Source organism: Theropithecus gelada, chromosome 1, assembly GCF_003255815.1.
Source record: "Theropithecus gelada isolate Dixy chromosome 1, Tgel_1.0, whole genome shotgun sequence".
Lineage (NCBI taxonomy): Eukaryota > Metazoa > Chordata > Mammalia > Primates > Cercopithecidae > Theropithecus > Theropithecus gelada.
In genome coordinates, this window is record NC_037668.1 from 172,888,915 (window position 1) to 173,033,093 (window position 144,179).

Sequence of the window (144,179 nt, forward strand, 5' to 3'; positions counted from 1 at the left end):
TCACTATGTAAAATTAAAAGCTCTAAAAGACCCTTTGAGTTCTGTACTTCAGAAACATTAGAACACTATTAAGGCATTAAACAGATCCCAAGGAAAGTAACTAGTATGCCTGAATTACAGAGCAAGTCATATTTTAAGGCAGTCAAAAGGTTCATTTTTTCACTTTAAGGCTCTTGAATACTTAAGTTTATTCTATGTAGACATTATTCTGTGTAATTTAAATATTCATCAAATGGTCAGTTATAGAAATCAAAGCCTTTATATAAAGCAAATAGTTTAGAACTAGATTGTAATACCCAACTCCCCACTGGTTTTTATAAAAGATGATTCTTATATCCCATCCCTTTGGAAAATTTCATTATCAGAAGCTGGCAATAAAAGGAAAAACATACAACTGAAATACATTACAAAAGTTATGCCTAGTCACGCCATACCAAATATAGAGAGTCCACATTCAGAGTAACAGTGCAACAAAAACACTTTGAGTACCATTCATTAATTGTATATTTTAAATCTAATTTGGCTGTGTATGGATTCTATATAGTTTACGTTACAAATAAAGCCAGGTTTCAATGTTTGTTGATACAACATTCCATCAATTATATCTGGTAATGATATTTAAAATACCAAGGTTTTAATTTCATTCACTGTCTTTATCCACATATCCATATCCACATCTGAGTGAAACCAGCAGACATATAGCTAATTTACTATTTCCTTTGTTCAAGCATAGATTCTGATGTCTAACGGCATAAATTTAAACAATTTAAAGTGAAAAGGTGGCCAGGTGCCATGGCTCACGCCTGTAATCCCAGCACTTTGGGAGGCTGAGGCGGACAGATCACGAGGTCACAAGATTGAGACCAGCCTGACCAACATGGTGAAACCCTGTCTCTACTAAAATACAAAAACTAGCTGGGCATGGTGGTGCGCGCCTGTAATCCCAACTACCTGAGGGGCTGAGGCGGAATTGCTTGACAAGAAGTGGAGGTTGCAGTGAGTTGAGATCGCACCACTGCACTCCAGCCTGGTGACGGAGTGAGACTCTGTCTCAAAAAAGAAAAGTTAAATATCATTTATGTTCATAAAATTAATGTGGTGCATGGCAGGGCTAAATAAAATAGACGCAAAGGGAAAAATCTTTTTAGGATGAGAAAATTAGGTTTTGTGTATTTTTGTTGTACATATAAATTCATTCTGACTGAAAATAATCTTTATTTCCACAATAGAATTTTCTAAGATGTTCTCCACTAGTTTGTTTGTTTCTACTACTTTCCAATATAACTTGGTATTTTCAGGGTTTAAGGAATTGTGCCATTTATTATAATTTTATTCAAACAGTATGCTAAACTGCATTATTAGTTTTATACATGAAAAATACTACCTTAGAATTAAATTTTAACTTCATAATTTTCAAAAAAGCAAATAAAAATGTATGAATTTAAAAAAAAGCCAAATGTGAATAAGTTATTTACAAGACTTTTTATGCTACAAGCAATGTATCTCTATATATGCTCAATGAAATACTTAGTAAACCAAAGATTTTGACAATGGTCTTTATAATTACGGAAATAAAAGCATTGAGACACCTGCTGTTTTCTGAAAGAGTAATCAGTTAATTATTTTTCAAAGAGTGCTTATATAGTAAGCACTTATCTTTTCAACATAGCTAGATAACATAATTACAAAGGCTGAATAACTGATCTTAAAGGCCACAGAATTTCTGCAAACATCTAATATAAAAGATATACAATATAATTTGATTTGGGGAGAGACTGTATCAATCTACTGATTTTTCCAAGAAGCCTGCCTATTACTAAGTTGAAAAAGAAAATATGATCTTATACTTGTATGAAACAAAAAGCAATCTGCAAAAGGCTCATCCCAAACTATATGTGGGTGACTTTCCTGTCATTCATTTTATTATCCAGATAGAGAACGACTAGAAAAAGAGGACAGAAATGTAAGAAAGGAATTTTAAAAGAAAAAAGAGGCAGAAAAGTCATCTACCAACAAATAAGAAATGAGGAAACAGACATCAAGGAAACACTAAATAAAATCCAAACAGTAAATACAACGAATTTCATCGATTAACCTGTCATTTTTTTTTCAAATTCTTTCTTGTACATGTTTACATTGATGCTGTATGACATTTCTCCAGAGGGGATAATGCCTTAACACCCCAAAACTAGTATATAAGACTAGAATTTTTCATTTTTGATTACCTACTGTAATAGCATCAGTTACAAAGAAATTTGTTATTTGTGGCTACAATAGGTCAAGTTAAAGTCAGTCCAACAAAACATTACAATGATTTAGCCTTTAGTTATTGTTCAGGTGTAGCTTTACTGTGCTTTTAAAGGTGTTTCTCACTTAACTGTGAGATGTTCAAATTTATTCAAAAATTCTCCTTATCTTTCCAAAACAATTTCACATTGTTTCTGCAAAATCTGAAAAATAATTTAAAAATTCCTGATGAAAATAATACTTTACTATTTGTAGATTTACTGGTTACTTTAAAAGATTAAGAGAATGTTTGTTGGCTGGGTGCAGTGGCTCATGCCTCTAATCCCAGCACTTTGGGAGGCCAAGGCAGGAAGATCCCTTGAGCCCAGGAGTTCGACACCAGCCTGGGCAACATAGTGAGACTTGTCTCTACAAGAATTTAAAAAAAAAAAAAAAGGCTGGCATGGTAGTGCAGTGCATGCCTGTGTTCCTGGCTACTTGGGAGGATCACTTGAGCTTGGGAGGTCAAGGGTGCAGTGAGCCGTGATCATGCCATTCCAGCCTGGGTGACAGAGGGATAGCCTGTCTCAAAAACAAACAAAAAAAACAAACAAACAAAAAAAAAGTTTGTTAACACCATTTCCTCACTTAAGAGTATAAGCTTGTTTTACTAGGTCTATCCAAGAAGATCTTAGAGTTGGAATATATTTTTTCTCCCTCTTCAGTAGAGAGCAGTGACTTTTTGGGTAATACTTTAGCTATGAAAATTTTTCTTCTAAATTTTTCCACTCTGAACAGGAATGTTTTAAAACACTGTTAGGCCTGTTGAGTAGCCTATTTTTCTAAAACATTTTATCTTTCAAAATACATACCCTATTAACAAGAATGTTTTTAACTGAAAAAAAAAAAAAAAAAAGAATTCTAACTTGTATTGCAAGCCCTTTTCCCAGTTTCAATTTTTATATAAATATTAAATCACTGATTCTTCTATGATCCAAGCACAGATATGTTACTTTTTAAGGATAAAAAAATCAAATCACTTAGGTTAAATTGGTTGTCCACAGTCACACAGTAAGTTACATAAAGCAAAGGAGGTTCCAAAGGGTAACACTAAATTCCATTCACTAGCATGTTGCCTCACTAACACTCTCATAAAATAGGTTACTAATAATATAAGTATTAATAAATGGAATTTCCAAGAACTTTAATAAAGGGTGGGATTATAAGATTAGTTTTTGTTTTACTAATTACAACTATATCCTGGAACTATTTACATATTACCTAGGAAATAAAGTTTGTTTATTCTTGTAGGATTCTTTTTAAAAGCAGTATTTTCCCAAATATTAATTTAACAGTAATCCTAAAAGTAACTCAGGAAATAAAAAACTTGTTTATCACTTCAGTACATTTTATTCATAATGAGGTAAACTTTTTGTTTTTTCTCTATATATGTGGATATATATAGCAACACAGGTTAGTTGTGCTTGAGGATTCCTATGAATTACAAAATTATACATGTTCCCATTCTGTTTCTCTACTCCTAAAGCAATCATGTATATACATTATTTCCTAATAACCCAATAAGGTAAAAGTCTTAAATAGTTTTATTTTATCCTCTACTCTTCTGAGACCATGTGTTCCCATGTTGTGGGGAAATAAATTCTGGCACATGAATGAAGAGACCAAGATTTCCTAGGTCATAGTACTTCAAAATCACACTCTTGTCTTGGACTTCAGCTCTCTAACAAAAATTTAAAAATTAGCTTTTAGGTTTCTAAGGTTTCTTCCAGCTCTAATGTGCCATGATTTGAAAAGTTACCTTCTGTGGTAGCGTCTCCTAATTATCCTTTCTTTCTTAAATGTTACCCTAGTCCATTTAATTAGACCTACCTAAATACTTCAGAAAGGTCATCCAATCTTGTATCCTTGATGGATTTAATATTAACTCATAGATATATCTGTCTAAAAGTATTATGGAAATAGTACACAACTGAAGGTAATGCAGTTTTGTACTATATTTAACATTTCTATTAGGAATAAAATGATCATGTTACAATTTTAAAGATCTTGGGTTTACTTAAAGAATTCACTATTACATAATTCTATTAGTTTCTTTAAACTTTAAATTCAATCTGAACGTAATATTTTAATGTGTCAAAAGTAGCTAATATATTCAGTTCAATGCTTGACAGGGTTACAGATGTGAACAACATCAGAAGCAATGCATATCTGAAGTAGGGGTGGGGGTGCTACGATGAGCTTTGCTGAACAAAAATATCTCAGGTAAATCACACTTAAAAACTGATACCAGTTGCCTTGAAGGAATGGGTTTGTATCACAACCAGCATTAATATGTCAAATAAATTTGAAAAGGACATTTTCTTATTCCCAGAGCCCAAACTTCACATAAAACAGAAGAAACGTATGTACAGAAATCCTCAGACTACTAAAGTCCCCCTTTCCCAAAAAACATAAAACCTCTGACCCCCAAGCACCTAAAAGGCTATAATTACATTAACTACAGTTTGACTTTTCACATAACAGCAAGAAGGATCTTACAAACCCTCAGTAAATCTTCAATTAATATTTAGAGAACAACAGATAGGCAAACAGGTTTTATGTGTAAGCTACCTTAGATGACTGTAATAAAATTATGAGCAAAGATAATGGCATTTCAACAGATTGCTTTAATGTTAAACCTCACAATGAAGGATACCTGCTTAATAAAATAATGCACTTTAGTGTAATGAAAAGTTTAATATATACAAATAATATTGAAAAAAATTCCTAGTGATTGGCTAGCTGGTAATATGCTACTCAAAAATTGCCTTTCAAACCTGAAGGACCTAGATTGCTTTATTATTTATTTATACTATCAAAGAAGAATATTTTGCCATGAAATGATTAATGGACAAAGAGATAGGCCATTGACCTGTATACAATTTAGAAATATTGACTAAAAAAATAGTTAAAAGTAAAAATTTTTATTTTAAAAGTAAGGAAAAAGCTAAACTGGTTATAGCTGAGATTTTAATTGTTATACTTCGTGAATGAGGGGGAGTTAAGCGCTTGAAACATTTTATGTTATTTTCACTTAAGAGTATGAAAAAAAGTGTGAGACTACATCTGGCTATGTTGTTATAATTCAGAGGAAATCATTATCAAGTCACACCCCTTGTGGCAATAAAATATAACAAAGCAAAAAAAAAGCAAACCAAACAGAATTCCTCAGCCAACACAAACTATTCTTAGGGGTTGCCATGATGTTTCTGATTAATGGTAACACGTTCTACAAGTCCAAATAAAACATCAGAAATAAAATATTTTTTTCACTGAATAAGATAGCTGTTGTGTGATCTTAGTAAAACTCTGACAGGAATTTGTAAAACTCATTCATAATTTAATCAAATGTCTTTTTTTTTTTTTTTTTTACCCCCTTGGTATAAAAGTTTACAGATGAGTTTCATATTCCATCACAGTTACATGGTCTAGTGCATTTCAGAGTATTTGGACATTATCAAAGCTGTCCTTTCCCAATGGAAACGTTTAAGAAAACGTTAAGCACTTCTCAAGTGACATGATGTGGAATTACACTGTTTGCTCTTACCTCTTTTAAGTACACATGTATTATTCAACAAAGCAAAACTATTTTACAGTGTCTATTAACAAAAAGTTCTCTATCAGATAGAGGAAACTACAGTATCCTGAAGCTATTTCCCCAAGAGCTAGTTTAGTAGACAGACCTTTGGGCCCATCTTATTTTTCCTTCTTTTTTTTTTTTTTCGGTAAGGTAACTTTCCATTATGCACATACTATACCATCATCATTCATTGGGTGGGGATTAGCTGGGAAGTAGCTGTATATTTTTAGTGAGATCACTGATGGCAATGGATCTCTGGATCATGCTGCTGCTTACGGTTAAATCATATCTAATGTGAAATTCCGAATTACATCCAGAGCTCCAGTATCAAAGCCACACATATCCAACATGCCTCTATCATCTGGGTCTGCAATGGTAAAACCATTTGATGTCATTCCACAAACAATCAGTTTAGCTGGAATATCCATTTTCTGTAGAAAAAGACCAAAATACATATTAAGAACATGTATGTAAGGAAACACAAAATACCTCCAAAATTAAATCACTTTAACATTTCTCTACCAGAGCTTTTTAATTACAAAGTCATTTTTTTGGGGGGGAGGGTCAATCTTTTAAGGCTAGAATATGGGAGTTTTAGAAGAATGGACAATAAAATTGTATTAGAATCTGCCTGAAATTTCTACTTCTCTCATCAATTACTTTACTTGTTCTATCGGCTGCAGCATACATTATTGAGCAGCCTAGGCACTTTGTACTTACGAAACCTGTCAGGGTATTAAGGGTGCCAGATATTTTTATCAACATATCAAATGCTGGGGCAGTGTGTATGAGTATATATAAATATAAGGAAATATCTCTCTGGGATGATCAACTTTTGGCTGATGACTGATATGTGCGATATATACATGTTCCATGTAAGAACTTGTCCTCTACAGCTACATGTAAGATTAAAATAATTGAGTTTTTGAGAAAAACCTACAATCGCTGAATGTATACACGTGAGAAACTACAATGAACTCTTTAAATAATACATCTAACGTAATTGTTAAAACAAATGTAAGAGGTAAGGACTATAACTTACTATGATGTAGATCAGTAATAATTTGCTCAGGTCCACACAGAGTAAGAGAAAGACTCGGGACTCATAACCAAACAGTCTTTACATTCTATCCTGGTTGGGCAGTGCCTCATGGCTGTAATCTCAGTGCTTTGGGAGGCCAGGATTTCAAGTTACAGTAAGCTATGATAGCACCATTGCACTCCAGTGATGGAGACCCCATTTCTTTAAAAAAAAAAAAAAAAATCTATTCCCTCACCTGTAGCTTTCAAACTTAAGCCTGCATCAGAATGCTCCAGAGGGCTTGTTAAAACACAGTCCCAATGTCAGAGTTTCTGATTCAGCAGATCTTTGTTGGGCCTCAGGAATCTGCATTTCTATTAAGGTTGCAGGTGAGGCTAAGACTGCTGGTAGGGAAACCACACTTTGAGAACCACTACTCTTCATCAACAAGTTCTATTTCTACTTCTAGTCATACCAGCCATATTTTAAGTGCTCAAAAGTCCCATGTGACTAGTGGCAACACATATTGGAGAGTGACGATTCATGCCATTTCAGAAAGCTCAATGGGAGGATACTGATTAGAACACAGATATGTCCATAAAACATAGAGCATAGATTATAGCTTTAATTTTATGTAATCCTTTTGCAAAACTCACTAATAATACTTTCAAATTTTCAAGGAGCACACTGAATTATTAAAAAAAACTTACAGCTAAGGTAAAACAAATGTTCTGATCATTACCAAAAATACTGTTTGCAAAGGATATTCTTAGTAATGTTTAACAATGGAAACTGGTTAAATTATATATGTGTAACCAATACTTTTTCTTATTTTAAGTACTGCTGAGTCTATAATGGACATCAGCTCCTATATAAGACACAGAACTACTTGTAGTAACATTTTTTGAAAAACTTAAGTGAATAAGAATCAAGAATGGCCAGGTGTGGTGGCTGTAATCCCAGCACTTTGGGAAGCCGAGGCTGGAGAATCACTTGAGCCTAGGATCAAGAATCAAGGTCTCTAAGAATCACTTGAGACCAGCCTGGGCAACATGGTGAAACCCCATCCCCACAAAAAATTAGGTGGGCGTGGTGGCACACTCCTGTAGTCCCAGCTACTTGGGAGGCTGTGGTCGGACAATCACTTAAGCTTGGGAGGTTGAGGTTGCAGTGAGCTATGACCGAGCCACTGCACTCCAGCCTGGGCAATAGAATGAGGTCCTGTCTCAAAAAAAAAAAAAAAAAAAAAAAAAAATCAAGTATTAAAATATTATTTGGGTGAGAAACCATATTAGAATTTGTTTTACCTTTCGATACTCCCTCAGAGCAACAGCAGGATGGACACCTCCAGCAAAGGTCTCATTATCAGTGAATACAATGAAGACATCAGCAGGTGTGTTTGTCTTCTGAGCCCAGATCATTGGAAGAGAGCAATCAGTTCCACCTGCTGGGATCTAATTCAGAACAAAAGCATGAATAAATAAGTAAATAAATCCTTAAAAATACTAGTTTTTACAGTATCATTTTGTTTAGCACCAATATATACAGCCTTCCCAAAGCCTGCATATATATTTTCGGTTTTTGTACTTGTCATGAGAAATTTAAGACAAAAAAATTTTTGTTCTCACAGATTAATACCATACATGACATCAATATAAAATCATTCTACATGTTATGTAAACTTAACTAAGTAAACTTAAAAAGCACAGTTTCTTACCTGACTCATAGCCATTAAAACCTGTTGTAAGGTCATATCTGTAGTCACTGGACATGGTACCATTTCATCGGAAAAAGCAACTACGTAAGAATCTTTTTCTGTTCTTGTGACAACCTGAAAAATTCAATGGCAGTAATTTTCAGCAAATTTTGGGGGAAATAACAATATTTTGAATTTTATCCAACTTCATGTTTAAAAGAAACACTGATGTTTATTTCTTAACTTTTTATTAGTGTGTTTTAGAACTATACAGTAACAGTAGTACAGCTTTCAAAGTACTTTCACAAAAAAACTGGCTGTCATGACTATCCTTTGAAGCAAATACAGTAAATATTCTTCTCATTTTATTAGGTAAGAAATAAAGCCCCAGTAAAGAAGCTAAAAAGTTTGCCTACTATTCATCTGTTTGTTATTCACTGACAGTCAAGATAGAACTAAAGTCTCCTAGACACTCCTATTAGTTCCCAGATCTTTTAAGTTTCATATCATTAAATAATTTAAGCATTATTTTAAAAATAAGTTTAAAAAAAATTTTATGTCTTTTTTTCATTTTATCTAAGCATTATCTACTTCCTAAAAAATCCATTAATATTTAATCTTTTGTTGTAAAAATTAAAATTTCTATTCTGCTTGTTCTCTAGACATACTTTTTCAACACACTTAACACTTTGGCTTTACACCATTATCTTTAAATATAAAATAAAAAATGTGACAAGCTGAAAGGACAGAAAAAAGTGAAAACGTAATTCTTAATCATTATTAACTTATAGTTTTGTTCTACAGTAAACATGTTTTTAGAGTGGCAAAATTGTCTTAGGTGTTCTCACCATGCACATTGCTGCAGCAACTGTACTAGCGTTGAGTATACTACCCAAAACTCTTTGGTTCATAGAAGCACTGACATCAACAGCTAGTAAGAAACGTTTTCCAGTTGGTTCAACTGTCTACAGAGAAAACAAAACAATCATCAAAAGCATAATAGAAATTATGAGTAGATTAAATTTCTAAATCATATTTACTTATCATCTTACATTAAAAAGACTATAATAAAAGGCCTTCAGATTTTTGATATACCAATTGACAACTATTTAAAAATGCTCATCTGGCATAGCAGCTATGATTGAAAATTAAAAAATAAATAAAAATGCTTAGCTTTTACAGGCAAAACAAACGAAGAACCTATTCAATAATTTTAGTTAAATAAGTTACCATCCTATTTTTAAAATCTTTCCTCATTGAAGTAAAATCAGAGTTTTTTAGTAAGAAATTTTTATTGTGGTAAAATGTAATATAAATTTGACCTTTTTAACCATTTTTAGATGTATAATTCAGTGGCATTAAGCACATTCACAATGTTGTATAACTATCACCTCTATCAATTTCTAGAACTTTTTCATCATCCCAAATAGAACTTGTACCAATTAGGTAATAACCCCCCAGTGCCATGTCTCTCCCTAGCCCCTGACAACTTCTATTCCACATTCTGTCTCTATAAATTTGCCTACTATAGATACCTCATATAATGCAATCATACAATACTTATCCTTGTTTGTCTGGCTTATTTTACTTAGTGTAATCTTTTCAAGATTTATCCATGGTGTAGCATGTATCAAATGTATTTCTTTTCTAAGGCTGAATAATATTCCATTATATATACCACATTTTGCTTATCCATCTGCTGATGAACATTTGGGTTGTTCATCAAAATCAGCTGTATTTCTATATACTAGCAATGAACAAAAAAGAAAATTAAGAAAACATTTGTTCACAATAGCATCAAAAATAAAAGACAAGAATACATTTAACTATTAGCTATTGTGAATAATGCTACTGTGAATATTGGTAAACAAATATCTGTTTAATACCTGTTTTCAATTCTTTTGGGTATATACCTAGAAATGGAATTGCTGGATGGCATGGTAATTCTACGTTTAACCTTTTGAGAACTGCCAAATTGTTTTCCACAGGGGCTACACCATTTTACATTCCCACCATACACTAAGGTTCCAATTTCTCCACATCTTCCCCAGTTCTTGTTTTCTGCTTTTTTGATATTAGCTATCCAACTAGATGTAAAGTGGTATCACACTGTCATCTTGATTTGCATTTCTCTGATTATTAATGATGTTGAGTATTTTTCATGTTTTTTTTTTTTTTTTTGAGGCGGAGTTTCGCTCGTTGCCCAGGCTGGAGTGCAATGGCACAATCTCAGCTCAATGCAACCTCTGCCTCCTGGGTTCAAGAGATTCTCCTGTCTCAACCTCATGGGTAGCTGGGATTACAGGCGCCCGCCACCATATCCAGCTAATTTTTTGTATTTTTTTTTTTTTTTTTTTTGTAGAGATGGGGTGTCACCATGTTGGCCGGGCTGGTCTCGAACTCCTGACCTCAGGTGATCAACCCATCTTGGCCTCCCAAAGTGCTGGGATTATAGGGCACCTGGCTCTTTTCATGTTCTTATTACTCATTTGTATATCATTAGAAAAATGTCTATTCAAGTACTTTGCCCATTTTTAAACTAGGTTGTTTGTACTTTTGCTGAACTTGTAGTTTTCAGTATTCTGGATATTAGGCACTTATCGGATATATGGTCTGCAAATATTTTCTCCCATTGTGTAGATTATCTTTTAGCTTTCTTGATAGTATCCTTTAATACACAAAATTTTTAAGTTTGATGAAGTTCAATTTATTTTTTCTTCTGCTGCCTGTGTTTTTGGTGTTTTCTAGTTTTAGCTCTTAAATTTAGGTCACTGATCCACTTTGAACTAATTCTTGTATTTGGTGTAAGATAATGGTCCAACTTCATTCTTTTGTATGTGAATATGCAGTTTTCCCAACACCATTTGTTGAAGATTGTCCTTTCCCCAGTGAATCATCTTGACATCCTCATCAAAAGTCAACTGACATCCTGGTACAGTGGCTCACGCCTGTAATCCTAGCAGTTTGGGAGGCCAAGGTGGGTGGATCACTTGAGGCAAGGAGTTCAAGACGAGCCTGGCTAACAGTGAAACTCCGTCCCTACTAAAAATGGAATAAATTAGCTGAGTGTGATGGTGCATGCCTGTAATCCCAGCTACTTGGGAGGCTGAGGCATGAGAATCACTTGAACCCAGGAGGCGGAGGTTGCAGTGAGCTGATATTGCACCACCGCACTTCAAACTGGGTGGCACAGTGAGACTCTGTCTCAAAACAAACAAACAAACAAACAAAAAAAAGTCAACTGAACATATACGCAAGGTTTTAACTCTGGACTCTATTTCATTGGTCTATATGTTTATTCTTTTGCCAGTGCCACACTGTTTCGATTACTGCAGGTTTGTGGTAACTGAAAGAGTTACTGAAGAGTCCTCCAGACTTTGTTCTTTTTTTAAAGATTGTTCTGGCTATTTGGGGTCACTTGAAATTTCTTAGGAATTTTAGAATGGGTTTTTCTATTTCTGTAAAACATGCCATTGGGATTTTGAAAGGGATTGCATTAAATCTGTAGATTGGCTGCTTTGGATATATTGTCATCTTAACAATATTAAGTCTTCCAATCTGCAAACACAGATGTGTTTCTATTTATTCATGACTTAATTTCTTTTAGCAGTGTTTTGTAGTTCTCACTGTGTAAGTCTTGCAGCTTGTTAAATTTACTCTTGTCTTTTATTTTTTGATGATATTGTAAATGGAAATGTTTTCTTAATTTCTTTTTTTGGATTGTTCATTGCTAGTATATAGAAATACAACTGATTTTTTATGTGTTGGTTTTATACCCTGTAACTTTGTTGAATTCATTTTTTAACTTTAAGAGTTTTTGGTGGATTCTTTAGCATTTTCTAAATACGAGATCATGGCATCTGAGGATAATTTTACTTCTTTATTTCCAATTGAGATGTCTTTCATTATTTCATTTTCTTGCCTTATTACTAGAACTTCCAATACTGTGTGGAATTAAAGTGGAAAAACTGGGCATCCTTGTCTTTTTCTTGATTTTAGGGGAAAACATTACAATCACTCACCATTATGACATTAGCTATGGGGTTTAAACATTTTTGTTTTTTAAATCTCTGGCCTTTATCATGTTGAGGGAGTTAATTTCAGGTTTATATAGTGGTTTTCTTTTTATCACGAAGGAATGTTGAAATTTGTGAAATGCTTTTTCTGCATCAGTAAGATGATCATGTGGTTTTTATCACTTCATTCTACTAATGTGATGTATTACATTGATTGGCTGTCATATGTTGCACTATCCTTGTATGCCACGGATAAATATCACTTGGTTATGGTGTGTAATCCTTTTATTTTGCTGCTGAATTTGGTTGCTAGTATTTTGTTATACAGCAAGACGTTTTAGCTTCTGTCTTTGATGTGAGATTTCCATTACTAAAAACCTCATTTTTTATCAAGACTGATGAGATGTATCTACCAATTAATGGGGAAAACAGAGGACCAAGTCAAAGGACCTGATAGGAAGGCAAATTTCTAAAGTTAGTGACACGGATTGGATTTGTGTCTCCACACAAATCTTATGTTCACTGTAATCTCCAGTGTTGAAGGTGAGACCTGGGGGGAGGTGATTGGATCATGGGGGCAGTCTAATAGCTTAGCACCATATCCCCCTTCTGCCATGATTGTTGATATGGTTTGGCTGTGTCCCCACCCAAATATCATCTTGAATTGTAGTTCCTATAATCCCCACGTGTTCAAGGGTGGGATCAGGTAGAGATAATTGAATCATCGGGGTGATTTCCCCTATACTGTTCTTGTGATAGTGAATGAGTTCAGACGAGATCTGAAGGAGCTTCCCCCACTTTTGCTCATCACTTCTTCCTGCCACCATGTGAAGAAGGACGTGTTTGCTTCCCCTTCTGCCATGATTTTAAGTTTCCCAAGGCATCCTCAGAAGCAAGGCAGTAGCCACTGTGCTTCCTGTACAACCTGTGGAATCATGAGCCAATTAAACCTCTCTTGTTTATAAACTACTCAGTCTCAGGTACTTCTTTATAGCACTGCAAGAACAAACTAATACAGTTAGTAATTTAAAAGCTACCAAAATGATCTTAGAATAATTAGTTGCTACCCAAAGGTAAAGAGAAATACTTTACTCATAAACTTACATGATATTAATTATATACCCACCTCATATGAACTAAAGAAAAACAAATGAATACCTAATTAAAAAATGATTAAACTATTAATACTACCTTTAAAATGTATTATTACAGAAGATATTAAGTCTTGAGTCATTTGTTTTAAAACAAAAATCATATCACTACCTTAAATGTTTTATAAAAAGCAACATCCAATGCTTTCAAAATTTCTTCATCAGGGCGCCACTTCAGTTTTCCTCTCAGCCCATGACCTGTCTTGTAAGTTTCTAATGCGATCAAAATATGAAATGGATGTATACGAGCCTAGAAACAAAACAAAGTAAAAGGAAAATTTTAGCAAAAAATAGTGATTATGTATACTCCTTAGATTTTTGTGTTATTGTAGCTAATAACTACATTTCATACAGCAAAGAGAAAAATGAAAATGTATTAAACTTACACTTAAGAGCCATAATGCAATTTGGTAAAATGAACATCTCAAAATACCTTAAAAATGCACTGACTGCATTTCTAAAATTTAGGAGCCACTTTTTCAGTTAGTAGTAGCTAACAAAGAACACTGATAATGCTTACCTTTTTTAATAGTTTTTCATTACACAGTTTTTCACATACTAAAGATACTTCTGAATTTCCTGGTTCAAGTACTGAATTAGCAGTCATCTTTCCTAGATTCCTTAGTAACGCAGTAAGAGGCATTTCTTGTAACAAAGCCTTCCATACCTATTGCAATAACATAGGTAGAAATACCAGGAATTAAGGGAAAATAAATCAGTATAACACACCTATATCAATAAATATTCATAATATAGTCTCAGGCTTTCATTTGGGGTTCAGAGTACTTTCAGAATGAAAATGTCTAAGTCAAAGGCTTATCAAATAAGCTAAGTTTTTTTTTTTACTAGAAAAAGGAAGTGAAGTATATTTTGTGAAGGAAATGCGTAGATGATTTTTTTTTTAATTAGCAAGGCAGTAGATTTTCTGGAGTGAAACTAACACAAATGCCACCTACATCATGTTGAACATCATGGTAGGTGTTTTAAATAGACATTAATTTCAAGATACATTTTAAATAATTTTTCTTTTTAGAAGTATAAATATATAGCTACCCCAAGTTTATCCTTTTAGCACCTACAGTAAATTACTCATGTTTAATCACATGCTGTAACATATAATTCACTCACCTCTTTCGACTTTAAGTGATTTGTTAAAAGATGTTCTCTAACTAATCTATGTTCTTCTATTAGATGAATGACTTCTAGCTCATCTCTTGTGCGCTTCACTTTCTCTACAGCCTCCAGATACTTTAATAATTTTTCAGTCTCCACAGAGAGTGCTTTTTCTTTATACAATTCATGAACTTCTTTCCAGCCTTTTGTAATATATTTGGTCACAATTGCAAGTCCTTTAACAAGATAAAGAATTGAAAAAGCATGCAGGATTACCAAGTAAAAAAATAGAACATGTTTCCTCAAAATGCATTATATGAACAACACACAAGAGTTAATGCCCTTACACTGGGATGCTGCTTTCCATGATATAACAATTAAGCAAATGGGGTGAATTAATTTTCTTATTCAGTTATTACTATTTAAATATGAGACTCTGGAGTAAAAAAATCTGTATCCTGAGTAGTTTTATTACAGAGGCTTTTCTTTCTTTTCAAAGACACCAACATTAGAAAGTTTCAGGTCCATAATCTCAGAACAACTCACAAGAGTACAGATATATCTCAATTAATATTGTATTATATTGTATTATATTAATTATATTAATTTGTCTCTCTTTGCTGTTGAATAAAATATGTATATTTACAAACAGCAGAAATAAATAGAAGTGGACAGGTAGGTAGGTTCTTTTACACTGTGTTTTAATAGCTGAGAAGTATTACTGGTCCAAAGAAAAAAAAAGAAGAAGAAGAAAACAGTAACTTGTTGATTCCCTCCATAATTTCTTCCAATAGAAGAAAGAGAAAAGAGCCTTGGATCGGGAGTGAGAAAATCTGGGTTCTAGGTTCTAGCCTATACTCTGCCAATAAATGGTGGTCTTTCTAGGTCTTAGTTTCACCACTTCTGTAACACAGCAGGGATTGGATTACAACATTAAAATGTCTATGAGGGAAGGGCAAATAAAATAAAGAAATAAAACCACCACGGTGAGGCCGGGCGCCATGGCTCACACCTGTAATCCTAGTACTTTGGGAGGTCAAGGTGTGTGAATCACCTGAGGTCAGGGGTTTGAGAACAGACTGCCCAACATGGCGAAACTCTGTCTCTACTAAAATTAAAAAATTAGCTGGGTGTGGTGGCGCATGCCTGTAATACCTGCTACTCAGGAGGCTGAGGCAGGAGAATCACTTGAACCCAGGAGGCAGAGGTTGCAGTGCGCCAAGATCACACCACTGTACTTCAGCCCGGGCAACAGAGTAAGACTCTGTCTCAAAAAAACAAAACACCACCACGGTGATGTAATAGACAGTTGTGAGGGTGTGGTGACTGAACAGAGTGTGCCCTGACAAGTGGTGTAGCCATGTATCGACTTCGTGCTGCCAAAATAAAAAAAAATTACTTTCAAGAGAAGCCAGAATACGAGTTTTTATGTCTTCTGATTTTTAAAGATGATGACAAAGAATTCATTTTTACCCTAAAATATTGTATAGGCCATATGAAACACATCTCTATGCCAATTGAGCCTATTATGTTATTTTTGAATTCTAAATAACTTGATCAAAAGTTAACACTAACATGCAGGAACTTCTCAAGTATTGTGACTCTTGCTATCTTCCAGATTTTGGTACAAAATCATCTTAAATGAGTAAATGTTTCATGTGAGTATATCTTCTATTTTGTTTTTCCAATGAAAATAAAAATTCCTTAAAGCAGCTTTATCCTACCCAGTTCTGTAATTGTGCTGGCCACACAGTGGGTGCACAATAAAAATACCATACCTGATTACTTGAATCACATTTGACTTGTTTTATCAGTTATAAATACACATTACAGTTAAGATATTAAAATACTATTAATTCTGTTGCTTACAGTTTTTCCAAATTTTTAAACTTCAAAATGCTAGGGATTCTCCATGTCCAATGTGATATTACTATTACTAACATGGTTTCAATTATGAGTTCTGCCCTCAACAGTTTCAAATTAAAGAATCCTATGTGTGGAAGTAAGTTTAGGGAACATGTACTAATTCCTCATTATATAGACCAAAAAAACAAAGCACAGAATAATTATTTTCACAAGTTCAGAAACTGGTCCAATCAGACTAGTAATGGGCAGTCTTTCTCTTAGTCTATAGTACTTGCTCCACACTTCCAAGACACATCTCAACAAACAAATAAATAAAGCTGGATGCCTAAGTCCTTCTTACGTTGGATCAAATATTTGGATAAAAAATTTAAATATAAAAAATAATGTTTCTTAACCATGAAAATGTTAGGAAAAAACCACAGAGAAGTATTTTAGGTTGGAAAAGGCCCTTCTAATCCTAACACAAAACATAAACCTATGAAGACACTGGTAAGTTTGACTACATTAAAATTCCAAACTTTAGTGTGCCAGAAATGTCCCCCAACTAAAAAAAAAAAAAAGAAAAAGGAAAAAAAGAAGAAAAAATGCATGCACTGTATATAACAATCAACTCCTGTAATATGAACCCCAAGTTCTTAGAACAGTGTCTATCCATAGTAGGTGCTCAGTAAATATTTGCTGAGGGCCAGGCACGGTGGTTCATGCCTGTAATCCCAGCACTTTGGGAGGCCAAGGCAGGCGGATCAACTGAGGTCAGGAGTTTGAGACCAGCATTACCAACATGGTGAAATCCTGTCTCTACTAAAAATACAAAATGTATATAATAAATATTTTTATATATAAAAATACAAAAAATATATATATACCTATATATAGGTATATATACACATACATATATATACCTATATATACACACACATATGTATACATATATTATATATAGGTGTGTATATATAAATATATGTGTGTGTGTATATATAAAAATAAGCACATGAAAAGATGAGCTTCTGCCCAAAAATGTAAATTCAAAGAATCTTTCATGATTCTACTGAAATAGATTAAAAAAAAATGACAACAGTCAGTGTTCAAATGTGGGTACACTGATCCTTCACATACTGTTTGTGGATTTAACCATTATGAAAGTATGTACTCTATGCAAGAGTTTACACTGTAGTATTTTTGTAACAGTATCAAAAAACCAGAAACAACTGTTGTCAATAACGGTATTAAAAAACCAGAAAAAATTCTTGTCAATAAGAGACTAGCTAATAAATTACAGTCATACAATGGTATACATGCAACTATTTCAACTGACCTAAAAAAAAACAGCAATAGCAATAGCAATAGCAATAATATACTTTTTACTGAAACATAGAAGGCATATAACAAAATTTAGTGAAACACAGTAATACAGGTTTAGGAAAAATCTGGAGTAAATTACAACATATCATATACAGCAAGAGTCCTCAACTCCAAGGCCATACACAGATACCAGTCCATGGCCTGTTAGGAACTGGGTCGCACAGCAGGAGGTGAGCAGCAGGCAAGTGAGCTCCACCTCCTGTCAGATAGGTAGCTGGGCATTAGTCTCATAGGAGCGCGAACCCTACTGTGATCTGTGCATGTGAGGAATCTAGGTTGCGCTCTCCTTATGAGAATCTAATGCCTGATGATCTGAGGTGGAACAGTTTCATTCTGAAACCACCCTGCCCTCCCCACTGTCTGGAAAAACTGTCTTCCACAAAACCAGTCCCTAATGCCAAAAAGGTTGGGGACTGCTGATATGCAGTTATTTCTTTTGAAGAGTACGACTGCGTCATATTTTTCCGTATTATTCAACTATTTTAAAACATGTAATCTAATAAAATCAAAATAAAATGCTTGTACATATAAATACTTGGAATTTATTGTTCACATTTCATTTGAAAAATTCCACTTATAATTAAAATAAGTTAGGAATTACTGAAGAGATTCTGTACATAAAGATATGTGTGGAAGGGAGAAAGAACCAAAGTATACTTCTACTATATGTTAGGTGCTGGGACATTTAGTCTCAATAATTGTAAGCTTATTCTCCTTACCCTCCTTTTTAGATGAAGGTACAGAAACTCAGCTTGTTACTTGGCTTAAGGCCACAGAACTGAAACGTGAACCCACCCTTCTGAGTGGCTGTCTTTTCAAGTTTCACTTCTGGTGCAAAAAAAAAAAAAATGTCAAATTTTGTACATGTTGATTTTTGTGGAACTTCACACTTCAAATTACTCCTGCCCAAGAGTTTTTCTTATTTCTTTCCTTAAAAGGACTAGTAATTATTATGGAGTCAACTAACTTTTCAAAAGTCTCTTTCCATAGATACAGAAACACTGCCCCAAGTTATCAGGTCCCCTGACTGACTGCCTGAAAACAATTAACTTCCTGAATTGTTAAGTTCAGCACTGTATAAGGTATATCCCTTTAGGTTCCAAGGAACACATATCCTAGGAAGATGGGGAGGAAAAAAAAAGAATGGGCTAGAGAAGTGGGTACAGCATGGCCATCTGCCACCTACTGGCAAGGAGCTGTTTTGCTTATTGCAACTTTTTTTTTTTTTTTACTTTTCTACTTAGCATTTCATTGGTTACAGAGCAGTTTTCTATACATGATCTTATGGAATAGTTGTGTACAGTTTACCTAAGTTTTACAAACGATTATACTGAGACCAAATTTGAATATCTGCTGAGTAACTGGCAAAGCTGGAACTCAAAAGCAGTTCCTTCTAATGATCGTACCCATATCCAAGGATTATTGCAACTTTTAATCTGTCCATGCTACTTACACAGTCCATAATCACCTGGGTGAGCATTCCAGTTAGGACGGTGGCACTTTAAGATTCAGATTATTAATCTATAAACCCGTCATTTGATTCTTGATTATTAATATCTGGATTGCCTGTGGTAGGTGTGTAATCCCAGGAAGGCCATTAAACATATTTGAATTAATGCATGTTTTGAGAAAGAAAGGCTATTTCTAGAAAATATTACACACTTGTCTTATGTTAAATAAAAATTTGCTATTTATTGGATATCCCTTATCCACCCTTGTTCCCAATGAAGATCTTATGCTTACCTTCACTGGAAGGTTTAAGATGTGACAATCTTAATAGATCTTTGTGAGACCAGCCATTTCTCTGTTTATATTTTGTAACTGCCAGAGCAAGGGCCATGCCACCTTTCTCGTTGTACCAGTCCGCGATAGCCTTCCGGAGGGCACGACCCCACATGCCACATTTCATGCTTTCCTTCAGATCTTTCTTAAACTGGATAAAAGTAAAGAGATGGGTAGGAATGCGGCAAACTTCAGAAACAGCTTTAAATGCTGCTTGTTTTGTGCTTATGTCGGAGCACTGGGAACAAATGGCAAGTGCAAAGAGCATAGGCTCTTGCTTTGTGGTTCTGCCTTCTTGACTAAATAACTTTATTTCTTGTATCACTTCACATCCTCTGCCATCTTCAATCAATCTAATTAAAGCTTCAGCATTTTCAAGGCCCAACTTCTGTTCTTTGATATAATAAGTCCCACCTTCAGAACCGAAACATAAGAACCGGTGTAGTCGATTCATGTCAGTGACTTGCCATACATATCCATCCTGAGAATTGGCTATCTGCTTCTCATTCAATGGCTGCATTTGGTTTACGGATTCCTCCATTTTTTTGTCTTTAGGAAACCTATCAAAAAGGCAAAATGTTATTACAACTAGATGGGCACAATAAAATTAAGAAAGGAAAACAAAATGTAGGTTTACTGAAATGTTATTAACTCTTTTAACAACATCTTTTTTTTTTTTTTTTTTTTTTTGAGACGGAGTCTTGCTCTGTCGCCCAAGCTGGAGTGCAGTGGCGCGATCCTGGCTCACTGAAAGCTCCGCCTCCTGGGTTCACGCCATTCTCCTGCCTCAGCCTCCCGAGTAGCTGGGACTACAGGCGCCCGCCACTGCGCCCGGCTCATTTTTTGTATTTTTAGTAGAGACGGGGTTTCACCGTGGTCTTGATCTCCTGACCTTGTGATCCGCCCGCCTCGGCCTCCCAAAGTGCTGGGATTACAGGCGTGAGCCACCGCGCCCGGCCAACATCTTTTAAGTTCGATAGTTTTTCCCTTAGTACAAAATCAATATAAAAGTCCTGAAGAAAAATCAGGAAAGGCAGAAAATGAAAGAAAAAAACCGTATCTGAATATTTTGAAATGACTACTGGTAATATCTTAAGTTTTTTGTTTTTGTTTTTTTCGTTTTTTTCTTGAGACAGAGTCTCGCTCTGTCGCCCAGGCTGGAGTGCAATGGCCGGATCTCGGCTCACTGCAAGCTCCGCCTCCTGGGTTCACGCCATTCTCCTGCCTCAGCCTCCCGAGTAGCTGGGACTACAGGCGCCCACCACCTCGCCCGGCTAGTTTTTTGTATTTTTTTTAGTAGAGACGCGGTTTTACCGTGTTACCCAGGATGGTCTCGATCTCCTGACCTCGTGATCCGCCCGTCTCGGCCTCCCAAAGTGCTGGGATTACAGGCGTGAGCCACCGTGCCCGGCCGGTATCTTAAGTTTTTAAAATGTTTTTGTTTTATATTCCTATTTTTATAACCTAAAGAAACTGAAAGCCCTTCACAGCAAACAAACAAGATTATAGCCACAGTGGTGTGATAATCAGAAGCAACTGAGGAGTCACCTTTTTGAGATACAGTGTGCTGCTTCAGAGATTAAGCAGGCAGGTCAGTATGGCGTCTTGAGGCCCACACAGAGAATAAAAGAAGGGAGGGCAGCAATAGTAGTGGGTACTAAGAAAGATAGTACTCCTTGAAGGATTGTGTAAACATTTTTGGTTGCCGATCTAACATTCATTCTTCCCCCTTCTCTCTTCTCCTCTTGTTGGCCTCATATCCTTCAAAGGAGGCTAGGCCTTTCCCTAGCCCCAAGGGATGGATCTTTATTGCTCTAAGCCAGTGGTTCTCAAACTCAGTGTACATCAAAATTACTAGAAGTTCTAACTGAAACACAGATTGCTGGGTCAGCCCTCCCAGGCACTGCCCTGAGTTTCTTTCATAATTTAGTAGGTCTCCAGTGAGGCCTAAGCATGTATACTTATCACAAGTCTCAGGTGATGCTGCTGCTGCTGCTCGACCCAGGCCCAATAATCATGGTGCTCTCCTTGCCGCATGACTGGTATAGGGAGTTGGGCATGTGTCATGACTCTGGCGTACGACATGGTAAATCAGCTGAGAACACTTTTGAGGTTTTCTTCATTCTCAAAAGGGGGCTCAGGCTCTTAAAAAGAAATGTTCCCTTTTCTGCCTTCTGAAATTTTCATTTGCAAGTCATGCCTGGAGTGGTAACAACCATCTTGAGACCTTGAGATAAGCCAGCTTAAAATGGCACACCAATATATAAAGATGGCAGAATAGAAAAAAACAGAAAGTACCTAGGTCCTTGATATTGGGTTACTTGAAACTGCCCTGCTTATACATTTCCTATTATGTCATAAATGTATCTTACTGTTTAAGCCATTTTTAGGTTTATTGTTTTATGTCATCTGTAACTACCCTCACTCTACTCCTTCCATTAGCTCTAAAACTCCTAGAACTAGCTATCTGGAAACAATATCCCTCTTTATCCTTCTAGTGGAGGACCAACAATTGTCACTTCATCATCAGTCCACCACTATTCTTAGTACAGTATCACTGTTTATGGAGGTCCTTCAATCTGTCATGTTATTTCGGTGCACTGGGCTTCTGTCCATGGCAAACAAAACAGCACAACCAACAAAAACTTCAACCAGCATTTACTGAATAGATACTATGTGTGAGACATGAAGGCAATTTCTCTGCCATTAAAGAAACTGAAAAAAAAAATTGTTCTCCTGATCGCAGGGAAATACACTCATTTGTGGAGATAGAATCACAATGCAAACTGTAATTAAGTGCTGTAGTAGAAAAGTATTATGAGTGAGCAAAGGAGTATAAAATAATACTGTCTAAATAATCCAGAAAGATTTGAGCAGAGAAGGCAAACTAAAAAACTGATAAAGTTTAGGGAAGGCGCTCCAGGAAGAGGTTTCTGAAATCCTGATCTGTCTTTATATTCTAGAAAAGAAACTGTCTAAGCATCCTGTAGAGCCATACAGACATGTTGACAGATATGGCCATAACTTAAAGAGGAACACAAGGTAATTAAGAAGTTTTGTTTTGAAGACCATCCTTACTTGAACATGTTTATATATTACGAGGAAGGCTAAGGATAAAATCTTGGTGAATATTAACAACTAAGAGCTAATGAGAGAACGGCTTTTTAAAGAGAGACAGAAAAGGAGGTGCACAGAGTTGAAGAAAACTAATGGACCACGAGGAAGAGAACTTCAAGGAGTGAATGGTTGGTAATTTCAAATGGTCAGAGGAAAAGTAAATAAAACGCTAGAAAATGATCATTGGATTTAGCAAGTAGGAGTGACTAGTGAGAGTAACTGCACTAGAGTGGTACAAGAAGTAGCTTGATTACAGTGAGATCAGGAAGATATGCAGTGAGGAAACTTCACAGCTAGACTACTCTTTGTAGACACAAAAACTATGAATGAAAGTAAGAGAGAGGATGGGACTTAGAGGAAAAATCTTTTTACCTTTTTCAACGGGAAGATGCTAAGATTGAAAGATTCAATTTGGAGAGGTGAAGATACAGTAGAGAAGGGGGATAACTGAAGGAATTAGATTCCTGAAAGAAATGAGACAGAATGAGCTTAGAGCATCCAGGTTGAGACTGGCCTACTAACAGCAAAAGAGATACTTCCTTTATCTTTTAAGGGTGAAGAGTATACGTAAAGAGAGATTTGAGAAGAGAGGGGAATTGAAGACATTCCCCTCTGACAGGAGATGTAGAATGCCAAATGGTATGTGGAGAAATTTGGTAGAGATGGGAGGAATGAAAGACTGGGTCTCAGAGAGGGGAACACATAGTGGTGTAGGGGGATAAGTGCATGGAAGAATGGAGAACCTCACATTGTGAATGTGACTGTGACTGAGGGGTACAGTGATCTGAATTGTGTTGGGAATATTAGTGTCAATATTCCAAATAAGATTCTAGTACAAATTTGCTTATGTTAGTGGAAGCCTGGGTCTCAGGTGGTATCAGAGATGTAATGATCATATTAGTCATTAGGGACAAATTTATAGTTACTGAATACAGCACAGGCTGGAACTCCTGGTGTAGTGGATGCCTCTTCTTCTATTTATTATTATCCTCTTTTCAATTTGGCTTTTATCTCTACCTTTCGATCCAAAACACTTTAAGAAGACTAACATGCTTCACAAAGACTGATACCTTAATTGCCAATTCCAGTAGAAAATGCTATGTTTTTCTGATCTTCATATTGCACAGACTCTGCTAGTCTCTCCCTTAGCTTTCATAAAAACAGTCTCTGGTGGCACTTCAACCTGTCTACTTCTGCTTATTAGTTATATTTGTTAGATGAGTAACACTGAAATGACATCTAATATCAGATAATTCTACTACACCTGCTTTCCTGCACCAAGGACCAACTGGTGGGATTTAAAAGGTCCCAAACCAAACCTCAAAATTCCCTTCCCCTTCAAATTCTTTTCTTTGTATTATTCATTGTGACCACATGTAGCTACATTATTGGTTCCCTTGAGAGTAGAAACCAAATCTTATCATTTTTGTCTCCTCTTTTGTATTGCTTTTATGTAATTAGTAATACATACTTAAAGCCAAATATCATTAAAGTTGACTTTCTGAATCATTTCCCAAATAATCATGTACAACTGGTTTCTCTTTCCCATAACACACTTTGAGAATAAAAGCCTCAGTATGTGTAATTCAATATATAATACAAGTCTTTAAGATAAACTCTGTAATCAGAATGATAAATGTACTATATGCAGGTAGTGAAGAATATAATCAAGAAAAAACAAAGTTTTAAAGAAAAGTAGTGAATGCTGAGTAAAAATGTCATCTAAGAACAATATTTCCATTTTTCTAATATATTTAATACTAGGTATTCAAGTACTTTTCTAGAGCAAGCAGCAAAATGAACTTCTAAATCTATAAAGGATGTCTAAGAGGTAATCTCTAAGTGTAATCCTTATAATCCCTATTAGAAGAAATCAAGTTATTTATTCACAGACTCTTCCTTTTGCATATTATGATATAAATGACAACCCTGAGGACATACCCTTTCAGTTTTTCTGCAGCAGAAAATGCTTAGCTTTTCCTATGCTTCTGCGACTGTACTTTCCAGAGTGCAACATAAAATAGTGGAACAGATAACATTATTAGCAGCCAGGACACCTTTCTACTTTATTGTATAAATTTACCAGGGTCATATTCATATTTTAAAAGACAGAAAAGAGAGTAACATGTCCCAAGCTACTCTCCTTCTTGTCACTGAGTGTGATACACAAATAAACTCAAAATTTGGCAAAGTGATATGATACTGTGGCATCTTATAAGAGAGAGTATCTGGTCTTTGTACATAATACCCAGCAGAAAGTTTCAAAAACCCTTGGTATTTCCTGAGAAACAGGAGTGTCTTTGTTACATTAATGAGGCAACATGGGCCCCTAGGTAGCTTAAGGATGGGAGCTAGTCACTAGAAAGACCAATCATATGTTTAGAGGAATAAACTGGTCAGGCCAACCTTCTAGGAAAGGAAGAGGACTTGAGATCGAGTTCAGTCACGCAGCTAATGATTTAATCAATCATGCCCATGTGACGAAACCTCATAAAAACTCTGTTCATCAATACTCAGTGGAGCATCCTTGGTGAACAAAAACTGATGTGCTGGAAAGTGATGTGCCCACATTTCACAAGGATGGCATGGAAGTTCTGCATCCTTTCCTTGCCCTAAACCTTGCCATATGTGTCTACTTCCTGTTTGGCTGTTCCTGAGTTGTATCCCTTATAATAAAACTGTAATTGCAAGTAAAGCACTTTCAGTGAGTTATGTGACTCATTCTAGCGAATTATCAGCCTTGAGGGGATTATGGGGAGTCTTGAAATTGTAATCCACAGGGCAGAAGTGTGAGTAGCCTGGGGACCCCATTTACAGCTGGCATCCAAATTAACGGCATTCTTAGTGGGGACCTTGTCCTTTAATTTGTGGGATCTGATGCCAACCCTGGGTAGCTAGTGTCAGAACTAAACGGAAGTGGGGGGCACCCAGCTGGTGTTACAGAATTAGTGTTGGAATGTAGACACCAAAGGCAAAAGTGACAAAATAAAAAAATAAACTGGACTTTATCAAAATGTAAAACTTGTATTTCCAAGAACACCATCAAGAAAGTGAAAAGACAATCCAAGAATAGAGAAAATATTTGCAAATCATACATACGATAAGGGACTTGTATCTAGAATATACTAAGAACACTTACAACTTAGTAAAATGATAAATAACCCAAGTAAAAATAGGCAAAAGATGTGAATATTACTCCAAAGACATACAAATGGGTAAAGAATCTGAAAAGGTGTTTTTCCAAAGAAGATTATCCAATGGCCAGTAAACACATAAAAAGACGATAAACATCATTAGTTATCAGGGAAATGCAAATCAAAACCACAATAAGATACCACTTCACAACCACTAGGATGGCTATAATCAAAACAATAATAAGTGTTGGTGAGGATTCAGAGAAAATGAAACGCTCATATACTGCTGGTGGGAATGTAAAATAACACAGCCACTTTGGGAAACAGTCTGGCAGTTTCTCAAAAGGTTAAATATAGTTAGCATATGACCCAGGAATTCCACCACACACCTAAGAAAAAGGAATACATGTATCTATACCAAAAGTTGTACACAGATGTTTTTATCAACATTATTCATAACAGTCAAAAAGTAGAAGCAACCCAAATGTCCATCGACTGATGAAGGGATGAAAAAATATGGTACATCCACACAATGGACTATTATTAGATAATAAAAAGGGATGAAGTACTGATACATGACACAATGTAAACAAACATTGAAAACATTATGTCAGGTGAAAGAAGCCAGTCACGAGAGGCCACATATTGTATTACAATTCCATTTATATGAATTTTCCAGAGTAGGTAAATTCATAGAAATAAAAAGTACATTAGTCTAAGGTTGTCAGAGGCCACGGGGAAGGAACACTGGGAAGTGACTGCTAATGGGTAGATTTCTTTTTGGGTGATGAAAATGTTCTGAAATTAGTGGTGATGACTGCACAACTCTGTGAATATACTAGAAACCAATGCACTGGATACTTTAAAATGGTAAACTACATGATATGTGAATTATATTCTAAAAATCTATTATTAAAAACACAAAAACTGGCCAGGTGAAATATATTTGGAAAGTTATTTAAATAAACAAGCACTTAAATAACCCTGCTATTATCTATATCATAATGGAGAGCACCAATACAATTGATTACACGAAAATTATATTTAGCCTTACAATTTTTATATTTGACTTTTAAAAGCAATTTGAGATACACACAGACATACACAGCAACTTAATTTCTTCTTTCTCCAACTGCCATCATCTCCTGCCTCAAAGCTTAAGCTCCATTATCAGTGGTTTAGAAGGCAATTGGGCAGTGAGTGAGGTCAGAACCTAGTCATCAGTTAATCCATTCCTGGATAATCAAGTGTTGTAAATCCAGATTAACAACAAAAAAAATATAGTTAATTCTTTGGATGGGCCTGACCTATCTATCTAGTGCTCTTAAAACACACCATACAACTAATGTATTAAATCTCTATAAATTAAATTCTTGAGAAGTTAAATATTACAATGCCATAATATTAAAAGCATGGCCACATTTTTCTTTTTTGTTTTTTTGAGACAGAGTCTCACTCTGTCGCCCAGGCTGATGTGCAGTGGCTCAATCTTGGCTCACTGTAACCGCCGCCCTACAAGTTCAAGCGATTCTCCTGCCTCAGCCTCCCAATAGCTGGGATTACAGGCACCTGCCACGGTGCCCGGCTAATTTTTTGTATGTTTAGTAGAGACGGGGTTTCACCATGTTGGCCAGGCTGGTCTTGAACTCGTGACCTCGTGATCCACCTGCCTGGGCCTCCCAAAGTGCTGGGATTACAGGTGTGAGCCACCGCGCCTGGCCAAGCATGGCCACATTTTAAATTGGTTGTGGATATTTTATGCATTGTTCATTTCTCTACTTTTAAAATTTAATTTAGAATGCAAAATCAGGAAATGCTAATAACACATTATATAATAGCACTTGTTTCACAATCATCAGAACTACAGCATGTACAGTATCTTCTATCAGTACCAATATGTTATTTCCAAGGAATCCTACATTTTTCTTGAATTTACACATCTCAACATCTTTCCAAAGTCTCTTGATAATTTGAAAATGCTGCCTTTCATCTCAAGAAGTCAAAGACATTTGCAGATTATTCCTTTTTAAATTAAGTCAAAGATTTGTCAATCTATGAGAGTGCACGACAAATGTAAAGAAACAATACTACAAAAATGGGCCCATGATAGAGGTTTGCTTACCCATGATACAGGTATTTGAATCCACTGATCAATGTGATGCTATAAAAACTGATGAGGAAGGAACTGTGGCAAAAATGACAGCATGCTAGTCTGAGGGGAGCTGCCAACCGGTTGCCACGTGGTATGGAACTAGTAGTTGCCAGATCTCATTTTTCTCAAAGATCCAGAAATCTGGCTTTTTATGGAAACTCTCAGGATCAAATGTTAACATAATGAAAGACATTTTAACCCCCTCCTCTGCTTACTTCTAGATTGTGCCAAAGGCTAAATTTTCAGTTTGGTCTACAATAGGTACCATGTTAATTAAGTTGGGTATCAAATAAATTTTAGTTTTGATGCATTCTGCACAGAAAACAGTTTCAAGTTCATAGCAATATTACAGATTTAAAAAAATACCACAAACTACTTCGGGCTCTGATGCCAATCATTCTGGACTCTTGTGCCTCTTAAACCTTTCCAATTAAGTATCTCAAGGAAATACACTGAACAGAATCCCCCCACTCTCCAAGTTGAGGGCAGAGTTTTCGGAGATAAACTTCAAGAAAGTTACAAAAAAAATTTTTTTAAACCAACACTTCATACAAATTTTGGCTTCTACCCCATAACGTACTCAGGCTTCTTTTAATACAAAAGCTGCTCTGTTGCTTCCCTCATAAAATTTACCATGTTTATTTCGAGGCTTCACATAATCCGTAGCACAAGGCTCCCTAACTCCAGGGCACAGGTCACCTATTTGAGAAGGAAGGAGTCAGAGTTTTATCCACTAAAACTTTTTTGTTTTTTCCTTGGAAGCCAAGGGTCTTTCTTGGAATATGCAGCTTTTAAGGAATATGCAACTTAAAGCCTTTAACAAATACACTCTTAAAAACTTCAATCTTAACACTACAGTATTCTGGGAGAGCCTGTTGAATGAGGGCAATTTAGTAAATATCGGGTTTTAACTCATCATCCAGTTTTAGAACCATTCCAAATGTTTTTAGATTAATACACGACATTTGTTTTCAACCTAATTTTCCCTTGACGCATCGCATCCCCTTCCACCAGTCTAGCAGCCCCATGGACTGTAGGACAGACCTTTCTCCTCTCCCTCGTTATTCCCTCTATGATAAATTCGCCTTGTCTTCCCACAAAGATCCTTCTTCCAAAACCCAGATCCCGGGCGACGCCTCTCCGCGCAGAAGCCGCGGGAGGAGGAGAAAGAGGAGGAGTAAAGCAGGCCCTCTCGACGTCGGCCTGCGGGGAGCGATGCCGACAAGCAGGAGCGGTCCCGGCTTCGGAAAGGGCCCACCCTCAAGAATGGTCCGGGCAGGCCTAGCGAGGATGTCCCTACCGCGATGCTGGTTCCGTTTCCCAGGGTGGGCAGGCGCGGAAGCGAGGCGGCGAAGAGCGATAGTTTCGCGGCGTTTGCCCAGCCTCAGCCCCTGGGATGCGGGTGAGAGACATGGAGGACTGGTCAGACTTTGCGCGTCCCTGGGGCCGCTCACACAGCACAAAAGGCTCCCAGCCGGCTTCCCGCAATGTCCTCACCTGTGCCTGGCAGCCGACCCCCCACCTGGACCCGCAGCGCCGCCAGAAGAAGTCCTGCGCAGCGCTGGGAAACGACAAGAGACGGCAGACCGATAGGCAGCGACAGCGACAGCAACAGCCCCACTGCCGCCGGGGAATTCCAGGTTCGGTTCCCGGGAACGAGTCTCGCCCCTCTTCTTTTGCCCCGCCTCCGCCCCATTGGGGCGAGGATCCCGGATGTTACCTCCTTCGGCGCTCTGAATCTCCGCCCTTTCTTCTCAGGCCCCAGCCCTTCCGAATCCGCTACGGGTGCTGCAAGGCCTGGGAAGAGTTTCGATGTCTCTAGGGTGGCTAGAGCGTCCTCGCGCGCTCCGTCGCGCTGCAGGTGACGGCGCCCGGAGGCTGTCGGGAAGTAGGCGGGGTGACGTGTGGTGGACGAGCTCGGCGGCGGGTTTGCTGAGATCTGTGGCTGGCGGCAGCTGGTGCGGGGGGCGGCCGAGAGCGAGAGGTGGATCGGGGCGGTGTGTGGCCGGGGCCATGACGGGCAATGCCGGGGAGTGGTGCCTCATGGAAAGCGACCCCGGGGTCTTCACCGAGCTCATTAAAGGATTCGGTGAGAACCTAGGGGACCGTCCTGGGCCTGGGGTCACGGGAGGAGGCCCAAGCTGGGCATGGAGTGGTTCCCTGCGGCCACCGCCGCCCCGCATCTGGAGAGGTGACTTCAGGAACCTGGAGTCCGGGTGGGGGAAATGTAGGTTTTCTGCTCTCGAGACAGTCGCGTTTCCACAGTAATTTGAAGAGCCACACCACGAGGGCAAGGATCGTGTCTGTCTTGTGCCTGCTATATCCTCGGGACCTGGCACCCAAATCCTGTAATTGACTTGAGGACCCTCGCTCCCCAAGCTCTTAAAGCACATACTGTCCTTTCCACTGCCCCTTCTCTGCGGCGCGCACCTTATCCCGGGCTGGTGTGGTCAAGTGCATTGCTCAGGCCATTAGTCCTGCAGGAGCCACCCTAGGGTGTGCCTTCTCAAGGGTGAGGTGTCTGCGGCCTAAGCCGCCCAGGAACTCGAGATTCTGGTTACTCAAAGCAGAACGCCCTGAATGTGTGAATAGCTCTTCGGGACGTCCACACACGCCGACTGCGTGGGCCTGAAAGGCCACTTCACTGGTTCCGCTCTCTGCTCATTTCTGTCTTCCGGTGAAGTGAGTTTTCTTGAGCTAGTGTTCTAGACTAGAGGCCACATGCTTTCCTCACAGTTTCTCTCTGGCTGTGTTTAGTGCCTTCCGTCCTAAATAATCAGCACATTTGACTTTTTATCCTTCCCTGTTTATCTTTAGTCTCTTCCTTGGACAGTACGTTTTTATCTGTTACATTTCCCAAGTATTATTGATTCTACGATGTTAAAACTTTCACGCGGGATAACACGTTGATGGAGATACTGCCTATTGTACATAGCTTAATATTTGGAATGTCATTTATCAAGCATATGTTGTTCATCTGTATCTCAGGCACAGTGGTAAGGATTGGGAAATTTTCTTTTCTTTTCTTTTCTTTTTTTTTGAGACAGAGTCTCGCTCTGTCGCCCAGGCTGGAGTGCAGTGGCGCGATCTTGGCTCACTGCAAACTCCATCTCTCCGGGTCAAGCGATTTTTCTACCTCAGCCTCCCGAGTAGCTGGGATTACAGGCACGCGCCACCAGGCCGGGTAATTTTTTTCTATTTTTAGTAGAGACAGGGTTTCAGCATGCTGGCCACGCTGGTCTCGACCTCCTGACCTCGTGATCCACCCGACTCGGCCTCCCAAAGTGCTGAGATTACAGGCGTGAGCCTCTGCGCCCAGCCAAGGATTGGAAAATTTCCATGTGAATAAACCAAACTGCTGTTTTGAAGAATTGGTAGACTATAATATGGTGTGTTAATTGCTGTATTAGAGTGTGTACAAAATGTTATAAGTACACAGGTCGTGGAGAGGCACAGGCAGAAGGAAAAACATAAACAGTAGTGATGTTAAAGTATATGGCTTAGCGAACAGCTAGCGAAGTGACTAGAACGTAATGTAACAGACTGGAGGAATATTTATTTGCATCTGAAACTAAAAAGATAAACCGAGGCCAGATTGTATCCCATGTTGTATAGTTTGAATTACCCTGTAGTGACTGGGGATTTACCTATCAAATATATTTTAATGCTGAAATGACATTCATAATTAAGGTTTATTGTGCTTGTAAGTGTGCAGGACAGGTTGGAATAAAGTGAGGGAAGCTAGACATCTCTTAAAATGGTTGGAGTCCGAGATGACTGGCTAAACTAGTGGGTTAGGAAGGAGGAGTTAGATTCCATAAGTTTACTATATTTAAATCAGCAGTTGCATGTGGAAATGTCTGCTCTTTATTCCTTTGGGAGCAGAAATACATCCATAACATGCTAAATTAAAAAAGGAGTTCTCAGGGCTGCCAACCTTACAGTAGAGGTTGAGTGGTAGTATATTACTCCTACATGAGAGAAAAAAAAAATCAAAAGGACTGCTTACTAGACGTTGGGGGAAAAAAGAGGCAAAAATAACTCCCTGGTTTCTAGCCTGGGTGGCTGGTGAAACGCAATTACAAGTGAAAAGCAGGCTTGATGGACAAGAAAATGGATTCAGATTTGGACAGACACTGAGTTTGACATGTCTGCAGATTTAGCCATATATTTCACCCTCAAAACCTTAACAATATGTTATAGTTAACTTTCAGAAATGTTGTACTAGGTAAGTTTGTTTACTCCTTCAATTTCATATGTGCAGAAAAATTGGAGATCATGTATGAAAGAATGATATATAAAATCTTCTGTACATGCACATATGAAAAAGCAGTAACTATTAATAAATTGGCTTAATTACCAGAAGAACGTGCAAAAAGTTAAATGATGGTAGTTTTATGTCACCATCGGATGCTTCAAAGAGAAAATCAATTTATTCCAATTATTTCCATCATTTTCATTTTTTTCACTCAATTTATACGTTTTAAAAAGCTTTTGGCTGTTGATTCTTTCAAAAATGAAATATCTGTATTGTGAATGCTGTCATAAATTCATTTCAAAAGTTCCATCATTGAAAGGGAAATGAATTGTAGATGCAGTAAGTATGTAAATACAGAGTTTGGTGGAATGTAGTATCTTTAAATTAAGAAACTGGTGGAGCAGAACTGTACTTTTAATTGGTATGGTCCATACATAATAACAAATGTGTGCCAAAACAAACCGTGATGGTCTGTTAATAAAAACAGAAGTTATAAACATTTGGTTACAGTCAAGATAGAGTAATGGGGACTGGATTCATTTTTCTTACAACAAACCAATGACCCCAGCTTTCATTTTATTATAAGAAAGTAGAAGACGAGAGCACACTAAACCTAAAGTAAGAAGATGACAGGAAATAATAAAGATCGGAGTTGAAATTAGTGGAACAGAAAAGAGAAAAAAAATGGAGAAAATACATGAAACTAAGAGCTGTTTTTTGGGGAAGATCAATAGAATTGCTGTAGCCAGACTGATCAGAAAAAAGAAATGTTCCTGTATTTCAGTGTAGGAATGAGAGAGGTGACAGCACTACAGATGCTACAGATACTAAAAATAATATTATGAACAATTTTATGCCAATAAATTTGACAATTTAGATGAAATGTACAAATTCCTTTAAAGACACAAATTACCAGTGTTCACTTAAGAAATAGATAACCAGTATATGCCCTGTATTTATTAAAGAAATGGAAATTGTAGTTTAAAATTTTCCCACAAAGAAATTCTAGCCAAGGTGGATTCACTGGTAAATTCTATCAAATATTTAATAATATAAATAATACCAATTCTACACAAACTCTTCCAAACTAATTGGAGAGAAAGGAATGCTTCCCAATTCATTTTCTGAGGACCAGCATTATCCTGACACCAACCCAAAGATATTACTAGAAAAGAAAATTACAGACCTATATCCATCATTAACTTAAATGTACAAATTTTAAACCATTTTATGAAATTGAATTTAATAATTCATTCGGTGGACAATACATCATGACTAAGTGGGATTTACCCCAGGAATTTACCAGGAATTTAGGATTGGCTTAACATTTAAAAATCAATGCAATGTACTATATCAATAAGCCAAAAAATCAAAAATAAAAAATATGATTATGTCAATAGATGGAAAAGGCATTTGACAAAAGCTAACATCTATTAAGAATTATGAAGTGTTAGATTTTATCCTGCTTGCCAGCAAATAAGTTGGCTTGCCAGTTTCATAGATGCTAGCAAACAACTTTTGGTTTAGAGATAAGGGTTGTATTACTCATAGCATAGTAGGCAACAGGAGATTCATTTTCACATTGGTTCCCATTTCCTCTGAGTCCATGAGGATGGAGGTGGGCTCTGGTAGATGCTGCACAAGTAGTGAGGCTGTATTACAGCTGAGGAACTCTTGAGATAGAGAACTAATCTTACAAGGAAGCTGCTAGCAAACCTGCTCAACTTTTGCCTTTAGGGACACATTATCTTTATTATCCTGAGCAGCAAATCAGCCTTCCCTCTGCCTCAAAAAAAGGTGCTATCTCTGTCTTCCAACTCTGTTACTGTATGAACATCCTTGAAAAGATGGTCCAGAGCAAAGCTGGTAATTCCTTGCAGAAGATGTGCAGAAACAGGAGAAACCCATTGGAAGACAATTCTTCCAACAATATCCAGCCTTCTTTCTACACCGAATAGCCATTCCCTCAGCCATTCTGCTCAATATGACCTGACCAACAGGGTTGGTGCCAAATCTGTTTAATTTGTGTCTTTATAATGTTTACAGTAAAAAACCAGATGACTTTCTTGGATTTTTGTATTGACATTTCCTCTTGGCTCAAAGCATTAATCCCGGGACAGCAAGATATATAAGTGATTTTGCAGACTCCACCTTGTCATGCAAGGAAGAAGAGTAATTCCATCATCTATAACAACTCTGACCCATGAGTTAGGGCTGATTTGAATGACTTTTGGGTCCAACACAGTGTTTCCTTAACATGAAAGTCTATTATGACTGCTCCTAAGGTACATTTCACCTTGTTTTGAGGAGAGAGATAATGCCTGGCTTTCACACAAGAAGTCTAGGGGTGCACATGGTGCCCCTAGAAGCAAGTGTTGCTTACAATTGTTACGGCCCCTAAAATGGTACCAGCTAAGTTTAGGGGTACAAGGTAACAGTGCCTGCAATTTAGGGCTCCCACTTTAGTTAAAATAATTGGGTATAGTCTTTGTTTAAGGAGAGACTACCTGAGTGCTGTCAATCTAGTTTTTCCTATTTGGTCACATCATCAGCCAAATGGAGTTTATCTGTACCATGGAATGACTGAGAGTGGGGTTGTGGAAGACATATGGGGGTGTTTTTTTGCAGAGGTGCAGAAGCTGGGGCCATTCTTGCTGCTTCTGATAGACTTATCGGTAAGGTTAGGGGAATGACAAATTGTCAAAACTGTTGGAAGATAGCATACCTAGCAGTCAGTTAAATTTAACACATTGACAACAATTTAACACATTGACAACAATTTGGGAGAACTCCACGAGCATTTTCCTTGGGGCTCCAGGTTGATTTTTAAGACAGTTATTTTTGAAATTTGTTTCTAAATTGAACGATTTTATAGACCCATCGGTATAATGCAGATGTGTTAGTTAATAAATAAATATTTCAAAGCATTTTAACGTTAGCATCCCCTTTCGCTTTGGAGCAGTGTTCTGGTTTAGATGACAAATCATATGATCATTTTTTAAAAGACCTAGTTCATTTATCCATGACTTTTTTTTTTTTTTTTTTTTTTGGTAACCAGTACAGGTAGTAATGATCTCTCTTACCTCCGAACTTCCAGAACATGTTCTATGTATGCTTCATATGTAATTTATGCATACTATATAGTTTTTGCATTGTATGTGCTTGTCTACTACCAGATTGTGACTTTTTAAGTATTGTGACAATATTAATTTCTGTCCTTGCCAGGGCCTGGTAGCATGCTTGGCACACAAAAGATATTTGGTAAATACCGTTTTAAAACCTTCCCCCCCCTCAACTTTTTATTTAATATATATTATTGGGGAGTCTGTATTAAGTGATTCTTGGTGTTTACTGTTTGATAATCTTATATACCTCGCAAGAATTTTGTGGCTTGTATGAAGCAGGTAAATATCCTTGTTTTATATATGCATGGCAAAAGTTGAGGCTCAAAGAAATCGTGTTCTTTCTCAAGGTTGTCAGGGGTTGTCCTGTGCAATGCAGGATATCTATCAGCATCCCTGGCCTCTACCAAATAGATGCTAGTAGCATGTCCCCTACCCCCCACACCAGTGAAAATAATGACAATTTAAAAAAAAAAAAAAAAAAAAAAAAAAAAAGCCTATCATTGCCAAATGTTCCCTGGGGAGCAAAATCACCCTAGTTGAGAACTGCTGTCCTAGAAGGACATTTGGGAGGGGAGGAGGAGACGTGACTCTGAAGTAGTTGAAAATATACAGTTGGAATTCAGGATAAGGATCAGAACTAAAGATGTATTTGAAAGTTACTCTTAAGTGGTAGTTATTTACTTTCCCAAAAAGTATACAGTAAGAAAAAAATAATAATAATACAGGGCTAAAGACAGAGCTGGAGAAATGGAACAGTTGAGTGAAAAGAGTGGATAGAGGAGCCAGAGATTGAGAGAGAAGGAACCGTCATAGAGTGGTAATTCAATGAAAATAAACTCTTGAAATGCTTTAGATTATAAATATACTCCCACTATAAATAATTAGAATATATTAAAGGAAGTAATGAGATTTGGCTGTGAGCTTTGTTGGTTTTACCATTTTGTTTTGTCATGTCTTGCATTTCCTTTAGTTATTATTTTATTTCATGTTGAAGGAAAAAATGAATTATTCTGTTTACTGAAGAGAATAATTTATTATTTCAGGTTGCCGAGGAGCCCAAGTAGAAGAAATATGGAGTTTAGAGCCTGAGAATTTTGAAAAATTAAAGTAAGTATAATTTTAGTTGTGTTAATAATATATATATTCTTTAGCAAACTTAAAGGATATTCAGATTTGTTTGTTTATTTTACTTGGATTACTCTAGGTTTAATACATTATGTCCTTTAAGTCTGTTCAATCCTGTGAGATAGATATTATTATTCTCTTTTTATAACCAAGAAACTGAGGCTGATAGGTAACTTGCAAGGGAGTCAAACCTAAGTCTCTGTAGTTCCATATCCACAAACTACTGGTTGGCTGATTTTTTTTTTTTTTTTTTTTTTACAAAATTCAGTCATATATCAATAGTGTTAGAACATGGAACACATTTAACATAAAAAGCAAGAACAATAGGTCAGTGTACTAAAGCATATTTAATACATAATGTATATTTATAATAATCCAGAACTTGCCTACACACTATCACATTGCCTCTTGGGAAAGTTATATTTAAAGTTCCAAATGTTGATGCCAGAAACAGCTTTTATCCTTCCCCCGTCTTTCTGACCAGAATCACCTCTCTTAACTTCTCCTTACCCCTGACCACCATGCCCTCAAACATTGACCCTGTATCTGCAAATGGAGGGCTAAAAGAATTTTCACTGCTGGGAGACTTGGAGTCTTGGAATGGGGTCATGGAATAATCTTCTAAAAGGGAAAATAGGAACTTAGGGATATGCCAACTGTTGTTAATAGTAAGAAGGAGATAGGTAGTTTTCTTCTTCCTACCTTTCTCCTCCCCGTAAAAAGAGCAATCACTTTAGATGAAATGAGATCATTTGTGGCTAACATCAGGGAAGGTTAATTAAAAGTGCATCATTTGAACTGTCTTTAAAAAGATAGGAGCCAGGCATGGTGGCGTATGCTTGTAGTTGTAGCTACTCAGGAAGTTGAGGCGGGGAGATCACTTGAGCCCAGGATCTCAAGTCCAGCCCCGGCAACATAGTGAGACCCCGTGCCTAAAATAAAATTTAATCAAATAAAAAGGGGGAAGTTTTGGGTTTTTTTTGTTTGTTTGTTTGTTTTAAACTGTCTCACTCTGTCACCTATGTTGGAGTGCAGTGGTGTGATCTCAGCTCACTGCAACCTCTGCCTCCTGGGTTCAAGTGATTTTTCTGCCTCAGCCTCCCAAGTAGCTGGGATTACAGGCACGCTTTGCCACGCCTGGCTAATTGTTTTGTTTTGTTTTTGTTTTTTTAGTAGAGATGTGGTTTCACTATGTTGTCCAGGCTGGTCTCAAACTCCTGGCCTCAAGTAATCTGCCCGCCTTAGCCTCCCAAAGTGCTGGAATTACAGGCTTGAGACACCACGCCCAGCCCTGAGGACAGGAAAAGTTTTTTTGTGGGGTGGGAGGCAGTTGTGATAGATAGACTAGAAGGAATTTCAAAGTAGTGATTTAATGTTTTGTGCTCAAAAACAGTTTCTTTAGGAAAGTGGATGATTTCATTATGTATGAGATGGTAGCATCAATTCATACTGCAATATGAGGATTTTTCATGAATCCAATAGTATATGAAGGTTACTTCCTATATTTAATATAGAGAATATATGCTCTCAGCCGTTTATCTATAAACATGTTACATGAACTTTATATATTTTGGAGTTCAGCCAGCTTCTGGTTTTACCATATTCTTATTTTTTAATTGAGGCGATATTGGGTAGAAATGAATAGTCTACAGATTTGAAAGTAAACCTTTCACTATAATTTTATTTTAACTGATATAATTTTAACTTGTATTAGCGTCTTCTAAGGCAACAGTCCAGTGACTATAAATGGCAATAGTGATCTTTTAAAATTTCCCATATTTACTTCATTTGCATTATATTTGTTAAATAACTGACAACATTTTATAGATTAACAATGTATTATGAAAGGAGCAGGGTTTGTCACTAATTTATATTTTGTTTTGTAGGCCAGTTCATGGGTTAATTTTTCTTTTCAAGTGGCAGCCAGGAGAAGAACCAGCAGGCTCTGTGGTTCAGGACTCCCGACTTGACACGATATTTTTTGCTAAGCAGGTATGGTCCTTGGATACTCTGAAAAGTCTCAAGAGCAACCCTTTTTATAAACAAGACTCTAGTTTACTACTATTTGCTACTAGTATAGTAGTCCTCAGACTCTTACACTCTTAAAAATTATTGACATCTTCACTTACACTCTTAAAAATTATTGACATCCCAAAAGAGCTTTTGTTTCTAGGATTATCTATCAATATTTGCCATATTAGACATTAAAACCAAAACATTTTATTAATATTTAGGCCAACCATGGTGGCTTATAACTGTAATCCCAGCACTTTGGGAGGCCAAGGCAGGAGGATCCCTTGAGCCCAGGAATTTGTTTTTTCTTTTTCTGAGATGGAGTCTTGCTCTGTCGCCCAGGCTCGAGTGCAGTGGTGCAAGGCTCGCTGCAACCTCCACCTCCCAGGTTCAAGCAGTCCTCCTGCCTCAGCCTCCCAAGAAGCTAGGATTACAGGCACACGCCACCACACCAGGCTATTTTGTATTTTTGGAGAGACGGGGTTTCACCATGTTGGCCAGGCTGGTCTCAAACTCCTGATCTCTCAGGTGATCCACCCGCCTTGGCCTCCCAAAGTGCTAGGATTACAGGCGTGAGCCACCGTGCCCGGCCGAGCCCAGGAATTTGACACCAGCCTGGGAAACATGAAGAGACCCATCTCTGTAAAACAAAAACAAAAAAATAAATTAGCTGGGCATGGTGGTGGCATACCTGTGGTCCCAGCTACTTGGGAGGCTGAGGTGGGAGGACTGCATGAGCCCAGGATATGGAGGCTGAGTGAGCTATGTTCATACCACTACACTCCAGCCTGGGCAACAGATCTTGACCCTGTCTCAAAAAAAAAAAAGAAAATAAGAACTATGAATAGATTTGAAGTAATAATAAACTTGTTATATGTTAACATAATCACATTTTTTAATGAAAAATAACTATAGTTAGCCAAAAAAGTTAGCTAGAAGACTGCATTGTTTTACATTTTTGCAAATCTTTTAAATGTCTGCCTTAATACCACAGCTGGATCCTGCATGCTTCTTCATTCAATCTGTTGCAGTGTTTTTGTTTTGTTTTGCTTTTGGTTGAAATCAATGAAAAAAGTTCTGTCTCACACATATGTGTAGTTGGAAAAGGAGAAATATTGTATTTTTCAGGTAAATACGATATTCTTTGACAATATGTCAAAACTTTAAAAGTATTGCTTTCTCAAAGGTTAGTTGTACTGTAAAATTTGTACTTTGTTATGGTCAAATCCTTTGGACCCCTTCAAATGGATCTTTTATTCCTGTATGATTTTGTAACATTGTACATTTACTGATTTGTGAATGTCTAAGTGTTGACACATTAGATATGATATTATCAGAGAAGTTAAGTTACCTACGGCAAACCTTTTAAGCTCACGGTGGCAGATCTAAGTTTTACAAAATTCTAATTTTTAAATTTGCACTTGAAAATTCAAATTTTATCAACAACAACAAATACTATTAGGTATTTGTTCACAAAGCCACAGACTGATTTAACTCATTTTTAAGAAAATATCTGCCAGATATCCTTGTCTGGAAAACCACATTTGTCTCTCATTTGTTCTTTTAAGCAAAAATGATGTTCCAAAGAAAAAAGCTAACAATTTAGCTTACAAATCAATTGCTAAAGTACTTTCTTCAAGATAACTAGCATATTTTGGTATACAGCAGTAGTTCTTTATTTGTACTTCCTATTTCATTCCACAGAATATTAAAGACTTGTACTCCAAGGTCAAAGTTTGATAAAAATAAGTTTTACTGCTTTGTCAAAGACTTTTTTTAGTAAAACTTGCTCTTGTTTTATTTCTTTTTTTTGAAACTCTTATGTATGTCAGTGAAATAGTTTAATGTCATTGCCTAGATTCATGCTAAAATACCAGCAGTTTTACACACTGTTGCTTTTGTGCCAACAGTGCAGATGGAAAAGAAGAGGAAAAGGTTAAAACTATCTTAGAATTACGGTGGAAACCATATTGAGCTCACAAACTCCTTGAAAAGGGTCTTAGGGATTCTTAGAGAGCCATAGATAATACTTTGATTGCATTTGTTTGAAAATTGCACTTGTTTCTGAGACCCAAAAAATTCTTAGAATAATCTGAATAACCTTTGGAAAGGTGGAAAATAAAACTGCTTATTCTCATTACTGCCCTTGAGATAAAGCCTTTGCTTAAAGTAGCTTGTTTTCCTTTTTCTTTTATTTTATTGCTGCTTTCCATTTTCCCCTGACTTTTTTGAATTGAGCATTCTTAGAGAAATTAGAACTTCTTGCTTTTACTTTAAGGAAAATAGGGTTTTTTTATAGTGTAGTTAAAAATGTATCATTTGGTTTTTTTTCTGATAGCAGAACTTAACATTACAGAAATACATAGTGATGAACATGAATATCCTTGTAATCCCACACCCATCTCTACTAACCATTTAACAGTTTGACTCATCCATTTAATCAACAAGTAATCATTGAGCACCTACTTTGCTAGGCATTGTTTTAGATGCTACATATATAATAGTTGACAAGAGAGGCATGCTCAACAACTGTAATAATAATAATAGTAATAATACAACAACAGTAGGCAACATTTACTGCTCTTGTTGTGTACCAGATATTGTAATTTAGGTATATTATTTAATCTTTGCAGCAACCCCATGAGGTTGTCTTTATTTCACAAATGAAGAAATTGAGGCCTAGAAAGATTATTTGCCTGAGATCACACAGATAATATTTAGTAGATCTAGAACTCAAATCCCAAGTATAAAACCCAGGTTTGTGATTTTATATGTCATACTTCCTCCCACGTTTTCTATTCATATGTTAACATGTTTTCCTTACAATTTTGTTTGCTAAAATTGGATTATTATGCAAAATATTTTGGGTTTTTTTAACTTAGTAATGAAAGTTTGACTTTGTTTCATTTCAATACACATAATAAATATTAGTTAACATTTATTGAAGGTTTACTAAGTACTTTTATATATTTTAAATTATAAATTTATATAAAAATTTATATTATTATTTATATATTCTATAAATAAATTATTATATTTAAATATATTTAATATTTAAAATTATTAATCTGATCCCTTACAACAATTATCTGGTTTTGCAGTTTCCTCATCATTTTACAGATGTAGAAACCAAGTCCTAGAGAAGATAAGAAACTTGATCATGTTATGTAGCTAGTCAGTGGCAGACCTAGGGTGCAAACCCAGGCACTGTGGCTCTGAAGTCTGTACTATTAACCTTATCACAGCACTGCCTCCTTTAGTGTTCTTGATATAGATATCCTATAATTTGATTAATCTTTTAGTAGTCAACATTTTGAGTTTCTAATTATTTCCCTAATCTAAATAATATGGTCGGGCATGGTGGCTCATGTTTGTAATCCTATCATTTTGGAAGGCTGAGATGGGAGGATCACTTGAGTCCAGGAGTTTGAGACCAGGCTGGGCAATATAGGCAACCCTGTCTCTAAAAAAAGTAAAAAGTTAACCAGACTTGGTAGCACACGCCTACCAAGTCTTAGCTAGTCTGGAGACTGTCCAGACTAGCTTGAGCCCAGGAGGTTGAGGCTGCAGTAAGCTATGGTCATGCCATTGCATGCCAGCCTGGAGAGCAGAGCGAGACCTGTCTCAGAAACAAAACAAAAAGTCCAAATAGTCCATTTATATAATATTTTTGTACTTATGTATCATTATATATATAGTAACTATAATTTTAAATCCACAATTGTTTGTGAATTTTAAGATCTAGGTAGTAGAGAAAAGCTAGGGGGCAGATGAGTTTAAAAGTCTGTCAGGTGATTTTTCTCCTCTTTAAAAATGTTATTATTTTTTCAATGTATATAAGTATATATGCCATTATAAAAATTGTAAACATTATAAAATAGATGCTGTAGAAAATAAAAGTGTCTTGTAATCTCTGCTTTAGACATAACTACTGAAAACAATTTATATTTTTACAGATTTTTTTCCCATGTATGTTTGTGTATATTTGTGTTAGGTTATTCTTATATTGCTATAAAGAAATACCAGAGACTGGGTAATTTATAAAGAAAAGGTTTAATTGACCTAGAGTTCTCCAGGCTTTATAGGAAGCCTGGTGGTGGCATCTGGTCAGCTTCTTGGAAGGCCTCAGGAAGCTTTTACTCATGGTGGTAGGCAAAGCAGGAACAGACATCTCACATGGCTGAGCTGGAGCGAGAGAGAAGGAGAGAATGGGGGACACACTTTTAAATGATCAGATTTTGAGCAAGAACTCACTTAACACCAAGGGGATGGCCTAAGCCATTCATAAGGGATCTACCCCCTTGATCCAAACACCTCCCACCAGGCCCTACCTTCAGCATTGGGGATTACATTTCACCATGAGGTTTGGGCAGGGACAAATTTACAAACTGTATCAGTAAATTAATTAATTGTGTTTCTTCCACACTAAACTGTAAACCTGGGAGTTAGGGATTTTGTTTTTATATTCAGTCCTTGGTACATGATAGGTATCCAATAAATGCAGACCAAACTGTTCATCTCTAAGAATATTATTGTTAAAGAGTGCTAGAATTTACTAACACTGGGATACTAATGATGTCTGATTTATGGAGACCTAGCTATTTTTAAGGTATAAGAAGGTACTCTATACACAAAGAAAAAAATGATAGTAGAGTCTGACTTTATAATTTCTGGAGTCCCTTGATATTTTTTAGTTCCATGTTACATTTTCCTCTTACAGTGTTTTGTTTGTATTATTCCAGTTGTGTTTATGAAAGTGTCAGATTAGTGATTCCCCGTATCATTGTTGGTACTTTATTTTGCTAATAGTTCACATTAAATTGACAGGTCAGTAATTCCCTCTTAATATCTGTCAGTCTTTTTAGTATATGCCTCCTATAAGCCTATGCTAGGAGAGTTATATATTACATGAATATGTAATAGTTGATTTTAGGTTTCAAGGACTTAACAGTAATAATTTCCAATCCAGGATGTCTGGAATATTTTCAGAAATTTGAAAAAATTTAATGAAATCATATTTATTTGATAAGGTTATACAGATTAACTAAATGGCATTTATAATGGGATTACCTCAATATAGAGAGGTATTTTGTGCTGATCATATACTCTAATTCAAGGGGGTTGTGTGTCTGTGTGTCTGTGTATCATTGGTTAATAAAATATTGAGGAAAGAAATATATTCTAGTAATCGCAATTTGTATATAAGGATCCAGAAATGAAATTTTGATAACTGTTCTCCCTCCACAAAATATTGTAGTCTTGTTATTTCACTGATGAGAGAGCTGAGGTGTGGTTTACTTGCTTAAAATCATGCTGCAGTAGTACTGAATTTGTGTGACTCCATCTGTTCAGTCTTTCAGAAAAGAATGATTGAATACCTACAATGTGCCAGATACTGTGGTGCTTCGAGAATGAAAAAGTGCCATGATTTCTGCCCTCAAATATGCTTAAAGTTTAGTGGAAGCAACTGATATTACTCAATTAAATATAAAATTACAATGATGCTAAGTGCTGAATGGAGTGAAATGAGAACTATATTACGAAGTTTAGGAACTGTCCACGAAACTACCCTCACTTTGAACACTTAACCGCAGAGTTCGGGATCCTCAGGACCACCTTCACTTCTGACAGCATTGCAGCCTTGTGATGGGGGGGTCCCCAGATCATCCTCAGGTTCTATAATTGGTTAGACGACTCATAGATGTCACTGAAAGCTGCTATACTCGTGATTATGGCTTACTACAACAAAAGAATGTAGATTTAAATTAGCCAAGTGAAGAGCCACGTGGGGCAGAGTTCAGGAAAGTTCCATGTGCAGAGCTTCCAGTTGTCTTCTCCCAGTAGTGTCACAGACAGTGCTCACTATTCTGGCAATGCTGTGTGACAATATGCAGAGTATTGCCATCCAGGGAACCTCATCTGATTCTTGGTGTCCAAAGTTTTTACTGGGCCTTGGTCACATAGACCTGGTTGGCCACCCATGTGGCTGACCTTAGTCTCCAGCCCCACAGGAGGTTGAGCTGATACTCTTGACCCAATACGGCCCCCCCACCCAAGTCACATTGTTAGACTATCATTGTGGCCCAAAGCTCCCAGGTAAACAAAGACACTCTTAGGCATGACTTTTCAAGGACTTAGAGCTCATCTCGCAGAAACCAAGGGCAAAGCCCTGACCTCTCTTTGGGCAAGGTTAATTTCTTTACTATATTCATAAAAGTGGGACTTCACCTTGTCAGAGAGAAAGCCTCTCTGAGTAAGTGACAGTTCAGCTGAAATCTAAAGGTTAAGTAGGTATTAACTAGGGGAGAGAGGTTCAGGATCATTCCAGATTAATTATAGCTTTATAGCAAAAGTGAATAAGACTAGTAAAAGGTACTGGAAGACCAATGTAGCTGAATTGTGCACAGCAAAGGGGAGATGTCATGTGATATGAAGCAGAACAGGAAATAATGTTAGCCAGGATTAGGTACAGTTAGGCATAGGCATAGAGAAACAATATAAGAAATAGTTTTGTTTTTTTTAAGTAATATTTAAGAGCTGTCAAGGCTCGAGGCACTTTTGTTTTGCTCCTTTGTGTATGTTTTCTGTTCCAAAGGTTATCTCATGGTCCAAGATGATCTCTGGAGCTTCAGCCATTCTTTCTCAATTCTGTATTCAGACAGGAGGAAGGGGAAAGCACACTCCCTTCCCTTTTATAGAATTTGCCCATGTCACATGCATACTTGTCTCTGGCCAAAACTCAGTCATTTGAGTTAGCAGTAGAAGACACTAAGAAAGTTGTCTTCATTCCAGGTGGTCATGAGCCTAGATAAAATTTATATACTCTAGCCTACAGATGCAGACAGAGGTCAGATTTTACAGGGCATTTTAGGCTGTGATTGAGACTTTTGTTTGTATCTTTAGAGTAATAGAAAGTTACTGAAGTGAGTGTCATGAACAGATTTTCATTTAGAAGAGGCCATTTTGGCTCCAGTGTTGGGATTACATTTGAGAAGTAGTGTAGGACATGAGTAGATGTAAGTTAGGAGGCTTTTGCAGAAGTCCATGTGATAGTAAACAAAAAACTGGAAGTAAAGAGAGATGTGAATAGATTTGGATAATATTTAGAGATCAACTATTAGCGCCTTTAATGTGTGATAGATTAGATGTGAGGACAGAGGAGGAAGACATTATGATGATGGCTGTTTTTCTTTTTTCCTAAAAAGTTACTCTTAAGGTACCCAGAATGGGATTATAAGAATCCTTGGTTAATAACACATATATATGATTGGTTTACTCACCATCTCCTTTTATTTATTTGATTATTTTAAGAAACAAAGTAAGTACCTAAGAACCTACCACCAAAATAAACTTTATCTATGTGATTTCCTTCTGTCCCACCCATCATTCAATGTACTTCTCATCTTCCCTCTCTCCATCCAGTGTAAGTAACCCTTATGTTGAATTCTGTTTACCATTTCCTTTTTATGTATATTTTTTGTAATCCTGAAAAAGGTGTTTGTAAATAAAATTTTAACTTGATAAAAGTATCTTGCTCTATATAAATTTTGGGAGTGTTTTTTGTTTGTTTGTTTGTTTTTGGAGACAGGATCTTGCTCTGTCACCCAGGCTGGAGTGCAATGTTGTGATCACAGCTCATTGTAGCCTCAACCTCCTTCTTTAGCCTTCTGAGTAGCTGGTATTACGAATGCACACCACTATGCCCTGCTAATTTTTTATATTTTTTGTAGAGACAGAATCTCATTTTGTTACCCAGGCTGGTCTCTAACTCCTAGAATCAAATGATTCTCTCACCTTTGCCCTCACAGAATACTGGGATTATAGATGTGAACCATTATGCCTAGCCTACTTTTTTCACTTAATATTATATTGTTAAGATTCATCTGTAAGTTTATTATGATAGTTAATTTATTTTGCATGCTGTATGATACCAACTGCACTAACATGCTACAGTTTACTTACTCTTCTGTAGTTTGTTCTTTGGGTTTTCAATTTGAGTTACTGTGAATTGTGTTGCTGTAAACATTTTTTGTACATGTGCAAGTTTCTCCTGGTATATACCTAGAAGTAGAATGACTATTTCCTCTAATATGTAAATGTGCAACTTTTGGAGGAAATATCCAAACGTTTTCTGAAGTAGCTGTTCAAATTTGCACTTCCACTAGCAATATGTAAGAGTTGTTACAAAGCCACATATTACAACACGTGGCATTGGTAGGCTTTTAAATTTTTGTCAGCTAATTGGTTCCAAAATGCTACTTCATTTTTGTCTTGGCTTATGTCTCCCTGATCACTAATCATGTTGAAATGCTCTTCATATGCTTAGTGGCCAATATGTATTTCCTCTGTGAAATTCTTGTTTATGTTATTTTTCAGTGGGGTTAATTGTGCTTTTTTTAAAAAAAAAAATTTTGTTGATACATAGTAGATGTACATATTTTGGGGATACATGTGATAATTTAATACATTCATATAATTTGTAAAGATCAAATTAGTGTAATTGGGATATCAATCCCTTAAATATTTGTCTTTATGCTAGAAACATTCAAATTATCCTCTTATAGCTATTTTGAAATATATGATAGATTATTGTAAACAATGGGCACCCTACTGATTTGTCAAACACTAGGTCTTCTTTCTTCTATCAAACTGTATATTTGTACCCATTAATCAAACTCCCTTCATCCCCTTCACCACCCCACCCTTCCCAGCCTCTGGCAACCATCAGTCTACTTTCTATCCTGAAGATTCGCTGTTTTAGCTTTCACATGTGAGTGAGAACATGAGATATTTGTCTTTCTGTGCTTGGCTTATTTCATTTAACGTAATGACCTCCATTTCCATATTGCTCCAAATAACAGGATTTCATTCTTTTTTATGGCTGAATAATCTCACATTGTGTGTGTGTGTGTATATATGTGTGTGTGTGTGTATATATGCGCTACATTTTCTTTATCCATTCATCCATTGATGGACACTTAAGTTGATTATATATTTTGGCTATTACTAATAGTGCCATAATAAAAACATAGGAGTGCAGATATCTCTTTGATATATTTATTTCCCTTCTTTTGGATCTGTATACCTAGTAGTGGATTGCTGGATTATACAGTAGTTCTCTTTTTAGTTTTTAATAACCTCCAGACAGTTTTCCATGGTAGCTGTACTAATTTACATCTCTACCAGTAGTGTTTATGAGAGTTCCTTCCCCTTTCTCCACATCCTCACCACTTAACCTGTCATTCCCTTTTTGTTAAAAGCCATTTTAACTTGGGTGAGATGATAACGTTTTGGTTTTGATTTACATTGCTCTGATGATTAATGCTGTTGAGCATTTTTTTATATACCTGCTGGCCATTTGTATGTCTTTTGGGAAATGTCTATTCAGATTTTCTGCCCATTTTTAAATCTGATTTTTTAATATTTTCCTATTGAGTTGCTTGAGCTTCTTATATATCCTGGTTGTTAATCCCTTGTAAAATGGGTAGTTTGCAAATATTTTCTCCTGTTCTGTGGGTTGTCTCTTTACTTTGTTGATTGGTTCCTTTGTTATGCAGAAGCTTCTTAGTTTGATATAATCCTATTCATTTATTTTTGATTTTGTTGTTTGTGTTTTTTTGAGGTCTTACTAAAAATTTTTTGCCCCAACCAATGTCCTGGAAATTTTCCCCAGTGCTTTCTTGTAGTAGTTTCATAGTTTCAAGTCTTATATTTAAGTCTTTAATCCACTTTGATTTGATTTTTGTGTATGGTGGGGTAGTGGGATCTAGTTTGTTTTTTCTGCAATGGTTATCCAGTTTTCCCAGAACCATTTATTGGAGAGGCTACCCTTTCTCTATTGTATATTCTTGGCATCTTTGTTGAAAATGATTTATCTGTAAATGCATGGATTTATATCTGGATTCTCTATTCTGTTCCATTGGTCTATGTGTCTATTTATGCTGCAATCCTGTTGATTTGGTTATTACAGCTTTATAGTCTATTTTGAAGTCAGATAATGTGATTCTTCCAATTTTGTTCTTTTTGCTCAGGATTGCTTTGGCCATCCTGGGTCTTTTGTGTTCCGTATAAATTTTGGAATTGCTTTTTCTGTTTCTGTGAAGAATGCCATTGGTATTTTGATAGGGAGTGCATTGAATCTGTCCATTGCTTTCAGTAGAATTGTCATTTTAACAATATTAATTCTTCCAGTTCATGGGCATGGAATATCCAGTTTTTGGTAAACTCTTCATTAGTACTTTATACTTGTCCTTGTGTAGATCTTGTACTTCTTAGGTTAAATTGATTCCTAGGTATTTTATATTCTTCTTTTTTTTTGAGACATAGTCTCACTCAATCACCCACGCTGGAGTGTAGTGACACAATCTTGGCTCATCTCCGCCTCACCTCCCAAGTTCAAGCTATTCTCGTGCCTCAGCCTCCTGAGTAGCTGGGATTACAGGCATGTGCCACATGCCAGGCTAATTTTTGTATTTTTAGTAGAGACAGGATGTTGCCATATTGGCCAGGTTGATCTCAAACTCCTGGCCTCAAGTGATCTGCCTGCCTTGGGCTCCCAAAGTACTGGGATTATAGGCTTGAGCCACTGCACCTGGCCTATTTTATATTCTTTGTAGGTCTTTTAAATAGGATTTTTTTTCTTAATTTCTTTTTCAGATTCACTGTTGGTATATATGATAGCAGCTGATTTTTGTATGCTGACTTTATGTCCTGCAACTTTTTTGTTTTTGAGACAGGGTCTTGCTCTGTCATTCAGGCTGGAGTAAAGTAGCACAGTCATAGCTCACTATAACCGCGTGCTCCTGGGCTCAAGCAATCCTCCTACCTCAGCCTCCTGAGTAGCTAGGACTACAAGTGTTCACTAGCACACGTGGCTAATTTTTAGAATTTTCTGTAGAGACAGGGTCTCATTATGTTGCCCAGCTGGTCTTAAACTCCTAGGCTCAAGCATTCCTCCTGTCTCAGCCTTCCAAAGTGCTGGGATTACAGGTGTGAGCTACTGTGCTTGGTTATATCCAGCAACTTTACTGAACTTTTTTTATCAGTTCCAAGAGTTTTTTGGTGGTCTTTAGATTTTTGTAAGATTATGTCAGCTATCAATAGTGCTAATTTGACTTCTTCCTTTCCAGTTTGGATGCCCTTTATTTCCTTCTCTTGCCTGGTTGCTCTAGGCAGGACCTGCAGTATTATGTTGAATAAAATGGTAAAAATGATCATCCTTGTCTTGTTCCTGATCTTAGAGAAAACACTGCCTTTTTTTTTTTTTTTTTTTTGAGACGGAGTCTTGCTCTGTCACCCAGGCTGGACTGCAGTGGCACGATCTCAGCTCACTGCAAGCTCTGCCTTGCTGGTTCGTGCCATTCTCCTGCCTTAGCCTCCTGAGTAGCTGGGACTATAGGTGTCCGCCACTACACCCAGCTAATTTTTTGTATTTTGAGTGGAGACAGGGTTTCACCGTGTTAGCCAGGATGGTCTTGATCTCCTGACCTCGTGATCCACCTGCCACAGCCTTCCAAAGTGTTAGGATTACAGGTGTGAGCCACCACACCTGGCCTAAGACTTTCTTTTTTTTTTTTCTTTTTTTTTTTTGGTATGATGTTAGCTGTGAATCTGTTTTATATGGCTTTTATTGTATTGAGGTATGTACCTTCCATATCCAGCGTATTGAGGGTTTTTGTCATAAAGGGATGTTAAATTTTATCAAATGCTTTTTCAGCAACTGTTGAAATAATTGGGTAGTTTTTTTCTTGGTATCACATTTCTTGATTAGCATATACTGAAGCATCTTGCGTCCCTGGATGACTCTTACTTAATCATGGTAAATGATCTTTTTAATGTGGTACTATCGAATTTGGTTCGTTACTATTTAATTTGGTTTGTTACTATTTAGTTGAAGATTTTTGCATCTGTTATCATCAGTGATATTGGTCTGTAGTTTTTTTGTTGTGGCCTTGCCTGGTTTTGGTATCAGAATAATGCTGGTTTTGTAGAATGGGTTTGAAAGCATTCCTTCTTCTTCAATTTTTTTGAAGAGTTTGAGTAAAATTAGCATTCATTCTTTAAATGTTGGGTAGAATTTAGTAATGAAGTTGTCAAGTCCTGGGCTTTGCTTTACTTTTAATTATGACTCTGATCTCATTACTTATTAGTTTGTTGATATTTTTTATCCCTTCCTGGTTCAGTCTTGGTAGGTTGTGTGTGTCTAGGAATTTATCCATTTGTAGGTTTTCCAAATTTTTTTGTATATAGCTGTTCATAATAGTTTCTAATTCTTCTTTGTATTTCTGTGGTCTCAGATGTTATGTGTCCTGTTTTGTTTCTGATTTTATGTATTTGGATCATCTTTCTTTTTTCTTAGCCTGGGTAAAGGTGTGTCCATTTTGTTTACCTTTCCTGAAAATTTTCCATTTCCTTGATCTTAATATTGTTTTTTTAAGTCTCGATTTCATTGATTTCTGCTCTGATCTTTATTATTTCTTTCCTTCTAATAATTTTGGGTTTGGTTTGTTCCTGCTTTTCTAGTTCCTTGGGGTATATAATTAATTGGTTTATTTGGAGTCTTTCTACTTTTTTGATATTTTCGCTATGAATTTCCCTCTTAGTATGCTTTTGCCGTGTCTCACAGATTTTGGTATGCTGTATTTCCATTTTTATTTGTTTCAATGCATTTTTAAAATTTTTTCTTATTTTCTTTATTGGCCTATTCATTATTCAGTAGCATGTTGTTTAATCTCTATCTGTTTGTGTATTTTCCAAGGTTTCTTGTATTGATTCCTAGTTTTATTCCATCGTGGTCTGAAAAGAAACTTGGTATTTTTTTTTTTACTATAAATCGTACCATTCAGTGATTTATTGAGACTTGTTTTGTGGACTAACACGGTCTATCCTGGATATATGCTGGATATCCATATGCTGATGAAAATAATGAAAATAATGTGTATTTTGCAGCAGCTGGGTGAAACGTTCTGTAAATGTCAGTTAGGTTTATTTGGTTTAGTTTGTAGTTAAATTCTGATGTTTATTTTTTGGTTTTCTGTCTGCATGATCTGTCAGAGTAGATAGTATTTGCTTTAGATCTATAAACGCTTGCTTTATACACTTGGGAACTCAGGTGTTACATGTATACATATTTATAATAGTTATATTCTCTTGCTAGATTGACCCCTTTATCATTATGTAGTGACCTTCTCTGTTTGTTTTTATAGTCTTTGATTTGTAGTCTGTTTTATCTGATACAAGGATAGGTACTCCTGTTTTTTTTTGTTTTTTTGTTTTTGTTTTTTTTTTTTTGGTTTCCAGTTGCACAGAATATCTTCTTCCACCCTTTCCCTTTTGGTCTATATATCTTTATAGGTGAAGTGGACTATTTGTAGGCACCATATTGTGGGGTTTTATATCCTTATGAACTGAGAGACTCTATGCCTTTTAATTGAAGAATTGAGCCCGTTTACATTCAGTGTTATTATTGATAAGTGAGGACTTATTACTGCCATTTTGTTGCTTGTTTTCTGGTTGTTTTGTAATTGGTCTCTTCCTTTCTTACAGTCTTCCTTTGTTGTTAAGAAATTTTCTCAGGTAGTATGTTTTAATTTGTTATTTTTTATTTTTAGTGAATCTATTACAGGTTTTTGCATTGCACTTACCATGAAGCTTACAAAATATATACATATAACATGTTATTATAAAGAGACAACAACTTAGATTATAAAGAGAAGAATAGAAGCAAAGTAAAAAACTCTATGCTTTAACTTTTTACCCCCTATATTTTGACTTTCTGTTTTGTCAATATGCATATTTCTTATATTGTCTGTTTCAGCAATATACAAATAACATTGGTATTATTATTTGTCTTTTGGGCTTTATGCCAGAGTTATGAGCAGACTGCATACCACAGTGACAATATTATTCTGAGTTTGTTTGTATATTTACTTTTACCAGTGGATTTTAGACCTTAAAATGTTTTGGTTTTGCACATTAGTGTTTTTTTCTGTTCAGATTGAAGAACTGCCCTTAGCATTTCTTGTAAGACAGGTCTCATGTCCACTTCTCTCAGCTTTTGTATGGGAAAGACTTTACTTCTCCTTCATATTTGAAGGATAGCTTTGCTGGAGAGAGTATTCTTGAGTGGCCTTTTTTTTTTCTTTTAGAATTTGAAAATTTTATCCCACTCCCTCCTGGCCTATATGGTTTCTGTTGAGAACCCCATTGCTAGATGAATTGAAGCACCTTTATAGTTTGTTTGCTTGTTTTCACCTTACTGCCTTTAGGATCCTCTCTTTGTCTTTAACTTTTGAGAGTTTGATTATTATATGACTTGGAGTAGTTTTCTTTGGGTAGTTTTATTTTTTTAGGTTGTTGCCTTTGGCATAAAGACAGGCAATTCACTTTCATCTATTAATATTATATTTAGCCATCCTACTAAACTTTTCTATTATCACTAATAATTTGTTTTTTTTTCTTGAGTGGGTGTGTTTTTATCAAAATGACCATATGAGGTATAAATAATGATAGTTTTATTTCCTCCTTTATAATCCTTTTGACTCTAATTTATTTTTCTTGTCTTAGTTCCTGGCTAAGACCCTCCAGTAAAACCACTTGCAACTTAAAAGGGAATGCCTTTTACCAGTTCTCCATTTAGGATGATGTTTACTCCAGCTTTTTTATTTTTAATGTTCTGTTATTAATTAGCGTGTTTATTATGAAAGTATATTAAATTTTTTCAATTCCTTTTTCTGCCTCTATTGAGATGATCTTCTGTATTTTCTTCCTGTTATAGGTTAATGTATTTAATTATGTTTGGATTTTTCTAATATTAAATTATTCTTCCAAACCTGGGATAAGCCCACTTGGTCAGGGTGTATTCTCTTTTTATGTACTGTTGGGTTAAATATAGTAGTATTCTGCTTAGTTTTTGCATTTAAATTTTTGAATGAAATGTATCTTAATTTTTCCTCTTGAGTAATGGCTTTGAGTCGTTTTAGTATTAAGGTTATCCTGGCTTCATGAAATGAGTTGGAATTTTCCCTTATTTTTATTGTCTTGAAGAATTCGTATAAAATTAAGGTGACATATTTCTTCAAAATTTTTGTAGAATTGACCTGTATATCCATGTAGGCCTGGTATTTTCTTTGTGAGAATGTTTTAAAATACTGCTTCAGTTCAATAGTTAAGGGACTATTGTGGTTCTTTATTTCTTCTTGAGTTTGTTCTGGTTAGATGTATTTTTTAAAAAGATTTCTTCATTTCAGCTTAAATTTTCAAAATCATTTCATATGGTGGTTATTAATAGTCTTTTGTTTTTAATCTTATTTTATTTTCAGTTATATTTCTGATTCCTAGATTTCTCACTTGCATGTTTGTGTGATAGTGGTTTTATGTATTATATTAGCCTACCACTCTTTATTATTTCATAGTTTTATTAGGGTAGGAACCTGGCTAATCTTGTTTCTCCTTTTTGCCACCTTCAGTCCTTCCTGTAAATTGACTTAAACTGAATCTTTCTGAACCACTGTTTTGATTATTTTATTTCTGTATTCAAAATGTCTTACTCTTTGGGTAAACTCCTAATTCCTCAAGGCCAGTGACTTAACAAGGTAAAGAATAACCCCCACTGTGACTATAACCACACTAGTACAAATGACCAATGTGCTCATTGTCTCTTGAACAACAAGCACATCAAACATCTTAATTTGTTCTTTTGTTCAAACTGTTCTCACTTTTTAAAATGAATTTACTTCTCTATTCTCTAGCTCCTACCAAGCTTTCAAACCCCTATTAAAATTTCACATTTGTAAAAAAACATTCTCTGATACTCCAGTATAAAATGATTTTTTCCTTTACTATTTTATTTTTCTGGTGTTCATCCCTTTTTTCTGTGTGTCTTTCTTTATAGAGTCTTCATGAGCAAAGCATTTATATTTTTTTTCAGTTATCACTTTGTTGTGGGAAAGCTACTGTTACAATCTCAAACTTTTTCCTTGACTATTAAAAAAATTAAAAATTTATGAATTTATATTGCAGTAGCTATGACTCAATGAAGATTGACAGTAATTTTTTTGTGTTTAACTTTTTTTTTTTTTTTAATTTATTTATTATTATTATACTTTAAGTTGTAGGGTACATGTGCATAACGTGCAGGTTTGTTACATATGTATACTTGTGCCATGTTGGTCTGCTGCACCCATCAACTCGTCATTTACATCAGGTATAACTCCCAATGCAATCCCTCCCCCCTCCCCCCTCCCCATGATAGGCCCCGGTGTGTGATGTTCCCCTTCCTGAGTCCAAGTGATCTCATTGTTCAGTTCCCACCTATGAGTGAGAACATGCGGTGTTTGGTTTTCTGTTCTTGTGATAGTTTGCTAAGAATGATGGTTTCCAGCTGCATCCATGTCCCTACAAAGGACGCAAACTCATCCTTTTTTATGGCTGCATAGTATTCCATGGTGTATATGTGCCACATTTTCTTAATCCAATCTGTCACTGATGGACATTTGGGTTGATTCCAAGTCTTTGCTATTGTGAATAGTGCTGCGATAAACATACGTGTGCATGTGTCTTTATAGCACCATAATTTATAATCCTTTGGGTATATACCCAGTAATGGGATGGCTGGGTCATATGGTACATCTAGTTCTAGATCCTTGAGGAATCGCCATACTGTTTTCCATAATAGTTGAACTAGTTTACAGTCCCACCAACAGTGTAAAAGTGTTCCTATTTCTCCACATCCTCTCCAGCACCTGTTGTTTCCTGACTTTTGAATGATCGCCATTCTAACTGGTGTGAGATGGTATCTCATTGTGGTTTTGATTTGCATTTCTCTGATGGCCAGTGATGATGAGCATTTTTTCATATGTCTGTTGGCTGTATGAATGTCTTCTTTTGAGAAATGTCTGTTCATATCCTTTGCCCACTTTTTGATGGGGTTGTTTGTTTTTTTCTTGTAAATTTGTTTGAGTTCTTTGTAGGTTCTGGATATTAGCCCTTTGTCAGATGAGTAGATTGCAAAAATTTTCTCCCATTCTGTAGGTTGCCTGTTCACTCTGATGGTAGTTTCTTTTGCTGTGCAGAAGCTCTTTAGTTTAATTAGATCCCATTTGTCAATTTTAGCTTTTGCTGCCGTTGCTTTTGGTGTTTTAGACATGAAGTCTTTGCCCATGCCTATGTCCTGAATGGTACTACCTAGGTTTTCCTCTAGGATTTTTATGGTATTAGGTCTAACATTTAAGTCTCTAATCCATCTTGAATTAATTTTCGTATAAGGAGTAAGGAAAGGATCCAGTTTCAGCTTTCTACTTATGGCTAGCCAATTTTCCCAGCACCATTTATTAAATAGGGAATCCTTTCCCCATTTCTTGTTTCTCTCAGGTTTGTCAAAGATCAGATGGCTGTAGATGTGTGGTATTATTTCTGAGGACTCTGTTCTGTTCCATTGGTCTATATCTCTGTTTTGGTACCAGTACCATGCTGTTTTGGTTACTGTAGCCTTGTAGTATAGTTTGAAGTCAGGTAGCGTGATGCCTCCAGCTTTGTTCTTTTGACTTAGGATTGTCTTGGAGATGCGGGCTCTTTTTTGGTTCCATATGAACTTTAAAGCAGTTTTTTCCAATTCTGTGAAGAAACTCATTGGTAGCTTGATGGGGATGGCATTGAATCTATAAATTACCTTGGGCAGTATGGCCATTTTCACGATATTGATTCTTCCTATCCATGAGCATGGTATGTTCTGCCATTTGTTTGTGTCCTCTTTGATTTCACTGAGCAGTGGTTTGTAGTTCTCCTTGAAGAGGTCCTTTACATCCCTTGTAAGTTGGATTCCTAGGTATTTTATTCTCTTTGAAGCAATTGTGAATGGAAGTTCATTCATGATTTGGCTCTGTGTTTGTCTGTTATTGGTGTATAAGAATGCTTGTGATTTTTGCACATTAATTTTGTATCCTGAGACTTTGCTGAAGTTGCTTATCAGCTTAAGGAGATTTTGGGCTGAGACGATGGGGTTTTCTAAATATACAATCATGTCATCTGCAAACAGGGACAATTTGACTTCTTCTTTTCCTAACTGAATACCCCTGATTTCTTTCTCTTGCCTAATTGCCCTAGCCAGAACTTCCAACACTATGTTGAATAGGAGTGGTGAGAGAGGGCATCCCTGTCTTGTGCCAGTTTTCAAAGGGAATTTTTCCAGTTTTTGCCCATTCAGTATGATATTGGCTGTGGGTTTGTCATAAATAGCTCTTATGATTTTGAGGTACGTTCCATCAATACCGAATTTATTGAGCGTTTTTAGCATGAAGGGCTGTTGAATTTTGTCAAAAGCCTTTTCTGCATCTATTGAGATAATCATGTGGTTCTTGTCTTTGGTTCTGTTTATATGCTGGATTATGTTTATTGATTTGCGAATGTTGAACCAGCCTTCCTTGCATCCCAGGGATGAAGCCCACTTGATCATGGTGGATAAGCTTTTTGATGTGTTGTTGAATCCGGTTTGCCAGTATTTTATTGAGGATTTTTGCATCGATGTTCATCAGGGATATTGGTCTAAAATTCTCTTTTTTTGTTGTGTCTCTGCCAGGCTTTGGTATCAGGATGATGTTGGCCTCATAAAATGAGTTAGGGAGGATTCCCTCTTTTTCTATTGATTGGAATAGTTTCAGAAGGAATGGTACCAACTCCTCCTTATACCTCTGGTAGAATTCAGCTGTGAATCCATCTGGTCCTGGACTTTTTTTGGTTGGTAGGCTATTAATTATTGCCTCAATTTCAGAGCCTACTATTGGTCTATTCAGGGATTCAACTTCTTCCTGGTTTAGTCTTGGAAGAGTGTAAGTGTCCAGGAAATTATCCATTTCTTCTAGGTTTTCCAGTTTATTTGCGTAGAGGTGTTTATAGTATTCTCTGATGGTAGTTTGTATTTCTGTGGGGTCGGTGGTGATATCCCCTTTATCATTTTTAATTGTGTCGATTTGATTCTTCTCTCTTTTCTTCTTTATTAGTCTTGCTAGTGGTCTGTCAATTTTGTTGATCTTTTCAAAAAACCAACTCCTGGATTCATTGATTTTTTGGAGGGTTTTTTGTGTCTCTATCTCCTTCAGTTCTGCTCTGATCTTAGTTATTTCTTGCCTTCTGCTAGCTTTCGAATGTGTTTGCTCTTGCTTCTCTAGTTCTTTTAATTGCGATGTTAGAGTGTCAATTTTTGATCTTTCCTGCTTTCTCTTGTGGGCATTTAGTGCTATAAATTTCCCTCTACACACTGCTTTAAATGTGTCCCAGAGATTCTGGTATGTTGTATCTTTGTTCTCATTGGTTTCAAAGAACATCTTTATTTCTGCCTTCATTTCGTTATGTACCCAGTAGTCATTCAGGAGCAGGTTGTTCAGTTTCCATGTAGTTGAGCGGTTTTGATTGAGTTTCTTAGTCCTGAGTTCTAGTTTGATTGCACTGTGGTCTGAGAGACAGTTTGTTATAATTTCTGTTCTTGTACATTTGCTGAGGAGTGCTTTACTTCCAATTATATGGTCAATTTTGGAGTAAGTACGATGTGGTGCTGAGAAGAATGTATATTCTGTTGATTTGGGGTGGAGAATTCTATAGATGTCTATTAGGTCTGCTTGCTGCAGAGATGAGTTCAATTCCTGGATATCCTTGTTAACTTTCTGTCTTGTTGATCTGTCTAATGTTGACAGTGGAGTGTTGAAGTCTCCCATTATTATTGTATGGGAGTCTAAGTCTCTTTTAAGTCTCTAAGGACTTGCTGTATGAATCTGGGTGCTCCTGTATTGGGTGCATATATATTTAGGATAGTTAGCTCTTCCTGTTGAATTGATCCCTTGACCATTATGTAATGGCCTTCTTTGTCTCTTTTGATCTTTGATGGTTTAAAGTCTGTTTTATCAGAGACTAGTATTGCAACCCCTGCTTTTTTTTGTTCTCCATTTGCTTGGTAAATCTTCCTCCATCCCTTTATTTTGAGCCTATGTATGTCTCTGCGTGTGAGATGGGTCTCCTGAATACAGCAGACTGATGGGTCTTGACTCTTTATCCAGTTTGCCAGTCTGTGTCTTTTAATTGGAGCATTTAGTCCATTTACATTTAAGGTTAAGATTGTTATGTGTGAACTTGATCCTGCCATTATGATATTAACTGGTTATTTTGCTCGTTAGTTGATGCAGTTTCTTCCTAGCCTCGATGGTCTTTACATTTTGGCATGTTTTTGCAATGGCTGGTACCGGTTGTTCCTTTCCATGTTGAGTGCTTCCTTCAGGGTCTCTTGTAAGGCAGGCCTAGTGGTGACAAAATCTCTAAGCATTTGCTTATCTGTAAAGGATTTTATTTCTCCTTCACTTATGAAACTTAGTTTGGCTGGATATGAAATTCTGGGTTGAAAATTCTTTTCTTTAAGAATGTTGAATATTGGCCCCCACTCTCTTCTGGCTTGTAGAGTTTCTGCCGAGAGATCTGCTGTGAGTCTGATGGGCTTCCCTTTGTGGGTAACCCGACCTTTCTCTCTGGCTGCCCTTAAGATTTTTTCCTTCATTTCAACTTTGGTGAATCTGGCAATTATGTGTCTTGGAGTTGCTCTTCTTGAGGAGTATCTTTGTGGCGTTCTCTGTATTTCCTGGATTTGAATGTTGGCCTGCCCTACTAGGTTGGGGAAGTTCTCCTGGATGATATCCTTAAGAGTGTTTTCCAACTTGGTTCCATTTTCCCCCTCACTTTCAGGCACCCCAATCAGACGTAGATTTGGTCTTTTTACATAATCCCATACTTCTTGCAGGCTTTGTTCATTTCTTTTTCTTCTTTTTTCTTTTGGTTTCTCTTCTCGCTTCATTTCATTCATTTGATCCTCAATCGCTGATACTCTTTCTTCCAGTTGATCGAGTCGGTTTCTGAAGCTTGTGCATTTGTCACGTATTTCTCGTGTCATGGTTTTCATCTCTTTCATTTCGTTTATGACCTTCTCTGCATTAATTACTCTAGCCATCAATTCTTCCACTTTTTTTTCAAGATTTTTAGTTTCTTTGCGCTGGGTACGTAATTCCTCCTTTAGCTCTGAGAAATTTGATGGACTGAAGCCTTCTTCTCTCATCTCGTCAAAGTCATTCTCCGTCCAGCTTTGATCCGTTGCTGGCGATGAGCTGCGCTCCTTTGCCGGGGGAGATGCGCTCTTATTTTTTGAATTTCCAGCTTTTCTGCCCTGCTTTTTCCCCATCTTTGTGGTTTTATCTGCCTCTGGTCTTTGATGATGGTGATGTACTGATGGGGTTTTGGTGTAGGTGTCCTTCCTGTTTGATAGTTTTCCTTCTAACCGTCAGGACCCTCAGCTGTAGGTCTGTTGGAGATTGCTTGAGGTCCACTCCAGACCCTGTTTGCCTGGGTATCAGCAGCAGAGGCTGCAGAAGATAGAATATTTCTGAACAGCAAGTGTACCTGTCTGATTCTTGCTTTGGAAGCTTCCTCTCAGGGGTGTACTCCACCCTGTGAGGTGTGGGGTGTCAGACTGCCCCTAGTGGGGGATGTCTCCCAGTTAGGCTACTTAGGGGTCAGGGACCCGCTTGAGCAGGCAGTCTGTCCCTTCTCAGATCTCAACCTCCGTGTTGGGAGATCCACTGCTCTCTTCAAAGCTGTCAGACAGAGTCGTTTGCGTCTGCAGAGGTTTCTGCTGCTTTTTTGTTGTTGTTGTTGTTGTTGTTGTGTAGCTGTGCCCTGTCCCCAGAGGTGGAGTCTACAGAGACAGGCAGGTTTCCTTGAGCTGCTGTGAGCTCCACCCAGTTGGAGCTTCCCAGCAGCTTTGTTTACCTACTTAAGCCTCAGCAATGGCGGGCGCCCCTCCCCCAGCCTCGCTGCTGCCTTGCCGGTAGATCACAGACTGCTGTGCTAGCAATGAGGGAGGCTCCGTGGGCGTGGGACCCTCCCGGCCAGGTGTGGGATATGATCTCCTGGTGTGCCTGTTTGCTTAAAGCGCAGTATTGGGGTGGGAGTTACCCGATTTTCCAGGTGTTGTGTGTCTCAGTTCCCCTGGCTAGGAAAAGGGATTCCCTTCCCCCTTGCGCTTCCCAGGTGAGGGGATGCCTCGCCCTGCTTCAGCTCTCGCTGGTCGGGCTGCAGCAGCTGACCAGCACCGATCGTCCGGCACTCCCCAGTGAGATGAACCCAGTACCTCAGTTGAAAATGCAGAAATCACCGGTCTTCTGTCGCTCGCGCTGGGAGTTGGAGACTGGAGCTGTTCCTATTCGGCCATCTTGCTCCGCCCTGTTTAACTTAATATATATATATATATATTTTGTATACTTTAAGTTCTGGGATACATGTGCAGAATGTGCAGGTTTGTTACACAGGTATACATGTGCCATGGTGGTTTACTGCACTCATCAACCCATCATCTACATTAGGTATTTCTCCTAATGCTATCCCTCCCCTAGCCCCCCACCCGCCTCCCTGTGCCCATATGTTCTCATTGTTCAACTCCCACTTACGAGTGAGAACATGCGGTGTTTGGTTTTCTATTCCTCAATGTTCTCACTGAGTGGTTCACACTCAGTGGTTCTCAGTGTTTAACTCCCACTTACGAGTGAGAACATGCAGTGTTTGATTTTCTATTCCTGTGTTAGTTTAGTGAGAATTTCTGTGTTAGTTTACTGAGAATGATGATTTCCAGCTTCCTCCATGTCCCCACAAAGGACATGAACTCATCCTTTTTTATGGCTGCATAGTAGTCCATGGTATGTAAGTGGTCTAACATTGATGGACATTTGGGTTGGTTCCAAGTCTTTGCTATTGTGAATAGTGCTGCAATAAACATATGTGTGCATGTGTCTTTATAGTAATGATTTGTAATGCTTTGGGTATATACCCAGTAATGGGATTGGTGAGTCAAATGGTATTTCTAGTTCCAGATCCTTGAGGAATTACCACACTGTCTTCCACAATGGTTGAAGTAATTTACACTCCCACCAACAATGTAAAAGCTTTCCTATTTCTCCACATCCTCTGCAGTATCTGTTGTTTCCTGACTTTTTAAAAAATGATCACTATTCTAACTGGCGTGAGATGGTATCTCATTGTGGTTTTGATTTGCATGTCTCTAATGACCAGTGATGATGAGCTTTCTTTCATATGTTTGTTGGCCACATAAATGTCTTCTTTTGAAAAGTGTCTGTTCATATACTTCGTCCACTTTCTGATGGGGTTGTTTTTTTCTTCTACATTTGTTTAAGTTCCTTGTATATTCTGGATATTAGCCCTTTTTCAGATGGATAGATTGCAAAAATTTTCTTCCATTCTGTAGGTTGCCCGTTCACTCCAATGATAGTTTCTTTTGCTGTGCAGAAGCTCTTCAGTTTAATTGGATCCGCATTTGTCAATTTTATTTTTTGCTGCAATTGCTTTTGGTGTTTTAGTCATGAAGTCTGCCCATGCCTATGTCCTGAATGGTATTGCCTAGGTTTTATTCTAGGGTTTTTATGGTTTTAGGTCTTGCTCTTAAAATTTTAATCCGTCTTGAGTTAATTTTTGTATATGGTGTAAGGAAGGGGTCCAGTTTCAGTTTTCTGCATATGGCTAGCCAGTTTTCCCAACATAATTTATTAAATAGGGAATCCTTTCCCCTTGCTTGTTTTTTGATTGACTATAATCTATATAGGCAGTACTTTAAGCTATTTTTGTATTATCCCTCCAGACATCTACTCTTCTTTTGTATAAGCTTTGAAAAGAAATTATTCTCTAGTCTGGGGATTACAAAATCAAATGCCTTCAGTATCAAGGTTGTCATCATGAATGTGTGAATTGGATTGTGTGTAAGAAATAGGGAGTAGAAGTGTCCTGATTAACTAAAGACTATATATCCTGGCAAAGGAATGCAAACCAAACTCTTAAGGTTCTGGGTCAGTCCTCCTTGAGACCCTGTGCTCTAGCCTCATTTCTATTGAACTCTACTGCTTTATTTTAAAATATCTTAGAAGCGAGAGTTAAAGTAGGACACTTAGGATAAGCTAAAGATTTTTAAAGTTGAGAACTACCTAAATAGTTCATACTGCAATAGATTTTTTGTGACATGAATTAAAGTTATTTCAAATAGAACTTTATTTGACTATATATAAGATTATTTTTATGTGAGATTTATGAGGACAAGGACCACATCTTTCTTATTCACTATTCAGCATTTATTACAATGTCCGGCACATAGTAGTTGCTCAGTAAGTAGTATTTGAACGAATGAATGAATGGCTATGCACTTAAAAATTTTTTTTTCTGTTTTTTATTAATTTTGTACTATGTATAGCATAACCACTTGATGGCACTAAACTCATTTTAAAACTTGAAGACAATATTCTCATACCCTTGAACATTGTAACTTTTCTTCTCACACACACATACAAAATGAGCTTTAATATATCATGGACAGTGTAAATTATTATTGACATCAAAAAACCTAGTAACCACAAGAATTTTTTCTACTTCTTAAAATCCTAAAATAATGGATTACAGATTCGAAGTCCTTAGATTATAGAAATGATTGATAATATTTTTTGCTGTAGCCTCACTGCCTAGTTTAGCATTGGGCATATATATTATATCTTTAAGGTGTCTTGATTTTGAAAGAATGTGTTAATAAGTATAAATTGTAACTTCTAACTTTACTCCTCCCACTCTGCTATCCTCAGATAATTTCACCTTAGATAATTTTGACCTAAGATAAGGGAGTACTAAGTGTTACAGTGTTTTAGTTAACCACATTTATGAAGTCCTCTTTCATCATTAAAGTTTTCATCCAAATTTACTAAAAAACTGTGATTCAGGTCAAAATATTTACTCGTTTAAGTCAGCAGCAATGTTAATTGGATTCTGGATCTATTACTACTTTTTCCTAATTTATCAATTTTAAGACAGTTTTGAATACAAAATACTTAGAAGAATTATAGAAGCATGGTGATGTTATTATAGTTATTGAGAAGTAGGAGTACGAGACTGTTCTGTAATGGAGAGTGCAGTCTTATCAAGGAATTTCTCAAATATACTTCAGTCAGCAGTTCAGGAACTGGTAGATAGTCATAAGACCTTAAAAACCTCTACCAACATGAGAAATAGAGAACTATAAGAATTAAAGAAGGAAAATAACTGAATTTTTTTCTTCTGAAATCAGGCAGGATAAAAATAGATAATTTACTAAAATGTAAAATCATAAGCTAATTAGCATTATTGGAAAGACTAATTACAATATAGTAGCATAATACTGTAGTAGGACTAAGCTGTAATTTAAAAAATTATTCAGCTCTATGATTAACCTTGCTGGTATTCACACTGATCATCTGAGGGTCTTTCCAGCTTCATGATCAGTACTGTAGGTGCTTAGGCAGTGTGGAAGAAACTGCTGTTCATAAAGTGGTTTATAATCTTGTTGGAGAGACCACATGTATGTGCAGAGGCAGCGTAGCATGATGGCTACGTACACAAATTCTAGAACCAGATTGGCTGTGTGCCCCGGGCACTTAACTTCTGTGCCTCAGCTTCTACAAATTTAAAATGAAGATGATAATATTACTCCTTCTTCATAAGTCATTGAGAGGATTAAAAGAAATAATACATGTGAAGTGCCTAGAAAAGTAACTGGCACATAGTAAATGCTATCTAAATGTTTTTTCCTTTGGCTAGAATGTAAGGTCCAGATAATTTGTTAAATGAACAATTAACAGCTAGATGATAGCAATGTAAAGACTGTACATGATTGAGTGAAAAAAATCTGTGGACATTATATACCCCTTTTGGGAATTCAAATGAGGGTAGAAACTAATGTGAGTTGTTTCAGAATTTCTCTAAAATCACATAGGTGACTTGAAGCTTATGCTCAGTAGTAAAATACGAATTGAATTTGAATAGGTAGAAATGAGTCTAGGAGGAAATGAATAGAAGAGGAGGACAAGCTCTGTTGGCTTAATCAGCTATGTTTTCGATCAGGATGATTGGTTTTGTTACCCTAACGGGATTGGTTTTTGGTAATGAGTTCATTGAGTTCATTTGGTTTCCTAGAATCTTCAACTCCAGAATTGCAGCAAATTTCTGAAAATAGATTAAGATAGACATTAAACATATTTATTCTGTTTATGCTGAGACTTTATAAAATATAATTTGAAAACTGTTCATGTTTTGGGATCATTGTCACCGGTTAAAAACCATTTTTTATTTTTTTTAAACACATTGATATCTTCACTTTTATATTTTCTAGGTAATTAATAATGCTTGTGCTACTCAAGCCATAGTGAGTGTGTTACTGAACTGTACCCACCAGGATGTCCATTTAGGCGAGACATTATCAGAGTTTAAAGAATTTTCACAAAGTTTTGATGCAGCTGTGAGTACAACCTTCTTATTCCTAAAATGTCATATTTGTGAAAGTTTGTGTATTAATAGGCTACTTTAAAAAATTATTTTAGATGAAAGGCTTGGCACTGAGCAATTCAGATGTGATTCGACAAGTACACAACAGTTTCGCCAGGTAAAGAGACTTTATGTTAAATAAATACTGTTTCTTTCTTTGCTTCTTTGAGTCTCACTATTTTTTTATTTACTATAGACAGCAAATGTTTGAATTTGATACGAAGACATCAGCAAAAGAAGAAGATGCTTTTCATTTTGTCAGTTATGTTCCTGTTAATGGAAGACTGTATGAATTAGATGGATTAAGAGAAGGACCGATTGATTTAGGTAATGCAGTTCCTGTCCCTGATGTTTCACTTTTGACAGAGGAAAATCTGTTAGGTATTCACCCTCATTTTAGTCACAGTGCTGCTTAAATTTTCAAGGTAAAAGTGACTATGAGGCAACATAAAATAATGAAGGCCTTAAGTTCTTCAGTATGTTATATTAATATACAGGAAGGACATGTTGACTACCATAGTTCATTTGAGGCCTTTGAGTTTTTCCCAAGTAAAATTAGTTTTTAACCTATAGGTTACATAATTTATATTTTATTTTCCATTTAGCATTTAAAAACTACCCTTAGTGAACTTAAATAGTTATTCTTGTCATTTTTAACCCATTCATAAAGGATAGCAAACATTTCTTATCATCTGTATTGAAGTATTTTCATTTGGAAGTGTATAATTTATTGTTTTGCAATCAAGAAAATATTTTTCTTAAAAGTTCTCTATTTAAATAGGCATGAATGTGTTATCCTTTGTGCCAAAGCATAGATTTGTTCTGATCCCACCCCATCTCTAATGCTGAGCAAAAAATGATAAACACTTATCAAGGTTGAGGGTACAATCTGTGGCTCTGAAAGATTACTGAAATAATAGGTTCACAAAATAATTTTAACTCCTTATTTTGACTTCATTAAATTTTGTTTTTCTTTTTTTAATATTAGGTTTGAAGTCCAACACAACTTGTTTTAGTTGAATCTAATGTTACAGGCTATTCATAAAACTGTTCGATTTTAAAACTGTTTGAGATTTTTAAAAAATTAACATGGGTTCATTTTGTTTGTACTTTTTGCCATTCCACATGCGTGAAACCAATCAATAGTTTATCTAATGCAGATTTACATGCTGCCTCTATATTTAAAAATGCTTACTTTTCTATGTCTGTTATAAAAATTTATTTATGGAATTGAAACAACATAATTATACTAAGAAGAGTTTTACTGCTCTAAATTTGTTAAAGTATTTGTAGAAAAATATTTGGGGCCAAACTTTTGCATGTTAAAGTTGATTGTTCTTATTTTTATTTGTGTTAACTGTTTTAAAATTTCTTTCTAGGTGCATGCAATCAAGATGATTGGATCAGTGCAGTAAGGCCTGTCATAGAAAAAAGGATACAAAAGTAAATGCTCAGCTAATCTTATTGGCATAATATTCTGTTTTTTAAGTATTTTTTAAACTTGTATTTTATTGTTATTTTAGCAGTGTGCATTGAACATCTACTTTTTTTTTTTTTTTTTTTTAATTTTTTGTAGAGACGGGTTTTCACCATGTTGCCCAGGCTGGTCTCAGACTCCTGAGCTCAAGCCATCCGCATGCCTCGACCTCCCAAAGTGGTAGGATTACAGGCGTGAGCCACTGTGCCCAGCCAAACATCTACTTTTGATTGGGTTAATGCGTTTAAGAAGTCTATTTCAGAAAATCTCTAAATTTCATGTAGTAGTATGTCATCTTGTCTTTAGAGAACTTAAACATGCAGATTTCCATTAAGTTAAATAATTATTTATTTATTTTTTTTATTTTTTGAGACAGTATCTCACTCGGTTGCCCAGGCTGGAGGGCAGTGGTGCAATCTCGGCTTACTGCAACCTCTGCCTCCCGGGTTCAAGCGATTCTCGTGTCTCAGCATCCCGAGTAGCTGGGATTATGGGCACATGCCACCACACCCAGCTAATTTTTGTATTTTCAGTAGAGATGGGGTTTCACCATGTTGTCCAGGCTTGTCTCAAACTCCTGACCTCAAGTGATCTGCCAGCCTTGGCCTCCCAAAGTGCTGGGATTACAGGCATGAGCCACTGTGCCCGGCTAGATATTTTGTACTGTTGGATAATTGTACAGCTATTTTATAGAGTTTTGTTTTTGAGGGTTTATTTTTAATATTAAGCTCTTTATTTTTGGGTAATTATATATTCAATTTCAGATAATTATATACATTCAGTTGTAAGAAATAATACAGAGACATCATGTGTATTTTTTATCTTTCAATGGCAACATCTTGCAAAACTACAGTGTAATATCACAGCCAAGATACTGGCATTGATGTAGTCAAGATACAGAAAATTTGCTCTCCACAAAGATCCCTTACGTTGTTCTTTTTAGGCACAAACACTTGTCTCCCCTACTGCCTTTCCCTTTCCTTCACTCCTTAATCCCTAATTCTATAATTTTTGTGATTTAAAGAAAGCTATATATGAATTTTACAATATGTAACCTTTTTGCCTTAGCTTTTTCACTCGGTTTAATTCTCTGGAGATTCATCCAAGTTATTAAGTGTATCAGTAGTTCATTTTTTATTCGTAAATGGTATTCTGTGATATGGATATACCATTTTTTTGCCTGTTCATCCGTTGAAGGACATCTGGATTGTTTTCTATTTTTTGGTTACTGCGAATAAAACTACAATAAATGTTTTTGTGCAGATTTTTTGTGACTACAGGTTTTCATTTCTCTGGGATAAATGCCTATGAGTGTCATTGCTGGGTTGCATGGTAAATGGGTATTTATTTTTTTAAGGAACTACCAAACTCTTTTCCAGAGTGACTGTATCATTTTATATTTTACCAGCAATATATTAATGGTCTAGTTCCTCTGCGTCCTTTTTAGGATTTGGTGTTATCACCATTTTTATTTTAACCATTCTGACAGATGTATAGTGATACTTCATTGTGGTTTTAATCTGCATTTCCCCAATGACTAATGACGTTGAAAATCTTTTTGTGCCTTTAGGTCATTTTCTGATTGGATTGTTTTTTTGACTCTTGAGCCTGAAGTTCTTTACGTAATTTAGATACTAATCCTTCATCAAACACATTGCCTGCAAATATTCTTTCCCAGTCTGTAGCCCATCCCCTCGTACTCCCAAAATGGTCTTTCACGAGCAAAAGGTCTTAATCATGATGAAGTACAGTTTATCAATATTTCACACAATGAATTGTGTTTTTGTTGTCAAGTCTAAGAATTCTTTGTCTCGATGTAGAGACCATATATTTTTTTCCTGTGTTATTTTCTTAAAAGTTTATAGTTTAATGTTTTACATGTAAGTGTATGATGTATTTTGAGTTAATTTTTGTATATGGTATGACATTTAGGTCAAGGGTCTTTTTTTTTTTTTTTTGCCTGTACATATTCAATTACTCAGGCACCAGTGGTTGAAAAGGCTATCCTTCCTCCACTGAATTCCTCCTGCACCTTTGCAAAAATGGAGCATATTTGTGTGGGTCTATTTCTGGGCTCACTGTTCTGTCCATTGTTCCATTTATCTGTTCCTCTGCCGATACTACATTGTGTAGATTACTGTAAGTCTTGAAATCAGGTAGATGGATGCCTTTCATTGTATTCTTCTTTACAAAATTGTTTTAACTATTATAGTTCCTCTGCCTTCCCTTATAAATTTTATTATAATCTCTATATCTATGAAAGTAAGACTTTGGATCTTTTGTTTTTTTTCATACTTTAAGTTCTAGGGTACATATGCACAACATGCAGGTTTGTTAGATATGTATACATGTGCCATGTTGGTGTGCTGCACCCATTAATTCGTCATTTACATTAGGTATATCTCCTAATGCTATCCCTCCCCCCACCCCATCCCCATAATAGGCCCTGGTGTGTGATGTTCCCCTTCCTGTGTCCAAGCAATCTCATTGTTCAGTTCCCACCTATGAGTGAGAACATGCAGTATCTGGTTTTCTGTTCTTGCGATAGTTTGCTGAGAATCATGGTTTCCAGCTGCATCCATGTCCCTACAAAGGACACAAGCTCATCCTTTTTTATGGCTGCATAGTATTCCATGGTGTATATGTGCCACATTTTCTTAATCCAGTCTGTCACTGATGGACATTTGGGTTGATTCCACATCTTTGCTATTGTGAATAGTGCCGCAATAAACATACGTGTGTATGTGTCTTTATAGCAGCATGATTTATAATCCTTTGGGTATATCCCCAGTAATGGGATGGCTGGGTCAAATGGTATTTCTAGTTCTAGATCCTTGAGGAATCGCCACACTGTTTTCCACAATGGTTGAACTAGTTTACAGTCCCACCAAGAGTGTAAAAGTGTTCCTATTTCTCCACATCCTCTCCAGCACCTGTTGTTTCCTGATATTTTAATGATTCCCATTCTAACTGGTGTGAGATGGTATCTCATTGTGGTTTTGATTTGCATTTCTCTGATGGCCAGTGATGATGAGCATTTTTTCATGTGTCTGTTGGCTGTATGAATGTCTTTTGAGAAGTGTCTGTTCATATCCTTTGCCCACTTTTTGATGGGGTTGTTTGTTTTTTTCTTGTAAATTTGTTGGAGTTCTTTGTAGGTTCTGGATATTAGCCCTTGCCCTTTGTCAGATGAGTAGATTGCAAAAATTTTCTCCCATTCTGTAGGTTGCCTGTTCACTCTGATAATAGTTTCTTTTGCTGTGCAGAAGCCCTTTAGTTTAATTAGATCCCATTTGTCAATTTTGGCTTTTGTTGCCATTGCTTTTAGTGTTTTAGACATGAAGTCCTTGTCCAAGCCTATGTGCTGAATGGTATTACCTAGGTTTTCTTCTAGGGTTTTTATGGTTTTAGGTCTAACATTTAAGTCTCTGATCCATCGTGAATTAATTTTCGTATAAGGAGTAAGAAAAGGATCCAGTTTCAGCTTTCTACTTATGGCTAGCCAGTTTTCCCAGCACCATTTATTAAATGGGGAATCCTTTCCCCATTTCTTGTTTTTGTCAGGTCTGTCAAAGATCAGATGGCTGTAGATGTGTGGTATTATGTCTGAGGGCTCTGTTCTGTTCCATTCGTCTATATCTCTGTTTTGGTAGCACTACCATGCTGTTTTGGTTACAATAGCCTTGTAGTATAGTTTGAAGTCAGGTAGCGTGATGCCTCCAGCTGTGTTCTTTTGGCTTAGGATTGTCTTGGCAATGCGGGCTCTTTTTTGGTTCCATATGAACTTTAAAGCAGTTTTTTCCAATTCTGTGAAGAAAGTCATTGGTAGCTTAATGGGGATGGCATTGAATCTATAAATTACCTTGGGCAGCATGGCCATTTTCACAATATTGATTCTTCCTATCCATGAGCATGGTATGTTCTGCCATTTGTTTGTGTCGTCTTTGATTTCACTGAGCAGTGGTTTGTAGTTCTCCTCGAAGAGGTGGTCCTTTATATCCCTTGTAAATTGGATCCTAGGTATTTTATTCTCTTTGAAGCTATTGTGAATGGGAGTTCATTCACAATTTGGCTCTCTGTTTGTCTGTTACTGGTGTATAAGAATGCTTGTGATTTTTGCACATTGATTTTGTATCCTGAGACTTTGCTGAAGTTGCTTATCAGCTTAAGGAGATTTTGGGCTGAGACGATGGGGTTTGCTAAATATACAATCATGTCATCTGCAAATGGGGACAATTTGACTTCTTCTTTTCCTAACTGAATACCCCTGATTTCTTTCTCTTGCCTGGTTGCCCTAGCCAGAACTTCCAACACTATATTGAGTAAGAGTGGTGAGAGAGGGCATCCCTGTCTTGTGCCAGTTTTCAAAGGGAATTTGTCCAGTTTTTGCCCATTCAGTATGATATTGGCTGTGTGTTTGTCATAAATAGCTCTTATTATTTTGAGATACGTTCCATCAATACCAAATTTGTTGAGAATTTTTAGCATGAAGGGCTGTTGAATTTTGTCAGAGGCCTTTTCTGCATCTATTGAGATAATCATGTAGTTTTTTGTCTTTGGTTCTGTTTATGTGCTGGATTACGTTTATTGATTTGCGTATGTTGAACCAGCCTTGCATCCCAGGGATGAAGCCCACTGGATCATGGTGGATAAGCTTTTTGATGTGCTGCTAGATTCGGTTTGCCAGTATTTTATTGAGTATTTTTGTGTCGCTGTTCATCAGGGATATTGGTCTAAAATTCTTTTTTTTTATTGTGTCTCTGCCAGGCTTTGGTATCAGGATGATGTTGGCCTCATAAAATGAGTTAGGGAGGATTCCCTCTTTTTCTATTGATTGGAATAGTTTCAGAAGGAATGGTACCAGCTCTTCCTTGTACCTCGGTAGAATTTGGCTGTGAATCCATCTGGTCCTGGACTTTTTTTGGTTGGTAGGCTATTGATTATTGCCTCAATTTCAGAGCCTGCTATTGGTCTATTCAGGGATTCAACTTCTTCCTGGTTTAGTCTTGGGAGAGTGTAGGTGTCCCGGAAATTATCCATTTCTTCTAGGTTTTCTACTTTATTTGCATAGAGGTGTTTATAGTATTCTCTGATGGTAGTTTGTATTTCTGTGGGGTTGGTGGTGATATCCCCTTATCATTTTTTATTGTGTCTATTTGATTCTTCTCTCTTTTCTTCTTTATTAGTCTTGCTAGGGGTCTATCAATTTTGTTGCTCTTTTCAGAAAACCAGCTCCTGGATTCATTGATTTTTTTGGAGGGTTTTTTGTGTCTCTATCTCCTTCAGTTCTGCTCTGATCTTAGTTACTTCTTGCCTTTTGCTAGCTTTTGAATGTGTTTGCTCTTGCCTCTCTAGTTCTTTTAATTGTGATGTTAGGGTGTCAATTTTAGATCTTTCCTGCTTTCTCCTGTGGGCATTTAGTGCTATAAATTTCCCTCTACACACTGCTTTAAATGTGTCCCAGAGATTCTGGTATGTTGTGTCTTTGTTCTCATTGGTTTCAAAGAACATCTTTATTTCTGCCTTCATTTCGTTATGTACCCAGTAGTCATTCAGGAGCAGGTCGTTCGGTTTCCATGTAGTTGAGCACTTTTGATTGAGTTTCTTAGTCCTGAGTTCTAGTTTGATTGCACTGTGGTCTGAGAGACAGTTTGTTATAATTTCTGTTCTTTTACATTTGCTGAGGAGTGCTTTACTTCCAACTATGTGGTCAATTTTGGAGTAAGTGTGATGTGGTGCTGAGAAGAATGTATATTCTGTTGATTTGGGGCGGAGAGTTCTGTAGATGTCTAATAGGTACGCTTGGTGCAGAGTTGAGTTCAATTCTTGGATATCCTTGTTAACTTTCTGTCTCGTTGATCTGTCTAATGTTGACAGTGGAGTGTTAAAGTCTCCCATTATTATTGTATGGGAGTCTAAGTCTCTTTGTAAGTCTCTAAGGACTTGCTTTATGAATCTGGGTGCTCCTGTATTGGGTGCATATATATTTAGGATAGTTAGCTCTTCCTGGTGAATTGATCCCTTTACCATTATGTCATGGCCTTCTTTGTCTCTTTTGATCTTTGATGGTTTAAAAGTCTGTTTTATCAGAGACTAGGATTGCAACCCCTGCTTTTTTTTGTTTTTCATTTTCTTGGTAGATCTTCCTCCATCCCTTTGTTTTGAGCCTATGTGTGTCTCTGCATGTGAGATGGGTCTCCTGAATACAGCACACTGATGTGTCTTGACTCTTTTCCCAATTTACCAGTCTGTGTCTTTTAATTGGACCATTTAGTCCATTTACACTTAAGGTTAATATTGTTACGTGTGAACTTGATCCTGTCATTATGATATTAGCTGGTTATTTTGCTCTCTAGTTGATGCCGTTTCTTCCTAGCATCGATGGACTTTACATTTTGACATGTTTTTGCAATGGCTGGGACCTGTTTTTCCTTTCCATGTTTAGTACTTCCTTCAGGATCTCTTGTAGGGCAGGCCTGGTGGTGACAAAATCTCTAAGCATTTGCTTGTCTGTAAAGGATTTTATTTCTCCTTCACTTATGAAACTTAGTTTGGCTGGATATGAAATTCTGAGTGAAAATTCTCTTCTTTAAGAATGTTGAATATTGGCCCCCACTCTCTTCTGGCTTGGAGAGTTTCTGCCGAGAGAGCTGCTGTTAGTATGATAGGCTTCCCTTTGTGTGTAACCCAACCTTTCTCTCTGGCTGCCCTAACATTTTTTCCTTCATTTCAACTTTGGTGAATCTGATAATTATGTGTCTTGGAGTTGCTCTTCTCGAGGAGTATCTTTGTGGCGTTCTCTGTATTTCCTGAATTTGAATGTTGGCCTGCCTTACTAGGTTGGGGAAGTTCTCCTGGATGGTATCCTGCAGAGTGTTTTCCAACTTGGTTCCATTGTCCCCGTCACTTTCAGGCATACCAGTCAGACGTAGATTTGGTCTTTTCACATAATCCCATATTACTTGGAGGCTTTGTTCATTTCTTTTTCTCTTTTTTTCTCTACACTTCTGTTCTCGCTTCTTTTCATTCATTTGATCTTCAATCACTGATACTCTTTCTTCCAGTTGATCGAGTGGGTTACTGAAGCTTGTGCATTTGTCACGTAGTTCTTGTGTCATGGCTTTCATCTCTATCAGTTCTTTTATGGTCTTCTCTGCATTGATTATTCTAGTTATCCATTCATCCATTCTTTTTTCAAGGTTTTTAGTTTCTTTGCGCTGGGTACATAGTTCCTCCTTTAGCTCTGAGAAGTTTGGAGTGAAGCCTTCTCTCAACTCCTCAAAGTCATTCTCCCTCCAGCTTTGTTCCGTTGCTGGCGATGAGCTGCGTTCCTTTGGAGGGGGAGATGTGCTCTGATTTTTTGAATTCCCATCTTTTCTGCCCTGCTTTTTCCCCATCTTTGTGGTTTTATCTGCCTTTGGTCTTTGATGATGGTGATGTACTGATGGGGTTTTGGTGTGGGTGTCCTTTCTGTTTGTTAGTTTTCCTTGTAACAGTCAGGACCCTCAGCTGCAGGTCTGTTGGAGTTTGCTTGAGGTCCACTCCAGACCCTGTTTGCCTGGGTGTCAGCAGCGGAGGCTGCAGAAGATAGAATATTGCTGAACTGCGAGTGTTGCTGTCTGAATCTTGCTCTGGAAGCTTCGTCTCAGAGGTGTACCTAGCTGTGTGAGGTGTGATGTGTCAGTCTGCACCTACTGGGGGATGTCTCCCAGTTAGGCTACTCAGGGGTCAGGGACCCACTTGAGCAGGCAGTCTGTCCGTTCTCAGATCTCAGCCTCCATGCTGGGAGAACCACTGCTCTCTTCAAAGCTGTCAGACAGGGACATTTACATCTGCAGAGGTTTCTGCTGCTTTTTGTTTAGCTATGTCCTGTCCCCAGAGGTGGAGTCTACAGAGGCAGGCAGGCCTCCTTGTGCTGTGGTGGGCACCCAATTTGAGCTTCTGAGAGGCTTTGTTTATCTACTTAAGCCTCTGAAATGGCGGGCGCCCCTCCCCCAGCCTCACTGCCGCCTTGCAGTTAGATCTCAGACTGCTGTGCTAGCTATGAGGAAGGCTCTGTGGGCATGGGACCCTCCGGGCCAGGTGTGGGATGTAATCTCCTGGTGTGCCATTTGCTAAGACCCTTGGTAAAGCACAGTATTAGGGTGGGAGTTACCTGATTTTCCAGGTGTTGTGTGTCTCAGTTTCCCTTGGCTAGGAAAAGGAATTCCCTTCCCCCTTGCGCTTCCCAGGTGAGGCGATGCCTGGCCCTGCTTCAGCTCTTGCTGGTCAGGCTGCACCTGCTGACCAGCACCTACTGTCTGACACGCCCCAGTGAGATGAACCCGGTACCTCACTTGAAAATGCAGAAATCACCCGTCTTCTGTTTCGCTCACGCTGGGAGCTGGAGGCTGGAGGTGTTCTATTCGTCCATCTTGGGTGCCCACCTCAACTTTGGATCTTATTTAAAATTTCTGTGTGAGCTGGTTTTTATGGACATGGCTCTGACAGGGTAAATTGTGGGTGCCACCTCATTACTGCCAGATGGGAGTAGAAGTCCAACTTCCCTACTAGGCCTTCAGTGACAGCTGAAATGGAATAAGGCTTCTCGTTATTACTGGGCAGAGATAGGAGTTCTAGCCCCCAGCAGGGTTTCTATTGATACCACTCTGACTGAGAGGGGTAGAAGTGCCTTGCTATTGCTTTCCACTCATACTGAAGTGGGAGAGGCTGCTTTGCCACTGGATGGTAGTGGCAATTTTAGCTTCCCATTCTGTGTCCTCTGATACCACAAATGGGTGTTGTCATTACCACATGGCGGGGATGAAAGTCCCCATTCCCTACCCAGCCTTTTTTAATACCAACCTAGGAGTCTTGTTAAAGGTTGGAAACAAGGTTGGAAGTCCAGGCTCACTATTCTACTTTTACTGGTTTTGAGTAGGGGTGAGGTCACAGATTTTTCAGTCATGTTTGGCTATAGTAGAATGATTATTGTCTAAAAGTTTTCTGTCTTCTGAGGCTGCACCTTTTCTATTTGGCTAGAGAGAGCAGACTTTTGTTGGGGCTTTTTTGTCTGTATCTGTTGGTATTTCTGGGTTGCTGGTTTCTTCAGCTCCAAGTCTGGGATATATGAGGCAGAAAAAAACCTCAGGGAATTCACTATTGTATCATTCTTGGTTCCTGAGTTCCCCACCTTGTCTGCCTTTTTCTATCTTTCAGAATGTTCTTGGTTGTTCTTTTTAAAAAACATATTATGTCCAGGGTTTTTATTTGTACTTAATGGCAGGAATAGGGACATGAAGTCCCACAATCAGTGTTTTAAAAACATTTTTACATAGTTCAAAGCACTATAGTTATATTGGGCCATGTTCTTTTCAGTGAATAGAGCTGTGTATGAGAAACTCTTAGAGATAAACTAATGCAAAATGGGCTTACATTTTCTACATTTTCTATATATTTTCATCTCAGTGCCATTTACATAGTGTTACAAATAATGCTTTTAATGTCAGTTGCTACCATGAACAAGCTTATGTTATGAAATGCTTCATTGATATCAGAGTAGTGAAAATCAAACATTTGGAAGTTTTACTATGCGATATAATTATACATTATATTAATATGTTATATTTATTTACATATGATAAGATAAAATTTAAAATACGTAAATTAAAAATAGAAAGTTCATCATGACTTGGGAAAAATTATATAAAGGAGCATAGTTAATTCCAATCAAGATGCCAGTCTAATTAATTTAACAAATGTGTGGAGTATTCATTTGTGTTTTTCTGAGCTCTTAGGTTAATGAGTTGCCATATTTCTTATAAAGGTAGGGAAACTGATTAAAGTATTTTTTATTTCACATGTTTTAAGTGATACTAACATTATTTTAGAACATTTGAAAAACATTTGTGATTGATGAAATTTAACTAATTTTTTTTTTTTTTTGCTATAGTTGTCTTTCCTATATGAAAACTTTTTGTTTGTTTGTTTGTTTGTTTTTTGTTTTTTAAGAGACAGAGTATTGTTCTGTTACCCAGGCTGGAGTATAGTGCTCTATCATAGCTCACTGCAGCCTCCAACTTCTAAACTCAAAGGATCCTCCCCGTTTCTGAGCCTCCCAAGTAGCTGGGACCACAGATGCACACCTATGTGCCTGACACTTTTTAAAAGTGTCCATTTTTATTGTTAGCCAATTGATATACTTTTGTTTATACTAGAAAATCAAGAGGGGAATCACAATGGATTATCTTAATGGTAATAATTGTACAATTATTTATTACATTATAAACTTAAATAATTTTCTTCTAGGTACAGTGAAGGTGAAATTCGATTTAATTTAATGGCCATTGTGTCTGACAGAAAAATGATATATGAACAGAAGATAGCAGAGTTACAACGACAACTTGCAGAGGTTTGTGGCCATGTTTCTAAGTACAAAGTTCTAGCTTGGTTCTTCTCTCAGGAATAGTATTTACTTTAAATATATATATATAATCAAGTGGTCTGAATGGTGATTAAGCGAATACACACTCTGAAATCAGGCTGCCTAGATTCATTTGGTTCCTCACTTTGCACTTAGTGGATATAGGAATTTGAGTATATTTCCTTGTGCCTCAGTTTCTTCATATAGCAGAAAGATAATAAGTAGTATTTACCTCATAAGACTGTCATGAGGAGTAAATGAGGTATTATATGTAAATCACTTAATGACTAACAAATGGTAAATGCTAAATAAGTGTTAGGAATGAACTATTTTAACTATTTTCTGTGATTTCATTATATAATTAAGCAAGTTAATTCTCAAAGAGTTAACTGAGTACATTTAGAGTCACATGTAGTCTTTACTAGTCTATGGTTATCTTTCCATAGTAAATGTCATTGGAGAAGAGATTTAGTAGACAAAAGTTTATTTACCATCCTTTGATCACATTTTCTTAAGAATATATTTAAGAAAATTTATTTTATAGTGTATTAGGAGAATATGGCAATATAGTATATTACAATGTAGGTTGTTTTTAGATGAAAATTCATATTATTAAAACAGAAATATGGAAGGTACAATTTTGGAGCTTTTATCCTTTAATGCTGCTGTTAGGCTGGCATGCTGCTATCAATATGAAGAGTAGAAATTCAAAAATAGTCATACTGTGTTTATTATTTTAAAATATTCTGAATGTAAGCCTCAATTATTAGGGTGTGCTATTTCTTTTCCTTCCCCCAAGGAGGAACCCATGGATACAGATCAAGGTAATAGTATGTTAAGTGCTATTCAGTCAGAAGTTGCCAAAAATCAGATGCTTATTGAAGAAGAAGTACAGAAATTAAAAAGATACAAGGTATGTTTTTAAAAATGTGTTCCTTTAATGTTTTCATGTAGAGCAGTGTATTTCAAGATGAAGGTACATTGAATATCTGATGGCTTTCCCTCCTATCATTTACCAAATTTCAAATAATATGTTGATTCTCTGATACCCTACAAAGATAAGTAGTGAGATGTCTTTCATTTTTATTTTTGTAAAATATTACTAGGAACAGAATTTTAACCTATTTGATGTTTCAGTTCACTGTAGTTATTATTCTTTTTTTTTTTTTTTGGACGGAGTCTCACTCTGTCGCCGGGGCTGCAATGCAGTGGTGCAATCTTGGCTCACTGCAACCTCCACCTCCCAGGTTCAAGCAATTCTCCTGCCTTAGCCTCCCAAGTAGCTGGGATTACAGGTGTGCGCCACCATGCCTGGCTATGCTAATTTTTGTATTTTTAGTAGACACAGGGTTTTGCCGTGTTGGCCAGGCTGATCTTGAACTCCTGACCTCAAGTGATCTGCCCGCCTCAGCCTCGCAAAGTGCTTGGATTACAGGCGTGAGCCACTGCACCCGGCTTATTGATTAGTTTCTGGATAGCTTCTTTACTTTTTTTTTTTTTTTTTTGAGATGAAGTCTCACTTTGTCGCCCAAGCTGGAGTGCAGTGAGACAATCTTGGCTCACTGCAACCTCTGCCTCCCAGTTCAAGCAATTCTCCTGCCTCAGCCTCCTGAGTAGCTAGGATTATGGTCCCACACCAGCACACTCAGCTAATTTTTGTATTTTTAGTAGAGACAGAGTTTCACCGTGTTGTCCAGGCTGGTCTCGATCTCCTGGCCTCAAATGAATCTCCCGCCTTGGCTTCCCAAAGTGCTGGGATTACAGGTGTGAGCCACTACGCCCAGCCAGCTTCTTTGCTTTCTAATATAAGATGTTTCAGACTTTTTTTTTTCTGGAGACAGAGTCTTGCTGTGTTGCCCAGGCTGGAGTGCAGGGCATGATGTGGGCTTAGTGCAGCCTCCTCCTCCTGGGTTCAAGCAATTCCCCTCTCAGCCTCCCAAGAAGCTGGGATTATAGGCACCTGCCTGCATGCCTGGCTAATTTTTGTATTTTTAGTAGAGACGGGTTTCATCATGTTGTCCAGGCTGATCTCAAACTCCTGACCTCAAGTGATCCACCTGCCTTGGCCTCCCAAAGTGCTGGGATTATAGGCATGAGCCACTGCACTCGGCCCATTATCATTCTTATTGATGCTCAAATTATCCTATTTTTGGCCAATGGGAGCCACTTCAGGCTGTCTCGTGAGTCCTTTTGACATAACCCCCTTAGTTTCTGATAGCTTCCTTGCTTTCTTTTTTTTTTTTTTTTTTTTTTTTGAGTTGGAGTCTCACTTTGTTGCCCAAGCTGGAGTGTAGTAAGGCAAATTTGGCTGACTGCAACCTCTGCCTCCCGGGTTAGCTGTTCTGCTGCCTCAACCTCCTGAGTTGCTGGGGTTACAGGCCTGTGCCACCACGCCTGGCTAATTTTTGTATTTTTAGTAGAGACAGGATTTCACTATGTCAGCCAGGCTGGTCTCAAACTCCTGGCCTCAAATGATCCTCCTGCCTTGGCTTCCCAAAGTGGTGGAATTACAGGTGTGAGCCACTATGCCCAGCCAGCTTCCTTGCTTTCTGATATAAAATGTTTCAGACCCTTTTTTTTTTTTTTTCTTTTTTGAGACAGTCTTGCTCTGTTGCTCAGGCTGTAGTGCAGGGCACTATCTTGGCTCACTGCAACCTCTGCCTCCTGGGTTAAAGCAGTTCTCCTGCCTCAGCCTCCCGAGTAGCTGGGATTACAGGTGCCTGCCTCTATGCCCAGCTAATTTTTGTATTTTTAGTAGAGACAGGGTTTCACCATGTTGTCCAGGCTGGTTTCGAACTCCTAACCTCAAGCGATCTGCCTACCATGGCCTCCCAGAGTGTTCGGATTACAGGTGTGAGCTACCATGCCTGCCTTAGACTTTTCTTGTACATTTCTTGCTTAAGCTTAGAATCAGCCGTTTCATAAATAAGCCCTTTGTTCCCTTGGTGCAAAATGGTGTTTAGAAACCACTATCTGGGCACTCGGGCTCAGTGCTGCTGATTGATCATTGTTTCTAGGCCTTTTTAGCACTGCAAATACACTTTTGTTTGTTTCATATTTTATTTTTGAAGAGGAAATACATCATGTATTCATATTAATACTCAAATTTAGGATTAAAGGGCTTTGTGCATAAGGAAGTTAATAATTTGCATTTCTTCTATTAAGTTGAAAATCTTGGGTTCCTAACAAAATTAATGTAATTACTTATTTGTTTTATGCCATATACATGTAGTATGTATATAACGTATTTGTGTATATATGTATATGCATCTATATAAAAAGGTTCAGAATAATAGCCAATAGTATAATAACAAGTGAATAGTTTTTTTCTTGTTTTTCTTGTTCCTTAGGGTATATCCTATTTTGAATATATAATCAAATCACTGTATTTTAAATTCACTTAAAACTTTTTCCTGTTGATTTTGCTTTCAGATTTTTTAGAGTTAAAAATTCCGATTTAATTTTATTTAATCATGACAAGCATTTATATAATTCAGAATCAAATATAAAGGCAAAGTTATTTTTAATAATGTATTGTCTTTCACTTGCAATCCGTCTGGTAACCTTTTTTCAGAAAAGCTGAAAGAGTGGAGGAAAGTTTGAATTTTGTGTTAACTTCGGATGTGGAATGTATATGTCATTTGTCATGTGTTATGGTAGTAAAAGGATTGTTTTTCATTTGAACCTCAGTGTAAGGCAAGAACTATCCTTTTTGTTGCTCCCCACAGTGTCAGTAAAGTGTTTTGCATCATACTTAACAGACAACAGATACTTTGCCTCATACTTATCAGACAGCAGATGATTGTTAAATGGAATGAATGGGCCTTAAACTAGTAGAATTTCTTCAGGTGAAAGTGGTAAGGGCAGGCAGGCAGGCTCTAGGGTATTCCAGGCAGGAAAGAGGGAGGGCCAAGTTTGTGGAGATAGGAAAGGAAGAAATAATAGCTTTACCAATTATTTTCCATTTCACATGATATTAAAAAAGTAAATTACCCATCTTTATATATACTTATGTAGTTATTATGTAATTAACTTTTAATATCCGCCCAAAATACAACACAGAGTTTCCATAACTTCCATAAAGTTTCCTGCTTTATTATTTGGGAATGCTTTGTTTAAAAAAAGATCAAATGATTCTCATACTGCTATAAAACAAACGTGTTAAGCTTTAATTTAATTAATTAACTGAAGGAACTCTAGTTAAAGAAGTAGTCAGAGAAGCTCAAATTTATATGAAGTTGAAATAAATTTATAAGAGATGGAAACTTTCTATGGAAGAAGGGCAATCAATTATACTTCTACCAGGCAGAATATATAGCAGCTCAGTGGCAGTGAGAGCCTAGAATCACATAACTTGAGAGGATGTTATCTAGACAGTCCATAGTTTTCCACTGAAGTATAAATTTTTTCCTGCAATGTACCTCCTTTCGATAAAAAATAATCTGAAGGAAAGATTGTGCTTGATCACAAAATAAAGCTGGTCTCATTAGACTTTGCCTGATTAGGTGAAGTAGCAAATGTTAATTTAGCATGTAGACCTTTAGTTGTTTTTATAAATGACATTTTCATAAGTAATCTTAGATTGGACTTTTAAAGGCCTCTATTATTTGCTAAGTCAGGGGCAGGAAGCCCCGCCCAAGAAACTCCCTCCACATGTTTTATTGTGTTAATCTTTATTCTCAGTGGGAATGGAGTCTCATTATTTCTAAAATTATTTTCTTATGAGAGTGGATATTTTATACCATTTCTATTTTGAGTTGGATGCAAAGAGTAAAATACCAAAATTAGCAGAAATGTAGTTAGTGTGGATTGATGTTGTTTTATTTTCAGATTGAGAATATCAGAAGGAAGCATAATTATCTGCCTTTCATTATGGAATTGTTAAAGACTTTAGCAGAACACCAGCAGTTAATACCACTAGTAGAAAAGGTAAGTATTTTATCCGTAGATACTTAAATTAGGTTTAGATTCTCCAAAAACGTAAAATGTATTTTTTTTTTTTTTGCATGACTAGAGGTAAAATTTTTGGAAGCTTGTACATTTTTATTCTTTTGCTTTTGATTCTTGTTTTATATTCTATAAGAATTAGTTCAACTGAGACTGTAAAAGAAAAATAAAGAATTACCCCACTGCTTTAGCCTTCCAGATTCTTAGTGTCAAGACCTCATGTTGTACTATATTAAAATAAAATTTAAAACACTATTCTTTCTTTAAGCAAAAATAGATTTTTAATGCTAATACTTGAAATAATAGATATTTTCCTATTTAGCAAAAATTTGAGTTGATATAACAGAATTTAAAAGTAGAATGGACATTGTTGGATTAAAAAAAAAAATAGCCGGTACTACAAAACAGGCTTTCTTATTTCTAATCTAGCATCCGTTCCACTGAGGGAAAACTAGCATAAGTTAGTGAAAAAATCTGATTTTTATTATTTTTTTCATAAGTAACAATAAAATATTTGTTGAGTAAGTAAAATGCAGTTAAATTGTTTTTAAGTTCATACTGTCAATCAGTGTTTCTGAAAGTGAACATCAGTGGATATTCTTTAAAATACGTGTTACCTGGCCCCTCCCCAGATATTCTGATATAGGGGAAGGATTCTTTAATAAGTTCCCCAAGTGATTCTAATGCAACTGGTCTGTGTACCACAGTTTGAGAAACACTTTGAGAAGACACTACTAGGCAAATAAAATTTTGGACCATTAACTTAAAGACGAGAATACATGGTAGGTATATTTTCCTTATTAATTTTTAAGTTTACAAAGCAAAGATACATTTCAACCAAGCTGTTTTGTGTTATACATTCTAAATAATATGAGATGTGAGCTAATAAGTTTTTTGTGTATATACCTTATTGATTGAAACATGTGACCCAAGTTTTAGCATTACATGTAAAAATTATTGCAGAAGACTGCTAAATCTCTTTTCCACTATAGGTTTTTTTCTGTTCGTGCATCTCAGGTTGTATTCCAAGTTTTAGATTAATACAGGGTCCTGTGGTTCTCAAAATTGCTTGATTAACAAGAATACCTAGATATGTTATTAACCCTATCAAATATTTTTCTGTTAAAAATATTAAAATAACTATACAATTTGCTAAATATGTGATGCATCAGATTTTAAGTTAGATAAATGTTACTAGGGACCAGGACCCTTAGACAAATTTTAAATGTATAAATTTTGCATTAAAATTGATCTGTGAATGGAATTTTTTGTGTGTGCAAATTAGTAAGTAAAAGGACCACTGTTGTTTGATTTTTAATTACACTATATCCCCAGATTTTTTTTGAGAGCATAGTTAGAGAACAACAGCTTGTCAGCTTAACATTAGAATCTTTATTCCTTAGTTCACATTTTTTGGACACAAGGTGGCAGCATATGAATACCTGATGTTAGTGGAACACCAACTCTGTTGTGTTTGCCTTCATTTTCTTAGGGAAAGTAGTTATTGACCTTCTAGTGGCTTATTTCTCTAAGTTGTTCTTTTATTAATATTCCAGAAGCAATATTGAGATAGATTTGTTTCTTGTATGCATGCAATAACTATTATTCTCCTAGGTTCTGAAGGAGCTTAGACTCATTTAATTGGAATTGTTGAAATGTTTTAAATTGTTCGTCAAACACTTATCTAACTGCAAGGATATTCCAGGCACTCTGTTAAGGTCTAGGGATGCATGTATAACTGAGATGTGTTATTTTCTCTTAAGCAACTCATGATACGATTTAGGACAAATGAACAATTATGGTACTATGCTAAATAGTATTATTTTGATGAATGCCAGGATAAAGTCAGGCTGAAGATCCCCAGCAAGCACAAGGTAGCTGCTAAATAACTTTATAGCCACTTAAAATTTCACTTCCATAAAGTTCTAAATACGTGGTTGGAATGGAATACTTAATCTGTAGCAATATATCAGTTTCCTTTGCAAGAATATATTTTTGTTCATCTTATTTTGTCATATTAAAATACCATTTTCTGCAGATAAATGCAAATTTAAAAATAAAATATGTTAAAATACTGCTAAATATTAGCTTTTATAATTATATAAAATCTTGACCAGTGATGGTTACTTAATAGTAATACTTCTAAGAAAAATTACCTATAGAATTCAGAAATAGATAAATTGGAATAGTGGATCTTATTATGTTTTGTTTTCAGGGAAAATAGGATAAAAGAACAAGGTGTGAGAAGGAATAGAAGGAAACAAACAGGAAAGATGTGGCTACCCCATGCAGTGCTACTATATGCCGAGATTCTACAGGATCAGATTTTTGAATAGCTGAGGCAGTTGCCTATAGTCTATGATGACATAAAAGTATTTGAGCTAAAATCTTTTTATTTGCAACATAATAAATAAAAAGTGATTCTCCCTTGGCATGGCTATAATGAACTTGGACCTATAAATGTTTTTGTTATATGAGACTTTTTAACTAATGAATTCATTGAATATATACCACATTAAAAAACTGCATAGGAGGTAATCCACAAACATATAGTTGTAAAACTTCTTGTATTGTGTACCAAATCTCTTTCTTAAAATATAAAATAAAATTATGTAATTTAAGATTATATTTGTGAGACTTCCATTTATTCGAGTATATTTATGATTAAAAAATTTTTGTCTACACATTATGTAATTATGAATGATTATCTTAAGTTTTTGACTATCAATAACTTAACATAATATAAAATCATAAATTCCATTGCTATGGGGGAATCCACAGAAACTTCACAATATTGAATTTTGTCCACATTTTACTATGACTTTATGATTCGATTGCTAATAAGTAAGCTTCAGATCTTTTTCTATTTCTTAATAGAAATAAGGTAGAAGAATAGTTAAGGCTAATCACAACAGTATCTACATTAATATCTATTAATGCAGAATTATCTGATTTAAGTCAGTACTTTTTAATATTGGTACACTGTATAGAAGGAAAGTATTTTTAACAGTATATATTTTTCCATGCTATTTGTAAATATGATTTTTTTTTAACAAAAGCAGACCAAAATACAGGCTTTGAATTTAAATCTTATATATGTTACTTACTAGCTAGTGCTTTTAGACACTTACTTTCTTATAACCTCTTTCTCATCTGTAAACTGGGAATCATACCTACCTCACATACTTGATGATTAAATGATATCATATCTGTAAAGTATATAAATTAGTGCTCACCATAATGCTCAATTAATGGTGATAACTTTTTAATAAATGTATGAACACTCTGCCTTATATGTTTACTCATTTAATTACATTGTAAAGTTTATATCAGAAACCAGTAAATGTATTTCTTGTTAATCCTTCTCAGTATTCTACTAAGTATACTCCGAGATCAATAAGGAAAGAAGCACATACTTTTATTTTAAATTATGCCTAAAACCAAATTATGTTTATTATTTGAGGAAAGAAAACTTTGAGATGCGATACACATACCAAATTACAAATTATGTTTGTTAACTAAAAACATTGATGTTGGCAATTAATTTTATAATGTTTAATATGGCATGCAGACTATTTGCTCTTATTCTAAGGCACAACACTCAGTTTTATCTTACTGTTAAGTAATAATTATAGTACCTAATACATCACAAAAAGATTGTAATTGTTTTAATTGCTCTATTTTTTATTTAAGGAAGTTTTAAAAAGTTGTATAATGTAGAAATTTATTGACTCTTCTGAAGTGGCACAGTGGAAAATATTGTGTTGTAGTACTCTAAAATCTTGCTTTAGAAATGTCTTCTGAATACCAGCAGAACTGGCATCATCTGAGAGTTTGTTAGAAATACAGAACCTCAGGCATTTTACTAAATCAGTCTGCATTTTAACAGGATCTCTAAGTCTTTGGTATATACATTGAGAAGCAATGCTATAAAGCATATGTCTTTGATCTGTGTTGAGGACTTACTGTATACTAGCTGTGGGACTTTGGTCAAGCTTGATAACATCTATAAGCTCTGGCTTCATTTGCTAAAGAATAAGACAGAAGTACTGTGTTCAAGCTGTATAATTGTCATGAAGAACATTGTTTTAAGTCATATAAATAAAGTTTGTTGACACCAGGGATACATAATCCTTTAGTGACATTCTGTTAAACTCACTTAAACTGTTAGGTTAAACTCATTTATTCACATTTGCAGAAACTAATGTAAGATTTTTCTTATATTCATTTGAATCAGAAATAGGCAAATATGTGTACATATATTGTTTTGGAATACTCATGAATGAGTTTGACTTTATGGAATTTTTAAATTATTATAATTATAATAATTCATTTTACCTTCAGATAGGAAAGAACTGCAAACCAAACAAGATCCTTTCTTAGAGCAAAGAATAACTATGTAATTGTCCAGGAAAAGTTTGTTATAAGTCTCAAGTTATAAAACATAATGCTTTAGAAATCTTAGAAACAATGTATTTCAAACCTTTCATCTTGAGAATACCCTCTTAGACACATTTTATTTTAATATAGTCTAAGACTGACTTTTAAAATTTTGTAACATACTTTTTTTAATTTTTAGGCAAAAGAAAAACAGAACGCAAAGAAAGCTCAGGAAACCAAATGAAGAGGATGTTTTGGGATGTGTACACATTTCTGCTTCTGCACATATTTTCATGGAAATCATTATGTATAAAGAACTTTGAGCAACATCCTAATTGGCTCAGTGCACGTTTGGCGGTAGTGCCAGCCTGTCTTGTCTTTAATGCATGGATTCATAAACTTCTTCCCTACCTGCATCATGTGCATGTAGTGCATATTAAATGAAAGTGATATTAAGAGTGCTTGCCCAAATTCCATTATTTGACATTGAATCTGAGAACTGTTAGTTTTCTGGATGTGTAACTACCATATGAACCTAGAAAATGCACAAATGATACTCCTTATCTGTAATTTAAATACTTAAAATTTGCAATTGTCAGATCTTAATGAAACTGGATGTCTTATTTCTTATCATCATTAATGGGAAAAAAATCAGTATTTCTATCTTTGATATCTGAGTGTTTTGAGGATTTTAAAACTGAATTTTATCTGCTATACCAGTTATTTGAAAAAGTATGATTTAAATGTAAATCATTTAAAAAGGACAAAAGTATAATTTCCAGTGATTTTCACTGCTGTCAGTAGAAAAGTAATAAACATCTCAATTTTATTTTAGTAATTTTTCTTCAAGTGTTTGGGGTTATTTGTTTATGTAGTAGAGAATTGTTTCAGGAAGGTCTTGAGTATTACGCTTCAAAGCAAAATTTCAGGTTAAGAAGAAATTGTAAATCTTAAAGAATGTTGGTGTTACTCTCAATGGAATAGTTTTTCAAGCTCATAAGCTGTATATGAAAAAATTGGAGGTTTGACAGTTCATGCTATCTGCTTTTTTAAAAAGATAGTAGTGGTGATGGGGGATCTTTCTATGCCAATTTGAATAAATTTCATACAGCCTACAGTTTCCAAGAGCCATATACAATTTGTTCACAATTGATTTTTTAAAATTGATTTTGGGAGTTGCTTTGTAATAATTTTCTTACTTTTAATCTTCCTTTGCAAGTCAGATTTTAAAGAAGACTTTATAAAACTTTCTTTTTAAAAGGAAGTAATCTACTTTTTTCTTTATCAAGAATATTTCTGAGGTTGATACATGACTTTTTAGCATTATTTATTGTGAAATAAATTTAGCATAATATATTTTATTAGGGAGAACGTGTACCCATCTTCCAGTTTCAGCACATGAATTTTTAAGGATTGTTTTTAAGCTTAGTGATTGTGGTATTAAATGACTTAGAACTAATGGAGAAAAACCTGATGGGAAATTGATAGAAAAACTAATGAAATATTTTTCATACATAATTTCAGTTGGAGGTAATGAAAAATGTAGTTTCTCAGTTATTTGTGGGTAAATATGTTTTGCTCTTGATACAGTAATAATTATGGAGTGTTTTCAACATGATATAATTTTTAAAAATGGATTTTTAAGGAAGGCTCATCTTGATCCCATTCATTTATTTCAGCTTAATTTATATATCCTTTCCTATTGAGGCTTAAATTTTGTTAAGCAATGTGAGGATTATTGTGGTAAGTTGTATTTAGTAATCAATACAGTGTGATACTAGCACTAGGATTGCCAAATAAATCAATGGAATAGAAGAGAGAGCCTGAAAACAGATCAACATTTATATGATCACTTGATTTCGACAAAGGTGGCAAAACAATTCAACAGAGAAGGAAAGTCTTTTCAACAAATGGAGCCAGAATAGCTTAATATCCATATAGAAAAAAATGAACATGACCCCCTACCTCACAAAAATGACTTGTAGATGAATCTTAGACCTAAATGTAATATTTTAAGAATATGGAGCTTTTTAACTGAAAACATGGATGATTATTTTTGTGACTTGGGGGTTAGTCAAAGGTTTCTTAAGTCACAGAAAGCAGTAGCCATAAAAGATCAAAAATTAGAGCTCATCAAAATTGTCACTGAAAATGTTAACAAAAGTAATATCAAATGACATTTGAAAAATATCTTTGTAAAACGACCATGTTAATAGATATAAGGATTTTTTCATATTAATCTAACAAAATTCCTTAATAGGAATTTCCATAGCTTGAGAATGGTTTATTTTATCTGCATCTTCTTGGATGATTGCAAATCCCTTGTGATACTTCATGATTACTTCTGTCTGTGAATAAAGAAGTATGACTTGTCTTTGTCTGGGTGCCATATATTGCTGGTTTGAAACTAAGTCATGAAGCTAGTGGGTACAGAAAATGGAAGAATAAAGAGCAACCCATAAATAGATAAATGCTATGTGGAAAGTTTTTTTAATGACATTTTATAGAAAGTCTTGCTTGTTTCATATTTAGTCTTTTCTAAAATTTTATTTAATTATTGGGTAGGTGAAGGCACTTCCATTCTATTTTATGCCTTTCAAAATAGGTGAAGGCACTTCCATTCTATTTTATGCCTTTCAAAATGACCAGTTCTAAGGGATGTACTTCTGGTATTATCAACAAAAAGCTTGCCAACAGCTGCAGCACTGGCTACTCTCACCTTATATGTTTAGTTCCCAAGATAGCTGCCCTTTTTCTAACAGCAGTCAGCTGTGCCACTAGAATAGACAAATATTTGCTCGGGAGTCACAACCACGGGGACTTGCTTCCCTAGTTAGGACCATGATACGTATTTGTGTGTATATTATGGTGTTATATGCAGATTAATACTTTAATTAATCCTTCTGGTTGCCTCTAACATTAACATTTCAAGATACATTTAGATATTTTTATCCTGTAGGATTTTGTTTATTTGAAATAATTTTAAAAAAGGCTTTTAATGTATTCTCAAAAAACGTTTAGAGAAAACAGATAAGTAAAAATAAAATTTAAATTACCGTATTTCTATTAACAGGGATGAGCACATTAACATTTTGGTGTATTTAGTGATCTTTTTCCTCATGTGTACACATATGTTTTTGTGTGTTAGTCTTGCTTGCCCTCCCCATAGTCTGAAATAGTTCTATGTAGTTTATATTATTTTTAAACTTGATCATATACAAATTTTCAGGAAACAAACCACTCTAGCTATTTGAAGAGGAATGCAGATTTATATTGGCAGTTTTGAAATTACATAGTTTCTTACAAAATCATTGGAAGGTTTGGAGGAGTGATTTCAAGCTTGAGTCTCCAGAAATTACTCCCATCTAAACATACAGTATTGGGGTACCTAGGGAACTGCTGACCTTTGCAGCAGTCAGGGAGTCCACTTTTGGAACTGTGATGTTAGAACATGTTGCAGTAGTTCAAGGAATGAGGAAACTGCTGTAACACCCAATGACTGCACACTGGAATGCAGAAAAGTTAAACCTTCTATGCCTAAATGCCTAAAATAGACAAACTGGATAGTTATCTTTTTAGAGCAATACTTCATTTTTTTAGAGTAGTATGAATTCCTAGATCAGTCAGACACACATGTTATTTAGTTTGTTCCTTAGTACATTGTTAACTGGCCTAACTCCAATGGCTGATGTGGTAAAGATTCACCACTTCTAGCATACTGGGCACTTTTTGGTTTTGACTTGATTACATTAACTTTTTGAAACTATTCAGTGATTTATTCAGCCAATCTTATGAGGTACATCTGAGTTGTTCTAGATGCTAGAGGGTAGTATAACAGGAAAAAGCCCCAGCTCTCATGGTGAGACATACAGTAAGTATACAATACCACTTTGCAAATAGTAGTGTGAATGGTAAAAGATAAAGTAGGGAAAAGGGTGGGAGGACTTGAGGTTTGATAGAATGCCCACGGTGGTATATGCAGATTAATACTTTCAATTAATCCTCCTAGTTGCCTATAACATTAACATTTCAAGATAAATTCTTGAATGTATCTTGATTATTAATGAGATGTGCTTTAAGTAGAGACCTAAATGAAGATAATTTTTTCTCTAGTACTCAACTAGCACTATACAAGTGGATTGCATATGGGCAGAACCAATGTGCAATAATTAAGAATATTAATTTGCAATTATGTTTGATAGTTAAATGGTTTATGAATGTTGATCTGGAGTGTCAATATGAAAATAGGTTGAATAAAAGATATATGGAAAAGGCTAGGACTACTGTTCTATGTACATTTTAGCTTATCCATATATTTTATGTAATATGTTTCTTTGATTCTTTCTTGTAGCAATGATAATAGAATATTGAATAAACCATAAAACCAGTGGGGAAAGTCTCATGTAGGTGTATTTTTAAAAACATTTTGAACTCTCCCCCGCCTCCCCATCATAACCATTAAGACTAAAACAGGCTGGGTGTGGTTGCTTATGCCTGTAATCCTAGTACTTTGGGAGGCTAAGGCAGGAGGATCGGTTAAGCTCAGAAGTTCAAGCCTAGTGTGCACAAGATGGCAAGACCCTGTCTCTTAAAAAATAAATAAAAAATAAAATAACTAGCTGGGTATGGAGGTGGTACATGCCAATAGTCCCAGTTACCCAAAAGACTGAGGCTGGAAGGTCCCTTGAGCCAGGAGTTTGAGAATGCAGTGAGTTGTGATCAGCCACTGTACTCCATCCTGGATGAGAGAGTGAGACCCTATCTCAGAACAAAACAAAAACAATGAAATTATTTGAAAAAATTTGGGAGAATATTTTATTATTTAGGGACAGGGAAAAGCTTCCTAAGCTCCAAAGAAAACAAAAGAACCCAGAAGAGAAATACTTGACTGTATAAAAATTAAAAATTTCTGTAAGGCAACAGACACCATAAAAGAGATAGCAAGCCAACAAATAAAATTTTGTCATGCATAATATGCAACATGCATATTACAATCATTAGACAAATTAATGTGTAATACACAGCTCCTCTGTATATTACATATTATACTCACATATGAGTAATATATTTATTGTGCAATCCTGCAATAAAGCAATAAAATATGATTGTAGGGTGTTCCCCATTGATGGCTATTCTAACGTTTTAGATATATTTCACTTTATCTTCACACCAATCTTATGAGGTAAGTATTAACTTCATTTTACAGATAATATCTACTTTTTTCCTTTATGTATTTTTTCCCTTTGAATCAAACCATCTGTATCCTGAGTACTCAATGGGTGATGTGCAGACAAGCAGCAATGAGCATAACCTGAGAACTTGTTAGAAATGCAGAGTCTGAAGTCCCACCCCAGACCATTGGAATCAGAATCTGCGTTTTAGCAAGATGCCCAGTTGATTAAATTACATTTATGCACATTAAAATTTGACAAACATAATCTCATTAGTTATGTTTATGGAAATAAGTATCTCCATAATCAATAGGCATTGTGCTTTATTTTCTGACTTTAAAAAATTGGTTTTAGGACTTCTACAATTTCAGTAGCAAGATGCGAAAACAATCAATTAGAAAAAGTTATTAGAAATAAAATAGAAAACTATTCGCAATGTGCCAAACATTGCCCTAAGTACTTTTTTTTCTTTTGAGACGGAGTTTTGCTATTGTTGCCCGGGCAGGAGTGCAAGGGTGCCATCTCGGCTCACCGCAGCCTCTGCCTCCAGGTTCAAGCGATTCTCCTGCCTCGGCCTCCCTAGTAGCTGGGATTACAGGCATGTGCCGCTACGCCTGGCTAATATTGCATTTTTAGTAGAGACGGGGTTTCTCCATGTTGGTCAGGGTGGTCTCGAACTCCCAACTTCAGATGATCCTCCCACCTTGGCCTTCCAAAGTCCTGGGATTATAGGCATGAGCCACCATGCCCGGGGTCCTAAGTACTTTTGCACATTAACTCCAACCTTCACAGATATGAAATAAGTTACATTATCCCCATTTCTTCAGATGAGGGACACTAAAGCACAGCAAAAGACAATGGGTACATTAGTTACGTTGTACTGGAATACTAGGCAGTCATTGAAAAGAATATGAATGGCTATTAACGTGGAAGGATGTCTGTGACTTATAAAATGAAAGTATAAGTGACTTGCCCAAGTTCATACAGCTAGTAAGTAGTAGATCTAGAATTCAAACTTGAACTACTACTTGTACTTCTCTCTTTCACTTCTTCCCTCCCTCCATTCCTTCATTCCTTCCTCCCCCATCCCATTTCCATTCTTCATCCTTCCCTTCTTTCTTCTTCTTCTTCTTTTTTTTTTTTTTTTTTTTTTTTTTGAGATAGAATCTCACTCTGTCACCCAGGCTGGAGTGCAGTGGCACGATCTCGGCTCACTGCAACCTCTGCCTCCCAGGTTCAAGTGATTCTCCTGCCTCAGCCTCCCGAGTAGGTGGGATTACAGGTGCACACCACCGTGGCTGATTTTTGTATTTTCAGTAGAGACAGGGTTTCACCATGTTAGCTGGGCTGGTCTCAAACTCCTGGCCTCAAGTGATCCGCCTGCCTTAGCATCCCAAAGTGTTGCGATTACAGGTGTCAGCCACAGCACCCTACCCTCCTTTCTTCTTTATAGTAATTTCTTGTGATGCTCACCTGCACACCTCCTTTATATACTTCCACCATTCTTCTCATAAAAATGATTCTTAGAGGTAAAAGTTTCATTACGGACAGAATTGTACAATGGAGGTGTTTACGTGAAAAACTATCTCCGGATTTATTAGGAGCTTTGTAGGAGACATTGATGACCTTTGCTAAGTTATTAAGGAATGCCAAGAGTAAGTGGTAACTGTGAGATCTGAGATCCAGTGGCTCCCTGAGGGCTGGTAATTATAATGATTTTGATTAGAGGCTAACAAGCGATCCAGGTTGGGCCTCCCAGGCTGTCTCCAAGTGAGGTTACCAAGGTCCAAGATCTGCCCTTTCAGCTTATGATTTGAGTATACTCATTGAAGGCAATAAGGACTTTGGGTAGTTAAGCCAACTTAATAAAACTTGCAGGAGACTAACGTACACCTGAAAAACAATCTATTAATTTACTTTACAATTATAACTGCCAGACATTTCTATCAGCCTATTGATACATTGTCTCCCTGGTAGATAAACTTACCAAGGAAACCAAATTAAGACCAGAAGGTTAGTTGACTATAGAACTGTACTGAAGGAAATTATTTGTTGTTTAAAGATACTTGCTATGATAGCCTGTGACATGGTTTGCTGTATTAAGACACCAACCAAATCTGCCTGTAGATGGCTTGAAAGCTAGGCCTCTTGTGCCAAACAGCCAAGTTTCAAATGTAAAGGAAAAGATCTTGAAAGAAATTAAAAGTACTACTCCAGTGGGCACATGAATGATAAGAAAATGAAACAGTCCTATTACTGATATGGAGAAAATGTGAGTGGTCTGGATAGAAGATCAAGCCTGCTACATTACACACCTCCTTGATCACATTGTTACTGCGTGCTTCTACTGCTACAGACACAATGACAAAATTTTAAACTTCATAATTATCACTTTTCTGGTTGACATTTCCCTGCTTCCTTTCTTGTGTCAACAAGTGTTTTCAAATGTATTGTAATTTAAGTTTAAATTTATTTGACTTGGCCGGGTGCAGTCGTTCACGCCTGTAATCCCAGCACTTTGGGAGGCCGAGGCAGTTGGAACACTAGGTCAGGAGTTCAAGACCAGCCTGGCCAAGAAGATGAAACCCTGTCTCTACTAAAAATACAAAAATTAGCCAGGAGTGGTGGTGTGTGCCTGTAATCCCAGCTACTCGGGAGGCTGAGGCAGACAATTGCTTGAACCCGGGAGGCGGAGGTTGCAGTGACCCGAGACTGCACCACTGCACTCCAGCCTGTGCAACAGAGCAAGACTCTGTCTCAAAAAAAAAAAAAAAAAATTATTTGATTTTAATTTTTTTCTAATCTGGCCTTTTAGTGACATCTTGGAGAGACTGCTTAACCTAATTTTTCAGACTGTCTGTAGATGAGGGGACTATTTCCTATAACCTATGTAATATCAGTGTATGAGGAATCAGTATTTCTATTCTAATAATGTCAATATGACCTTTCCTAATATCTTATGCCTGAAATAGTCTATATCTAACTTACATGTTTGGAATGCTCTGCACACTGGTACAACGTGAGAAGTTTTTCTCTCAGGGCACATAGAATAGTTATATGCATTGCATGTACAGTGAACACCTTTTACCCTTTCAGATTTCAGACAGAAATTTACTTGAATTAATGTTTGTAATCTAAAACAATGGTGTGCCAACTTAAGTACCCTCATTACATCTTCCATGAGTAACTTGCTCACTCTAGCTTCTACGGCCATTCTAAGAACTGTACTTTCTTGCCAATTTTATTAAGGTTGGTAAACACAACTTCACAGATAAGACAGTGGACTTTGTGCATTTTCTTTCATTCTAAAGTTGTAACTCTATATTGCAGTAAGTTGGAGAACAGACTACTGGATTTGGACTTAGGGGACCTGGGATTCTAGTCCTGCTAGTCTATTAACTATTGCGTGATGTTTGTTTGTATTCCATTATCTGCTAAAATGCACTTTGTCCTTTCCTTTGTTATAATTTTCAAATAGCACTTATAGAGCAAACAGGTGGCTTTCACATCTGTTTGTACAACTAAACCTTAAAACAAATATTGCTCTATTAAAGCTTCATTGTATTAGACTCTGTCTCTCTCTCTCTCTCTCTCTCTCTCTCTCTCTCTCTCTCTGTCTTTTGGACCTCTCTTTTTCTCTTTTGGTTGAATCCAAATATAAGAAATCAGGCTTATAAAACTTTTTTTAAAAACACATTTGAAGTTTAGGAAAAGTTTTGTCATATTTCCTTAGCTATTTTGAGAAAACTTTGGGAATCTATTTTCCCTCCAATAACAATTTCATAAGCTCATAAATGTAATTTATACTACTGTCTTGATGTGATCCTTTTTGCTAATTCTAACTTCCAAGATGATACAGAGTATAAGCTAGTGTAAACAGTATTTATTCTGACCAAGCATCTGCAACTTGGTATCTAGTCATCTGTACACACAATCTTTATAGCGTCTTTCCAAATGTATTCACAAAAAGGAAAATCAACTCTTTTCTAGATATGTCTTTAAATAAATGTAGGCAATTCTGGAGCCTAGTGACAGGATTACCATTTTAAAAGTTTTGAATTATATATTTTAGTATCAGTAAATATCAGGAGAAAAGAACTATTAGAAATACCATATGAATCCTTTTATTATAATAGAAGAGGCAAGATTGAAGATAGGCTGAACATCTGCTTGTTCATTCATTAATTCATTCAATCAAAAAGTATTTATTATCTACTCTGAGTCATGCTCAATGCTATGTATTTGGGTTACATGGGTGAAAAGACATATCTTGCTCTGTATCATGTTTTCTCATCTATTCTGCAGCTTTAGGCTAGGTTTTAACCTGTGGGATTGTAATGTGCACTGGGAATAACTTCCCTACACAATAGGTATTAGGACTAAATAGTCTAATACAAAATAGTCTAATACAGTAGGTATTAGACTATTTCACAATCTAAAATAGGACTAGTTTGTCCCCATATACTGTAATAATGTTCATCTGTGAGCATACTTTGTTTTACTATGCTTCACTTTGTTGTACTTCATAGATAATGTGTTTTTCACAAACTGAAGATTTGTGGCTACCCTTCAATAGGCAAGTCTACAGGTGCCATTTTCCCAACAGATGTGTTTGCTTCGTGTCCCTGTATCACATTTTGGTAATTCTTGTACTATTTCAAACTTTTCCCCAACTATATCTGTTATGGAGATCAGTGATCAGTGATCTTTGATGTTACTATTGTAATTGTTTTGGGGTGCCATGAACCGTGCCCATGTAAGACAGCAAACTTAATTGATTAATGTTGTGTGTATTTTGACTGCTCCAGTGACGGGTCTCTCTCTCTCTCTTCTTGGGTCTCCCTATTCCCTGAGACACAACAATATTGAAATTAGGCTAATTAATAACCATTGTACAATGGCCTCTAAGTGTTCAAATGAAAGGAAGAATCACATCTCTCTCACTTTAAACCAAAAGCAGAAATGATTAAGCTTAGTAATGCAGGCACATCAAAAGCCAAGATGGGCTGAAAGCTAGGCCTCTTGTGTCAAACAGCCAAGTTTTGAATGCAAAGGAAGAGATCTTGAAAGAAATTAAAAGTGCTGCTCCAATGGACACATGAATGATAAGAAAATGAAACAGTGCTATTACTGATATGGAGAAAATGTGAGTGGTCTGGATAGAAGATCAAGCCGACTACAGCATTCTTTTATTTTTTATATATTTATTTATTTATTAACTTTTAGTTTAGGTTCAGGGGTGCATGTGAAAGCTTGTTACACAGGTAAACTTGTGTCACAGGGACTTGTTTTACAGATTATTTTGTCATCCAGGGATTAAGCCCAGTACCCAATAGTTACATTTTCTGCTCTGCTTCCATCCTCCCACCCTTTACCCTCAAGTAGACCCTTGTGTTTGTTGTTTCCTTCTTTGTGTTCATAAGTTTTTATCATTTAGCTCCCACTTGTAAGTGAGAACATGCGGTATTTGGTTTTCTGTTTCTGCATTAGTTTGCTAAGGACAGTAGCCTCCAGCTTCATACATGTTCCTGCAAAAGACATGATCTCATTCTTTTCTATGGCTACATGGTATTCCATGGTATAGATGTACCACATTTTCTCTATCCAATCAGTCATTGATGGGCATTTAGGCTGATTCCGTGTCTTTACTATTGCAAATAGCACTGCAGTGATCATTCATGTGCACTTGTCTTTATGATAGAATTATTTATATTTTGCTGGGTATTGCTAGGTCGAATGGTAGTTCTGCTTTTTGCTCTGTGAGCAAATGCTTTCCATAATGTTTGAACTAATTTACACTCCCACCAACAGTGTATAAGTGTTCCCCTTTTTCTGCAACCTCACCAGCATCTGTTATTTTTTGACTATTTAATAATAGCCATTCTGACTAGCATGAGATGGTATTTCATTGTGATTTTGATTTGCATTTCTCTAATGATCAATGATATTGAGCTTTGTTTCATATGTTTGTTGGCCTCATGTATCTCTTCTTTTGAGAACTGTCTGTTCATGTCCTTTGCCCACTTTTTAATGGGATTGTCTGTTTTTCTCTTGTAAATTTGTTTAAGTTCCTTATAGATGCTGGATATTAGACTTTTGTCTGATGCATAGTTTGAAAATATTTTCTCCCATTCTGTAGGTTGTCTGTCTACTCTGTTGATAATTTCTTTTGCTATGCAGAAGTTCTTGTTTAATTAGATTCCATTTGTGAATTTTTGCTTTAGTTGTGATTGCTTTTGGTATCGTTGTCATGAAGTCTTTTCCAGTTCCTATGTCCAGGATGGTATTGCCTAGGTTGTCTTCTAGGGTTTTTGTAGTTTTGCGTTCTTTCATTTAAGTCTTCAATCCATCTTGAGTTGAATTTCATATGTGGTGTAAGGAAGGGGTCCAGCTTCAATTTTCTGCATATGGCTAGCCAGATCTTTCACCTTCATGGTTAGCTGTATTCCTAAGTATTTGCTTCTTCTTGTGGCACTTGTGAATAGTATTGCTTTTCTGATTTGGCTCTTGGTTTGCCTGTTGTTAGTGTGTAGGAATGCTAGTGATTTTTGTACACTGACTTGTATCCTGGAACTTTGCTCAAGTTGTTTGCCAGCTGAAGGAGTTTTTGGGCTGAGACTATGGGATTTTCTAGATATAGAATCATGACATCTGCAAACAGAAATAGTTTTGACTTCCTCGTTCTATTTTGATGTCCTTTATTTCTTTCTCTTGCCTGATCGCTCTGGCTACGACTTCCAATACTATGTTGAGTAGGAGTGGTGAAGAGGGCATCCTTGTCTTGTGCTGGTTTTCAAGGGGAATGCTTCTGGCTTTTGCCCATTTAGTATAATGTTAGCTGTGGGTTTGTTATAAACAGCTCTTACTATTTTAGGTATGTTCCATTAACATCTAGTTTATTGAGAGTTTTTAACATGAAGGAGTGTTGAATTTCAATGAAAACCTTTTATGCATCTGTTGAGACAATCACGTGGTTTTTGTCTTTAGTTCTGTTTGATCACACTTGTTTGATTTGGTATGTTGAACCAACCTTGCATCCTGGGGATAAAGCCTGCTAGATCGTGGTGGATAAGCTTTCTGATGTGCTGCTGGATTTGGTTTGTCAATATTTTGTTGAGAATTTTTCATCAATATTCATCAAAGGTATTGGCTTAAAGTTTTCTTTTCTTTTTTTTTTTTTTGTATCTCTGCCAGGTTTTGGTTTCAGGATGATGCTGGCCTCATAGAATGAGTTAGGGAGGAGTCCCTCCTTTTCAATTATTTGGAATAGTTTCAGTAGGAATAGTACCAGTTCTTCTTTGTACCTCTGGCAGAATTCAGAAAGCAGCCTTATATTGAAAGAAGATGCCATCTAGGACTTTCATAGCTAGACAGGAGAAGTCAATGCCTGGCTTCAGAGCTTCAAAGGACAGGCTATCTCTCTTGTTAGGGGTGAATGCAACTGGTGACTGTAAGTTGAAGCCAATGCTCATTTACCATTCTGAAAAATCCTAGGGATCTTAAGAATTATGTTAGATCTGATATGCCTGTGCTCTAGAAATGGAAGAAAACAGAACACATCTGTCTACAGCATGGTTTGTTGAATATCTTAAATCCACTTTTGGACTACTGCTCAGAAAAAAGAAAACTTCGTTTCAAAATATTCCTGCTCATTGACAATGCACCTGGTCACCCAAGAGTTCTCATGGAGATGTACGAGGATATTAATTTTTTTTAATGCCTACTAACATAGCCAATTCTGTAGCCAATGGATGAAGGAGTAATTTCAACTTTCAAGTCTTACAGCTTAAGAAATAAATTTTATAAAGCTATAGCTGCCATAGAAAGTGATTCCTTTGATGGAACGGGGCAAATTAAATCAAAATCCTCATAGGAAGAATTTACCATTCTATTTGCCATTAAGAACATTCATGATTCATTGCAGAAGGCCAAAATGTCAACATTAACAGGAGTGTGGAAGCAGTTGATTCCAACCCTCATGGACAGCATTGAAGGATTCAAGAATTCTGAGGTGGAAATAACTGCAGATGTGGTAGAAATAGCAAGAAAGCTAGAATTTTTTTTTTTTTTTTTTTTTTTGAGACAGAGTCTCGCGCTGTGTCACCCAGGCTGGAGTGCAGTGGCACGATCTCGGCTCACTGCAAGCTCCGCCTCTCAGGTTCACGCCATTCTCCTGCCTCAGCCTCCGAGTAGCTGGGACTACAGGCGCCCGCCACCACGCCCGGCTAGTTTTTTGTATTTTTAGTAGAGACGGGGTTTCACCATGTTAGCCAGGATGGTCTCGATCTCCTGACCTCGTGATCCGCCCGCCTCGGCCTCCCAAAGTGCTGGGATTACAGGCTTGAGCCACCGCGCCCGGCCGAAAGCTAGAATTAAAAGTGGATTCTGAAGATGTGAGTGACTTACTGCATACTTATGATAAAACTTGAATGGATGAGGAGTTGCTTCTTATGGATGAACAGAGAAAACAGTTTCTTGAGATATAATCTATTCCTGGTAAAGAGTCTGTGAACATTGTTGAAATGACAAGAAAGTATTGAGAATATTACAGAAACTTAATTGATAAAACAGAAGTAGGGTTTAGAAGGACTGCAGTTTTGAAAGAAGTTCTACTGTGGATAAAATACTAGCAAACAGCACTGCATGCTAGAGAGAAATCTTTTGTGAAAGGAAGAGTCAATTGATGTGACAAACTTAACTGTTGTCTTATTTTAAGAAATTGCCAGAGCCACAAACTTAACTGTTATCTTATTTTAAGAAATTACCAGTGCCACTACTACCTTCATCGACCATCACACTGATTAGTCAGCAGCTGTCCACATCCATGCAAAACCTTCCACCAGCAAAAAGATTCTGACTCACAGAAGGCTTAGATGATTGCTAACCTTTTTTTTTTTTTTTTTTTTTTTGAGACAGAGTCTAGCTCTGTCGCCCAAGCTGGAGTGTAGTGGCACGCGATCTCTGTTCACTGCAAGCTCCGCCTCCAGGGTTCAGGCCATTCTCCTGCCTCAGCCTCCGGAGTAGCTGGGACTACAGGTGCCTGCCACCACACCCGGCTATTTTTTTTTTTTTTTTTGTATTTTCAGTAGAGACGGGGTTTCGCCATGTTAGCCAGGACGCTCTCGATATCCTCACCTCGTGATCTGCCCGCCTCCGCCTCCCAAAGTGCTGAGATTACAGGCGTGAGCCACTGCGCCTGGCCGACCTTTTTTTTTTTTAAAGCATTAAAGTATTTGTTAATTAGGGTATGTATATTTTTTAGACATAATTCTATTGCACACTTAATAGACTGCAGTATAGTGTAAACACAACTTTTGTATGTTCTGGAAAGCCAAAAAAAATTATGTGATTCACCTTATTCTGATATTCACTTTACTGTAGTAGTCTGCAACTGAACTTGCAATATCTCTGAGGTATGCCTGTAGTTTGAACAAATGTTTATGAGGATCAACTTCAACTTGAGATCTCAACTTACTATTAGATGTTGTGAACACAATATAAAAATTTCTGTTCATGGCCGGGCACAGTGGCTCACGCCTGTAATCCTAGAACTTTGGGAGGCTGACGCGGGCAGATCACAAGGTCAAGAGATGGAGACCATCCTGGCCAACATGGTGAAACCCCGTCTCTACTAAAAATACAAAAATTAGCTGGGCGTGGTGGCCTGTGCCTGTAGTTCCAGCTACTTGGGAGGCTGAGGCAGGAGAATCACTTGAGCCCGAGAGGTGGAGGTTGCGGAGCCGATATCGTGCCACTGCGCTCCAGCCTGGCAACAGAGCGAGACTCCGTCTCAAAAAAAAAAAACTGTTTATATTTTTCCTTTTTTCATATTCAGTAACAGCTTATTTCAGGGAAAAGGACAAGGGAAGGAAAAAAAGAACAAAGGTATTAACTGAATTTCAGTTTAGGTTCAACTTTTTAAAACATAGATTTAGGAATACAAGTGGGATTTTATTACATGGATATTTCGCTTAGTGGTAAAATCCGGTCTTTTAGTGTAACCATCACCTGAATTGTGTACATTGTTCTCTGTAAATAATTTCTCATCCCTCCCACCTTCCTATTCTCCAGTGTCTATTATTCTACAGTCTAGGTCCACACATACACATTATTTAGCTCTCGCTTGTAATTCAGAATATGTGGTATTTTACTGTTTTTGAGTTATTTCACTTAAGATAATAGCCTCCAGTTTCATCCATGTTGCTGCAAAAGGCATCATTTTTTTCTGTTTTATGACTAAGCAGTATTCCATGGTGTATACATGGCACATTTTCTTTAAACAGTCATCTCCATTGATGGACACTTAGGGCAGTTCCATATCTTTGCTATTTTGAACAGTGCTGCGATAAACATACAAATGTAGATATCTTTTGGATGTAGTGATTTACTTTGTGTAGATACCCAGTAGCAGTAGTGCTGGATTGAATGGTAGTTCTATTTTTACTTCGAGAAATATCCATACTGTTTTTCGTAGAGGTTGTACTAATTTACATTTTCACCAATAGTATATAAGTGTTTCCTTTTCTCTGCATCCTCACTAATGTCTATTATTTTTTGGATTTTTAGTAATAGCCATCTCGACTAGTGTGAGATGGTATCTCACTGTGGTTTTAATTTGCATTTCTCTGATGATTAGTGATGTGCATCTTTTCATATGCTTGTTGGACATGTGTATGTCTTCCTTTGGAAAAAGTCAGTTCATATCATTTGCCCAGTTTTTAATGGGGTTATTTTATTTGCTTTTTCTTTTTTTTTTTTTTTTGAGATGGAGGTTCACTCTTGTTGCCCAAGCTGGAGTGCAACGGCAAGATCTGGGCTCACCGCAACCTCTGCCTCCCGGGTTCAAGCGATTCTCCTGCCCCAGCCTCCTGAGTAGCTAGGAGTACAGTCGCACGCCACCATGCCCAGCTAATTTTGTGTATTTTCAGTAGAAATGGGGTTTCACCATGTTAGCCAGGCTGGTCTCAAACTCCCGACCTCAGGTGATCCGCCCGCGTCAGCCTCCCAAAGTGCTGGGATTACAGGCCACCGTGCCTGGCTATTTGCTTTTTTGTTGTTGTTGAGTTGTTTGAGTTCCCTGTAGCTTCTGGATATTAGTCCTTTGTTGGCTGCATCGTTTACAAATATTTTCTCCCATCCTGTGGGTTGTGTGTTCACTCTGTTCATACTTTTTTTTTTTTTTTTTTTTGCTGTGCAGCAGCTTTTTAGTTTAATAAAGTCCCTTTTGTCTATTTTTGTTTTTGTTACATTGACCTAAGCCAATGTCCAAACGAAGTTTTCTAGGTGTTCTTCTAGAATTTTTATAGTTTCAGGTAGTATATTTAAGTCTTTATTCCATCTTAAGTTAATTTTTGTGTATAGTGAGAGATAGGGATCTAGTTTCATTCTTCCGCATATGGCTATCCAGTTTTCTCAGAACTATTTATTGAATAGGGTATCCTTCCCTCATTTTAAGTTTGTGTTGATTTTGTTGAAGATCAGTTTTGTGTAGGTATATGGCTTTATTTATGGGTTCTCTATTCTGTTGTATAGATCTATGTGTCTATTTTTATATCAATAACATGCTTTTTTTGGCTACTGTAGCCTTGTAGTATAATTTGAAGTCGAGTACTATGATGTCTCCAACTTTGTTCTTTTTGCTTAAGAGTGCTTTGGCTATTTGGGCTCTTTTTTGATATGAACTTTAGGATTGTTTTTTCTAACTCTGTGAATAATGACATTGGTATTTTGATAGGAATTACAATGAAGCTATAAATTCAATGTTTTATAGTTCGTGTGTAGATCTTCCACCTCCTTAGTTAAATGGATTTTTTGTAGCTATTGTAAATGGAATTGAGTTATTGATTTGTTTCTTAGTTTGATCATTATTGTTGTATAGAAATGCTACTTATTTTTCTGTGTTGAATTTTTTATCCTGAAACTTTTCTGGATTCATTTATCAAACCTAGGATTCTTTTGGAAGAGTCTTTAAGGTTTTCTAGGTTCAAGATTATATTGTCAGCAGACAGAAATAATTCAACTTATTTTCCAGTTTGGATGTCTTTTATTTCTTTCTCTTGTCTGATTGCTCTGGCTAGAACTTCCAGTACTATGTTGAATAGAAGTGGTGAAAGTGGGCATCTTTGTTTTGTGCCAGTGCTTAGGAGGAATGCTTTTCGCTTTTCCCCATTCAGTATGATGTTGGCTGTGTGTGTGACGTAGATGGCTCTTATTATTATTGTTATTATTAATTTATTTTACTTTAAGTTCCAGGATACAAGTGCAGAACGTGCAGGTTTGTTACATAGGTATATGTGTGCCATGGTGGTTTGCTGTACCTATCAGCCTGTCATCTAGGTTTTAAGCCCTGCATGCATAGCTATTTGTCCTAGTGCTCTCCCTCCCCTTCCCCTGCAACCCTCTACTGGCACCAGTGTGTTCTATTCCCCTCCCTGTGTCCATGTGTTCTCATTGTTCAGCTCCCACTTATGAGTGAGAACATGTGGTGTTTGGTTTCCTGTTCCTGTGTCAGTTTGCTGAGGCTGATGATTTCCAGGTTCATCCATGTCCCTGCAAAGGACATGATCTCATTCCTTTATATGGCTGTGTAGTATTCCATGGCGTATGTGTACCACATTTTTTTATTTTTATTTTTTGAGACAGAGTCTTGCTCTGTCACCCAGGCTGGAGTGCAGTGGCGCAATCTTGGCTCACTGCAAGCTCTGCCTCCCGGGTTCACACCATTCGCCTGCCCCAGCCTCCCAAGTAGCCGGGACAACAGAGGCTCACCACCACACCTGGCTAATTTTTAAAAAATATTTTTAGTAGAGACGGGGTTTTACCATGTTAGCCAGGATGATCTCCATCTCCTGACCTCATGATCCGCCCGCCTCGGCCTCCCAAAGTGCTGGGTTTACAGGCATGAGCCACCATGCCCGGCACCACGTTTTCTTTATCCAGTTTATCATTGATGGGATTTGAGTTGGTTCCATGTCTTTGTTATTGTAAACAGTGCTGCAATAAACATACGTGTGCATGTGTCTTTATAGTAGAATGATTTATATTCCTTTGAGTATATACCCAGTAATGGAATTGCTGGGTCAAATGATATTTCTGGTTCCACATCCTTGAGGAATCTCCACAATGTCTTCCACAATGGTTGAACTAATTTACATTCCCACCAACAGTGTAAAAATGTTTCTATTTCTCTACAGCCTCACCAGCATCTATTGTTTCTTGACTTTTTAATAATTGCCATTCTGACTGGCATGAGGTGGTATCTCATTGTGGTTTTGATTTCCATTTCTCTAACGATTAGTGATGTTGAGCTTTTTTTCATATGTTTGTTGGCTGCATAAATGTCTTCTTTTGTGAAGTGTCTGTTCATATCCTTTGCCCACTTTTTGAGGGGGTTGTTTGTTTTTTTTCTTGTAAATTTGTTTGAGTTTCCTTATTGATTCTGCATATTAGACCTTTGTCCAATGGATAGATTGTAAAAATTTTCTTCCATTCTGTAGGTTGCCTGTTCACTCTGATGATAGTTTCTTTTGCTTGTGGGTGCTGTCAGGTGGCAAATACTCTGTATGAGTTCCTTGCTTATAGGTAGCCTCAATGTGGTGGTTTTCTCAAATGCTAGTTGTAGTAACAGTGTACTGGACAGGGAAGTAGAGTCTTGGCCACCTGCAGAGATGGGAAGGTGAGGGTCTTGAGAAACTTATTCCCAACTTTCCCAAGCACAGTGCATGGTGTCAGCAGATTTTTGTATTGTGTTGTGCAGTTTGACCTCCAGGCCAGTAGGTGGCACTGGCAGGTAAGAGTCAGCTGCAGTGGTAGCAGTAGGGTGTGTGTTTGATCTTTTTTCACCTGAAGGAGCTCTCTTGATGCCTCAGGCCATGGACCACACTGTGGGACTCCACAATGGCCTGGGCTCTGCTCTCAGAGCTAAGCAAAACTGGGTGAAGATACACTGGGCTCATTTGCTCTTAGGTCCATCAATGGCAGGTGCAGACAACAGCTCTGACTGGAGTAGTCAGAGAGTGGTGTAGGTTCTGTGAGATTTCCTTTGTTACAAATGGCCTTAGTGTGGTGGCTTTCTCAAATGCCAGCTATAGTAGTAACGTACTAGGTAGGTGAATGAACTCAAGGCCTCCTGAGTAGCCAGGAAGGTGTGGGCAATGGTGGTAGCTGATGTCCCACAAAGGATTTCCTCTTCCTGAGCTTTGTGTGATTGTGTCAGTAGATGTTATAATGGGCTGTGCAGGTTGACCTCCTGGCCAGTAGGTGGCACTTGCAGGAGAGAGACAGCTGTGACAGTGGCCATGGGATTTATGCTTGACCTTTGTTAGCCAGAAGTACTCAGAAGTCCCAGCATATCACGTGGGCCATGGATCTCCTAGGGGTCCCTGTCCCATGTTCTGCCACCAAGGTGGGTAGGTGGGCAAAGCTGGGTCAGGCGAGTCTGCATTCAGGTTTCCCAATGGTGAGCACAGTAGCAGCCCCAACGGGGGTGTGAGGGCAGTTTCCTGTTTGCTGGGGCAGTGTTCCAAGGGAGGCATGGAATCACCTCTGCTGCACAAAAGAGGCTGCATGAGGAGAGAGTGGAGCCCAGGCTTCACAGCCCAGCAGGCAGTAGTGGGACTCCAGTAGCTTTCAGACCTTGACCTGGTGGGTCTCCCACCAACAGCCCATTGCTGGCAGGAAGCTGAAAAAGTCATCTGAGTCCCAAGCAGTTTGTGCTCAGTTTGTAAAATTGCCCCAGGCTGCAAGACTCTGCTCTGGACAGAAACTGGCTCCCAGGCAACACCTTGGCTGGTCTGGGCCTGCGAAGTGAGGGTATCCCCAGTTCCTGCACCTGCAGCAAGAGCCTATTACCCACTTGACTCTCAGTTCTGTCCATGAGGGTTTGTCCTCACTTTAGATTGCCGATCCCAGTTGGGATTCTCTCCCAACCTGTGACCACCGCTTAAGTTGCCTGGCAAATTTCTGCAAGGCTCCCTATGAATTAGGATCAGGAATGGCATGGGCTGCTTTCAAAGTATTTGAAGTTTCTTTCATTTTTTTCTGTTGTGCTCCTATGTTCCTTTCTGAATAAAAATTCACATTGTAAATCTCTCTCTACACACTGTTTTGCTCTTTCTAAGAAAGTGAAATGTGCTAACAAAACCTCCAATCCACCATCTTGGAAAGACCCCTGCTACTTTGAAGTTTTATCAGCGTTTGGGGGGTAGTAAAGTGCTTGCTGGAACTTGGGAATTAAGGAAATGAGACTACATTCTGAAAATTAAATTGAGATTTAATTGGCTACTGGGCCAGCATTACTAGACACTGAAATTTCTTCTCTGTTCATTTCTACAGTGTAAAAACTTTCAAGTTTTACTAGTGGTTAACAATTATTTTTTAAAAATACAAATTTCAAGAAAAATAGAAGAATAAAATGTAGTTGTTATCACTACAGTAGTAGTATTCTTTGTGTTTTCATGTTCCTTGATTACTATTGGATTTAATCTTTTGTGTTTTTAGTGGCCAATTATATTTCTCTTTTAATGAAGTATCTGTCATATACTTAGCTTATTTTTCTGTTGGTGTGTTAATATTTTTGTTATTCATTTGTAATAGTTTCTGATACTAACAAATATTGGTGTCTAAGGAAAGCTGAAATCTTATTTCTAATTCTTTTCTACCATCCAATTTTCCTATCAATAAGAAGGAGGAGCAGTGATATAGATGAGATAAGAATAAGGATATTTAGGCGTGGGCCCCACTCGGGTCCGGGTTTCAGTTCCTTGGGGAGGCCCCTGGTGTCCAGATACCGCAGCTTCTGTCACGTGGAACCTGCTGTGGCTGCTCCAGCCCCAGGGAGGACTCAGGACACCCAGAAGCTGGAAATGGACTCAGTGGCCTTTGAGGATGTGACTATGAACTTCATCCAGGAGGAGTGGACTTTGCTGAGTCCTTCCCAGAAGAATCTCTACAGAGATATGATGCTGGAAACCCTCGGGAACTTGGCCTCTGTCAAAGTCTGGGTGAGAGATTCTGTGGACATAAAGAAGGAAGTCAGCGTGGTGAACCCTTCAGCCAGATTCGTGATTGTCACCTGAAGAAGAAAAGTCATACTGGGGTAAAACCACGCAAATGCTGCGTGTGTGGGAAAGTCTTCCTTCCTCATTCATTCCTGACAGGCACATGACAGCTCACGCCAGACAGAAACTATATGAGTGTGATGGGGAATGGGGAGAGAAGCCCCGTAAACAGAAACAATGTGGGAAAGCCTCCATTTCCCCCAATAGTGGTCCAAGGCGCACAGTAACACCAATTCAAAAGAGACCTTATGAATGCAGGGTGTGCGGGAAAGCCCTTAATTCTCCTAATTTATTTCAAATTCACGAAAGAACTCACACTGGAGAGAGGTCCTACAAATGTAGGGAAATCATGAGAGCCTTTACTGTTTCCATTTTCTTTCGAAAACATGGACAAATGCACACTGGAGAAAAACGTTATGAATGTAAATACTGTGGAAAACCTTTTGATCATCCCAGTTTATTTCAAACTCATGTTACACTGGAGAAAAACCTCACAAATGTAAGCAATGTGGTACAACTTCATTCAGACACATGAAATCAGAACTCACCCGTTGGAGAAATCCCACCAATGTCAGGAATGTGGGAAGAAACTCAGTCGTTCCAGTTCCCTTTGCAGACATTAAAGGTCTAACAGTGGAGGAAAACTCTACAAACATCAAAAGTGTGACCAAGTCTTAGATGTCCCACGTCCCTTCAAGCACATGAAAGAGCTCACACTGGAGAGAGACCTTGTGAATGTAATAAATGTGGTAAAACCTTCAATTATCCCAGTTGTTTTCGAAGACATGAAAAAACTCATAGTGGAGAAAAGCCATATAACTGTGAAAGGTGCGATATGGTCTTCGGATGTGGCAATTCCCTAAGGAGACATGAAATGACTCACACTAGAGAAAAACCCTTTGACACTAAACAATGTGGTAAAGTCTTTACTTTTTAAAATTGCCTTCAACAACATGAAAAAACTCATTTAGCTGGGCGTAGACAGTGCTTTTGGAGGCTGAGGCAGGGGGATCACCTGAGCCCAGGAGTTTGAGACCAGCCTGGTTAACATAAGAAGGCTGGGTATCATGGAGATGGACGACATAAATTGAAGAATGCACACTGGATGGAAATGTTAGTAGTTTGGAAAATACAGGAACATTTTCAATTTTAACAATTACTCTATGTTTTATTATTATTATTTTTGAGACGGAATCTCACTTTGTCCCCCAGGCTGGAGTGCAGTGCCAGGCTGGAGTGCAGTGCCAGGCTGGAGTGCAGTGGTGTGAACTTGGCTCATTGAAACCTCTGCCTCCCGAGTTCAGGTGACTCTCCTTCCACGGCCTCCCAGGTGACTGGGATTACAGGTGTGCACCACCATGCCCATACCCAGCTAATTTTTATATTTTTAGTAGAGATGGAGTTTCACCATTTGGTCGGGCTGGTCTCAGACAACTGGCCTCTAGTGGTCTGCCCGCTTCCGCCTCCAGAGATGCTGGGATTGCAGACATGAGCCACCATGCCCGGCCTAGATACATGTTTTACATGTCTTTTTACAGAATATATAACATGCAGCACAGTGAAGCACAGTCTTCATATCCCTTAAGAAAATCTGTGACTTGGGAATGGTGGCTCACGCCTGTAATCCCAGCACTTTGGGAGGCTGAGGTGGGAGGATCACTTGAGCCTGGGAGTTTGAGTCCAGTCTGGGCAACATGGCAAGACCCCATGTCTATGAAGGAATGCAAACAAATTAGCTAGGTGTGGTGTGGTGGTGGGTGCTTGTGGTCCCAGCTGCTCGGGAAACGGGCCAGAGGTTCGCTTCGGCCTGGGAATTCAAGACTACAGTGAGCTATGATCCTGCCACTCCAGCCTGGGAAACAGAGCAGGACCCTGTTTCTAAAAAAAATATATATATATCTATATATACACACACACACACACACACACACACAGACACACACACATATATGTGTGTGTCTATATATGTGTGTGTGTGTGTGTATATATATGTGTGTGTATATATATAAAGTCTGTGAAGTTTTAAAGACAAAGATTTTTTTGGATTGCCTCCTGGAGAAAGGGTTTATGAATTTGACAGTGTTCATATGGCAAAACCTTAAATTGACTCTGTGGGTGAGAGACTCTTTCAGGTGAAAATGAAAGTCTTGAAGTCTTGAAGGAGGGGGTATTTCCACACTGTGAGGGACAGGTGGGTATGTTGACCTCCCAGAATTAAATTCTTACATGTCCCTGCCTTGGCAATGGGGCTGGATCCACTGTGGGGCTCCATTTCAGCAGTCAGAGTCTGACTTCCAAGCTTGGGAATGTGTTTTGCCTTCTGAATGCTAGTTTTCCTTGTGAACTGTGGGTGCAGCCAGCTGCTTATCTGAGGGAGTTCAAATCTCTGTAGGCAGACAGGTAGAGTCTCCCGGGATTAGAGGAATTCAATCAACTTGAGCAATCAGTCTGGTTTACAGCCTCCTACCAGACAGCCTGTTCTTCCCCAAATCCCAGGTGGAATGTGGAGACCTTCTTTCTTTAAACCAGCTCTTTGTTTGTTTGTTTGAGACGGAGGCTCACTCTGTCACCCAGGCTGGAGTGCAGTGGCATGATCTTGGCTCACTACTACCTCTGCCTCCTGGGTTCAAGCAATTCTCCAGCCTCAGCCTCCCGAGTAGCTGGGATTACAGGCATGCACCACCACACCCAGCTAATTTTTTGTATTTTTAGTAGAAATGGAGTTTCACAATGTTGGCTAGGCTGGTCTCAAACACCTGGCCTCAAGTGATCCACCTGCCTCAGCCTCTCAAAGTGCTGGAATTACAGGCACGAGCCATGGCACTGGCTTTTTTTTTTTTTTTTTTGAGACAGAGTCTCACTCTGTCACCTAGGCTGGAGTGCAGTGGCGTGATCTCAGCTCACTGCAACCTCCACCTCCTGAGTTCAAGCGATCCTCCTGCCTCAGCCTCCCAAGTAGCTGGGACTACAAGTGTGCCACCATGCCCAGCTACATTTTTGTAGTTTTAGTAGAGATGGGGTTTCGCCATGTTGTCTAGGCTGGTCTTGAAATCCTGGCCTCAAGTGATCCACCTGCCTCGACCTCCCAAAGTTCTAGGTTTACAGGTGTGAGCCACCATGTCCAGCCTAGATATTTATAGTTATTTCTTGATTATATTGTAAACAAGGGGAGGATTATTCATGAGTTTTCCAGGGAAGGGGGGGCAATTCCCAGAACTGAGGGTTCCTCACCTTTTTAGACCATATAGGGTAACTTCCTGACATTGCCATGGCATCTGTAAAGTGTCGTGGTGATCCTGGGAGTGTCCTTTAGCATGCTAATGTATTATAATTAGTGTATAATCTGCATTGAGGACAACCAGATGTCACTCGCATCAACCAGATGTCACTTGTCAAAACCATCTTGGTTTTGGTGGGATTTGGCCGGCTTCTTTAACCACAACCTGTTTTATCAGCAAAGTCTCTAAGACTTGTATCTGTGCTGACCTCTTATAACTTAAAATACTTAACTTCTTGGAAATACAGCCCCGTAGGTTTCAGCCTCAGTTTACCCAGCCCCTATTCAAGATGGGAGTTGTACTGGTTCAAAGGCCTCTGACATGACCATGCTAAAATCTACACTCAGGGAGGAGCTATAGCTCATGGCCATCTCATGGGAGCTTATGCTGGCAGAATGGCTCAGTGCATGTGTGCCACTGAAACTCCCTCCTCTACATGTGATGATGCACCGTCTCCCTTCTCCATGGCCTCAGAAAACCCTCCTGTCACTTTCCATCAGAGAGACACTGCTTTAGAGAATACTCTCCATGGCCTCCTTACTTGAGTCAAGTAATAAAACCTCTATTGATGAAAAAAAAAAACAATATTGATGAGGACAATATCCTGTGGATCAGGTTGTTTAATAAATATTATTACTAAGTAATATTTATTACCCGATACCAAGTGTCGGGTACTTAGTGAGTTTCTGGACATATAATGGCAAAAACAACAGATGTGTTTTTTGTCTTCATGGAGCTTACCATTCAGTAAATTCAGTAAACTAGGTGAGACTGAGATACATGAGTCATAGTCACAGACACATAATTACAAGCCAGTGTAAGTATATGAAAATAGAGTTCTGTGATCTGGTCAACAAGAGAACCTGACCTATTTGGGGACAGTTTGAGTTGAGATCTGAAAGACAAGTGGGAGTTAAGTAGACAAAACCTGGGGGTTGTGTGTGGAGGAAGGTATTTTAGGCAGAAGGAAGTAGAAAGGCTGTGAGAGGGGAAAGTTTGGTGCTTTGGAAACATTAAAAGGGCCAACATGACTGGATGTACAAAGCAAATGCATGTATTGAGCTGGAGAGGTAGCCAGACTATGCAGGTTTTTGTGAATTATACCAAGGATGTTGGTCTTTATACTAAGATCAATAGAAGCCATTGAAGGGGTTTAAGCAGCAGAATGATGTGGTCAGATTTGCATTTTTATCATATCACACTTTCTGTAATGGAGAACTGACAGGTGGAAGGCAAATATGGATATGAGGTAGAATGGACAAATGAAGAATTAAGCTCATTATGCTCTTTATACATAGTTATGTACCATGAAACACCACCGACTTCCAGCTCATCTCTTATCCTCCTCATTCTAATTACTCTTAGACTCCTTGTATCCTTCTCCACCTCTCCTCTACTCTGGCAACTCTTCTACAGCATCCACAGTGTAACTTATGGCCCATTATCAGTAAAATCTCCTGCGTCTGCAACCTAGTTTTTAAATGATTCTTTCTCCTAGCTCTAATGAAAATATGACTCTTCCCTGACGACATTGCCCAGTCATCTGAAGTAGTGGCTATTTTTTCCTCCCACTGAGCTTGGAAATTGGACAGGTCTTGTCCTCTTTGCTCACTGTGGCTTCTTTCATTCTCCCTCTTTTAAAAACTTGCTGATTTTGTGCTGGTGAGAATGTGAAGAAAAGAGAACTCTTATACACTGTTGGTGGGAATGTAAAGTAGTGCAACCACTGTGGGGAACAGTATGGAGTTTCCTTAAAAGAATACAACTAGAACTACCATATGATCCAGCAATCGCACTCCTGAGAATCTATCCACAGGAAAGGAAATTAGTGTATTGAAGAGACATCTGTATTCCCATTTTCATTGCAGCCCTCTTCACAATAGGCAAGATATGGAATCAACCTAGGTGAATATGTTTAATTATTATTTGTCTGTTAAAAAACATTAAAAAATTTTTAAACTTACTGATTTTGAGTCTCCTGTAATCAAATTATATGACTCATCATTGTTAACACTCCTTATTTCTTTATACTTTTAACTTCAAATCGTATAATTTAATCTAGCACAACTCTTGTCACTAGTTGTTGATGATTTCAATAACAAAGAACTGGTTACTCAGTTCTTTGATGTCTTCTCCTTCAGTCAGTGATGCTCCTTGTATGAGTCCTCATGACTTTTATCATCACCAATAACTGCATCTTGTGTATAACCTGAATTTCATGTCTCTCACTCTAAACACCATCTCTTCTCTTCTCCCATCTCACTCTTTCCAGCTTCCTAATCCCAGCAATACTTTGACCCCTCTGGAACTCTCATTTCCACTGATCACACCATTTTTTCACTGTTTCTCTCTTTTCATACACCCTTAATTCTTTTGCCTTTCTCTCACTTTTTACCATTCTTTTGGCAAAACTATTACTACTTTCTAGTAAAGTCCAGCTCTCTATTATTCTGAACCTGTACCTGATCACCTAAAGGGGAGACTAGAGGAAAACACTCAACCAAGTTTCTTAATCTCATTTGAAATTCATGATCACGAATCTCAAGTAGGCCCTTAATGCTGTCAGGTAAGCCTTCTCTATGTCCTTAGTCCCTCTGTCTCTTGCCTTCAGGATGATTATTTCAGACTTTTTCCATTTTGCTGAAACTCCAACATGTCTCTTATGCTCAGCTGATGACCATGCTTTCTTCCTGACTGAGGAAATGGAAGCAATCAGAAGAAAACTTGCACAGATGCCCATCAAAACATCTACTTACTTAAAAGCACTGGTACCTCCCTCTGCCTTCCTACCTGTTACCTCAGATGAACTAACTATATTCCTATCCAAAGCCAGTTTCTCTACTTGTTCATTATTTGCTATCTCTACTTGTCTACTCAAAGAGCATTCTAGCAATTCTTTCCTCTTTTTCCTTCATTATCATTTTTTCACTTTCTACTGAATCATTCCAATTACCTTACACAAAAGTATCTTGACTCTACTTCCCTCAACAAATACCACTCAATTTTTTTGCTTCCCTTTGCAACATACCTCCTTAAAAGGATTGTCAGTACTCACTGTCTCCAAACTCTCTCCTTCCCTTTTCTCTTAAAACCATGCCAACAGGTATTTGACATCACTGCATGGAAACTGCTCTCTTCAAGATCACTGGTAACTTCATGATGCTAACCTTAGTGGTCAATCTTTGTTTTCATCTTACTCGACTCTGTCATCAGTATTTGCCATATGATCACTCCTACTGCTTTGGTAAGTTTTCTTCACATGGCTTCCAGAATTTTCTTTTGCTCTGCTAGCCACTCACTCCTTTGCAGGGTTTTCCTTTTCCCATACTTTTAGTGTACGAATGCTCCGCAGTTGAGCCCTTATTCCTCTTCTCAACTGTATCTACGTTATGTACTGTGGTGATCTTATGTTCACTCATGGCTTTAAATATTTTTTGCCAGTGACCCCCACATTTATATCTCTGGCTCAGATTCCTTTCTCCAACTCCAACTCATATATTCAACTGTCAACTAATTGTTCCAACTGAATGTCTTATAGACATCTCAAACTCAACATGTCCTAAACAAACTCCTGCTTTCTCTCTTTCTCTCTCTCTCTCTCTCTCACACACACACACACACGCGCACGCACACACCCACCCACCCACACACAAACCTGCTGTATCAGTAGCCTTTTCAATTGCAGCTGAGCAATTACAGGTTATCAGCTCATCCCAGTTGCTCAAGCCAAGAAACCTTGAGTCATTTCAGACGGTTCCTTATTGATACCCCACATCCAATCCATTAAGACAGCCTGGTAGCCCTACTTTCAAAATATACCTGGGATCTGAATTACTTCTCACTGCCTACATTGCTGATTGCTAGGTACCACCATCATCTCTTTCCTGGTTACTTCAATTTTTTTCTAATAGGTCTCTCTACTTCTCTCCTGGTACTCATACAAAATTATTTTCAGATAATTAGCCACAGTGATACATTGAAAAAGTAAGTCTGACTATATATTCCTACAGCTTAAAACACTGTAGCAATTGCCCGTTTCACCAGAATAAAGCCAAAATCTTCTTAATGTCCTACAATACCACAAATAAACTGCTTTACCTATCATTACCTTTCTTTTTCTTTACGCTGTCACTCAACTTCAACTACTCTGGCCTCCTTGCTATTCCTTACACTCACCATGCATAACTCAGAATTAAGAAATTTGCTCTTGATGTTTTCTTCCTGGAATACTATTTTTTCAGGTATTTTCTTTGTTAATTCTCTCAACTCCTTCAAGTCTTTGCTAATAAGGCCTAGGCTTACCATTCAATTTCAGATGGCAATTTCCCCAGCCCCCAACACCTCCAATATTCCTTTGCTCTCATTATCTTTTTTTCTTTGCATTTCATAACAATGATCACTTTCTAATATATCAGGTAAATTACTTAGCTCTTATGCTTATTGTGTATTATTTGTCTTCCCCTGCCATAATATAAGCTTGAATGAGGACAGGGATCTTTTTGTTCACTGATGTATCCAGGCACCTGAAACAGCACGAGGCACATTGTAGGAACCCAATTAATGTTTGTTGAATGAAAGCAAAACAGAAAACAGAGTGAAGAATTCAGAACCTGATCAACATATATGTGAAATAAAGTAAATGATAAAGGAGGCATCCCATTTAATAGGAAATTGGATTATTCAACAAGTGGTGGTTTGTTATTCATTTGGAGGGGAGAAAAAGTTAGATTTATACATATAAAAATGAATTTCCTAACATATAAATTAGGCTCAGAAAAAAACATTTCATTGAAGTTTGGGGTTGGAGGAGAGATTTGAATAAATCTTGGTGTCATTTTTTTTTCAACCATTGTTTTGGTATTCTTCTACTTGTTTTATCTGCTTCTTTGGTATTTTGAGGTATAATATGATGGAAAGAGTAATTTCCACGATCTCCGTCAACTAGGGTATTTCTTTTATATTCACAATGACATTAGTTTCATGGAGCTTCGCTTCTCAGAAAGTATGCTGTCACTACTTATTCCCCACTATTTTCTGTCAGCTGAATTTCTGGATTAATTTTCTGGATTGCCTGATTATAGAAAGATGGAGAGAAGAAACATAATTGGTTGATGGGTATAGGGAGGGAGTAGAGGGAGGCAAATGGGAAGATTAGTGCTTGGGCTCATTGGATCCAGATTCATTCCCAAATGGTAGAGAAGGACTTTAGCCTTTCTGTTGGTACTGAACCTGGGTAGCAGAATCATAGATAAAGAATATAAAAATAAGAATACTTCTCTCTCTTTTTTTTTTTTAATTCAGTTCATCTCTTTTTCAGGAAGTGGCCAGGGTGTACTAGGAGTTAAGGATAGAATATTTTCACTCAGTTCAGCTTCATTAGACTTATAATTGGAATCAAACCCTCTAAGATTTCAATATCAACTAACTTTTATTCTCATAGAATGTTTCACTTATTCTGCATCACATAGACATTTAAAAAGAAATTAGGACAGGCTTCACGTGGTCATCAGAGTAACAACCCCTAAAGCAGTCTCCTCAAACTTCTTTCTAGAATGTTTTCACATAAAATGATACAACAAAATTGTGAAACAGGTAACATGGCTATTGCAACACCCCCATATATTTTCCCCATATTTTTCCTCCCCCTTGGGTTTTTCCCCAATTGAAGGTGACTCTGGTCCACTTATGTCTTCATCTGTGGCTTTTTGGTGACATCTTCCTGCCATACTTGAGTGATGACTTAGTTGTCTTCTGAATCATGGCTTTCAGCCTACCTGTTCTTCCCACAGTGTCCTTAGGACCACTCTGTTATCTTCTCATATTCTGCCCACACACAGGAATGAGACATCTTCAGAAACATGTTAACCTATTTTCCACGGATCCTGGAAGCAAATTTCCTTTCAGTAACAGACTGCGCATAATTGCATTCAGGAAGAATCCAGGTTCTCATACAAGCCACTGGGCAAATGATAAAAGAAATGTTTTTGTACACTTGTGCTGTCTTTTCTGCCTCCCATTCACACATCTTCACTGAATTATCTACCTTTGGTCCTCTCCCACACACATAATGAGAAGTAGCAAGGCTTTAATCCTGTCAGGATGAAAAAAAGAAAAAATTATATGACATTTAAGGAGCATAACATTGCTTCCTTTCTAGTGATGTTCTATTTTCTGTATTAGACACCTCCATTCTCATACAGGTTTAACTCGCACAACTACATAGATGACCCTGAAGGTCTGGTTTCTCTCCCAAGTTCCTGTCCGACCACCTATTGAACTTTTCCATCCAGATATTTTAAAATCTACTGTGGCCCAAAATATGCTCACACCTTTCCTCCTGACTTACCTGTTCCCTTTCTGGTAATAGTCACCAAACACTAAATGTTGTAGTCATCTTTGAGTCGTCCTCTGCCTTCTCCTTCTACACTCTGGGTGTCTTGGGGGGTTCATTTACCGCTATGATGACTCATCATCACCTTCTTTGCATTTCCATTGCTTCCACCCTAACCCTGGCAGGGCCATATTAAAACTTTAAGTTTCCTTCCTCTCCTATATATTATTCAAATTTAAAACTGTGCTGTATATATTCACTGAAAGTGAATTTTTAAATTTTCTTTGTGACTTAGCTTCACTGTTTTGGAACTCAGAATACAGCTTCCTTTGGAACTAATCTCCTAAATAGAAATTATGTTCCCAAATGCTTATTTAATCCTTAACACAATGAAATAATAGAAAACTCAGCCCAGGGGCATAACAATGATTCTATAGGGATGTGAATTCAGACTTCCAATATGGGACTTTTCTCATTCTCTGCCCCACAGACTTGATCTAGAAGATGTGTCTGGATGACTAAAACTCTCATTTGCAATAAACTTCAGGTGTGGATGCCTATGCCCTGGGGCAAGAATTCTGAAAGAGTGAAGGGGCAGTGCCCTAGGATGAGAACTGTGAGCTTATGGCCAAAATGCTATTTTGAGGGTAAGGGTATGGGTAAGCATATTTAGAACCCCTTTTTGTTTCTCCTCTATATCTTGTTCTTTGCCTCTCCTTTCATGACCCTTTGTAAATGTACTCTTAGATTCATGACTGTGTAAAACTATCAGGAAGAGATCCCCATGACCATCTCATGCTTTCATTTTCAATTTGAAAAGTGAACAAAAAGGTCCAGTAGCCCTGGGAGTGAGTGCCACAGAAATTATGCTCAAATCTTAAATTCATCTTTGATTTCTAATTAGATTCCCACTTTCGATGAGAATATATGGTATTCAATTTCCTCAGAATCAGAGGGTCTGACAGTGCCTCCTGACTGTGGGCATATGACCAAGTCCTCCTTATAGAAGATGTGTCTATTAGGCAAGCTAAGTTATGTCAAAACAAGCATCATAAAATAAGAAAAATATTAAAAACAATATTTATGTGGAAAATTGGATTATCATTTTTTTTCATATAGTATATGATATGGTATTTTTGAAGGTGGGTGGAGCGGGGAACCATAAAGTTTTCATTGCTCCAGGATCTAAAGATCTAGCCCTGATCTCTGTTAACCCAGATCTACAGTGACCCAGTGACCCATTTTGAGCTCCCACATTGACACATCGGAGGCTATTCTCATCTTTCAGTCCAGAGAGGATCGTGTTCCTCCTTTCCCCCAAATTTGATCTTTTCCTTGGTACAGCTGTTTGTAATCTATATTTGATTAGATGTCTGCCTCTTTATCTTTTAAAATTATAATCAATACTTTTCTTCTTCTTTCTACCCTTTATGTTTTATTGCACTTATTCACTGAGTGAGTACCCAGTTTACAGGCTGTTAACTCTAATGTTAAAGACTTGGGCTGGTCTCCATTGGCAGACTGGGGCTAATGATACCATTAATCACGAATGTAGATTCTAGCATTTCCCATCCAATATCTGCTCTACCTTCCAAGATACTATAGGATTCTAGCACCTCATCCTTTGTAAAAAGTGAGGTGATGAGAACTGTAGTGCTTGGATCAAATAAAGAAAAGGAACTTTAAAAAAATCCTACACCCTGCAAGCAACAACTGGATAATTTGATGGTGGTTAAAAGGACTTGAGAAAGTCAGCAGTCTCCAACCTTTTTGGCACCAGGAACCAGTTTCACTGAAGACAACTTTTCCATGAATGAGGTAGGCGGATGGTTTAGGGATGATTCAAGGGCATTATGTTTATTGTGAGCTTTATTTCTATGATTATTACATTGTAATGTATAATGAAATAATTATACAACTCACCATAAGGTAGAATCAGTGGGACCCTTGAGCTTATAGTCCTGCAACTAGATGGTCCCATCTGGGGGTGGCATATGGGACACTGTCGGGAGACAGTAACATCTGAAGTGTGTCGCTATGTACTGTCTACTCTGGAATCTCATTTTGGTTGCTGTCACTCAAAAAACCCTGCTTCACAAAGATAGGAGGTTGGAAATGGAAGCAGGCTTTTCAGTGATTTTGTGGCAATTCCAGGATATTCCATCTTGACTTTAATCCAGAACGTTTGGAGATTTACTGTCTCAAACATACTTCTAAGGCCACAGTCATTTGCGATCTCAAGCAGTTAATCCTCTTCTAGCACAAAGTCGGTTCACCTGGCTTATTCACAAATGGATTGCAGATCCATTCCTTTTCATTTCGGGGGTCTTTTGTGGTTAGGAAGTAATGCTCAAACTCTTTTAAAAGCTGAGATAGGAGATCATGAACCAGGTGGGAGAAAGAAGGCCCTGGCTCAGTCTCTTTCAAAATCTCTGCTAATGTTTGAAATACTCAAAAATCCCAATGTTCACTCGTTGCCCCCATAATTCCAATTTAGCTTTGAATGTAGCCCCTTTATCTGCTGACTTGAACACGGTGGTTGTTCTCCCCTGAACTGGCAGATTGGGTTTATTAAGCAGGTTCAATGCGTCACACTTTGAGACGGAGTCTCGCTCTGTGTCACCCAGGCTGGAGTGCAGTGGCGCGATCTCGGCTCACTGCAAGCTCCGCCTCTCAGGTTCACGCCATTCTCCTGCCTCAGCATCCGAGTAGCTGGGACTACAGGTGCCCGCCACCACGCCCGGCTAGTTTTTTGTATTTTTAGTAGAGACGGGGTTTCACCATGTTAGCCAGGATGGTCTCGATCTCCTGACCTCCTGATCCACCCGCCTCGGCCTCCCAAAGTGCTGGGATTACAGGCTTGAGCCACCGCGCCCAGCCAGTAAGCAAGTTTTGTGATCCATTCTGTGTCACTGAAATGTGCTACCAGTGGAGATCGTTTTTCTAAAAGAAATCTCTGGAGTGGCTCTCATAACTGAGAAAGTCTGTTCAGTGATCTACCTTTAGAAAGCCATCTCACTTCTGTATATAAGAAAAGATGCTTGTGCTCTGCATCCGTCTCCTCACAGAGCTGCGTGAACAGATGTGAGTTAAGGACATGTACTTTAACGTGGTTGATAATTTTAATCACATCCTGCAAAGCATGGTTAAGTTCAGATGACATTTTTTGGCTAGCCAGAATTTCTCTATGGGAAGATGCAGTGCATAGACTCACATTTAGAAGCCACCTCTTTAGTCCGGGTAGTGAAACTAAAAATCCATCCAGTCATGGCAGCCACTTCATCCATGCATATACCATTGCAAAATGACCAATTCAGTTTACCTGATATATAATCATATAAAGACTTGAATAGTTCTGCAGCCGTGGTGTTGGTCGGCAACAAAAGTTAACACAACATATCTATCAGGCCTCTGAGCCCAAGCTAGCATGTATAGATCCAGATGGCCTGAAACAACTGAAGAATCACAAAAGAAGTGAAAATGGTAAGTTCCTGCCTTAACTGATGACATTACCTCGTGAAATTCCTTCTCCTGGCTCAGAAGCTCCTGCACTGAGCACCTTGTGACCCCCGCCCCTGCCCACGAGAGAATAATCCCCTTTGACTGTAATTTTCCACTACCTACCCAAATCCTATAAAAAGGCCCCACCCCTATCTCCCTTTGCTGACTCTCTTTTCAGACTCAGCCCCTGCCTGCACCCAGGTAATTAAAAAGCTTTATTGCTCACATAAAGCCTGTTTGGTGGTCTCTTCACCAAACAGTGAATGTGCGTGACATTTGGTGCCATGACTCGGACTGGGGGACCTCCCTTGGGAGATCAGTCCCCTGTCGTCCTGCTCTTTGCTCTGTGAGAAAGATCCACCTATGATCTCTGGTCCTCAGACAAACCAGCCCAAGGAACATCTCACCAATTTTAAATTGGGTAAGCGGGCTCTTTTCACTCTCTTCTCCAGCCTCTCTCGCTACCCTTCAATCTCCCTCACTCACTACCCTTCAATCTCCCTGTCCTTCCAATTCCAGTTCTTTTTCTTCTCTCGTAGAGACAAGGAGACCCATTTTATCCGTGGACACAAAACTCTTCGCCGGTCATGGACTCGGGAAGACAGCCTTCCCTTGGTGTTTAATCACTGTGGGGACGCCTGCCTGATTATTCACCCACGTTCCATTGGTGTCTGATCACCTCAGGGATGCCTGCCTTAGTCATTCACCCACATTCCCTTGGTGGCAAGTCGATTGTGGGGATGCATACTTTGGCTGCTCACCACTCCCCTCCTCTGTGTCTCTTTCCTCTCTTTTCTCTGGGCTTGCTTCCTTTACTGTGGGCAACCTTCCACCCTCCATTCCTCCTTCTTCTCCCTTTGCCTGTGTCAACTCACACCTGACCTAAAACCTAAATGCCTTGTTTTCTTCTGCAATGCCACTTGACCCCAATACAAACTTGACAATTGTTCCAAAGAGTCAGAAAAATGGCACTTTCAATTTCTCCATCCTACAAGATCTAGATAATTCTTGTCATAAAATGGGCAACTGCTCTGAGGTGTCTGACGTCCAGGCATTCTTTTACACATCGGTCGCTCCCTAGTCTCTGTTCCCAATGTGACTTGTCTGTAATCTTCCTTCCTTCCCTCCCGCCTGTCCCCTCAGTCCCAACCCCAATGCGTCATTGAGTCTTTTCAGTCTTCCTTTTCTACCAACCCATTTGACCTCTCCCCTCCTCCCCAGACTGCTCCTCCTCAGGTCACTCCCCACCCGTCTGAATCAGGCTCCAATTCTTCCTCAGCCTCTGCTTCCCAACGCTATAATCCTTCATCACCTCCCCTCCTTACACCCAGACCAGCTTACAGTTTCGTTCCGCGACTAGCCCTCCCTGACCTGCCCAACACTTTCCTCTTACAGAGGTGGCTGGAGCTAAAGGCATAGTCAAGGTTAATGCTCCTTTTTCTTTATCCGACCTCTCCCAAATCAATTAGTGTTTAGGCTCTTCTTCATCAAATATAAAAACCCAGTCCAGTTCATGGCTTGTTTGGCAGCAACCCTGAGACGCTTTACAGCCATAGACCGCAAAAGGTCAGAAGGCCATCTTATTCTCAATATGTATTTTATTACCCAATCTGCTCCTGACATTAAATAAAACTCTGAAAATTAGATTCTGACCCTCGAACCCCACAACAGAACTTAATTAACCTCGCCTTTAGGGTGTACAATAAGAGAAGAGGCAGCCAAGCGGCAACACAAACCCCTTTGACTGTAATTTTCCACTACCTACCCAAATCCCATAAAACGGCCCCACCCCGTCTCCTTTTGCTGACTCTTTTCGGACTCAGCCCGCCTGCACTCGGGTGATTAAAAAGCTTTAGTGCTCACACAAAGCCTGCTTGGTGGTCTCTTTACACAGATGCACATGACAATATCTTCATGCACATTCTCCTGAAAAAAATATATCACACAAAAACAAGCATTGTTGCCTTGTTGTCAACATTGACAGACTCCTCAACTTGGATTGCATACCACAGTGACTCAATAATCCTAACTGTGGTGTCTCAGTGTCCTCTGCTATTTCATCAATTCATCTAGATATGGTGCTGGCCCAAAGAGGAACACGTGCCACCTTTTTAACTGCAGCCTCTCCTAAAAGTTAATGACAAACGTCCTTAGCAGCAGGCAGAATCAACTCTTCACCAATAGTAAAGGGTTTCTTAGCTTTAGCAATGCCGTTAGCCACTGAGAATGATGCTCTCAGCGCAGACACATTTGATGAAGTGGTGGCCTTCAATAATTGCTACTGTTCTTCATGTTCACATTATTTTTCTTTTGAAAAACTCAGAGGTTTTGTCTTTTAATGCAGGGTGCTTGGTATCCATGTGGTGAAGAAGTTTCGAGGGTTTCATGGCTTCACTGGGTAGCCAGTCACCACATATACAAAGCCAGGTTGGAGAATGTGAATCAACTGTTGGAATGAACCCATAATTTAAGTCTTGGTATTTTCTTTTAAATGCAACTTTCTTTTTGTTGGCAGTCTTAGAGTCTTCTGCTGTCTCATCATTGGGTCTTACCCCCTTTTCCAAGAAGCTCTCCAGTGATGTTTGCTTTTTACTCACTGTGGCTAGGGTTAGCTTGTGGGCTTACCAAAACTGTGACTGAGACAAGTGTGCAGTGTGGGAAAGAGGCACGAATGGAAGTGGTACATAAAACAATGGGCGAGCCATGAGCGGACTAAAATGTGTCTGATTCTGACTTAAAGCCTGCCATTTGATGCAGCTGTACAATTGAAGTACATCAATTCACTGGTCACTATAAAGCCTGCCACCAGATGCAGCTTAATTTGTCACTTGCCACTCACTGATAGGGTTTTGATATGAGCCTGAAAGCAGTTGATTTATTATGGTCTCTGTGCAGTCAAACCTCACTGCTAATGTTAATCTGTGTTTGCAGCTGCTCCCCAGTGCTAGCATCAGCACTTCAGCTCTACTTCAGATCGTCAGGCATTAGATTCTCATAAAGAGCATGCAACTTAGATCTCTCGCATATGCAGTTCACAATAGGGTTCGTGCTCCTATGAGAACCTAATGCCTGCTGCTGACCTGACAGGAGGTGGAATTCAGCAGGTAATGCTTACTCACCTCTTGCTGTGCCGCATGGTTGCTAATGGGCCACGGACCCTGGTACCAGTCTGTGGCCCAGGGGGTTGGGGACCCCTGTAAATTCATCATAAAAGGTGTCCCAAGTATTCATTGAAATGTAAATAAAGCTGGATGCTAACTTTGTCTAAACTTGAAGGATACAACTCTGACCTAGGCTTTTGATTCTTTCTATTTTAAATTCTGCTAACCAGAGTCTTCTCTTCCTACATGCTGTCAAATTTAAAATTAATGGGCCCCTTATTCATAAACACTTATAAAAATATTGAATTTGGCTGGGTGCAGTGGCTCAAGCCTGTAATCCCAGCACTTTGGGAGGCCGAGGCGGGTGGATCACGAGGTCAGGAGATCGAGACTATCCTGGCTAACATGGTGAAACCCAGTTTCTACCAAAAATACAAAAAACTAGCCGGGCGTGGTGGCAGGCACCTGTAGTCCCAGCTACTTGGGAGGCTGAGGCAGGAGAATGGCGTAAACCCGGGAGGTGGAGCTTGCAGTGAGCCAAGATCGCGCCACTACACTCCAGCCTGGGAGACACAGCGAGACTCTGTCTCAAAAAAAAAAAAAAAAAAAAAAAAAAAAACTTGAATTTTTCAGGAGAAGCTTGGAAGTGCCCAGCGAATTAGGGGGTGTGAATGAGATTAATTTGCATCATACTAAGCACCTCAGAACCTATTTTTGGGTTCTCCTTTTCCTTTTTTAAATTAACTTAAACTGGTAAGTGGAGAGTATTTCTTCACCTGTCCTATGATATATTTTTTTTTCTTTGTTTTCTTTCCCTTCTTATGTCACTTGCCTTCGTTTCAACACTCTTTATCTCTGCCAACAACTCCAGAGCCTGTCCCAACCCTCAAGCCCAAACACACTCCCTTGGGGCTGAGAGTGAGAATGTGTGAAAGACTGGGGAAGGGGAATGTCAAAGGTGAAACAATTTGGAACCCACCTCTGTTGGGTGCAGGAGCATTCCTCTTCTTGCTGGAGAGAAACAAACAGATTTTTTAAAGAGTGAGTGTATTTTTGCAGCACACCAGCTGCTAAGTGTTAGCCAAAGTCTCCCAGTAGTTATCAATATTGTTCATAGCATGTGCAGTTTTAGGCGTATTGTGCCTATCTCTGAGGAATTCAGTAGTATTCAAAAATTATCTCATGTTTATCATTTAAAATTTATATTTTTAATATCTCTATTTGACTTGTAGGATAGGAGGAAAATAGTTTTTAAGTATACCGTGTGAATGGAGAACATGGAGAAAGGTGCATGTATATCAGTTTCCCAAAGTTATGTAGATACATGTTAAGCTAAGTTTATTCTATCATTTCTTAAATATTTTTGGACTTTATATTATCTCAGAGGAGTCAACAAATCCCATTTGCTACTGCAGAAGATAAAACACTAAATACCTCCTGTCTCAACTCAACACAATTGAATAATCCTTTTTGTGTAACACAAATGTTCAGAAACTTTGACAATTATATCACTTTATTCATTTTCCTCTGTGTTTGGCATCATATAGGTGCAACCCAAGCTAGCTCTTCTGTTTTCTGATGGGAGTTTAAAAGATTTCATCAGAATTGTGTAGTGGGAATGTTGATTGTGTATGTGCCAGGCATTGTATAAATATTTTATATGTTTTATCTCATTTTATTCCTTACAACAGTTTATGAGGTCAGTATTAGCATTCTCATTTTACACATGTGGAAATGAAGCTAATTGGAAGCTAAATGAAGATACTCAGTGGATTATCCAAGTCACACAGCAAGAAAGTGGCAAAATCAGAATTTTACCCAGGCCAATCTATCCTCAAAACTCCTACTGCTTTTAGTTCTTGTTTAAGATCAATGAATTGTCTGTATGTAATATGTGACTTTCTGAAACTCTACAATCCTATATGCATGACGATTAGGGCAGTGAGTGTAACCAGATAGGTCACACAGGTGTGTCCACGGAGGGCTTTTGTACCAAGGAAGAGACTTTGGAAATGGACAAAGAATCCTAATGATCAAATAAGCCTCAATGAAATAGACTAAAAAATGAAGTATCAGGCCAGCACCAAGTATTTGGTTTTTGTAGTTTTTTTTTTTTTTTTTTTTTTTCGTATAAATGCATTTAGAATTTTCAAAACTTTAGGAAAATAGTCAATGATGTCAAGATGCATTCTCGGACTGGGGGATATTTTTCTGGCCATGGAATTACTACCATGGATTCAAATAAAGGTAGATTTTCCTGTTATAAGGGTGATATTTGTCCACTAGAAAAAGTTTAAAACTTGTAGAAAATATAAAATACGTTTTCCGATTGTCCCAGTTCCTAAAGACCACTGTTCATATTTTGGTTATTTCATAAATTTTAAAATTAAATAATTATTTAGAGATTAACTGGACTAATTTTTAAGATGAGAAAACTGAGGGTTGAGAATGCTTAAGTGCCTTACCAAGGGATACTAATGATTAAAAACAGGTATCACTTTGATCACGATGAGGCACTTTTGTTGGAATTACTCCCTGTAAATGACTCAAGTCATTTGTTTCATCTGTAGACTTCACATGCAAATGATTAACTATCCCTGAGAATAACACTTGAAATGGCTTGCTTCACACTACATTAATTCATATTTTTAAAATTCTTAGTTAAGTTTTAATTAGTGCCATGACTCATAACAAAGGAACTACATTAAGCAAAGTCTAATGTGAGTCTTCTTTCCTTATGCAACTATGAGTGATTGGAGTAAGTGGATTTGGTTAAGCAAGATCAGGTTTGGGGGTGGAAGTAAGCTTATCAAAGAATAGAAGGTGATTGCCTTGGTACCATGGGCAATTTGGTTTACTTAGTCCTTGGGGCTGCAGCAGACGCTTCCATCAATGCCCAAGGATCTTTTGCACTGGAATCTGAACAGATGGTGCCTGAGAGCTCATCTCTCTTGTTTACCCTTCCCTGACCAACTTCTCCTTCTTCCATCTTTCTCAACTCTCTTTTCTTGGAACCTCCATAAGTTAGAATACAGAAATAACCGCTGCGATATTGTCAGGTTGAAACACGTTCCCGATTGATTGGTGGTCTCTTGCACTGGACACAGTTGCATAGCTTCGTTTTGCCTGTGGACCCAATGTCAGCTGCATCCTCCTAATCTCACTTTTCAGTCTATTTTGGAAACAAAGATTGGAAGAAGATTTTGCTCTTTGTTTTCATTTCCATTATTTAGCTGATATTTTTCACTCTTTTTTTTTTTTTACTCATAATTGATTCCTTATCTAAGGATTAAAAAGTAATTTCCTCAGCTCTACTCATAGTCTTGTATCATTGTAAAGGTTTTACTACTGATTTTTTTTTTAAAGGCAGAGATAGATGAATAAAAATAGGGATTTTTACAAACTGTGCAACCATGGGTAAATTACTTAACGTTGAGTCAAGAGGGATCAGTGTTCTCACCTGAATCACAGGAGTAATAATAGCACCTGACTCACTGGGTTGTTGTGGGGATGGAATGAAGGGCATTATGTAAAGCAATTAGCACCTTGCTAGAAGTAGTAAGTGCTCAACAGAAGGTAGCTATTATTATAATTGCTTTATATTAGATTCTGATTCAGTAGGTCGGTGTGGAGGCTGAGAACCAGTACCTTAGGTGATTCTGAAGCAACCCATTTCTGCTCTAGGTTTTATTCCCTATCTTTTATAATATTAATAAAGTAAAAAAGATTTGTAGACTCAAATATGATAGTGGTTATGCTTTTCATATCCATTGATTTGGAAACACATAATGGCAAAGTTGCCCTGAATGTATTAATGCTTTGAAATAAATTTGTATCTTTTAGTTCAGTATAATAGTTATGCTTGAGGCCGGGCATGGTGGCTCACGCCTGTAATCCCAGCACTTTGGGAGGCCGAGGCGGGCGGATCACGAGGTCAGGAGATTGAGACCATCCTGGCTAACACAGTGAAACCCCGTCTCTACTAAAAATACAAAAAAAAGAATTAGCTGGGCGTGGTGGCGGGCCCCTGTAGTCTCAGCTACTCGGGAGGCTGAGGCAGGAGAATGGCGTGAACAGGAGATCGCACCACTGCACTCCAGCCTGGGCGACAGAGCGAGACTCGGTCTCAAAAAAAAAAAAAACAAAAAAACCAAAAAAATTGTTATGCTTGAAAATAGTAGTAGGTATATGTCATGGATATTGTATATTTAGCCCAAAGACAATGCCCATTTGGTATTTAAAATCTATTTTCATAATGTATCGAGAGATTCCTTTTGGGCCCTATGCTTGCCAGGTCAGAAGTCAGACTACTTCATTCCCAAAGAATTCTATGGAACATGACAGATCCTTTGCAAAAAAAGAAAAAAGAAAAAAAAATTATTTGGTATAAAGTTAATATTTATATTATTATATTAGAAATGAGAAATGAAAACATATGTCCACAGAGAAATTGGTACTTGAATGTTTACAGCAGCTTTATTCATAAGGGCCCCAAATTTGAAAGAACACAAATGTCCATTAACTGGTGAATAAGTAAACAAATTGTGCTACAAGCATTTAGTGGACACTACTCAGTAATAAAAAGAAATAAATTATTGGGACAATACAGATATATCTCAAAGACATTTACTAGGTAAAAGAAGTAAACACAAGCCATAAAAAGGAATGAAATAATGTCTTTTGCAGCAACTTCAATGAAGCACGAGGCCATTATCCTAAGTGAAGTAACACAGGAGTAGAAAAACCAAAAAGTGTATGTTCTCACTTATAAGTGGGAAATAAGCTATGAGTATGCAAAGGCATAGAGTGACATAATGGTCTTTGGGGATTCAGAAGGGTGAGAGTGGTGGGGGTAGGAATAAAAAAGCTACACATTAGGTACAATGTACACTACTCAGGTGACAGATGCAATAAAACCTCACAATTCACCACTATATAATTCATCCATGTAAAAAAACCATGTGTACCCCAAAAGCTACTGAAATAAAAATTAAAAAAGGAAGTAAACACAAAATCTTGCATACTATATAATTCCATTTATATAACATGCTGGAAAAAAAAATAGAGAAATAATCAGATCAGTGGTTTTCAGGGGTGGAGTTGGGTAAGGGGATTCACTACACAGAAGCCCAAGGAAAACTTTTGGAGTGATCAAACTATTACACTTGTTTATGGTGATGGTTACATGACTGTACACATTTCTTAAACCTCATTGTACTGTACAATTAAAGATGTGAATTTTACTGTATGTAAATTATATCTCAGTAAACCTGACTAAAAAAACTAAACTGAAAAACCCAACTAAAGCAAATGAAAAAAATTCTGAGTGGCCATATCCCTACGTAAAGATATATTTTATTTGTAAAATATAAAATGTCTATAAATATATAAAATATATAGATTTAAAATCTGTATTAAATATTACATATTTAATATATTTATATAGTAAACACAATTATGTAAATTATATAAATATAATTTAATATATATAAAAAATATAAAAATCTACATATTTTATATATAAGCTATATAATATATTAAATATATCTATATATTTTTAGCTAGATTTCTTCATTCTATGATTTCAATATCAATCTATATTGATACATATATATCAAATTCATTCATTTTTAATTGCTATATGGTATTATATTGCATTTACATGCTATTAATATATAATGTATAGTATTTAAGTTATCACAATTTATTCAGCTACTTCCTTATAGACAGATATTTGGACCGTACCTAAATTTTCCCATTACAATACCATAGCGAAGAGCCAAGTTTGTATCTTTTTGTGCATATATGCAAGCATTTCTCTAAGGTTATAAACCTAAAAGTAAATTCTTGAGCCAAAAGTATGTGCATCTTCAACTTTAGTATTGACAATTTACTGTTCAAATTTGTTGACCTATAGTATTTTCCTTTTTCTTTTTTTGGAGACGAAGGTTTACTTACTCTGTTGCCCAGGCTGGACTGCAGTGGTGTGATCTTGGCTCACTGCAACCTCTGCCTCCTGGTTTCAGGCTGCTCTTCTGCTTCAGCCTCCCTGGTAGCTGGAATTACAGGCATATGCCACCATGCCAGGCTAATTTTTGTATTTTTAGTAGAGACAGGGTTTCATCACGTTGGCCAATCTGGTCTTGAACTCCTGACCTCGAGTAATCCACCCCCATCGGCCTTCCAAAGTGCTGGGATTACAGGTGTGAGCCACTGTGCCCCTCCAACCCATAGTATTTTCTATTTGGGGCATTTTCTCTTCAATTTTTTCCGTTTCTTTTCTTTTTATGCTGTTTCCTAAAGTCATTGATTCTCAACCCAAAGGATTTTGAAGTATACAATGCCTAGGTCCCACTCCTGTGATTCTGACTTAGTTGATCAAAAATCTAGTGCACAGTGGCTGGGCGCGGTGGCTCAAGCCTGTAATCCCAGCACTTTGGGAGGCCGAGACGGGCGGATCATGAGGTCAGGAGATCGAGACCATCCGGGCTAACACGGTGAAACCCCGTCTCTACTAAAAAAAAATACAAAAACTTAGCCGGGCGTGGTGGTGGGCGCCTGTGGTCCCAGCTACTCGGGAGGCAGAGGCAGGAGAATGGCGTGAACCCAGGAGGCGGAGTTTGCAGTGAGCTGAGATCCGGCCACTGTACTCCAGCCTGGGTGACAGAGCGAGACTCCGTCTCAAAAAAAAAAAAAAAAAAAATCTAGTGCACAGCTGGGTTTGAGAACCACTGCACTGGTTCATCTTATCCAAACCCATGGCCTTCAATACCATGAATACACCATGGGTCTCAAACATTCACCTCTTGCCCAGATTGCTCTTCTGAACTTCCGTCTCCTATATCCATACTCTCTGATGTCAAATTTAACATGTCCAAGGCTGAATTCTTGAACCACATCCCCTCCCACTCCCCAGGAATCCTCTGCTTCTCCCCTAGTGTTCACAAACTCAGTAGAGCAACTGCAACCTTGCTGGCTCAGGACAGAAAACCCTGGAGTCATCTTTACTCCTTTATTTCTTTTACTTCCCACAACCACTCCAATGGCAAATTCTGTGGGCTACATTTTGGAAATATATCAGAATTACACCAATTTTTTTTTTTGTCACCTCCACTGCCTACTCTTATTGAAGGCATGGTATTTGATTTATTAATATACTATTAATAGATAATATGTGACATTTTGTATATCACAATTTATTTAACTACTTCCTCATAGACAGATAACTGGGTTGTTTCTAAATTTTCCTTGTTACAATACTAGAATGAACAGCTAAGTTCATATCTTTTTGTACATATATGCAAGTATTTCTCTAGGGTCCATCTACCTGGATATTGCAGTATATACAACTTTGGTCTCCTTTTAGCAATCTTTGCCCCTCTGTTATGATTTATTTCCTACAGAGCAGCTGGAGGGAACCTTTACAAATCTGTATTAAATAATATCCATCCTCTGCTCAAAGTCCTGCAAGATCTTTCAGATAAGATCCGTACACTCAGGGTGGTATGGCTGTAAACCCTGCTAGACCTTTCAGTCAAATCTGGGTAAAAGCCAATCCTTTACCATTGGCTACAAAGCCTTTTATGACCGTAAGACCCTGCTATTCCTGTCTCTTTCTCTCCTCCCATTCTTCATTGGGCTTACTTTTCTCCAGATCCTTTGGCTTTATTGTTCTTCTTCAAATGCTTCAAGCATGCCCCTGCCTTGGGACCTCTGTATTTGTTTTCCATTACCTAGAAGCCCAATTCTTCATCAGCAGGGCTGGCTTCCGCATATTTTTCTTATCTTTACATAAATATTGTATTCTACAGCATCCTTTCTGAACCATTCTGTAAAAAATAGTGTCCTACCATCATTCTCTGCGTACTTTTATCTCCTTTATTCTTCCTGAGAACATTTATCACACATGAGCTATTATCTAATTGTTTATTGTCTGCCTGGAATATATGCTACATGGGAACAAAATATGTGTGTTTAGATCATTGCTATATCCCAGCTCTTTAAAGCTTGGTATATTGTATGCATATATGTATGCAGGTATGTATTTTTCATAAACATTTATTATATATTTACTGTTCATACATGTAATCCTCACATCAACTCATTTTGTGATCACAGTAGCTCTTGGAAGTATCGTACTATTATCTTGATTTACAAATGAGAAAATGGAGGGTCAGAAAGACTAAGTGACTTGACCAAGGTCAAAGAATCAACTGAAAGAGGAGCCAGGATTTGAAATGTAGTCTGTGCTCTTGACCATTACACGGTACTGCTTCTCATTGTATGTGTGTTGAATGAATAAAACAATGATGGAGGACAGATTTAAATGACAATGAAAATAGGCATAGTTTATTAGATGTTTTTAAAGTCCAAGTCCTCATTTAAAGCCATGACTTTTTATTACACAAGTAAACAGTCATGTGCTAATTTACATGACTTCACTGCAAAGATTAGGATGCAATTTATTACCATTAATAAATTTATTGCCCTGTTTTAATATTCAGACAAGTTGTGAAACTTATACAGAACACTCCCAAGTCTTTTCCTTTCTAAGTAATAAAAGCAGTTAGCATTTAGGATCTTCCAAGAATACTGAAAAATGAGAAATTCCAAGTAGAATCTGAAATAACAGAAACAGTGGCAGCAGGGCTATTTTAGTGGCCCAGGTGGTTGTGTTTTAGTCCCAACCTTCAACATTTGAAAAAAGCACTTGTTACAGGACGAAAATAAGAAGCATATGTTACACATAACAGGGTCTGTTTTTCACCTTGATTCAGGGAACAGACTGCTCTAAGAAATTCTTCTGGGAACTACACAATTCGGTTCTATTTTATAAACTTACAAAATAATTTATTTCTTAAAAGCGTGGTAACTTGAGGTTATAAAAGAAAAACAAGGCCCTGTGAGTCTACAGTGAGTCAGGAAACCTTTTATTCTGATTGAATCGGAGTTATGTGTATCTGTGCAAAAGCAATTTTTGTTCTAGTTAATTTGCCTTCTGTTCCTCTTTTTTCATTGTGGAAATAAGGTAAGGCACAGAATGGAGCACGGATTTTGTTCATGAGAACTGTGAGTTCAAATTCTGTTATTTACACACTGAGTGATGCCAAGCAACTTGCTCTCCCTTGCTAGGTCTCAATTTCTTTAAAATAGTGATGTACCCTGTAGGATTACTGTGAAGATTATAGTCTCTGTTTAAATGATAAATATGAAATCTTAACAAATGTTTGTTCTTATGTCTCATTTTCCTATTAAATGGATCTAATAACATTAGTTTTGTTGTGTGTCTCAGCCATGGGAAGCAATGTTATGTCATTTTGTCCATCTTTCCATTCATTTTCATATACTATATATGTCACAGTAATGATTAGGTTAGGTCGAAAGTAACAAAACATGGAGAGTAGTGGCTTAAAAAGGAAAAATGATTCCAGAGGTCAGTTGGTCAGGGCAGGCATGCTGGTTCCATGGAATCAAAGGCTGAAGTTCCTTCTGTCTTGTTGTTCTGCCAAATATGGCTTCAATTCCCAGGGTCACTTCCTGGGGCATTTTACCTGCATTGGTGGGGCTCTGCTTACAAAAACCACATTCCAGGAAAGAGGAAAGGGAGTGAAGATTAAAAGAAGGAGTCCTCTCCCTTTTAAGGCAATTTGCTGGAAATGCCACACAACATGGTTACTTTGATGTAATATTTAGGAAACTGGTTAATATGCTTCATAAAAAGAGCTCAAAATACAGTGCCACCTAGGTAGGACTCTGCTCCATGAAGCAATCCAAAGACCTAAGCTAGTAAGGTGGTTCTAGCAACATGATGGTTACAAGGTTACTTACTGCTGCTGTTGCCAGTTGCCACTTTCAGTCAATAAAAAGGAAAGGAAGGAATAGGAACAAAGCAAAATTTTTAGGAGGCTGACCTATCAATATAATCTTATAATTAGCAATAATATATGTAGTCATATTGTTAGCAATCTCTGCTCCACATATCAGTGGCCAGAATTTAGTCATTCAACTTCTCCCGACTTCTGTGGAGGCTAGGAAATGTTTTCTTTTGGTTGGGTGACAAAGTAACTAAACAATTGGAGTACTTTGGGGACAGTGAATATTGAGAGGAAACTGGCAATCTCTTTCACATTATGTGGTTAAACGACTGGTTACTAACACTTTCTTTACCAGGATCTCAAGTAGTTAAGGGCTGGGTTTTTCAAACTGTGAATCACCATAATCAGTTATTTATATCCAAGGTAAAATGACTCATGTGATAAAACTCATGACTCTTTATGATAGTGAAAGTCTGTCAATAATATCTGAAAATAAATTGATTTCTATATTATGGTTTTGATAGAAACTAAAACTACTTGTACTAAGTTAATTGACATTTTAATTGCCATGTCCATAATTACTTGTCATTTCTTATCTTCACCTCCCTGGTGAATTTGTCAATATTGATTATTTTCTCCTCTGGAAACATTCTACTCCTTCGGTTTCTGAAACATTAAAATTCAATTTGCTCTTCTGCACCCTCTGAGTTGCTCCTTCTTAGCAATTGCACCTCTTCTGCTTCTGCTTATGTTCCTGAACCTTCCGTCACGAGAGCTCACTTCCTCTCAGTGTGTTCTCCATGCACAGTCTTACTTATTCCCATGGCTTCTGCTGCTACCTGCTGCAGAAGACAACACCCAGATCTACTTCTCCAACATAAGCTTTCCTTCTTAAGCTGTTATGCATGTATGCAGACACCTACTGAAGAATTCCCTGTCTTTAATTTTTTAAAACTTAAAAATCATGAAATATAAAAATGCCAGAAAAGTGCACAAAGCATAAGTGCACAGTGTAATGAACAATAAAAAGGGAACATCTATGGAAACATAAGCAAAAGATAAGAGTGTTATCGGCCCTGTTGAAGACTCCAGACTATTCCTTACTAACTATACCACCATTCCTTGCTCCTAGAAGTAACCGTTGTTACAGTGTGGGTGGTAATAATACCTCTTTTACTTTTAAAAATATAGTTTTACAACCTAAGTATGTATGTCTAAAAATATAATCTTGTCTGTATTAAAACGCTACATAAATAGAATTATGCTGTATTTACTCTTTTAAAGCCATTGGTAATGTGTTTATTGGTAAACACATTTATATTTAGAATGTTAATCTTCAGCATGTTAAAACATTTTTTTGTTATAAGGGAATCCTCTTTATCCTCAATAATGTATTTATCTTGCTTTTAACAAAGTTATTACATTATTTCAGTTACTATTAGAATGAGATATTTTCCCCACTCTTTTGTTCTTATATTTTGGATGTCTCTTATAAACAACACATAGTATAATTTAAATCGAGGCTCTCAATATTTGACTCTTACCTGGAGTATTTAGTACATTTATATTTAATGTAATTGCTGATATGTTTGGTTTCAAATCTACTGTTTTACTTTGCATTTTCTATTTATTTCATTTGTTTGATGCTTGTTTTTCTTTTCTTGCCTTCTGTTGGTTTAAGTTGGTGCTATGGTTTGAATATTTGTGTCTGCCCAAAATTCATATGTTGAATTCCTAACCTCCAAGGTGACAGAATTAAGAGGCAAGACCCTTGAGAAGTGACTAGATCATGATAGTGGAGCCCACATGATTGGGATTATGCTCTTATAGAAGAGACCAAAGAGAGCTAGCTAGCCCCTTCGACCATGTGACACAGCAAGAAGGTGCCATCTATGAGGAAGAGAACCGTGACTGGACACTGAATCTGCTAGAACCTGGATCTCAGATTTTCTAGCCTCCAGAACTGGGAGAAATATATTTTTGTTTGTTTATAAGCCACCCAGTTTATGGTATTTTGTTATAGCAGTCCAAAAGGACTAAGACAGTTGGTTTTTGGTTTCTAAAAATTATCCTATTTTTTTAGTCCCTCTGCTGGTTTGAAGTTTATTCTTGCCTTTACATGCTTGGTAAATACCTTCTCATCATTAAAGGCATAACTTGTGTCTGTCTTCTACATCCTGTCCCTTCCCCTTTACTAACTAAGCAGAGCTGTTCACCAGTTCCATTGTTCCACAAGATACCTTGCATAAACATCTTTAGCACTTATTACCCTGCAAACCCAATGTGACATACCTGTCTTTTTCCTTTATTAGATGGAGACATAGTTAATAACAGACAAAATGTCTAATTCATTTTTGTCAGTCTCTTAATACAGTCTTTGTGGAATAACAAACATTATTAAATGTTTCTTAATAGCAGTTGAGAGTACTTTTAAAAAATCTTTATTGAGGCACAAATGACGAAAAAATTGTATATATTTAAGGTTCACAACTTGGTGTTTTAATATACACTTATGTTGTGGAATGATTACCACTGTCAAGCTAAATTAACTGTCTGCCACCTCAGAGTTACTTTTTCTTTTTTTTTTTTTTTGAGGTGAGAACATTTAAGATCTTACTAAATTTCGAGTGTACAATATAGTAATATTAAATACAGTCACAGTACTGCACATATCCCCAGGACTTATCCATCTTGCATACTGAAACTTTGTGCCTTTTGACCAAGATCTTCCTAGTCCCTCCCAGTCACCATTACACTCTCTGCTTCTAGGAGTTCGACATTTTTAGATTCCACGTATGAGTGAGATCACGCCATATTTACCTTTCTGTGCCTGGTGTATTTCACTTAGCATAGTGTCCTCCAGGCTCATCTATGTTGTTGTGAATGACAGAATTTCCTTCTTTTGTAGGGATGAATAATATTTTATTATTATATTACATTATAATAATATTTTATATATAATAACATGTATAGGGTGTATACACACACATTATATATACACAATACACACACACACATTTTATTTCTTCATTTATCAATTGAAAGACACTTATATTGATCCCACATCTTGGCTATTGTGAATAATGCTATGATGAATATGGGAGTATAGATATCTCTTCAACATACTGATTTCATTTCCTGTGGATGTGTACCCAAAGGTAGAATTTCTAGGTTATATGGTCGTTTTATTTTAATGTTATTTAAAAATTATTATTATTATTATTATTTTGAGAGGGAGTCTCACTCTGTCGCCCAGGCTGGAGTACAGTGGCACAATCTCAGCTCACTACAACCTCTGCCTCCTGGGTTCAAGTAATTCTGCCTCAGCCTCCCGAGTGGCTGGGATTACAGGTGTGCACCACTATCCCCAGCTAAGTTTTGTATTTTTAGTAGAGATGAGGTTTCATCATGTTGGCCAGGCTGGTCTCGAACTCCTGACCTCAGGTGATCTGCCTGCCTCGGCCTCCCAAAATGCTGGGATTATAGGCATGAGCCACCACTCCAGGCCTATTTTTTTTTTTTTTTTAAGATAGGGTGTTGCCATGTTGCCCAGGCTGGTATCAATTCTTTTAATTCATAACCACAAGATATCTTTCCATTTGTTTATGCCTTCTTCAATTTCTTTTATTGGTGTTTTATGGTTTTCAGTGTACAGAAATTTCGCCGAACTTTAACTTTACTGAATTCATTTATTAGTTCTAATAGTTTTCATAGAGTCTTTAGGGTTTTCTATATGTAAAATTATGCATTAAAAGAAAAACGTGAGGCCAGGTGTGCTGTTTCATGCCTGTAATCCCAGTACTTTGGGAGGTTGAGGCAGGTGGATCACTTGAGGTCAGGAGTTAGAGACCAGTCTGGGCAACCTGGTGAAACCTCCCTCATCTCTAGTAAAAGTACAAAAATTAGCTGGGCATGGTGATGCATGTGTGTATTCCCAGCTACTCAGGAGGTTGCAGTGAGCCAAGATTGTACCATTGCACTCCAGCCTGGGCAACAGAGTGACTCTATCTCAAAAAAAAAAAGAAAAAAAAAGAAAAAGAAAAACTTGAGACATAATAAAATTTAACAATATTTATTTGGCAAAGAACAGTTCATGAAATGGGAAGCACCAAAACTGAAAGGAGGTGATGGGCCTTGCTCTAGAAGTGTGAGCAGTGAGCTTTTATTGGTTGAACATGAAAACAAAGAAACTATTTGATTGACCACAGCTAGGTATATACCTTATTTGGATATGGTTTAATTGGAGACTCCAAACTATATAACCAATCAGCTACTTCGCTATTTATTGGCTGAAACTTGATTCAAAATTAGTCAGATACAAGGAATGCCTCTAAGTTAAATTTTGGATTGCTTGCATAAAGGTGCCAGGTACAGAAACAATTCCAGGCTAACGGCCTCGGGCTTATTTTGCTTTAACACATGTCATCTGCAAACAGAGACAGTTCTACTTTTTCTTTTCTTAGTTAAATGACTTTTATTTCTGTCTCCTGCCTCATTGCTCTGTCTAGGACTTCCAGTGCTATATTGGACAGATGTGGTGAGAGTGGGCATCTTGTTTCTGATCTTAGAGAAAAAGCTTGTAGGTTTTCACCATTATGCATGATGTTATCTGTGGGCTTGTCATTTATGGCCTTTATTATGTTGACGTACATTCCTTCTATACCTAATTTTTAAGTGTTTCTTATCATGAAATGATGTTAGATTTTATTTTTAAAAACTTGCTTTTTCTGCCTCTGTTGAGATGATCATATAACTTTTCTCCTTCATTTCATTAATATGGTTTTATCACATTTATTGGCAAATGTAATAAATGCTTATGGAGAAGTATCTTTGCATCCCAGGGATAAATCCCACTTGATCATGGTATATGTGCGATTGAAATAAATTTGTTAGCATTTTCTTGAAGATTTTTGCATTTCGGTTATCAGGAATATTGGCCTGTAATATTTCATTTTTCTTATAGTGTTCTTGTTTGCCCTTGGTATCAACATAATGCTGGCCTTATAAAATGAGTTTGGAAATGTTCCCCCTTCTCCAATTTTTGGAGCAGTTTGAGAAATATTGGCGTTAATTCATTTTTAAATGTTCGGTAGAATTCACCAGTGAAACCACTGGGTCCTGCACTTTTCTTTGCTGGGAGGTTTTTGATTACTTATTTAATCTCCTTAGATAATCAGTCTGTTTACATTTTCTATTCCTTCATGATTCAGTCTTGGCAGGTTGTATGTTTGTAAGAATATATGTATTTCTTTTAGGTTAACCAAGTTGCTGGCATATAATTGTTCATATATTGGTCAATTTTGTTTATCTTTTAAAAAAAAACTTAGTTTCATTGTTCTTTTGTATTGTTTTTCTAGCCTCTATTTCATTTATTTCTGTTGTGATCTTTATTTCCTTTCTTCTGCTATCTTTGGGCTTAGTTCCTTGTGGTGTAATCTTATGCTTTTATTTGAAATCATAGTATTGGGGTAGGCCTAGTGAAGGGATCTGTGGCAAAATCAAGCGCTCACTTTAGTCTTTTTCCCCTATAAGAAGGGGGACTTTCTCCAAGCTGTGCTGTGTGGGCTTGTGGGAGGGGTGACATGGGTAATGTGAAACAGTTTTTTCTATCCTCCTCAATACATCTTTCCTTATTTCTCTGCTCCATCCAAGTGCTATAAACTCTCTCCTGGATTTCTTAGCTCTTCTGAAGAGATTTTTGTGCATGGATGGTTTTTCTTTTTTAATTTTTGTGAGTACATAGTAGGTGTGTGTATTTTGAATGGTTTTTCTTTTTCTTTCTTTTTTTTTTTGAGATGAAGTCTTGCTCTGTCACTTAGGTTGGAGTGCAGTGGCACGATCTCAGCTCACTGCAAATTCCACCTCCCAGGTTCAAGTGATTCTCCTGCTTCAGCCTCCAGAGTAGCTGGGATTACAGGTAGGCACCACCATGCCTGGCTAAGTTTTGTATTTTTAGTGGAGATGGGGTTTCACCATGTTGGCCAGGCTGGTCTCAAACTCCTGACCTCAAGTGATCTCCTGCCTCAGCCTCCTGAAGTGCTGGGATTACAGGCGTGAGCCACCACACCTGGCCTTGAATGGTTTTCCAAATTGATGTTTTCGTGAGGGGATAAACGGAAACTCCTATTCTGCCATCTTGCTAACATCAGTGCCAGTTGAAAGTACTTATATCAAAATCCCAGTTCTACCTAAAGTGCACTTTTTTTGTATATAAGAGAGTATTAGTCTGTTCTCATGCTGCTAATAAAGACATACCTGAGAATGGGTAATTTATAAAGAAAAGAGGTTTAATAGACTCATAGTTCAGCATGACTGGGACGACCTCAAAAAACTTACAATGATTTTTGTAAGGCGGAAGGGGAAGCAAACATGTTCTTCTTCACATGGTGGCAGCAAGGAGAAGTGCCCAGAAAAAGGGGGAACCCCCCTTATAATACCATCAGATTTCCTGAGAACTCACTGCCATGAGAATAACAGCATGGGGGTAACCGTTTCCATGATTCAATTACCTCCCTCTGGGTCCCTCCCATGACATGTGGGGATTATGGGAACTACAATTCAAGATGAGATTTGGGCAGGGACACAGTCAAACCGTATCAAGGAGGTACACCTCTGAAATTGTTAATATTTGATCTTACAGCTAAAATTAATGAGCTCTTTCCCTTTTAACAATCTTTCTTCCATTAAATTAGATGTAGTTATTTATTACTATGATATACTTGCCAAATATCTGACTAAACAGTTCTCAAATTTTAGCATCATCTAGAAGTACTGGGAAGAGTTTTTTAAAAATGTAGATTCCTGGGACCCATCTCAAATTTCCTCTCCTCCCTTCTTCACCTACTAAAATTATCCAATCCTTGGAGTCTAGTTCACAAACCACATTCTCTGTAAATACAATTTTACACAGAATTCTTTCTCCCTACTCCTGTAAGCCTCACTGTTAAAGGCTCACACTGAATTCTTGAGGTTGGTACATGTTCTGTTCCACACTTCCCTCCCTTTCCCACCTGGATTCCTGCTGTTGCCTTTTTTTGTTTGTTTGTTTTAGTGCTGCTCCTTTTGCTCATTTTCTACAGGGGCTTTGCCAAATGGAAGTTCTGGCTAGCATTTTGCCTTCTGGAACCTAATCTATTTTTCTCTTCTTTTCAGTTTCCAGTGCTGATGCCATTTCTCTCTTTTATTTTTCCTTACAGCTAAATGTGGTATAGTAAAGCAAAAAATGAACTTAGGAAAAGCAAGTTTAGTTTAAAATCTCAGTTCTACCACTACTACCCCTATGCCCTTGGATAGTCATTTCATCTCTCTGGGTTTCATTTCCTTCCTCTGTCAAACAGGTCAAAAAGAGTGTTATGAAGTTTTATTGTAGTGCATGAAAGATACACAGAAGGCATTCAACAAGTGTTATTTCATTTAAAATAATGTTGATTTCCTGAAGAGGTTAGGTAATGGGTACAAAAAATACATTTTGATAGAAAGAATAAGTTCCAGTGTTCGATAGTGTAGTAGCGTGACAATGCTTATCAGTAATTTATTATGTATTTCAAAATATCTAGAAAAGATTTGGAATGTTCTCAATACAAGGGAATGATAAATGTTTGAGTTGATGGGTATCCTAAATACCCTTTTTTGGTGATTACACATTGTATCACATGTACTCCATAAATATGTAAAATTATTATGTATCAGTAAAACATAAACAGAAAAATAAGTGCAGAGTTGATGTCTTATTCATCTTTGTGACTTCTCAAAATTTTTTAGTGTTTTGTGCCTAGGATATACCAATAAATTTTGTTACATTGAATTAAATGGAATGAACCAATTAATTCTAAGTAATTAGAAATAATTTGAAACCCTGTTTCAAAACTCAGGAGAGATTTTAAACCACACATTTAATTTACTCTTTTAATAATGCTGCTTCTCCTAACAGGAGGTAGCTTGAAACATTTTGAAATGGACAATTAACTATGGCACTTGCATTTAGAGAAGTTTAATGCAATGTACTATTTCAGGTTGATATTTTCTTTATAATATTTAGAAAGAGGAGCTTTACGTTTTTGTAAATTTGATAGCTTTTTATTGACTAAAGTCAAATAATTTATCTTGATTTTTCCTATTTATTTGATTAATAATAATAAATGTAAAATAAGCCTTACTATTTAAGTCACTGCAGTTGAGCAGAACAAATGACATCACAGGCTAGGTTCAGGTTTCTCCTGACTCATTACAATAATGTCTTCAACATTTGGTTTAGCTTTGTCTTTGCTACCCCTAGGGATGTGCAGTTTCATGATAACATAATTTAGAAATGCATTGAAGATAATTTGTAGTATAATCTGTAACAATAGGGTTCACCATTATTTTACTGAGTTATTCAATTGTATTCCGAAGATTCAGTAACTGCTATCATTAAAACTTAATTATTCAAGTAACTATTCAGGTATCAAGCAGTCTAAGGATAATCTGTGCCTTCGATCTAATTATATACATTTCCTTAGAATTATTCTCTCTTTTGTCCTATTTTGTAATTAAAAATTTTTATTTATTCTAAAATATTTTACTAATTAGGAATTTGAGTAACAGAAATGAAGCCTGGTTTAGAATGCACAAGAATGTGATTTAGGGCTAACACAGACGTGCTGATCACGAAGACCTCTAGAGATCATCCAGCCTTTCCTTCACCTTTTTATTATATTCAGGTTCTCAACAGATTGGATCATGTTTCACCTATGTCAGCAGATTTTCTTTACTCAGTCTACCAATTCAAATTCTAATTTTTTTCCTGAAACACCCTCACAGACACACCCAGAAATAATGTTTTACCAGCTATCTGGGCATTTCTTAGCCTAGTCAAGTTGACACATAAAATTAACCATTACACATTTATAGTTAAAGTGGCCATGCTAAAAGTTTTGCCAATGTAACATATTTGGGAGTAACCTCTTCTCCTTATTCTTTTTCCTTCCTAAAACTCTGGAGGTACAGCAGTTGTTTTGAGACCATAGAGACTGAATATACTATAGAGATGAAGAGCAGGACAACTAAAGGAACTGGGTACCTGATGGCATTAGTTAGATACAGAATCCAGCCTGGATTGCACATTCCCAGGTTTTTGCTGTGTGAGTAAATAAGAATTAACCACTACATTAGATTTTCCTGTATTCACTTGAATGTAATCCTAACAGCTACACTCAACATATCTCTAACTTACGTTATCCTATGTCTCTCACCTTTCTTCTTACTTCTCACCTTCTCTCATATCCATGAGTGGTGCTACCATTAGTCCAGGATCTCAAACCAGAATTACAGAGTGAAATTCAATTCTTCCATCTCCTTCATGACCCTGTCCTCCTAATACCTCTTTAACATTGCATCAGTCTATCTACGTCTCTTTATGCTGCTGCCATATGTTAGTACTGGATTTGCCTAGATTATTGTAGAAAACTTTTTTTTTTTTTTAGACGGAGTTTCGCTCTTCTTGCCCAGGCTGGAGTGCAATGGCAGCTATCTCAGCTCACTGTAACCTCTGCCTCCTGGGTTCAAGCAATTCTCCTGCCTCAGCCTCCTGAGTTGCTGGGATTACAGGCATGCGCCACCATGCCTGGCTAATTTTGTATTTTTAGTAGAGACAGGGTTTCCCCATGTTGGTCAGGCTGGCCTCGAACTCCCAGCCTCAGGTGATCTGCCTGCCTCGGCCTCCCAAAGTGCTGGGATTACAGGTGTGAGCCACTGCACCCGGCCCGTAGCAAACATTTAAAACTGATCTTCACGTATTTAGTCTTGCTCTACTTTAGGACATTCTCAATACTGCAGTAAAAGTTATTCTAAAATGCAAACCTCATTTAGCCAGGGATGCTGCTAAATATCCTACAGTGCACAGAATAGCCCCCAATGACCAAGAATTATCCAGTCCAAAATGTCAGTAAACCTGAGGTTAAGAAATCCTGTTCCAGAATATCATGTTTTTTGGTAAGTCTTTTGTTAGGCTTAAGTGATCTTCTCTTACCTCAACATACAAATTATTGTAGTGTATTTTATTGGTCTGTTTGTCTCACCCCTAGTGAGGTCAGAGTTCACATCTTATTCACTGTCGACTCCTCATTACTTAGCATAGAACCTGGCACAATGAAGGTAACTATCAGTATTTTTTGAATTACATTACAATTGAGCATGTGTATCATTAACTCAGAGAGGACCCTCTCTTGGCTTACTCCAATCCCTTGAGAGAGCTCAACTCTTCTTCTTATACTATTTGAGAAGAAGAGGCTTATGTACAATTGTTAGGATTCAGAGATTTTGGAATGAGGGGAAAACAAATTTAAAATTCTTTCTTTTTTTTTTTTTTTTTTTTTTGAGATGGAGTCCTGTTCTGTTGCCCAGGCTAGAGTGCAGTGGCATACGAGCTCACTGCAGCCTCTGCCCCCCCGGTTTCAAGCAATTCTCCTGCCTCAGCCTCCCAAGTAGCTGGAACTACAGGCACACACTGCCACACCTGGCTGATTTTTGTATTTTTAGTAGAGACTGGGTTTCACCATGTTGGCCAGGATG

At 37.4% G+C, this 144,179-nt stretch overlaps 2 protein-coding genes, 1 non-coding gene and 1 pseudogene across 10 annotated transcripts; 3 read left to right on the top strand and 1 right to left on the bottom strand.

Annotated features, from left to right (window-relative positions):
- Positions 1–4,893: 4,893 nt before the first annotated feature.
- Positions 4,894–30,128, bottom strand: TROVE2 (TROVE domain family member 2). Of its 4 annotated transcripts, XM_025381406.1 has the most exons (10): positions 29,780–29,889; positions 19,835–20,433; positions 18,851–18,916; positions 14,879–15,099; positions 14,271–14,417; positions 13,863–14,000; positions 9,432–9,548; positions 8,605–8,718; positions 8,195–8,341; positions 4,894–6,297 (listed from the first exon to the last, which is right to left on the bottom strand). In XM_025381406.1, exons 2-10 carry the CDS (start codon positions 20,412–20,414, stop codon positions 6,145–6,147), a joined length of 1,683 nt encoding a protein of 560 aa, XP_025237191.1. In that variant the 5' UTR covers positions 20,415–20,433; positions 29,780–29,889; the 3' UTR covers positions 4,894–6,144. The 4 variants fall into 4 exon arrangements, with proteins under 4 accessions (XP_025237191.1, XP_025237197.1, XP_025237200.1 ...); XM_025381412.1 differs by lacking the exon at positions 18,851–18,916 and having other exon boundaries at positions 29,774–30,128; XM_025381415.1 differs by lacking the exons at positions 18,851–18,916; positions 29,780–29,889 and adding an exon at positions 29,321–29,667.
- On the top strand, positions 29,184–88,750 carry UCHL5 (ubiquitin C-terminal hydrolase L5). 5 transcript variants are annotated; one of them, XM_025381431.1, is made up of 13 exons: positions 29,461–29,916; positions 30,035–30,365; positions 36,703–36,766; positions 38,671–38,776; positions 65,019–65,144; positions 65,227–65,288; positions 65,367–65,497; positions 66,550–66,613; positions 66,747–66,827; positions 76,935–77,037; positions 77,849–77,962; positions 81,880–81,978; positions 86,576–88,750. In XM_025381431.1, the coding sequence occupies exons 1-13, from the start codon at positions 29,764–29,766 to the stop codon at positions 86,618–86,620; spliced, it is 1,479 nt and encodes a 492-aa protein (XP_025237216.1). In that variant the 5' UTR covers positions 29,461–29,763; the 3' UTR covers positions 86,621–88,750. The 5 variants fall into 5 exon arrangements, with proteins under 5 accessions (XP_025237224.1, XP_025237231.1, XP_025237245.1 ...); XM_025381439.1 differs by lacking the exon at positions 30,035–30,365 and having other exon boundaries at positions 29,184–29,678; positions 77,852–77,962; XM_025381446.1 differs by lacking the exons at positions 30,035–30,365; positions 66,747–66,827 and having other exon boundaries at positions 29,184–29,678; positions 77,852–77,962.
- Positions 32,121–32,255, top strand: LOC112616595. The gene has a single exon (XR_003117676.1). It is a non-coding gene; the product is annotated as a small nucleolar RNA U109 (small nucleolar RNA).
- An 18,660-nt stretch (positions 88,751–107,410) lies between the features above and the next one.
- On the top strand, positions 107,411–108,638 carry LOC112613810 (annotated as a pseudogene).
- The last annotated feature ends 35,541 nt before the right edge of the window (positions 108,639–144,179 follow it).

What these genes read in the sequence shown, in the direction of transcription:
- TROVE2 (XM_025381406.1), bottom strand. Translation starts at nt 20,414, where the DNA reads ATGGAGGAATCCGTAAACCAAATGCAGCCATTGAATGAGAAGCAGATA. An exon ending in TCTTAAACCTTCCAGTGAAG is followed by an intron (nt 18,917 to 19,834) that starts GTAAGCATAAGA and finishes TTGCACCAGAAG; the next exon opens with TGAAACTTGAAAAGACAGCC. An exon ending in ATGAAAAACTATTAAAAAAG is followed by an intron (nt 14,001 to 14,270) that starts GTAAGCATTATC and finishes TTTTGTTTCTAG; the next exon opens with GCTCGTATACATCCATTTCA.
- UCHL5 (XM_025381431.1), top strand. Translation starts at nt 29,764, where the DNA reads ATGTCCTCACCTGTGCCTGGCAGCCGACCCCCCACCTGGACCCGCAGC. An exon ending in CGATATTTTTTGCTAAGCAG is followed by an intron (nt 38,777 to 65,018) that starts GTATGGTCCTTG and finishes TATATTTTCTAG; the next exon opens with GTAATTAATAATGCTTGTGC. An exon ending in AGAAATTAAAAAGATACAAG is followed by an intron (nt 77,963 to 81,879) that starts GTATGTTTTTAA and finishes TTTTATTTTCAG; the next exon opens with ATTGAGAATATCAGAAGGAA.